Source organism: Equus quagga, chromosome 6, assembly GCF_021613505.1.
Source record: "Equus quagga isolate Etosha38 chromosome 6, UCLA_HA_Equagga_1.0, whole genome shotgun sequence".
Lineage (NCBI taxonomy): Eukaryota > Metazoa > Chordata > Mammalia > Perissodactyla > Equidae > Equus > Equus quagga.
The window spans coordinates 99,951,680-100,095,858 of record NC_060272.1 but is presented as its reverse complement, the minus strand read 5'-3'; the positions used below and the strand labels follow the sequence as shown (position 1 = coordinate 100,095,858).

Genomic DNA, 144,179 nt, shown 5'->3' with positions numbered 1-144,179 from the left:
CAGCTTTCTTCAACGCTGTATCTTTTCCATTTCCTCTCTCAACCAAAGATATGCCCTGGAAAGTGAAGAAAGGGGAAAGACTATTTCTATCTACGCTGTACAAGAAGTAATGGGAATAGCATGCTGCCAAAAACAGGAGGGAAAGAACACAAGAGAAAATACTTCTGCAAAGGGAGACTTTGCAAAGTGATGTTTGCTTTTGTTAGATTTCAGCCAAATTTGACATTACCTGGCTAAGCTACAATTATCAAAATCACAGAGAGAATGAGACTGTTTGGCCCAGAAGGGAGCAATAGTCCAGGTCCCACATTTTGCAGATCAGAAGGCTGAGACCTAAAGTGGGTGTTGGACTATACAAAGTTTCCTCACTGGTCACAGAGCTGGGTTCAGAATCCAGATCCATGGACCCCCATCTCCTTTGTCCGCTAGAGCACACTACCTTGAGCTAAGATTTTAGCTACAGCATTAGCGTTTTATTGAGGTCTTCCTTAACATAAGAAAAGCCAAAATCTTAAAACAGAAATAAAATCATCTTGCTTAGGATTTTCTTTCCCTGCTGCAATTACAGAAAAACTTTTCTGCCTATACAGAGAATAAACAACCGATATTAAAGCATTTGTTAATTGCAAACATTTTTCATCTAAATGATAAACTATAAATACTTCAGAAATATACTGTGTATATTTTTATAAAAGGTGATTTTGCAAATATTGGGAAAACCATAGGTAGGTAACGACACTGGCTTACTTAATGTACGACTACAAAACTGTTTAAAAATTGAGATTTATCTAATCATCTCCATTTCTTTGGTAAGAAACATAAAGAACTTCTTTTTTCTCCTTTACCATCGATGGTTTTATTCTCAGATCAAGAACAAACATTCATGAGAAATACTAAATTCTGAGTAGACTCCATTTTCCAGCACCGCCATAGGCATTAGCAATACAAAGATGAATAAGGCGTTCTCTTGAACACGTCAGTCTAGTAGAATAACCTCGCCATGTTCACTCTTTATTATTGAAACCATCCTACCAACTAGAATGCCATGCTCCTTTCCAGCATCTTCTAAGTAACTCCACCCAAGATGTTTCAAATTGTTCTTTTCTAGTGGGTAAAAAAACATACACTCCAACAATACTTTTAATTTATGAAACAGAACATTACAATACATTTTCTTCTTATCAAAATATTGCTACACAGAAGCACTTATACTGAATTTCCTGGCAGCATACCTAAGATACTCATGGAAATAAGCCATTGTGGGAAATATTCTTTATTGTGACTGCAAAAGGCAGGATGACCACGTTTCTTCCCTGAAAAAAAAAAAAGAAAAGAAAAATAAAGGATTATCTGCTCCAAGATGAGTATTATCATCTACAAACTGAAAAGGTGAGTCTAGGATGGCGTCATGACTTTCACGTAATTAACAAGGAAAAAAAAGATTATATATGCAAAAATGGCTCGTGTGATTGTCTTTATCTGGGAACAAACCTGAGTGTCCATGAAACTTTGTGACCTTAGCTTGGCTTAAATTAAAGAAACATGTAGTGGTCAACCACCTACATTTAAGTGTAAAGATGGAACACTAACATTTGTCAATTATCACATTGGCAAACATTCTAAAGCTAACTCCCCATGTTAGTGAGGACACTGAGAAATTTGCTCTTAATACACCTTTGGTGGGAAAGTAAATTGGCATAACGTTGCTCAAAGGCAATTTGGCAGTGGTCATCAAAGCTTTAGAACTAGAAACTAGTTATGACTTAGACTCAACAATTTTGCTTTTAAGAATTTGCTTAACATTATTCACTATAGCCAAGACTGGGAAACAGCTTAAGTGCCTGTTGACAGATGAATGGATAAAGAAGGTGTGGTCTATACACACAATGGAATACTACCCAGCCATAAAAAACGATGAAATCTTGCCATTTGCAACAACATGAATGGACCTTGAGGGTATGATGCTATGAAATAGACAGAGAAAGACAAATACCATATGACTTCACTTGTGTGGAAGATAAACAACAACAAACAAATACGTAGTTATAGATAACAGATTGGTGATTACCAGAGGGGAAGGAGGTAGGGGGAGGGTGAAAGGAGTAAAGGGGCACGTTTATATGATGATGGACGGCAATTAGACTTTTAGTGGTGAACACGATGCAGTACATACAGAAGTTGAAATGTAATGACGTACACCTGAAATTTATATAACATTATAAACCAGTGTTTTGCAATTTAAAAGAAAAAAGGTGGAAAAATTGTATATAATCACAAGATGTAAAACAAATAAATATACAGAGAAAGATGACTGAAAGAAAATACCTCAAAAGCTTAATAGCATTTGCTACAGGTTGCTAGAAATATGTGTAGGTTTTTTCCCCTCCTTTCTTTTATTTTTATTTTTATTTTCTACATTTCCAGAGTTTCTGTAATGAGCATGTATTACTTTTCCCCCAGCTTTACTGAGTTATAATTGGAGCTTATATTACTTTTTAAATGTCTGGGGCTCTGGGTTAGAAATAATCTACCAGGTCATACCAGGTGAAAAAAAAAAAAGAATTTGCTTATGAAAACAATCAGAGTTAGGCAAAAAGGAAATTTATCATCATATTACTTAAAATAACAAAAAGTTAAAGAGCCCTTAAATACCCAACAGTAGGGGTATAAGCATAGTGTGGTATAGGCATAGGATGGAATACTATGCAGCTGCTAAAAATATCGTTAAATAAGATTTAATGGTATACAAAAATGTTTCTGATGTATTTTTTAAAAAAAAGAAAACGCACACGTGTAGAATCCGTAGAAAATATATTTTAAAAGCTACAAAGAGTATATAACAAAAACTTCCCAATGACTCTCCCTGAATGGTAATACAATAGATTCCTATCTGTATTTTTCTGTACTTTCTAAATTTTCTACAATAAACACGTAGTACTTGTGTAATTAAGAAAAAAATTATTTCTTTTTTTAAAGCTGGTCCTTTCTCCGTTGACTGTCTGAACAGGATAAGGACGTCTATCTAGGAGAAAGTGCACAACGGTGCTCGGTTGTATTCAGATCACACTTGCTGCTGCAGATGTGTGCCAGCCATTTGTCACCCCTGGCTCTGGAGCTCAGCTCGGTTCCCTTTCCTTCAGCAGCACGCCATCCCGGGAGCAGTGCCTCAGTGGGCTGGCCCGGAGCCACCAAGCCTTCCGAAGCCCCGTTCAAGGAGCAGAAAGGCCAGTTCCCCACTAACAGGCAGATGGCGAAACATCCTCTTGGCTCTTGTAAAGCCAGCCCTATTGGTGCAGACACAGCTGAAAAAGGCAGGCCAGTCCTCCAGGGCCAGGCAAAATTAGTCCTCTCTCAAGGGAGCGTTGTGCCCTGCCAGCTGGCATTTCCTGCAATGCCCTCAGCCTTTGCAGATGGGCAAGAACATACAGGGCTTACACTGGAGACCTGAGCATCTCAAAGTCGAGGAGAAGCGCTTTGAGCCCTGGGAATACCCTGACAGGAAGTGACAGTTTTTCAGGAAGCAAAGAATTCCATATGACAGCAAAGTGGGAAGAGATCCGGATTGCGAAATAAAAGCCCCGGGCGCTAGTTATGTCTCCCTTCCTCCTCTCTTTGAATTCCAGTTCCTTCTTTTATAAAATAGTGGGGTGGGTGTAGACAGATTAAATGAGCTATAAAGTTGCTTTTACCCTTGACAACCTTTATAATGATTTATAACTCCGCTATACAATACACATTTCATTCAATAATAATTTACTCAATGCCTGCTATTCCTGGCAAGGAGAAGCCAAGGTAAATAAAACATTTTGCCTACCCATAGTACTCACGGCCCAAAGCAATGAAAAATTTCCCAGTCCCGATATGTATAATTATTCACTATACCATTTACTTAAGAGAATATTTTTCACCAAGATTGAATTTTCTCTGTTGCCAATAAAGCTTTGTTGTCAATGAGCAATGTGTTTACCGTATACTGGGAGGCAGTATAGGTTTGGGTTAAAAGCATAAGATGGAATCAGAGTTCCTGTTAAATCCGAGTATCACCATTTGCTAACTGAATGGCCTTGGAAAAATGACTTAAATTCTCCCAGCTTCATTTTCCTCATCTGTAAAATGGGGATAATAGTAGTAGCTGCTTCCCAGAGTAATTATAGGGAATAAATGATCGGAAGCACACCAAGTAAGTTCCCAGTAAATCATTGCTATTTATTGATATAGGAAGTGTAAAAATAATTTTAGTATCAGTTTAAACAAAGCACAAAATCTTAGAATTTTAGAGTAAAAGGCACCTTAGAAATAATCAATTTCATTTTGATCCCCTCATTTTACATAAGGAAACCATGACTCAAACAGGTTGAATAAGGGCCAGGGACTCCTAAGACCTATTTTATTCTCTTTGTACACCCCAGTAATTAATCAGGTAATGCAACGTGCTTTTCTGAGAAACTGAAAAAAATGCTTTCCTAAATTGTGTGGAAATAATTTCTATATTTTGAATCATCTATTTGCTGCTTACTGAAATTTGATTGCCATTTTCAGAAAGTCTTTCCAAAAAGAATCTGGCATTTTGGCCAAATAGCCCAATTGATCCTGGCCCCAGCTTTGCAAAATCCATTGTGCTTGCTCCAAGTACACGGAGAATCTCCCTCTCGGTGCGTGTATGCCATGCAGCCTGCTTTCTCTCTTGGCTTTTCTAGCTACTTTGCGCTAGTTAGAAACGAACGTCAAGTTTAAACGAGCCAAATTTGGTTCATTGACTCCAATCAGACAAAAACACCTTCTCTGAAAACCAAGACTCTGGATATGCAGCTGTGTCTGCAGGGCAATAAGACGGAAGGAAAGAGAACTCAGAGAGAGTAGAGAGAAAGGGAGCTAACATTCACCCCATGCCTTCCGTGTGCCCAGGGACACGCATAATCCTCACAACAGCCCTATGAATTAGATATTACCATCCCCATTACAGGTGAAAAAGAGAGGCTCAGAGAGCAACTTGGCCTGAAGTCACACAGCCAGGAAATGATGGAGCTGGAATTTGAATCCAGGCCAGCCTGTTTCCAAACTCTTTCCAGTAAATCAGCCGTGCTCTCTCCAACCCATGGTCTTCATGACATTCAATTGATAGAGTACCTTTTGATGCCAAGAAAAAAAAAATTAAACAATTCCTATAAGATGGTGTAGTCACATATTTGGAGAAAAGAGATGCATTATGCAATTGACTAAAAGGATGTTGGATGTCGGGTAGATGTTTCCAAGGCAATGGGCTTCGATCATTAAGACTCATCTCAAGGACGGAAAGTGATGCTTTAGTCCTTCCTAGTAAGATTTTCCTGTATCATGTATTATGATTCTTGCATCATAAGAAAAGAGGGGGAAACAGTAGATGAAGATGAAGAAAGTACTGTATACATTTTATTTCTATAAAAACTTCTCTCTCAATCCAACCTGCTTGCAATTGACCGAGTCATTTTTCATGGCCTTTTGGAGGGTAAAGGTTTTGTGTGCTCCTTCACCTCTTGTCTCTTTTTTTCAAAGCATTTTTCCAGTCCACTTACAGTTCAGAACAGATGTCGATGCTGGCCTGCTCCCAGATTCTTCCTGCTAAATCATGACTCTACCATTCCCCACGGGCTGAGTAGTGCCGAAGCAGAAAATGACTTCAACCCACAGCAGAATCTGTGTTGCTGCCAATCCAAGTTAAGGCCAAAGGAATCAATTCTATTTGCGGCATTTTTTTTCATTTCCAGTCCATGCCGAGAATACATAGTACATCACATTTTGATGATCTATAGAGCACATCTGAGGGCCTCTGTCTACCCCACTGCCCCCAACATCGTCATTTGTCAATTCACCAGACTGGAAGAGCAGCAAAAACAATAAAGTCTCCAGAAAATCTGAGACAAGCAGATTAACAAGAACTCAGAGAGAAAGTAAAATGAGTCCTTCAGAAAAATAACTACAAATCATTTAAAATGTGAATAAAGTTAGAGTAAATGACGCAGAAGATTAATCCAATATTACTTTGGGTTACTTGCGTGTAGTAATGTCAGCTGTATCATTTCCCCATCACTGACGGGTACAGGAAACTGTACTGTGCTGATAAAGAGCAGATGAGACAGAGAATGACTGTCAGTAACTCACCCCGTTACTGTGGCAAGACTACTCCAGAAAACCCCGGGCTCAAAAAACTGCAGCGTGCAACACACAGCAGGAACACAGAGAAACCAAAAGATATTGTTACAATAATAACAATTCCAGAAACGTTTGGAGACCATCCACCATGGAAAGGCCTTGACTAGTGCGGCTGAACATCTTCACTATCCATCAACCAGGAGCACCCGTGGTCTCCTCCGGGCAAGTTTTGGGCCTCGAAGAACCTGTCTCTTCTGGGTTCTCTTTCTCACTTCCTTCAATATATTCAGGCTCTTTGAGCTCTGATGTTCCCCCAAATGGACTTATTGACCTCATTCATTTATTCATTCACCAAATATTTATTGAACTCCTGTTAAGCACTGTCCAAGGCACTGACATAGTATTGCCTTAGAAAGACAAGGTCCCTGCTAAAACAATCACCCCAAAGTCGTACTTCCCATGTCCCCAACAGGCAAATTTTAAGCATGTGATCTATTTCATCAGCGTAGAAAATACTCAGTCCTCACAAGTGGCATCTCAAAGTGAATGTATCTTACTGCCAATGTCGTGATTTTTCTTCTCTAAGGGACCCCTTCAGTTTTTAGCCACAAAACGTATTGTTTTGAGGGGTAGTAAAAACAAGCCATGAAAACTTGGAACTTTTAGAAGGGTCTTTGATGGCTATAAACTGTGCTAAGCTCTTCCTACTCTATAATCTCCACTGAATGAAAACATAAGAATCCAAAGGAACACACACTCACCAGTGGGGCGCACTGGCCTTCGACTTATATAACTCTCAAGAAATAACTTGTTAGCTTCAATTAACGTGTGATGAACTTTGACAAATTAGCGCAAAAGATTAAATGAAATGACCTGTCTTAACAGGAAGTCTAAGCAAATAGAACAGAAAAGAATATGTAGCTGAAGGGGAGCAGCATATGCCACCCCAAAATATGCCTCTGTGGCATAAGGTTTACCTTGGGCTGATTATTTTTGAGAAGCTGCAGACAAGGAGAATCTCTGAAAACAGAGTAGAAGTTGCCCTTTTGTGAGGGAAATTTACATTTATAGGGAAATCTCCGTCTGTAAGGGTGTCTCCTTCTGTGTACCAGGAAGAGGGGGACAAGACTAAAATTCTAGAAACACGCATCAGTGGAGAAGGTCTGACTCAACAACTGTACCCTCCACTCCTGTGCTTTGCCTGGTAACCTCTGTAACTAGGTCCCCTCACCCTCAAAGCTCTTTCTTTTGTCTTGAGCTGAAGATGGTATTTAAGGTGGTGGCTTGGCCATTTCAGGGAATTACTTGGCTTTCCTGGGTATCTGCCATGAATACAGGAAGTAGATGTGTCATTAAGCTTCTGTTTGTTTTTCTGCTGTTAATCTGTCTTTTATTACAGAGGGATGTAGGCAAGGAAGAGTAATTTTCCCTCCACCCTTCTAGGTTCCTTGGCCGAGACTCCCCTTAAATATCATCTTCAGCTAAAGACGAAAGAAAGATGGGGAGTGAGAGGAGCCAGTTACCAGGCAAAGCGCAGGAGACAAGGGTAAGGTTGTATGCAGATTTAAGTCAGACTTTTTTTGTTGATAGAATTTCTAGAAATTTACAGTCGTGCTTCTCTTCCTGGTACAGAGAGGGAGACACCCTCACAAACGGAGATTTTCCTTATAAATGTAAATGCCGCCTACAAAAGGGTAACTTCTACTCGATTTTCAGAGCTTCTCCTGTGTCTGCTGTTTCTTAAAAATAACCAGCTCAGGATAATCCTGTGCCACAGAGGCATATTTCGGGGTGGCATATACTGCTCCCCTTAAGGGGTCTCAACCAAGAACCTAGAAAAGTAGAGAAAAAATTATTTTTCCTCCCTCACTTAACTTCTTATAAGGGATGTTGGACTAAAGTGTACCCTTTTTATAGATGAGGAGAGTGAGACTTCCAAGAAGTAAAGTGACTGGCTCCAAAACACAGAATTGAAGTCAAAGGAGGAGGTCACTGGAGTGGGGAGAGCCTTGTAAGTAACAATGATGACAACTAGATTTCAGTTCCTTATTAGTAAAGGCTCACTTCATACTCATGGGGAAAACATTGAAAAAAAAAATATGGAGAGTGGCCAGCAGTCAAGTTTCAGCTAGGAACAACAGGAAGCAGCAGCAAATCGCGTGTTGTTGCGGCCACTTCAAATGGCAAAAGGTGTGGGAACCAGCATGGCCTGGCAAATAAAAACATATTTATGAGCACAAGAGGACAGAAGTCAGGGTTTCAGGCTCCAAAGTGCAATAATGAATAAGACAGAGGAACTCTCTTCTCCAAGTACTCTGAATTTTGTGGAAACAGACTAATTACACTATGTGAGAAAAGGGCACAGGAGTTGAAATGAGAAACACAGTCAGCCTAGGGGAATCAGGTGATTAATTCCATCAAATAATGCAGGTCTCATACAGGACAGATTATATACTGGGTATTGATGTATAAATAGGAGTTTTCTAGGCAGGCAAGCGGGTAAAACTACAGCATTCCAACTTAACGAGTAGTAAGTACAAAGATAATGAATTAAAGTCATGTATTATGGCTGAAGTTTAAACATCAAGGGGGAAAAACAGTAGGAAACAAATCTGAGGAAGTAGGTAAGGGCTTCGGATATTATTCTGAGGAAGCCAGTGAAGCGTTTTGTTTTGTTTAACTTCATTTTGAAAATCATTTGAAACTTATAGAAATGTGGCAACAATAAAAAAGAGCCCATAGAACACTCACATATCATTTACCCAGATTCACCTATTGTTAACCTTTTGTCCCATTGGCTTTATCATTTCCTCTCTCTCTCTCTGATGGACAGGAAAGAAAAGAATGGTACCAGTTTTGGAATTGGGTAACTGAGTGGTGGAGGTCCTGCCAAGACAGAGAGTAGTGACAACAGCACCACAATGATATGAGTAACTTACCTATTTTGTACACTCATTATATGCTAGGCACTGTTCTGAATGCTTTAGGAGTGTTAACTTGATCCTCACAACAAACCGATGAGGTTAGTTCTCTTGCTATCTTCATTTTACAGATGAGAAAAGAAGATATTTTGAGGGGAAAGATGATGGAGTCAGGTTTTGAGACAGTAAGCATGACCTACTCTTTCTAGAAGCTTCCAAGAAAAAGGCAAGAGAAATGTGGGGACCTTGCGTTATGAGATTGTCTTAGAAAATCCAGAACATTTATCTTTCATTCACATCAGGAGATAGCTTGCTGTTCTCCAAACCTCCAACCTTAGCTTGAATGCAGATGATTACATTAATGTTGTACATCTGTAATGCTGGAAATTATGTACATATTATATTAATATAGGCCAGCCCTGGTGGCCTAATGGTTAAGTTCAGTACACTCCACTTTGGGGCCTGGGTTTGGTTCTGGGGTACAGACCTACACCATTCGTCTGTCAGTGCCCATGCTGTGGTGGTGGCCCACATACAAAAAGAGGAAGATTGGCAGCAGATGTTAGCTCAGGGTGGATCTTCCTCAGCAAAAATAAATAAATATATTAATATAGCTTTAGCTCATGCAGAAGAAAATTAAACCCAAGTATCAAAGAGCAAGAGATGATTTCAAGCACAAATTCATTTCAAAGTTATATGAAGTAAAATTTGATATGGAAACAGCAAATCAGTTTTATCTGTATTTTAATATTCAAAATGATTTTAAATCACTGAGATGAAAATCAGCATCTCCCAGGCGCCCCCTTGTGGCGTGGTCTAATGATTCCCAAATTTATCTACCGGACAGAATTTACCTGGAGAACTTTATAACAATAGTTGCAGGGCTGCGTCCACAAATGATCAGAACAGGGTGGACAGAGATCTACATTTTTTTAAAAAGTCTCCAAAGTTGATTTTGATGACCAGACACTGTCAAAATAGACAGCTTAAAAACTATTTTTTTTCAAGTTCACCTGAAATAACTTCAAAAACAAAGTTTTTACAACCAGAAGGAAACTTAGAGATCATTTTGTCCTGTTTCATTTTCCATGTGAAAAGGTTGAAAGCAAAGGTCACAGAGACTGAAGCCTAAGGTCACAGAGAATGTAAAAGACAAAACCCAGAGCAGAACCTAACATCTCGTGGCTCTCAGGTCAGCGTGATGAATTGGAACAGTTCCGTCTAATTCAACCACCGCCACCGGTTTATCCCTTCACTCTCTGCAAGGTCCCCACACTCCACATCACCTCTGACTATGGGCAGCACAGGCAACCGACAGACTTTCTTTGGGGAGAAATTCTTTCTTTTTTAGCATTTGGCATATCTTAAAGCTTGATTTTAAGGAGGCACAGGGAATTAAGCAGAGTAAAATACTCCCTAGGACAAGCCACTTGACCTGGCAGAGTCTCTGTTCTTCCCCAGGATTCGTCCCTGTCAGATACTGAAGGAATGCTGAGCAGGGTCCCCTCTCCACAAATATCAAAGGATCGCCTGTTGTTCCACATTAAAGTTTTATTCCTTTGGGTCTTGAAATTTCAAAGTGCGGCTAAAAGATGCAGCTTCCTGGGAAGGGTAACAGGAAAAACCACCTTTGAGTCTGCCCCAGGCAAGAATTAGTTAGTTAATCTGTAGAAAGATGGACGGACACATAGGCGAGGCGCTAAAGGAGAAAAGGAATTTGGAAAGTGGAGAAATAGACAAAGTCTGTTCGCCTCACCATTAGCAAGGTGTAGTTCTGTTTATCTCCAACATAATTATGCTTCTGGGGTTCCTTTGGGTCTTCCCCTCTGATCTCTCGCAGCGCCCACATCTACTTTGAGAAGTTCTGGGCTCATCTAAAGCCTTGTTTCTTCAAAAGTCCGACCAGCAGCCTCTGCATCCTCTGGGAGCTTGTTAAAAATGCAGAAATCTTGAGCCCAGCCCCAAACCTACTGAAGCAGAATTGGCATTTTAACAAGATCCCCAAGTGACTCATCTGTACATTAAGAATTGAGAAATACTGTTCTAAATGATAAATTTCAGAATCTTGCGGCTGGGAGAGAAACAAAAGCATACCTAGGCCAGTTCAGAGTTTTCTCAACTGATTAAAATCTAGGGTTTCATGGAATGTTTCCATGATTCCAACAAGCATAATTATGTTTTGCCAAAATTGTTGAATATATAAATATTTTAAGCTTGAGGACTATATCGGAACCCAGTTTTTTTCTCTCTTCCTTTGAATAACACACTTAACTTCACCTATGGTGGGGTATTGCTTCAAAATGCAAAGAGAACTAGTTCAAGCATTGTCATTTGAAGTAGAAAATGTAAAAAGCCAGCAGCTCTCAGCATGTAATGAGTTATGTAGACTTCAGCAAATTTCTTGATTTTCTTGAATATTCATCACCACATTAGTAAGATGGAGATGCTATTGTCTGCCCTGTATATCTCCCCAGAATACTAAAGGATCAAAAGAATTTCTAGTCTCTGGAAATGGCGCCACTGATGACAGTGTCTCAAGTCAGAAATGGAGGAGCCATCCTTGGCCTGTCACATCAGGTCCATCACCCATCACTATCAAGTCATCACTTCTCTCAAAACCTTCCATTTGTTTTATCCTCACGGCCACTAATCTGGACCAAGCCACCATCATATTTTGCCTAAACCATGGCCTCCTCTGGGTGACCCCTGCCTCTACAGCCGTTCAAATCATCATTTACCTTGAAACAAGAGGGATTTTTTTAAACAGCACAATTTTGATCACAAAATTCCCCTACCTAGAACTCTTCAGTGGCTTTCAAAGGCCTTTGTGGGAAAGTCCCAAGTGTTCATGTGACTCATTCTGCCTTCAGATCTGGTCCTTGTCACCTTCTCTACAACCTTTTCTCTTGCTGCTCTCCAGATATATCCATTTTGAGAATCAGAACTCATGGAACGTTCCTCAGGAAGCAACTTCATATCTGTCTCCTGCTGTCCCTTTAACCTTTCATGTGATTCTCTTCTCTCACACTCAATGAAAATGCCAGCAGTTTCAATGAGTTTTCGATTCCTATTGGGTAATAAAAAATATTGTGATCCCTTCCAGTGTCAACCACATTCTCACTTCAGTATTTCAAAATGTCTAGTCCCATATAGCACTGAAAACACCAAACTTGATTTAAAATTAAATTGTGCCCCTCCTCATGCTGGAGACCAATGTGAGCTGGCCACTTGTGGAAGAAAGGGGTGGGTCAGGGTCAACCCTCCCCCACTCCTCTCCATCTTGCTAAATCTGGTTTCTGACTCCACCAGGGGTTAAAGCAGGGGAAGAGAGGAGAGGTAGGAAAGGATGAAAGCTCTTTGCTGGCTAATATTAACAAAAGAAGCCACACCAAATGTAAGTCAGGATGTTCCCACTGCTGGCCTCTCTTATTCTGTAACTGCAGATAACTCCAGCGGTTCCACCTGTAGACTTCTGAAAGCATGAGTTGACGTCACAAACTCCTCCAGATACGTATCAAATTCTCCTACTGGTCCCATTGATGTCTTTCTCTCTAATCTTGAGGTGAAAGGGTAGCACCCCATCCCGCTTTCATACCTCAGAGAGATTGAAGGAAGCCGCTCTCCCTCCAAAAAATTGTCTCCACAAATCATTCTCGCATTTACACTCTCTCAACAATTTTATATCCTTATGTGGCTGAGGGATTCAAGAGTCATCAGCAGTTTTTGGATATCTACTTTGAAATGACTATAGGGCAGTCTGTCTTGGAACTTGCTTCAATTTCAGATCTCTCTCACTTTAAAGTCAAAGCTTGCATTTTAGTATCGTGTTGTGTGGGATTTCTGTTGGTTTCTCAAACACGTCACATTCTCATTGCTTTCTGGGTTTTCAGACACGATGTCTCCTCTTCTTGGAAAACACATTCTGCCCTATTTCTCTTCATTTGCCTTTCTACTACTCATGTATCTGCAACTCCTTATCCACACTGTGGATATAAGAAGGTCGAGACAATAAAGATAAGAGGATTTATCTCTGGTCAAAAACTTGAAACAATCCAAATGTCCATTGACAGAGTGGACAACAGATTATGGTTTGTTTACACAATGGAATACTACACAAGAGTGAAAATGAACGAACCACAGCTTTATGTAACAAAATGGATAAATCTCAGAAACAAAATATTCAGTAAAAAAAGCATATTTGCAGTATGATACCTTACATATAAAGTTTAAAAACAAAGTTAATAATATATTTTATACATACAAAGACAAACATATGTAATAAAACCATAAAGAAAAGCAAGAGAAGGCTAAACAAAAAATTCAGGATAATGATTATTTCTGGGTTAAGAGATACACTGAAGAAATAATACACATAGCTGAGTGACGAGCACATGAGTGTTGATATATTTTTATAACATCTATATTTTATACATTTTTTATATATAAATGACATTCATAAATGATTTTATATATATAAAATATTTGATGAAACAAATAGAAACTATCAGTTTACTCATTTCTGCCTTTATCTGCCATAATCAGTTGTGTCTGTTTGTTATTTCAAAGTAGGGCCTATGATTCTTGAACATCAACCTGTTTCAAGGCCACAGTCTAAGCCCCAATTCTGAGGAGCCATTTTGCCCACACACTAAATCCTATATTAGACAGCGGGGAAAGTCAGAGGGTAAGAGCTGTGTTCTAGTCCTGGCTCCACCATTTATCAGCTGTGGGGTTTTAGGAATCTCAGCCTCAGTTTTCTTGCCTACAAAATGGGACTAACATCTCCAATCTCACAGGGTTGCTGTGAGGATTAAATGAGACAGCATGCCCCAAGTCCTCAGGGCTCAGTCAGTGCTCAGAACATGTTCCATTTCCTGCCCTATCCTGAAAGAAATAGGCAAGTGTGTGTGTTCAAAATGGTGTACACGGGGGCCGGCCCAGTGACATAGTGATTAAGCTCTCATGTTCCACTTTGGTGGCCCAGGGTTCACAGGTTTGGATCCTGGGCATGGACCTACACACCACTCATCAAGCCATGCTGTGGTGGCGTCCCACATAGAAGCACTAGAAGGACTTACAACTAGGCTATACAACTACGTACTGAGGCTTTGGGGAGAAAAAAAAAAGAGGAAGATTGACAACAGATGTTAACTCAGGGCCAATTTTCCTCACACACACACAAAAAAAGCATTAAAAAAATAGTGTACAACCATCACTTTATTGACAAACCAAATTTAAGCCTGGGCACTACCTTAGTCAATCCCTATTTCATTCTACAGGCATTCATTGAATGGTCACTATGCACCAGACATTTTGAGGATAGATCAGTCACTTCAACCTCCCAGGTGAGAAATGGCATCTTTTCTAACCTCAAGTCTAGGCTGAATGAAGAGATTTCTGACCCAAGCCGTGCACTATCTAAGAATGGAGTTACAGGGGCTCTCAGGCTGTGGGCAAGTAAAATGTTTAATAAATAATGAAAATATGACCCTTGGCGCCAGTGTGGTACTCAAGGCCATTCACATTCCCTGCCATCCACTGAGTCATTGCTAAGCTGGGGAAACATGAGTTCCTGAAGCTACCTGGAAGCTGGTTATGTCATCTCTGGTTGAAATGGATCCCGAAATCAGTGTCATCTCCCAGGGGGGTGGGGAAGGATAGGGAGGTTTTAACTCCTGGGAAGTGAGATATTACTTTGTTCCAGTTTGCAAAAAAAGATCTATTAGACTCTATTCCCAGAAACTGTCTCCTGAATGACTAAAAGCAGGGCTAGGGAAACAGAATGCATAGTTTTAATTGATTCTGTCTTTCTTTGAGCTGAGCTCCAAGTCATCTAATAAATTTTTAAATTCCCAAATTGTTGATTGCGTTCAGAGCGACTGCCCCAAAGAAGTTCTAATTTGGGATGTCACAGGCATCACTGCCATAAATCATCACACACAATATTACTGCTCTGATTAATTGGGGGCTATATGAAAAGCTGTCCTCTTTGTCCTCATCTGCCTTCTCCTTCTTCCCTTTATTGGGTATCAGTTCTCAAAATTGGGACTATGAATCTGAAGGACCATGGGATTTCAGAGCCAGCAGCGGAGCTCAGAGCTCCTGCGTGCATTTTCCAAGGTCACACATCCTAGTGCAGTGGTTCTCAAACTGTATATGGAATAGCATCATCTGGAGGGCGGGTTAAAACACAGATTACTGGGCCCCATTCCCAGAGTTCCCGAATCAGTATGTATGGGGTGGGGCCTGAGAATTTGCATTTCTGGTAAGTTTTTAGGTGTTATTGATGCTCCTAGTTCAGGGACCACAGTTTGAGAACCCCTGTCTCAGCTAATTGAAGGACAAGGTATAGAAGTCAACCCTTAAGCCATCCAGTACTTTCGCCAAGGGGGCTCTTCTAGGGGGGATAAATTTTATGCTAAAGTTATGGAAACCAGAGTTTCTTCTCTGGGCCTCCGGAAAGGGGAGTACTGCATTGAACGTAGAGCTAAAATCATGAGTTCTGGAATCAGATGGACCGCGGTAAGGGGTCAACGAGTCCACGGTTTAGCTTTGTGACTTTGGGCAAGTTACTTAGCTTATTTGAATCCCAGTTTCTTCATCTGTCAACTATGAATTATCAGTTCTTCTAGTGATCTGAGACTGCCAAAGAATAGTCCGAGAACTGTTTGACATAGAGTTATAGGACATAAGCCATTAATAGAGCATCTAATTCAGCTTCTTTCCTTTTCAGGCGTGGAAACAAAGGTCCCGGGAAGGTAAGTGTCCCAGCTAAGACCTCACAGCATATGACAGGATGAGAACCAGAATCTTGGGCTTTTAATGAGTTTTGTTTTGTTTTAATCCTTCATATTGGGTGAATATTTCCAAACCAAACAATTCAAAACTAAACACTTTAATAGTAGAAGTCCATTCGCGTGGCAAGATGTAGACGTATGGCAAGCATTTTAGAGAGCCATATTAGCCAAGTTTTGTGATTTAATCTACCTTTCAAAATACCATTTCTTGTACAAGGTTACACATTCCACTTATACAATGGGACACATTATATGGGGAGATAATAAGGAATTTGCTCTGCTCACCCTTAACTACTAAAAGAAAACGTATAGCAAGTCTTGAAAATGGATTTTATCTTTCTTTACAGTGGATTTTCAAAATAGAGTCTTCCTTGTGGCGTAATAGTGTTCTTCAGAAGGAATGTGGCTAATTATAGAATTCTAGTCTTTGCTGTTAGGAATGAGTACATTTGAAAAAAGAGAGTTTAGTAGATGGGAAATCAATTTCCACATGAAGGAGGAAAAAGTTTTAAATGTACTAGGAAAATTATAGTGAACATTTAAAAGAAAAAAAATGCAACTCAAAAGACATTATTCACTCAAACTATACTTGTTTGGGATGTATAAAACTTAGAGTGTTTTAGAGCTGGCTGGAAGCCCTCCTCTGGTAGACGTAGACCCCGGAGTGCAGTGGTGATGAGAGACATGCTGAACTGAGTGAATGGCATTGGCAAAAAGGCTCGTGATCAGCTCATCATTTTCATTTTTGAAAATATTAATATTTTCTAAAATATGAATTAATATTTTAGTGAAGCCAAGAAATAAAGGGTCAGTGTTATGGATTAAGAAACCAGGGTATGGGGCTGGCCCAGAGGCGTAGGGGTTAAGTTCACACCCCCTGCTTCAGTGCCACAGGGTTCTGACGTTCAGATTCCGGGTGTAGACCTACACACCGCTCATTAACCCATACTGTGGCGGCATCCCACATACAAGATAGAGTAAGATCAACACAGATGTTAGCTCAGCAACAATCTCCCTCAAGCAAAAAGAAGAAGACTGGCAATGGATGTTAGCTCAGGGCTAATCGTCCTCACCAAAAAAAAAAAAAAAAAGAAACCAGGGTATACTTTGGTGATTTCTTGTTGTTTATCTTGATGTGAGCCAACTATTAACATCTAAATCACTACTTAGCTTATAATAAGATTAGGATCAATGGTATACTTTCTAAGGTTCATTTGGTCCAAGGAATTTAAAACTCTTATTCTAAGAAGAGATATAGCCACTAAGTGGCCACTAGCTGGTTAAATAGACAAGTAATGGGCCTCTTCTCACAACTCTTTAGTTACCTGTTTCGACCTTCAGTATCCAGACCTAATCCATGATGCAGCCATTCCAAGATGGCGGGGATTTTCAATTGTCTTGGAAGCACATACTAATGTGTCACAGATCAGTTGTGGAGGAGGGCTTTGTTCACAGTTAAGGGACAGGGGATTGTCTATATTCTGAAACTTACTTTATCTGCTCAGCACCTGATGGTTAACAACCCTCACTAATGGGATGGTGCAGACCTGGGAGATAGCGGAAAATCCCTTTAAAAAGCCTGTTTGACTCTGGCCAAAATTTGCAAAGCATCCTACCTCAGATGATTCAGAGCTCATTTTAATAGGCCTGAAAATCTGAAAATAAATGATTTTGAAGTGATGATATAAATTATGTATGAGTATCAATTGAATATTCAAATATAATGAGTTTATGGAATACAAGAGGGTATTTCTTTTGAGCTGCTGCAATACTGCTATTGTTAGGTTCAGAGCCCAGCTGATTGCTTATAGGGAGCCTTTGTGCAAATTTGAAAAAGGCACCCCCTCTGGGTGAGGCAGCCCGGTGGGGACATGATTTGGCAAGCAGAGCCTGGGCTGGATCTTAGCTCCTTTTTGTCCCATTGGCTGGGTGCCTTTGTGCAATGCACAGACTGCACTTCCTGAAGTGGCAGCCCCAATTGCTTATTTGAAATGTGTGTCAGCAGAAAGGAGTTCAAGGCTCTAAGTACTTGTATTGGTTGTTAGAGAGTACATTTGAAATATATGAAAGTGATGGTTCTTTCTTTTACCCAACACAGAATTTATCCACAAGAGATAAAGTGTCAATTAAGCTCTGTAAGGCCACGAAAGCAGGTGGAGCCTTCATGGTAGAGAATAGAGATCTTCTCTTGGCACGTATGTTCCCTGAAGAAGCACAGCTGCTGGGGCCACACTTTCCAAGCCAGAAGCAAACAAGCAAACACCTGGGACATTGAGATTTCTGGCACCAGAATTGTTTCATTCACCACCTGCTACACTGACACTGGAAGGGGAAGACCGCATTGTGTTGGGTGTGGAGCTAAAACTCTTTGCAGCCTCCTCATTGGATTGGAACTTAGAACTGGTGAGTGTTGGCAGTAAAAAGTATACGGGCTTGAATGTCCCTTTCCCTTCCTGGAACCATTGCCTTACGGTGCCATGGCAGCGAGAGCAGAACCACAGGAACTGGATATTGAGTTTCCAGTTCCAGGACAAAATGGAGTAGACACACATCTCCCTATTCCTCTGCTAAGTACAGCTGAAGGACCTGGAAACTATATATAAAACAAATATAAAGAGATTCTAAAAGATAGAGAGAAGACAGACCTGCTCAGGATCTCAGGACCTAAGGATTGACACGGGGACATGGGTTTTCTTCCTGCCTCATACAGCCCAGACTAGGTTCTGAAGAAGCAGGCAGCCTGGAAAAGCCAACAGGTGCAGACGAAAAAGTCCCAAGAAGTCAGCTCTCTCTAGCTACAGGACAAGGAAAGGAGCAGACCAGAAGAATGGATAACTTTTAGATGATAGTTGTTCTACTCCATCCAAATACCACAGAAAAAATGTGAGTAGAGAGCCCAGACTTATGCCCAGCTACACCAAGGAACTCCTCTTCCTCTCCCCGTCTGTGGTGTTAAGAAGGCCGAGTGGGGAGTCGGGACTTTTATCTCCCTCTGGCAGTAATGAGACCACCCCCAACCTCTGCCCGAGGTTGTCAGTAAAGACCATGTGGGTAGCCAGGACTTCCACTCTCGGCCAGTGGTAATGAAGCACCCCTCCCTGCCGAGGCGGAATCAGAGAGGGCTGAGTGGAAGGCTGAGATTTTTACCACATTCCAGTAGTAACTAGGCTTCCCAGCCCCTGCCGTGTCAGCAGCAGCCTGGCAGGGAGCCTGAACTCCCATCTCTGCCAGCAGTAATGAGATGCCCTCTGCTTCCCATGGCTCCATGGAGGCCAAGTGGGGAACCTGGGCTCTCACACCACCTGGCAGCAATACAACAGACATCACCACCCTTCCTCCACTGGTGTCATAGAAGCCCTGCTAAAACAGAACATTTAAATATGATCCTGATGTTATAACACAATAGCAAAAATGTCCAAGATACAACTGCAAATCACTCATATCAGAAACCTGGAAAATCTCAATAAACAAGAAGAGGTCATCAATAGACACCAACACCAAGATTACGTAGATGCTGGAATTATCTGACAAGGATTTTAAAGCAGCCATCAGAAAAAGTGCTGCAACAAGCAATTACAAACAGACTTGAAACAAATGAAAAACCTCAGCAAAGAAATAAAAGCTATAAAGAAGAACCAAACGGAAATTTTAGAACTGAACAATGCAAGAAGCAAAATAAAAACTCAGTCAATGGGATTGATAGTAGAATGGAGAGACCAGTGGAAAGGATCAATGAACTTGAAGAGAAACAATAGAAATTACTCAATTTGAGCAACAGAAAGAAAATAGACTGGAAAAAATAAAATAAAAAGAATCTCAGTGTGGGGCTGGCCCGGTGGCACAGTGGCTCAGTTCGAACGTTCTGTTTCGGCGGCACCAGGTTCGGTGGTTTGGATCCCATGTGCAGACGTGGCACCGCTTGGCACGCCATGCTGTGGTAGTCATCCCACATATAAAGTAGAGGAAGATGGGCACGGATATTAGCTCAGGGCCAGTTTTCCTCAGCAAAAAGAGGAGGATTGGTGGCAGTTGTTAGCTCCGGGCTAATCTTCCTAAAAAAGAAAAAGAACGTATCAATCCTTCCCTCCCCCAAGTATCAAAACTAACCCCTTGGGGCCGGCCCTGTGGAGTTGTGGTTAAGTTCGGCATGCTCCATTTTGGTGGCCCGGGTTCATGGGTTCGGATCCCAGGTGTGGGCCTACACCACTCATCAGCCATGTTGTGGCTGTGACCCACATACAAAACAGAGGAAGACTGGCAACAGACGTTAGCTCAGGGTGAATCTTCCCCAGCAAACAAAAAGCAAAAACAAAACAAAATTAACTCTCTACTACGTGTCTATTTCTTCTCTTCCTCTTCCTCCCCTCCTCTTCCATCGTCTCCCCCCCTCCTCCTCCTCCCCCTTCTGCCTTCCTCCTCTCCCTCCCCTCCTCCTTCTCTTTCTCTCTCTCCTTCTTTTTGGCTCTTCCCTCACTCTTCTCCCAAATGAGTTTTGCCATTTAGTGTTTCCCACATGTTTTCCTCTCCCCATCCTTGCCCCATTTGATCACAGGAAATGCAAGAACAGGCTGAAAGCCACAGGGTGCTTGCAAAAGACCTTCATGAGGATTCAGTTGGTTTCTCATCTTGTTCAGAAGAGGTTAATCTGGGAGAAACTTTACTCCCTTCCAAGACAGTGTGACCTGCATCTGCTGAGGTCTGTGGCAGACAGTTTGACTTGAATTTGATTTTGCTTTTTGGCATCTTCTTCAGAATCTCTTCAATCTCTGAAGTGGTGTTTAAAAATGCTAAGGCCTGGGCATGGCTAATTGTGTTTCAATTAAAAATATGATGTAATCCGATGTTATACTGGACACAAAAGTGAGAAGGAAATGTCCTTGCATGCCATCTTACTTCATTCACCAACCGAGCTAAAGTTTGGCAACACAAGAAAATGTATTCTCTTGGCACTGTGTCTACCACATGTTTCTTAGAACATATCTTTTGGGGTGCCCACATTTCAGTCAGTTAATTTACATAAACAGCACCTGGCTGGCCCCACCCCACCACCACAGCTGTGTCAGAGCAGGTTGGACCTTGTTTAACCTCATGCTGAATCAACAGATCAATCAGTTATTTCCTGATACAAGAGATTTCACTATACCATTAAGATAATAAGCATAGATTATTTGGTGGTTACTGTTTATTTTTATTTTCCAAGTTAGAATGATGTAACACCTTGGTAAAGTTATCTATTATTGACTTAGGAGAGAAAATTTTGAATGGGATTCAAACCAAGAGAAAGAGAGGGAAGAGAAAGAAGAAAGGGAAGACAAGGGGTAAAACGGAGAGGTTAAAGATGAAGCACATGATTTTCATGTGTCTTAAGGGGAACGTGGCAAAAAACAGCTACAGTGAATAAGATAGGAGCAAGTCAAAACTTCCTTGATACCAACTGTGTCTTTAGCAGCAAAAATATGTTTCTTTTTTATTCTGATTAAGCACAGATGAATCCTTCTTAATATGCACTTGAAATAGCTGAATAGGCCAAATACAAAAGAAATCAACACACCTGCACCATAACGTAGAGGAGAAAACATTTAAGAACCTATGTGCAACCTCGTTTGTCGAAGCCCCATGCCTTCCTCCCTCCTCTGCAAGCCTGCTGTAAACCAGGTTCTGCAGCCGCCTACCTCCATCTCTAAAACAGAGGGAGCGATTTTGAGCACAAGCTTATTTTTCAGATCTGCTTTTTCTTGCGTGATTTACGGCAGAGAGTTGACTATTTTCTTGTGAACTCTGAGAATGAACTCTTTAGGAGAAATTCGATCTTTCCCACCTTTTCTTGCATGTCCTCTAGGAAATGATTGAAACAGGCAAATAGCCATTGAGGATCAAGCATCTAGGTACTAAAGTTTTTTTCCTTTCTGCAATTACTGATTATAGCTTTTAGCTGTTTAACCCACCCATTGTTACCTGTGCTGTTCAGGCAATACGCTATCTGACTCCACTAGGCTCCTATAGATAACATCTCCCTGGAGCCTGGGTCACCATGGTAACGGGTGTGTGAGCTGTTTTTCAGGAATTAGAACTCCTTGTCCACTTCAGGCGGGTTGAGACCACCAACTCATTAACTGGGTCCATGCAGATGTCCAATAGGCAACATTTTGACATCAAGTGGCTAAAAACTCCACCCCCAGATCAGGCTAACGCCGCCATTTTATGAACATGGGTCCTATGAAGAGCCATGAAATCTGACTACGCTTGCGCAGATCATCAATTACCTCACCTCTCCTCACCTCCAATCACCTCTCTCCACATTTCAGACCACCTTGCTCCCTATCCCATAAATATCCCTGAGTCCCTATTTTCGGGGAAGCAAATTTGAGGCTTGTGCCCTTGCTTCCTCACGTGGCTGCCTTGTGAGTAAACCCTCTCTCTGCTGCAATCTCGTCGTCTCAGTGTTTGGCTTTCTGGGCGGCGGGCAAAAACAAACCTGGTTCGGTAACATGATGAATCAGACGGTTTTTTCCTGCCTTCATGAGCTGTTAGATGGGGTGTGCTCATGGTAAATAATATCAGCATCAAGTGAAGTGGCATTAGGAAGGTAAATCGTTTGCCCAATTTATATCTTTAATAGTTTTGATTTTCGTCTCATTTTATCCGAACCCTTGAGTAATCCTTTAAATCTTTGAACAAATTTACAATAACTATTTTACATCCCTTGTTAACTAACTCCGTCATTTCAGTCGTTTTTGGTTAGTCTATGATTTTTCTTCTGGTTGTGGGCCAGAATTTGCTACTTTTTTGCAAATCTAGTAACTTTCAATTGGAGGCTGTACTTTATAAATATTATCTCGTTGAGGGTTGAGATTTTGTTGTCCTCTTTTGAAAAGTGTTGAAATTTGTTTTGGTGGGCAATTAATTTGCTTGCACATCATCTTGGCTCTTTGGAGCCTTGGCTTGAAGCTTCATTACAGTGGGTCTATATTCTATTGCCCTTATTCTATGGCCAATGCAGCCCTATTACTTCTCAGATCTCCTTTGATGGCCCCAAATGTTCAAAACAGTCTCTCTGCCCTGGGTGGATGGTATTCAAATGTCCCCAAGTCCTGCGCGAACTCTTTAGTCTTTGTGCTTTGCCTGGTCTTGTGGAATTGATCCTATGCACACATAGCGGAACATTCAGCCAGGGACCCAGGGGGATCCTTGTGAAAATTTCTGGAGCTCTATCCCTGTGTAGCTTGCTCCCCTACAATTTTCTGCCTGGAAATTCCAGCCACTTCAGCCCCACCAAACTAGAATTTCTGGCTCCTCATGCTAGTGAAATTAGCATGCACCATTTGAATTTCCTCTTCCTTTGTTGTGATTTAAAAATTCCCACCAGGTAGGGTTGCAGGATTTAACAAATGAAAATCCAGTGTCGCATTTTTATGCATACTGATACTAAAAAATTACTCATTATGTATCTGAAATTCAAATTTAACTAGACATTCGCTATTTTATCTGGCAACCCTAGTTCCATGCAAAAAGCCAGGAAAATTGTGGGGCTCACTTCAATGGTTTTTCTTCTCTTGGGAATCATGATCTTGAATATACTGTGGTCCCAGTGTCTGAAACCGTCTGTTTCATATATGTTGTCCAGTTTTCTAGTTGTTTACAGTGGGCAGGCAATTCTGTACCAGTTACTCCTTCTTGGAAATGGAAGTCCATAGTGCATCTTTAATGCAAGCAAACAAATAGGACAACTGCCCTATCTGGAATTGTTCAGGGGAATCGTTAAGAAACAGCAGTTAGGGGCCGGCCGCGTGGCACAGCGGTTAAGTGCGCACGTTCTGCTTCTCGGCTGCCCAGGGTTCACCGGTTCGGATCTTGGGGGCGGACATGGCACTGCTTGGCAAGCCATGCTGTGGTAATCATCCCACATATAAAGTAGAGAAAGATGGGCACATTGATGGGAACGGATGTTAGCTCAGGGCCAGTCTTCCTCAGCAAAAAGAGGAGGATTGGCAGTAGTTAGCTCAGGGCTAATCTTCCTCAAAAAAAAAAAGAAAGAAAAAAAGAAAGAAATAGCAGTTAAATGTGTCACTTCTCTGCATACTGGAGTATGCTCCATAGAGTTGCTCATGTGAGAAAGAGCTTGATTATAATTCAAATCATCTGCCTGCCATTCAAAGTTCTGATTTGAAATAACTGTTTCTTTTCTGCTTTCTGGTCTCCACAGGCTTTAAATTTACCTCAGCTTCATCTACTCTAGACAATGTCAACCTATCTCTTTGGGAAGTCACAAGGATCCTGCAAGGTGAATTCCAGGTATTTCACACATCCTGTGCTGTAGAAAGAGCACTTCAAAAATACCCTCCAATGCGGCATCTTCACATAAGAGAGCTCATTTTATTTACATAGATTATTATAACAATGATTCTCACCTTTTGGGGAGTTCTAAGAGATAGTATTCATCAAACAAGAGTTACATGGCGTGGTAGAAAGAACCTGTGCCTTGTGAGGATGAGAGGGCAACCAATATTTACTGAGTATTTACTATATGTCGAGTATTTCCATTCAGTGGTGTACTGGGGCCAGTCTGTGCCAGCTCATATGGGCTTGTGAGAGGCAATTGTTAAATTTTCAGGAATCTTGCCAGCCATTTTTGAAACTGTTGGAAGCTCGAAATTGACAACAGGAAGAATATTTATACCATGGAAATCATCAGATGCTACAAATCCTGGCTCCTCCATCAACTCCAAGCTGATTGTTAAGCATTTACCAGCACATCACTGCAATCACATTTTTTTTTCATTTTATTTTATCTTCCAAACAACTCTGTAAGGTATTTATTAGGATGCAAAGTTTAAAGATGGACAAAAGACTCAGATTACCCAAGTAATACGTCCAAATTTCCACAGAGAACAAGGAAAAAACCAATTCTGTGTAACTCTGTGTCCTTTCTACTTGTGTTCCTATACCTCTGATCGAGGAGACTTAAACAGACTTATTGCCGTAACACTAACTGACTGCATGATCTTGGACCAATACCTGACCACTCTGGGTCATCATTTGTTCATCTGCAAAGTTGGGAGCACTGAGCTACTTAACATCCAAAGCTTCTTTTGGATGTAATGGTCTCTGTTGTCCGCTAATTGGATCTCTGCTCATCTATGGCAGCAACGCTAAGAATGAGCTCCTACAAGGTGGATGCTAGAAAATGGGGTTTGTACCACTGGGGGCTTCCTGGGCCTTAAAGCTATGATACTACCAGATTTTCTTTGCTCAAATGTCCACCATCAAGGAGATGGAAGAGAGGAAATGTGTGTGCCAGGTGAATTTGTTGTAATTTTTTAGCTGTAAAGTTAGCTGGCTTGTTTTCTCAGCCTTTGATTGAGAGTTATCCACCAGCACCCTCTGGTCCCAGCAGGAGGACCGAGACTTTGTGCTATTGGTGGGCTTATCCCTGAGGACAACTGTGTAGATCTTTGTTTTCAAGGGATTCATTAAGGAGATTAAAAGTGTGAAAAAATGAAGGAAGAGTACTTCAAAGGTAGAAGAGGAGAAGAATCCCATTTTAGAAGATGGATATATTGCTAAAAACTGGGGAAGGACTGCAGGTTTGAAGGGTTCACAAGACTCAGTTTATGGGATGTTCATGGGAAGGACTGCCGGGATACCTGCATGAGGCACTAAGAGCCTTGGGTTTAGGGCTCCAGCACAGTTTCCAATATTGGGGCACCAATAGAGCAGAGCCTTTATAACAACTGCTAGCCTTTGAATGAACCGAGAAATGATTTCCGAAGCAACTACAGACTGAGAACCAGGACCTCCTTATTTAGCTTAGGAAAGAGGAGTAAGTTCTGAAGATTGGCTGTTATTTGACTTTGGTGCTTGAGCCTTAGACCAGGTTTAATCTGGTTGTCATGGACAAATGTATATCTGTTGCATACAAATAGATATGTCATAATATTCAAATATCAGCAAAGAGATTCCATGATTATACCTGTGTGGCAGAGTAGGGAAAAATGATCTTAAATGCTGGCATCATAATTCTTCTTAGGGAGTATTTCAGCTCAGGTCTTTTAAGAAGTAGGTGGAATTATATGTGCAATAGATTGACTGGGGAGAAAGACGTGAAAGATAAAGAGGAGAGGCGCAGGGTAGGCAAGGAGAGCCTTCAGACTGTGATGAAGATCTGATGCCAGTGAAAGGAGACCAGAAGGAAGATTTGCAGGATGAGCTTCAGACTGCAGCATGGGTCAATGGGGAGTCCCTGAGCGAAGCTCCACGGGACTCCTGTAGAGAAGTCCCAAGTCAGGCAAGAATGGCCCACTCTGGTAGCCTCACTGCATGCAGTCCCTGGCCGGGAGCAGCTTGACGGAAGCTCAGCCTCATGGGACTGCCACAGTCGAGACAAAGGTCTGGCAGCTGGAGGCTCTTAGTTAACTCTGCTCCTGCAGCAGCTTCCCCTGAAGGGAGCTCAGAGGGGTGCACCTCCATGCCTGCATGTTTCAGAAAATTATCTTTTTATAAAAATACCAGGAGGTGCTGATTTGGAGTAGAGAGTGAGACCTTGAGGCATGAGCTCATCAGAGAAAAGGAAGTAAAAGAGAGATAAAATTTTCACCTTGATAGGATCAGAAAATTTGAGGTTACGGTTCAAGAATAAAGGAGAAGGCAGCAGAACAATACGGCAGGAAATGGCTATGGGACTTTTACAAACAGAGCTGGCTAACATTCAGAGTTAAGTTTTTCATGTCCTGATATAAATCCTCTTTGTCACTCCAAACCTTCAATAAAATCTGACATATGTACAAACTCCTCATGGGAGTGCGTGTGTATGTAAATCAAGGAAAAAGTTCGAGTTCTATCTCTGGGTCAACAAGATACAAAACAGGGATGTTGTGCACAGAAAAGAAAGACAATCCATAAGTGAATTAATTCTGTAGAAACAGGAGTTCAGAGCCAGGGTGGTCTCTAGAGAGCATAATCTCCCAGGAATTCACAGAAACCTTGAGGAGGGCACTGAAAATTCCACAGATTGTGCAATGAGGGCATTGGATCAGTCTTGTCCAGCTCTTCTGGAGTCCATAAAGATTGACTGTGACTGCAAGGCCTTCGTGCTTAACCGCTGTTGATGCACAAACATGTATGGAGATGTGAAACAGTGCTAAAAAGAGAGAAGAGAAGCCAGGAAATGATACTGCTCTCCAGGGTTCCCCTGCCTCCCTGGGCCCTGTCTAGGCAATTTTTAGTATAATCTTGTTAGTATCTCTGTTCTCTCTCTGTGTACCTCTTCTACAGCATATAATGGCTTCCATGGTCTACAAATAGAACCCCACTCTTCAGACTGGGCTGGAAAGAAATTGCATAATCTGTAAATACTATATTTTTCCCCATTCTGCAAACAAGTCCTTTGTTTGAAATCCAGCTGGTCTATTAGCATTACCCCCATAACCAACCACCTGTCTCAGACCTGGATTGCCTTCTTTTTACATTTATCCCACTTTCACCTGGTGTCTTGAAGCTTTCCTGAATCAGTAATTCCAATAATCATCATCTCTGTATGAATTTCTATGTATTTATCTATCTATCTGTCTATCATCTATCTATCCTTTCACATGTGTTATCTTATCAGATCTTTGAGAAGACCCAGTAAAGAAGGCTGGACACATGCTATTTTGCCACCATTTACAGAAGAAGATATTGAGATTTGGAGAGGATTGCATAAAGTCACAGAGGCAGTGAGATCATTTGAATCCGGATATCTTTTGCTCCAAAGTCCCCCTTCTTTCCATTGTGCTACTTTTCTAAGGTTCCCTCCATGTAGGTGACTTCCATGAGTCAGTGACTCTAGAAGTCACAAGTATGTTTTAAGCAATGGCAGTATCATTTAGGAATCCCCCAGAAGTGGACCCTGAGACAAAAAATTGGAGTGCAAGTAGTTTATGTTGGGAGGTGAAAGAGGCCCAGGAGGGGAATGGGGAAGTGAGACAGGGGGCGGGGAGGGGGGGCGGGAGGAGGGGGAGGCAGCCATCAAGTCTATGAAATCAAGCCAGCAAGGACTGCGGTGACGGGAGCTTAACCCTTTAATCCCTCTGGGGAGACTCCGGGAGCCTGTATAGGACGCATGGCCAAGTCATCCCACCTGGAGGCGAGGGAGCTGGAGTGTGCCTGAGCTCCAGTCAGCCTTTGGTGGAGAGCTGCTCCCACTGAGGGTTTTTCTGGAGTACTTCTAGCCGGTTGGACGGCAAAGCTGGCTCAGGTAGCAAGAGAAAGCCCTCAAGGACAGAAACACAAATGCTGGCAGTTGACAATAGGGCCTGTGTGCACTGAAGGGTTGTTCCTCCTTCCCGGTCCTCCAAGCTCTAGTGAGATGAGCTTACTGCAATGAAGTCACCACTGAGAAGTATTGGGAGAATGCCAGGACAGTAAGAAGTATGGCATTTTGCATTTATTAGCTTGTGTTTCAGGGTAGCTAAATAAATGGTAACGCTGCCTGGATAACCCTTTTAATGGGATTGTCCCTTCTGCTGTTGTAAAAAATTCTTCCATCTAAACCCACTGATTCTTGGATAATGGAAAGGAGTGACCCTGCTGTCAACACTTATAATGAGAAAACAAAGGACACAGATCATGACAAGACCTTGGTCAGGGTGTAGCTTGTCAGAGGTCATGTTTTTGTTCATTATAAAGAGAAATATAATAATATGCTTAGAAATTAAAGGGCTTACATTTTCAAATCCTCCACAAAGAGATGAAATCTTATTGTTTATTAACATGCTAGTCATTTATTAAATTTAAAAAGTTAAACATCAAACCACTAGGAAATTAAATTGAATAATGAATTCTTGTATCAGTGGAGAAGCACTGTGATGGAAAAAATGTATTCAGCATTTGAAAAAAAATTTTTTTGGAAAAGTGAGCACTAAGGATTTGCCACTAGAGATTAAATGTTTTCCAAAACTGTGGGATTTTTATTTCAGTTGTTCCAGTGTTATCTGTCTTGCCTCCAGGCTTTCTAGTCTAACTCTCAAAACTAAGAACAAAGGCAGCATGTATGGAGACAATAGGACACTTTGGAGCCAAAGTGTCATGAGAGCAGGCCAGGATGGGACAGGACAAAAGGCGCATTTGCTCTCATTTGCTATGGCTCATCCAGCTCTTGCCGCCTTCCCAGCAGGACCATCATTTTAAGGCATGACAGACAGTAATTTTTGGTTGCTTTAGATTCTGCTGGTCATATCAGTATGACCAAAGTAAGAAATAGGCCAGTTTTTATCACAGAGTTGCACACTCAGAATGTTCCCTGCAAATTCACTAGTAAACTGGCATATTTATCAAGAATAAAAACTCCCTAAAAATTATCTAAAAGTAATTCTTGGCCTGACCCTCTTCATTTCTAGACACAGATCCACTTTTAGACCATAAACAATCCCTTATATTTTTATATTCCTCTAGAGCACTGGAAGTATTCCCATTTAGGATTATCATTTAATCTTGATAGTAAACCTCCAAGGTCAACAGTGGATATTATCAATATCCTCCTTTAGGCGATGAAACTGTGGTTCCAAGAGATTAATTAATACGTCCAAGATTTCAAAAGCTATCTACACTCCATTCCCACCTTGTACTGCTAATTTTGCTATTTTTTCTTCTCTAATATAATAAAGATACAAAAGGAAAATATAAAGTCATAGTTTTGAATTGTACACTTTCAAATGAAGTCTTACCTCTTTGGAACATTTTCTTCCCTTATATTAACCCAAATATCAGGAAGCTTTCAGTTACCAAGGAAAAGGTAAAGACATATAAAGAGGGAAAGACACATTCTCTGCCCATCAGAGACTTTCAATCTAACAGACGAGAAAGTAGCAGATAGCTTCTTGGAGGGCAAGAAGGTAACATGGAGGGCCTGTGTCTCTGGTGATCTTTCTCTACAATACTCTGCATGACACTCTGTTTAGAGCACTATAGTTGTGTTGCATAATGACAGGGATACGTTCTGAGAAATCATTAGATGATTTTGTTGTTGTGTGAACATCATAGAGTGTACTTATGCAAATCTAGACGGTATAGCCTACTACACACCCTAGGCTACATGGTACTGATCTTAATGGGACCACTGTCATATATGCAATCCGTCATTGACTAAGATGTCGTTATGTGCTGTGTGACTAGAATGCACTCGAATGACTTAGAACCAGTAGGATTAAAAGGGATAATACATAGTCCAATATCTCTTGTGTCTCATTCCAAATTTTCTTGCAGTAGATGACTTCTGGGAAACATTGGAAAGGATCCCAAAGACTGGTGCAACCAGAACAGTTATTGTTAGGTTTTCCTTATGTGTCCTTTTATATTCTTTTAATTATTACTTTTTGCTTGTTTCTCTTAGGCTCTGAAGCACAAAAATGCAGAAACCAAATGTGACCAATATAAGGGCTTAATGAGTGCTGAAGAAGGCAAGACTAATTCCTAGTCATACTCCCACCATTACAGCCTGTTTCCAGCATTTCAAAAACAGTTCCACACTATTTACTCATATTCAAATTAACTATTAACCCAGGTTTTTTTTTTTTTAATATTGTGCTCCAGGTATCTCATGAATTGCAAAACATTCCTTAATTGATACAGTGTTTGGGCAGTATTTATACCTACCCTGACTTTCTCCTGATTATGTTTGTTTGGACTTATTAGTCCTAAGGCATATTGCATTGTTTCCCCCTATTCTGCTTTTTCCTGGCATTGATAAATTTGTTCTTTCAGTTTCAAGGCCACCCTAAAATGTATTCCATATTCCCTGATGTTTGTGACTGCTCAGCTTTTTGTCTTCATGATTCTAAAGAGAACATTTTCAAATCCATCATTGGTCAATGATGGCTATTAAAATAGTGCTAAGCTCAAGGCTGACTGATGTCCACTATCACTTCAGGTGTTCCCTCTCAGTTTCTCAGATTGGTGATAAGTTATTTAGAAGCCACCCTTTCAACAGTGCCAAAAGTTGCAAATGGTATGCTGCTGTTTCTTGAAAATTCATGATTTTGAAAAACAAAGAAACACAGAAGATGACAGTAGTAACATTCACTGGAGAAGTAGGCCCCCTGCAGCCAGCCTTGGAGATCCAGATGTTCTGGGCAGCCAGTAACTAATTCTTACCTCAGGGTAGGGGTAGTGTTGGTCTTGGCTTTCTGGCTGTAGCTCATACTGTAGCCTTTCAGGGCTTAAGCAGAGCCATTTTGCTATAAATTTAGACATAATTTAACGAGTTCAGTTATCTAGTTTCCTAGATCATCTGAGTAGAAACACAGAAGCAGCAAGTTAGAACAGAAGAAACAAGCTCACAGTAGCAAGTAGTGACAGTTAAAAAGTGGGAAAGGACAACAGTGGAGACTAGAAAGCTAACATAAGAACCTAAAAAGCAAAGTAGCCTGGGCGCATTAGCAGAAAAGCAGATGACTAATTCTGTAATCCTTGCAGCCCTTGAGCTGAGACTACCAGAAGGAGAGAAGAGAAAGAAGAAAAAAATATTTGAAGAACAGAATGCTGAAAGTCAAAGGCAAGGAGAAAATCTTGAAAAAAGCGAGAGAAAAATGTCATTTACAAGGGAGCTCAATATGATTAACAGTTGACTTCTCATCAGGAACAATGAAAGCCAGAAGGCAGTGGAAAAACATTCAAAACACTCCAAGAAAAATACTGTCAACCAAGAATCCTATATCCAGCACAGCTATCTTTAAAACAAGAAGGCGAAATACTTTCCCAGATAAACAGAAACTGAGAGAATTTGTTGCTAGCCAACTCATCTCACAAACAAATACTAAGTTCTTCAGGTTGAAAGAAAGTTATCCTGGACAGTAATATGAATCCACATAAACAAAGAACACTGGTAAAGGTAATTATGTAACTATAAATGCATATTTTTCTTTCTTGACTGACAAAAAGCAATTTCATAAAATATGTATGTAATGTATTGTTGAGCCTATGACATATAGAAATGTAACATATGTGTAATATATTCGCCAACAGCAGCACAAAAGAGGTGAATGTAAGCAATGCTGTGATGCACTAGAGAAATGACTACAGACAATAGAGTAATATTTATAACAATGCATTGTTGCATTTGTAACATTAACAGATGTAATATGTAGGCACTGCCTAGAAAATGCTTTAGACATGGTACTCAATGAGAGCAAGTTTCAGATAATATTATGCAATTTGTTACACTCATTGCCCAAACTTCCCCCTCCCCCAAAAATATCACCCAAATATAATAAATATAAGGAATCCTAATCTTCTGGCTACTTTTATTTGCTGCTCTGACAGCCAGGCTCAAAACGTATTGGAGCTGCTTCTCCTTGGTCTGTACTGGGATCCTATGATTTCAGAAGCCGAGTTAAAAAGAGCTAGTTTCTGACACTGAAAATAAAAACTAGATTTTTTTCCTTCTTTCTCAATCATAAAAAATAACATAGCAACATAAAAGATACTATTCCAAAAGAAAAAACTTGCCCATAATCCTATTACCTCAACACAATCATTTTTTATCGTGTTTATTCCCTTCTAATTTAGCAAGTTTAAATATCACTCTTGATGGCATCCCGTGTATTCAGGGATATACAAGCTATTTTCTTGTCTCTCTCTCCCACCTCCCCATTCTATTTTCTAGTGGTGGACTTGGAAGGCTTGGAACCCAGACTACCAGATTCAAAAGAGCTAGGAAAAAAAAAAAGGTGAAATCTCAAACTTTGGTGAAGTAATATACATGGAATCTGACTTTACCAAAGTTTTAAACCTGAATTTATTTACACAATTTGAAAGCAAGTGTTAAAATACAAACACAAGTTTCACCTAAGATTTATAATGTAAAATGTTAATTAAAAGTTTGGATTTACAGTCTATGAATATACCACACTTTGCAGGTAATTTGGAAAAGAGCAGTACATTTTAAATTTTTGACATCCGTATATCCATAAACTTACCCACTACCCTCCTTACCTCCCCAATTTAGTGTACTGCCTTGAGCAGTAATTTTGGGGAAAAAATTCAACTCTGAATTAATCAAGTAGCATAATAGCTGAAATTTACATTTTATGAGCAGACACAAAATATCGCAAATTATTTAAAAACAGCATTTCCTTTTTTTCAATATAAGGATTTCATTTCTTTTTTTTCTTCTTTTAATTAATTTTTTTGAGGAAGATTAGCCCTGAGCTAACATCTGCTGCCAATCCTCTTCTTTGCTGAGGAAGACTGGCCCTGAGCTAACATCGGTGCCCATCTTTCTCTACTTTATAGGTGGAAGCCCTGCCACAGCATGTCTTGCCAAGCGGTATGCAGGTCTGCACACAGGATCCAAACTGGCAAACCCTGGGCCGCCAAAGTGGAATGTGCAAACTTAACTGCTGCACCACTGGGCTAGCCCCAGGATTTCATTTCTTAAAGCATACTATTAAAACTTTTTTCTGGAAATGTTATAATAGTATTATGCAAGTTCAGTACATGACCTACAAGAGGAAATAAGGAGAGGGAGTAAAATAATTTCAAGTCCTTCTGGCTTCTAATCAAAGAATCAGTTTAACAGCTTTTAGCTCCTATTTCAATATTTATGAAAACTCTGAGCTTTATTTCCTGTTTTTTTTAAAATTCTAATGTCAAGTGGGTTATTTCCAGGCTAAAGGTATTTGGTTCCTTCCTTAGTATTTACTCATTCAACTATTCAGTCAGAGGCATAATTCATTTGGAGATGTAGTGGCAGACAAATGTCTCCATTCTGCAAATTATAACTCAGGACACAATCATATGCATAGTGCCTTTTTGGTTACTGGACATTTGGGGGTGTACATTATTATAAGATTGCAACATGCTGTCACGGTACATGAATATATTGCCAGTTTTAAACCAAAGCAACAAACTAAAAGGCATCCATCGCCAATTAGTAATAACTGCTTTGATACTGTTTTCAATGTAATTGCTTATTGTCAGCATGTCGTAATTTGTAGTAAATATGCTGCTGAAATAAGCACTTGATTGTTTATTAATGTGACTATAGTTACCATCTTCACTAGGTTTTAACATGACTAAATAGCTGTTACTGAGCCTAGTAAAATGGATTAGTGTTAAATACTTACTTTAAATATACAAATCACTAATTTGAGAAATGTGAAAGACATCAATTTGCCATTCAATGAATAACCAGCTGATAAGGAGGAATCTAGGAGCCATTTAAAAAATAAAATCATGATTAACATTGGAGAGCAAATAAGTTTATGTTGTATTATAGTTCCAAAGGATCACTGGTACATTAGTCTAGATAAATTTGGTGAAGAGAAGATGAGAGTACAACTGTTGACGATTAGATTGTAGACCTTGGGAAAGTCACCTTCTCTTCTTTGGGTCTGTTTCCTAATCTGTAAAATGAAGGGATTACACTACAGCTTTTCTAAAGTTTTTAAGATTTATGAGTTTATCTGGCTTTCCTTTCTTAAAGTTAGGAACACCCATATATTTATGGAAATCATCAAGGAAAAAACTACTGTGAGATATATTCTTAGGTAGGATGTAGGACTGGTAAAATCTGAGTAAGTTAGAAGTTTGGAAAAATGTGAAGATGATAAACCAATCTAAAGTTCTCATCATGCTTTTCGTACTTTTAAGATACAGCAGGAGTCACGTACACTGCTCACCATTTTCCCAGGCCTAGTGTTACTATCCAAACTGCATCATGTTGGCATGCACCAAGTATTCAAATAAGTTACCTGGGGCTACTCTTGCCGAGCTTAAAAATCTATATGGGTCATTACATGAGAGTGCAGCTGAGAGATTTTTACATTACATTAGAAGTGTAAGGGACAATCAATCAGTTCCATCTCTTCATTTCTAGTGAGGAAACTGGTCCTGAAAAGTGACCTGCATAGGTCACAGATCTAATTAGTGCCAGTTGAGGAGAGCCCAGATCTGACTGCCAATTCAATTCTTTTACACTATTCTGTCTTCTAGATGCAATGTTCTGAGCAAGGAGAAATCTAAATGGAATATAAAATTTTAGAGGGACCTTACACAAGGTCTATCTAGTTCGACTTCTCATCAAATATGGAATTTCTTCTGTAGTGCTGTGACAGATGTCTTTCAGCTTTCTGCAGCTCCAGGGGTAAGATACTCACTAATCCTTAGGAGGCAAGACCTTTCCTTGATGGACCAATAACCATAAAGTTCCTTCTTACACCAAGCTCTAATCTGCCATTTTGCAACTTTCACCTAGTTCTGAGAATCAAAGAGAATAAACTGTATATGCCTCTCCAATATTTGAAGACAGCTATCATTCCATAGTCACAAAATCCTTCCATCAGTCTTTGGGTTTCAGTTTATGGGATTCTTTCCAAGTTGGTAAAACATCTCAGGATTTGCTCTAATTTGTGAATATCCTTTCACTGCATCCTGAAATCAAATTAATATTGCAGATGTGGTTTGGCCAGCACTTTGTCTATGACATTATTTCCCCATGATGACTTTTTCAGCATCTTAAGATTACATCAATTGCTAAACAGTTGGCTCACGTGTTACTTCTAGCAAGCTATGAAATCTCCAGATTTTTCTCATCCATAAATTCTTGACAAATGCAGTTTCATATTTCTATCACTCACTTTCTATTGTTTTTAGGATAATGATCAGGGTCCATGATTCCATGCATGATTGTGCCCCTGACTAGCTTGCCAACCTCATTCTTTTTTTTCCCCCTCCCCAAAGCCCCAGTACCTAGTTGTATATTTTCGTTCTAAGTACTTTTAGTTCCTTTATGTGAGCTGCCACTACAGCATGGCTGCTGACAGACAAGTGGTGTGGTTGTATGCCCAGGAACCCAACCTGGGCCACCAAAGTGGAGCGTGCCGAACTTTAACCACTAGGCCATCAGGGCCGGCTCGCCGATCTCACTCTTATGCTGTCCTTTCCACTTGACCTCTGGCCAGTCTTCTTACATTTCAAATGTATCATCTTTCCTCGAGGCTTCCACATAATGTTCCACTCAGCCAGGATGTTTCTCCTGGGCCACCCAGGTCTAGTAATTTGTCATCCTTAAAACTCAGTTTAAATATCACTTTATCCTGGAACTCTCCCTTGCCCTTCTCCCCACGGTCCCCTCCCAAAAGTACCTTTTTACCTTTTATAACATCCTACAAATCCTCTTCAGCCCTTATCTAAATAGCAATATTTGTGCAATGAGGTGTCTGTCTCCTCAGCTACACTGTGAAGTCTCTGAAGAAATGGTCAACGTCTATCTTTATCTAGCATAGGGTTTTGCATGATTTAGACCTTCAATAAATATTTGTCAAGTGAATACGGAATTAGTATGATCAATATATTGATTTTCTCAGGTAAACAAAGAAAACACTTAGCTAAATTCTAGGGTGCAAGTTGGCCAAAGAAGAAAGTGCATAGGCTCAAAGATAATATTGAAGAGGAAAAGCTTCTCCAAAAGACGAAAGTGATGATAAAATTTAGAAAACCATAGAACTCTGTTCTATAAAGATGAATGGTAATTTTTTTTCAGTCTTTATAGGAGAGGGTGGGGAGAATGGAAGAAGGCAAACAAGCACAGCTGAGTGGTATACTTGTTGTTTTACTGTTAATTTGACACATCTGAACCAAAGCATTCACAATACTTGATATACTTTGAAGAGAATCATATACTATAGTCTTAGACATAACCACAGAACAAGCAGAACAATTAAAACTACATAAGGCCTTAAAATATATCCACAGTGTGTATTATTTCAATATTCATTCATTTACAAATTAGACTACATACCGTTAATTTTATTTTTATTTTTCTTTCATTGTTTTATTCAGGCAGGATTCATTCAAGGAAAGGCAACTTAGTTTTTGTGTGAGCTTTATTTTTTACTACATTGGTTAATATAAAAGTTATGAATTAAATGTTTTCTTATCTCCTGCATCCAGGAGTGAATCTAAGAAATTCTCAGATAGTAATCCAAAACAATAGGTCCTATTCTTAAAAACAGCCAAAGTGAAAAGGGACCAAATAGCCAGTCTGTTTGTGGTCTTGAAGAACATCTAATGGACTTTCAGATTTTCTTATTATGAAGAGTACTTCAATTCTATGAGATTAGTCAAAATTTAAAACAACATTGCATATGAAATCATTCTCGAAGCTCTAAATGCCTTTTAAGTAACTAAAATGAACATTTTAAGTAGTTGCCTCACAGTACCAAACTTATAAATCAAAACTAGTTAAAATTCAGTGCTATCATGACTTCTCATTTACAAGGTAACTAGTTGGTAAATTAACAGATGGTGTAGAAATTAAAGACTTAATTATTTTAAAGGAGAAAGTGTATGGTAATGAGGGAATACAGAAAATTCAATGTATTTTACAATAAAATAACCATTTAAACCTCTATCCCTGTACAACAGGGTTTAGGTCATCTCTATGAACTTGCGTATTTTCTTACAATTTATTCTGAGTACTTGAATTGTTTTTGATATACAGCTTTTTATTGAAAGAATATTACATTTGTATACCAGGATAAGATTTAGTACATTGAGATGTTTTAAAAATATTTATAAATTTGTTTCTGATATGCAAAAGCATTTAGCAATACTTTTACAGCATTTGATTTTATAGAATTAAAATTTCATACAGTACTCATTTTGATGTTTAAAAAAAAAATTCACAGAAAAAATATAAATTACACAGCCTGACTGCATGATACTGTTATTTCCAGTTTCTAGTTCTGGTAATTAAAACCTTCATTAAGTCTGTTAACAAATCATTACCTGTACATTTATGAAGGCAACTGACATGATTTGCAAACAAAACCTTCAGGTTTTATGTTATTTACCAAAGAGTGCAGTTCAGCAAGAAAAGAAAACCCAGTATGCAAATTTACAGAATATTTTACAAATTGACCAGTTCCTGTGACACAAACTGTTTCAACCTTTCAAGGTACTGTCCATAAAGTTCCACATCATTGTGACCTGCCCCTTCAACCCACAGAGGCTCCACAGGTCTTTGGCAACGCTCAAACAATGCGAGGCCATGTGAAAAGTCAATGACTTCATCTTCAGTCCCATGAATTATTAATACTGGAGAGGTTATCTTAGAGATTTTGTCAATGCTGTAGGGAGAAAAGAAGGGGGAAAGTCAATAAATTAACTATGAAAAGGAATGCAAAACAAATTTTCTTGTGCTTCATCAGAGAATTCAAACATCAGAACTGTCTGCCTTGAATCAATCCAGAATGAACAGATGCCTCTTGGACTTCAAATAAGATTCAAAAGTGACCTTTATATACTCTCTACCTTAAGACGATTTGAGGAAGTTACCTTCTGCTTTGAGGGAATCACTCAATGGTTACTGTCACCCTACTGCAATGCTGATGTTTAGCCCAGAGAAACTCAGGTTGCAAGGAGAGGAGGAAACTAAGGACCATTTCAAGTATGTGCTAACTTCACACCTCTCTGCACTCATTGTATTTTTCTCCCCCTCCTAAATCTTCTACTAAAATGACCGCAAAACTTTTGTTTGTTTTAGAGTATTAACTCACAAAAATAGGGGTAATGTAATAAAACGTACCAAAATTTTGGAGCTGGAAAGCAGAAGAATGTGTAAGATAACAGACTAAAAGTATAGGAGAAAACACAATTTTAAGAGGACAGGATGTAAAGAAAAGAACCAACCCAATTTATTCCACGGAATACCTCAGAAGGCGAGGAACTGACATGGGAATGAAGGCATGTGACTGGAATCCACAGAATTTGTTCAAAGTCTGCTTAAGAAATAGTTTAGACCCCCTTCCCACAGGATCTTTCTCCTTCTTTATGCAGCTAGACAACTGCGCTCCACTCAAAACTGGCAGCTTTGTGGACTATGGGATTGCCAGACACAGTTTAAGGCAGAGGTGTCATAGAGACTAAGTAAACATAAACATACTGGCTGCTATGAACCCATTTTCCCTATTGGGCTCTCAGAATGCTGGCGGCCAGGCCTTCATCCTCCAAGCGGGAGTTTTATAAAGAGTATTCTTTGGAGACTGTATCCACTATAAGAGGAAAGATATATAAATGCTGACATGGTGAGGTGGGGATTCCCAACTAATTGGCTTGACTAGATCACTCTATGATAAAGCTCACAGTTAACAAGCCTTAAACAGCTGCTTCACATCAGCTCTTTAGTCTGTCACTTGTATGCATATATGAGCAAACAACCAAGAATTATCAGAAGTCAGAGAACACTTTAAATATAAGACAGAGATAGAGCAAAACAATCAGAATTCAAAAAGACAATTCAGAGGAGACAGTAACTACCCAGAGAAGAAACCTTACAAGTAAACAAACAATTCTTTAAAAAAATTCTTAGAAATAAAGAGATAAGGTATTATAACCATAAAATGAGGATAGAATCTTGAAAAGGAGGAAAATCATCAATGAGAGAATTCAAGCCTGCATCTGGTAAGGAAAAAACGCTTGGGTATACTATTTGTTGTCAAATGTTCAGTAGTAGAGGAATTAACAAAATTTTTGTAACAACAACAAAGAAAAGGAAATGTATGATCTTTTTAAAACAGGTTACTGTTAGTGCTGCCCTCCTCTTGGTGCAGCAGAAATGAGAGAGAGAGCTAGAAGAGATACAAGTTGGCAGTAGCATTACCACAAATACCTCCTTATCATTCCCACCATTCAGCTAGACAGAAGCAGTATAATTAACGCATATACCTTCCAGTCTACCATTATCTAAAACAAAACCCCCAAATAAATGTAAAAACCAAAACCTCCCACAGCCTGCTCTGGTTACGCTCCCATAAGCTTCCCTACAAAAATGATCCCGTACTAGCTAATGATGAAAAACATTGTTTTTGAAATGACTCTTGCAGTTGTTATAAAGAACCAAGTGATGACTTGGCTTTTGGCCTATCTATCATTCACAAAAAATCCTTTGTATTGCTGCCAATTAGGGAAAGAAAGGAGACCGAAATTTGCCAGCTTCTCACTTCTTGCCTTCTCTCTTTCTTTGAGAAAAACAGGCCATCAAATTTTTCCAACTATGAAGAGGAGCTGGTAGGAACTACCCTCCTGTCTTGAGAAGTATGAGAAGTAGCTTTTCTTTCAAATCTGTCTAACACTGTATGTTTATAAACTTTGGGGTGGCAATACTTATTCTATTTCATTTAAGACAACTTCTTTGTAATTCACTCCTTTTGTGAATCAGATAGCATCAATTAGACATCCTTCACTCATTTTTATGCATGTGTCTCGTTTTCCCTCAACTTGCTCCTCTCCTCCAGGGTTATGTGTCTTGCTGAATGGTACCATCATCCATTAGCAGCTCAAGTCAGAAACCTGTATTCAAATCTTTTGTTTAGCATCCTATATCCAGTTTGACACTCAGTTCTCTAAATTTTATTTCTCAAATTCATTCTCTTTTCTCCATTACTAGTGTCAATGCCTGGGGTATAAGGCCCCCTTCAGCACTTTTCACCTGGATTACTATTGCTCAAACATTTCAGCCTCCTGACAGGTGGCCTGCCACCACCCTCTTCAAAATTAACTTTTCATAATTTCTATAACATGTAACAGAAGCTCATAGCTGAGCTAACTGTATCATGAATACCTTAAGTGATGGAAAAAAAATTCCCTCAAATGTTTCTTTGAATTAAACTATTTTGAATATTAATACTTACTTTGGGAATGCATCAAAACAGTAGGTCTTCTTGGTATCAGGAAAAGCAACTCGCATTCCCGAGGTCAAAGGAGAATGAAGGATAACAGCAGCACTCTCATACCGCGCGGCAAGATCCACAGACGGTACGGTCCCTATGCTTTGGCCATATATAATCACATTTTCAGGGCGAATGCCGTATCTACAAAGTTCAGAAGTTTAAAAAGAAAGAGTTGGACAGTTGGAAGCTATGAAATATTCAATCATTTCCAAGGATTTAATCTTATCACAGAATGACAACATGACAAAATGTCAACAAACTTACATTTAAAGCTTAAGTTTCTTAGTTATCACTATCATATCTAAAGCAACAGTAAGATCTATATTCTTAGCTTATTTTATCTTTCAATTTCATCCTTTGAAAAATAATTGCTGAGGTCTTCTAAAATTTCAATCTTAAGAAATGAATTTATTAAAGCACCTATACAATTCAATGTAGCATTTTCTTTTTAAAAGATTGGCACCTGAGCTAACATCTGTTGCCAATCTTCTTTTTTTTTTCCCCTGGTTTTTCTCCCCAAATTCCCCCAGTACATAGTTGTACATTTTACTTGTGGGTCCTTCTATTTGTGGCATGTGGGACGCCGCCTCAGCATGGCCTGATGAATGGTGCCATGTCCGCACCCAGGATCTGAACCAGTGAAACCCTGGGCCACCGAAGTGGAGCGTGCGAACTTAACCACTTGGCCACGGGGCCGGCCTCAATGTAGCATATTTTTTACTACATTTGGAACACATTCTATCATTAATATTTCAATGGATTGATGTTTAACGGATATTTAGTGTTTATTTTCCATTCAATATAACAAAAGTTCTTTATTTCTCTAGACATCAAAAGTGACTCATTTTATTTTCTGAAGTTGCTCATAGTGATGAAAATACTACATATAGTTACAGTACGGAATGAATAAAATATATGCAGCATCTTAGCCAAGAAGAAATTACTATTTTTCTTGAAATTTGCCTTTACTTACTCATAGAAATGGATTAATGACTGAAAAGATAAAGAGATGAATGAAGATTCCAAAAGCCATATGGTTCAGTTAATTATGAACAGACATCATGCTAAAATCTCAACAGCATGCTTTACTCACTTAAAAAATGCTTCAAATTTAAATGTGTGAACTCACTCACTCAGTAATATTGGGTACATACTATGTTCCCGCCACTGTTACTTGTCTACAGTGTAGTTGTCCCAAATATAAACTACTGCAAGTGTAAGTAAGGTGCCTCAGGAACTAATGGGGTTAAGGGTTAGAGTGACATCAAATACGCCTTTCCACTTTAGAAGTCTCACAGCAGTCACTTCTGGCTGCTAAGGGCCATCTGCACAACAGCTTCTAGTCGTTTGAGAAGTTAATAGAGTTTTCCAAGTATCTGAACATTCACCAGGAAGAGCAAGACGAACCCCATGTGCTCCTTATGGCCCTTTCCAGGGGCACAGGACTATTTGAACCATCCAGATAGTGACAGACCACCCCACAGTTTCTTCCAGTCAGGCCTACACAAGCATTTGGATACGTCCCCAAGGGACGGTTCCATCTACTGCACACTGACTCTAAATTAGAAAAGTTGTTTTCTTTACAATAGACCTAGGTGTACGCACTTAACAGGAATAAAGAAATTCGGAAAATGAACTTTAGTAGGATCACCCTGACTCCTCCGGCTGCATGGTTTCTGTTAGCTGAAGAGCAGCACTGTTGGTGGTATCGATGGGTTTTAGGCTAAAGCTAGCAATGGCAAGGCTCCAGAGTAGCAGGGGCAGCTGCCAATTTAATATCAGGTCTCAAAAGCAATAACAGAGTTTCAGAATAGTACAAGTTAGAAAGGACTTTAGAGACCATCTAATCTAGTTCAGCTGCTTACTGAGCAGATGTTCAAAGTAGAGTAAGTTAGTGACAGACCTATAATTAGAACTCAGGTATCCTGACTCCCAGTCCAGTATAGCACACAGATAACGAACTCAAAGACTGTAGGGGAAGGCTGCATAGTGAATATTAGTCTCTTATTTTCTGTTGATTGATCAGAATTTAAAAAACAGGTTATTATAGATATTCAATTATCCTGAAAAGGAGATCATTCAAATAATAATCAAGTTCACTACTTTTCCCTTCCTGGTTACTTAAGCCCTAACTTTTCACTTTAACCAAGTAAAGAAAATAATAGGCATGAATTCTAATTGCACACATTTTATTAGATGATAGAATTCTACACTAGTCATCAAATATTTAAAAAGATTAACTAATAAAGACTAGAAATCATTTTAGAAAGTTTCCTTCAAATTGATATCTAACAAGATTAAAAAATAATAATAATAAAGCTGACCACTTGCAAGAGGGGATTTTTTTACATAAACATAGAACATTGAACTACATACTAACGCTTTATTTGAATAAAGTTATCCTTTTGTGTTACTTAGAAGCACTAATAATGAAAGCTATCTGCTTTAACTTATTAGCATCCTTAAAAACTATACTAATCCACTGAAGTTATACTTTAAAAGAATGAATTATGGTATGTGAATTATATCTCAATAAATCTGTTATTAAAAAAATATCCTACTTTCCTGACAGTTACTACACTACATTCATCTGGCTGACTCTGAAAAGCAGGCACTCACGTTTCTTTGTCTGTAGGCCTGAGGGGACTGACATCAGTATACCTGAAGCAGATTTTGACTGTTCATTTAATGTAATTTTTAAGTTTATACATTTTTACCACCCTCCCCTCCCCAACAAGTTCCTTATCTACCACTTATACTACTACCATCTATTTTTTCTTACTCACCAGATAGATGTTTTTGTATCAAGTGATCTACAAATCCCCTTTATATAGAACTTTGCTATGAGAGTATAGCTTTATTATATATCTTGGAGGAGTAAATGTTTCTAAAGACATTTTTTAAAAAGGTTATGCCTATAACAAAATTGAGGAGGTTCTGCCTAACTAACTGAAACTACTAATATTTAAACATTAAATTAGGAATGGTAGGTTTTCTTTACGTCCTCTAGCTTTAGTCTAAAATACTCTGGAAGTCATGCAACTTATCAATGTATAATATGAGGAATAATTTGTACTAAGATATCTATTTATTGTACATTGTCTCATGAAAAAATACACTCAAGTCTACAAAACTACAATACTTTTCAAGAAAAATTTATAGGTATCTTGGTGACTAGAAAAAAATCAATGCAATTTCTGGTTCCCAAAAATGTATTCTCTGTTACAATCAGAGAATAATTGACATAGTAAGAGAATTTACTTAAATGATTTATAACATTATTTTTTTCATCTGAGATCATTCTCCAATTTGATGAGTTCAGAATGCAGAGTAGAATCTCACTTTTACAGAATGAATACTTTAAAAAAAATAGTTCCAATAAGGTATCTTTAAGTCATACCTTCTAAGAGATAATAATATAAAATATAAAAGAACACAGACTCTGGCTTAGGATTTCAACAAAAACAATCTAGCCTCTTACATTGTTAATAACAGATCAAGTGAATATTAGCTAAATCATTGTTTACTCTCATTCCCTTGATATGTTGCAACTTTGAATTATCATTTTTATATCACACTCCAATAAGTTTATAAAACCAAACATTTATTATTGGCTTAAACTTAAGAAAATCACACACACACATATGCACTAACACAGACACACAAACATGACCTGTCTTAAAAAACCTTCTATACTATTTTACAAAATTTAAGATTACAATTTAAAAATTTAACTCTTCATAGGTATATATTGGTAAATGTAATCTCTATTTAGTACTTCAAGAAGTGTTGTAAAGACAGCTTTTATTCTGTTCTTATACAGGACAACTTTAGTTAACTATCACTAGTGTGGAAAATTCCCAATCACCATTTACCTTGTCCTAAGAGCAAGCCAAGCAGCTTCTATGTCTGCATAGAGGTTCTTCTCCGTTGGTTTCCCGGAACTTGCACCATATCCAGAATAATCATATGAGAATATATTACAATTAATCCGTGATCCCAGTCCTATGTAAAAGCTGCTCATCTGACCAAGATCAACAGCATTTCCATGTGAGAAGAGTAAAGTGTATTTGGCATTGGGCGAGCAACGCACAAACATGCAGGCAATTCTGTTGCCTTTACTGGTTCTAGTCATGAAACACTCAATGGCATCTTTTTCTCTAGAAGAGTACTGCCAGTCTGCTCGCTCTGATAGGTGTAAAGTCCAGCGGCTTCCACTTTCATCACACATTAGCGTGTAAGTTGGATCAGGTGGCAAAAATGCTAATTTTGAAGCAATTTTCCCTGGACAAGGTGGACAGCAGAAGAGGCAACATAGCTCACTAAATGAAAGATTATTCATCTTCTGAAAAAGAAAAGGAGATAGCAAATGTTTTAATCACTGAATGTGGATTCTGCATTCTTATACAACACAAGGTTAAAACAAAGACACCACACTAAATTCTACTGGTGGTCAGTGTCTACGATTATTTCAAGTATCCTGCCTCAAGCAGATTTTTGGCATCTTTCTAGAAATACTTTAAATCCTGAGGTGAGACAAACATTCCTGACCAGGACAGACTCAAATACTATATGACATGTTTAAATAGTAGTGATTATATCTTATATTTAACCAAAATATGAAAAATAATTCAAAGAGTAGACATAATATTTGTTATTTCTCCACAAACAACAACATAGGAGTATGCAATATCTTGAGTGTGGTTCGTAATTTCTACGGAACTCAGTGAAGAGTCTCAGAGTCTCATGGAGAAGCTAGGGATTTACCACGGCACGGCACATGTCTAAGAAGAGCATTTATGAAGCACCCACTATCTGTCAGGCTTGGTGCTAAGTGTTCTCTGTGTACTGCCACGTTTAATCCTCAAAACAAGCCTGTCTCTTAGTCTGAGGAAAGAAACTTGCACAAGGGAAGGCAGTGGTAGAGCCAGGACTGGGCACCAGGCTCAACCACTGTCCTCCATCACTGGCCTCCACTGCCTCAAGGGCTCACGACACTACTGGTCTCAGAAGCCTATCATTTTATCCATAGTGCCAGTGACCCAAATAACCTATAAAACATTAAAATGTAAATAAGTATGTAATTACTGCACAAACTAAAAAAGCTATAATATAAAGTCCATTATGGAAATAAGGTAAAATCTGCTAAAGGTAAAATTTCCCAAATGATTAGATGGGCAGGAGCCTAAGGTTTGGAGTGAGAAGGAGCTGAGGTGGAATCCCAACTGTACCACTTCCTAGCTGTGTGCCCTTCGGCAAATTATTTACCTTTTTGACCCTCATTGTCTTCCTAAGTATATGAGGCCAATGCCTACACTGACCAGAGCAGTTGTGAAGAATAACTACAATTGATATAGTAAAGGCACATAATACAGTACTGGCCACACAGTTGGCACATTCAGGGCTGACCCACTTTCTCTTCTGTCTTTTTCATTGATATTGTTAAAGTATGCAGCTCATATTAGCTCAGGAACAACCATAAAGTAATACTTGTCTGCCCTACCGGCATTTCCTTCTAGCTTGTTTTTTCTCAAATTCCTCTCTCTTTTTAGCCGTAGACCATTGCTTATTTCCAGGAAGAAGGCATTCAAAACAAATACCTTCCAGAGGTTTGGTGGCATCTAATTTTCTCCAAAAAATCTAAATACAAGGATAGGAAAAAATGTGCATCATGATACCAAAAATGAGAGGAAATCACCTCACCTTTAGGTTGACTAAAGAGGTGAGACTATTTGGCAAGAAAGAAATGCCTTTTTCCTCACTACTGAATCAAAATCTAGTCTACGCTGTGGAATACAAATGTGTTAATTTCCCAGTATAAACTAATCAGATAGAGATACAAGGGTAGAAGTAACATAAAAGGCTTCAACAGATGAGTACGGGAAGGGCAGAAAAGTGTCTCTGGGATATTGGGAAACACCTTTACTTGCCATTCTATCTTTATTCTTTTCCAGCCTTCAAAACAAATACAGCCTGAAGAAGTTAATGTCTTAGTCTGGTTGGAACAAGAGTTACACAGAACAGAGATGACAACCAGGTGTCATCTCTAGTGCTAACTCTAACTGGCTCCATTAAGTGTTGTGCTGAGAAGGATTCTGAGGGCATGCCCGAGGCTTGGCAGGCAAAGAATGTGTGATAAATTAGAGATGTATGCTACAGAATTTGGCTACAAATTTATTATCCTGCTCAGGAGGATAAAGGACCTGGTGAAGAAGATAGCAGGGAAGGGAGTTCAAAGGGTCAGTTCCAGAGAAGGAGATGACCTAGAAAAAGAAGATGAGGTAGAAGGTACAATATGTCAAGGCTATCTGTTTAATAATCTGCCTATGTTTATTTCTCGCCCCCAATCTCCTTACATGCCATCAAATGCTGACCCACAACAGCCTATTAAAAACTTGATTAATAAGTAAACTGTAGATAGCTAGACCATGGTCCTATAATTTACCTCTTGAAAACCTGAAGACTTCTATATACTGTAATAAAGTAATTTTGAAATAAATCTGGCTGACTGAACATATTTAATGCTGCAGAGATGCTTCTGGGGAAGAACACCAAAAGAAAAAAGCAGATGGGAGAAAAGCTGCAGTGCCAGAGTCTAGTCTAATGAAAAGACAACGTGACCTTCTTAATGTTGGCAGAGGAAATTATTCCCACCTCCACCACCCCAAACTCAGAAAACTGGTGTCCATTTAATAACAGAAACTAGCAAATTATTGCTTTCCTAATAAGAGGCTTGGTATAGGGCAGCAAACACACACTTGCTTAAAAAAAGTTACTCTCTCCTTTTCTCTAAGTGTGAAAGACTTCACAATAAAAAGTATAAATAAAACAGATGAACCTAAGTTTTAGTAGGACTAGAGCTGAGCAAGTTATGAGGGAAAACATTTTATTCTCCCCCTGACCAGAGGAAGATTTGCCCTGTGCTCACATCTGTGCCCACCTTCCTCTATTTTGTATGTGGGTCGCCACCAGAGCACGGCCTCTGCCGAGTGCTGTAGGTCTGTGCCTGGGAACTGAATGCGGGACGCCAAAGCAGAGTGCACCAAACTTAACCACTAGGCCACAGAGCTGGCCCCATTTTATTCTTGATAAAAATTTTAAAAATTATTGAAATAACTTGTTAAACTTAAGATAATTTTATGTTCAATTTGTTTTATATAAAACTCACCTGAATAAAAATATACGTTTACTAGTTCTGTCTTGGCAACAAAATTTGAAGAGACAAGGCAGCAAATACTCGTAGGGAAAAAATGATAGACATCTGAGAGCGCCAAAAAACCATAAAAGACAGAGAAAAAATTGAATAATTTATACCAGAATTTTTGATCTAGACAAAACAAAAATTTAAAATGTTATAATAAACTTGAAAAAAAAAGAGAGAGAGAGAATGCTTAAAGATGAAACAGAAAAAAGTGTCAAAGAAAAATTCAACTAGAATCCCTCGTATTGAGATTATCTGACACAAAGAATTAAACTGATGGCTTGGGTACAAGAATTGATAATAGCCAAAGAACACATTAGTGAGCTGGAAGATCAGGTTAAAGAATTCCGAAACGTTAAATTTTTCAGGGAGAGACGGATGTAGAGATAGAAAATATAAAAGGAAAATTTAAGGAGGATAGAAAGAGAAATATCATTATCAATACTGTAAGAGTCCCAGGGAAAAAAGTAGAGAGCAGAAAATAAAGATAAGACAATCTAAGAATTTCTCAGAATAAAAGAAAGAAAATTCAGATTGGAATAGCTTAGAGTGACAAACGGTATTTAAGAAAACTGTCAGCTAGACAAGTTATAGTAAATTTTAAAATTGCCAGAAACAAAAATCTGAAAATTTCCAACAGTCACACTACAAACCAGAAGACAGTGGAGGGATAGTTTTAAAGTAATGGAAAAATAAGCTTTGAATCTAGAATTTTACATAGAAATAAAATATTATTTTAAAATGAGGATAAAATAAAGATATGTCCAGGCATACAGAAACTCAGAAGGATTACCAAACCAAGACCCTCTTTGAAAAACTCTAGCAAGGAGGAAAATAAATCCAAGAGAATTCTATGAGATATCTGAGACCTGACAAATACAGGAGAGCAGTTAATATAACGTATTTTTTTAATAAGTAAGCAATGGAGAGAAAAAAAGCAAAGTATATCTCTAACACTTCAGAATCAAAACTTTGGAGAATACTAATAAAGAGAGGATTGGAAGAAGAGTTAGGAGTATTTAAGAAGCAAAAATGTGGGGCCGGCCCAGTGGCATAGTGGTTAAGTTCATACTCTGCTTTGGTAGCCCAGAGTTCACAGGTTGGGATCCCAGGTGTGGACCTATACACCGCTCATCAAACCCTGCTGTGGTGGCGTCCCACATACAAAATAGAGGAAGACTGGCACAGATGTTAGCTCAGGGCCAATCTTCCTCACCAAAGAAAAAGAAAAGAAGTGAAAATGTGCTGGGGCACTGGTCACTTGACTTGTTCAGAATGATATTAATATTGATAAGCTTAATGCATGGAAGAAAAACATGAATATAAGTATGACTTTTAATAAGTCAGATACAACCATCATAAAAATTACAGCTTGTAGGATACACCTGAAATAGTTCTAGCTATTTATTACAAATGTCTAGCTTTCAATATTTATTATCGTGTTAAAATCAAGGAGTGTAAGCACAAATAAATAAGAAAAAAGAAATTAAAGGCAGATATCAACAAAATAGAGAACAAAAAGCAAAAAAGAAATTAACAGACTCAAAAGCCGATTCTTAGAAAAAGCTTCTATTACTACTAATAGCAACTAGCATTAACTGAGCACTTACTAAGTGTCGAGTACTGTTCTAAAGACTTATCATATATCAACTCATTTAATACTTTCAACAACACTCTGATATAGAATTATCATTATACCCACTTTGCAATTGAGGAAATAGAGGCATAAAGGTAGTTGTGTAACTTGTCAAAGGTCACATAGCTACTAAGCAGTGGAACTGATAATTGGCAGAATGACTCTTGGGCCTCAACTCATAACCACTATTTTGTGGATCAGACGAGAATGATCAAGAGAAAGAGATAAGCAAAAATCAAAATACTATTTGGAAAAGACAGACCTACAGACATAGTTTTTAAAAATAAAAAAAGCGTCAATAAATTAAATAATGTGGATGAAATGAATGAATTTCTTGAGTAAATAAAAGAACAAGAAACAATTAAAAAATGGACAAAGGATTTGAATAGAATTTCTCCAAAGAAGATATACAAATGGCCAATAAGCACATACAACATGCTCAACATCATTAGTCAATAGGGAAATGCAAATCAAAACCACAGCAATACCCTCTTCATACCCACTAGGATGGTTATAATCAAAAAGCCAGATAATGACAAGAGTTGACAAGGATATGCAGAAATTAGAACCTTCATACACTGTTGGTGGGAAAAAAAATGGGGCAACTAATTTGGAAAAAAGTTTGGTAGTTCCTCAAAAACTTAGACACAGAGTTAGCATTTGACCAACCAATTCTGCTCTTACATATATAACCAAGAGAAATGAAAACGTATGTCCACACAAAAACTTGTACATTAATGTTTACAGAAGCATAATTCATAATAGCTAAAAGGTGGAAACCACCCAAATGTCCATCAACTGATGAAGAGACAAACAAAATGTGGCCTATCCATGCAATGGAATATTCTTCAGTCATAAAAAGGAACAAAGTATTGATGCATGCTACAAAGTGGATGAATACTGAAAAAACTGTGCTAAGTCAAAGAAGTCAGTCACAAAAGATCATTTACTGTATGATTCCATTTACATGAAATGCCCAGAACAGGCAAACCTATAGAGACAGCAATAGATTAGTGGTTTGTCTAGGACTGTGGGAGATGGGTGGGTCAGGGAACAATAGCTAAAGAGTATGGGGTTTCTTTTGGGGGTAATGAAAATGTTCTAAATTGATTTGGGCGGTGGCTGGACAACTCTGCTAATTTATATTAAAAACCACTGAATTGTATATTTTAAATAAGATTGTATAATATGTGAATTATATCTTAATAAAGCTGTTACCAAAAAAAGGTCTTTGGAAAGCTAAGGTAACTCTGCAAAGCAAGAGCAACAGTACATATGTATTTGCAGGGTAGCCGGGAATTTTCCCTGCCAGATATTAAGACAGACTACACAAAGTTAAAAAACAAAGACACACTGGTGCTGGCACAGAAACAAATTGACCTAGTAACAGAAGACTGAGCTTATAAACAGACTATGCATAAAAGAGAATCTCCTATGACACAGTTGGTTTCTCAAAGCAGTAGGAAAGGATGGATTCCTTAGCAGACTGCACCACGAACATTTGCCACATGGGCAAAAGTAGATCCGACCTCTCAGTATGCACAAGACAAACTCCAGAGAGATTATAGGCCTAAAACGCAAAACTAACACAATGAAAAAAATCCACACAACATAAAACATTGGTAGATTTAGCTTCAGTCAAATTAAGGATTTCTATTCAGTGAAAAACGCTTTGGGAAAGATGATTTCTTCATCCAAAACTGACAAAACTGAGGGCTAATATCTAGAATATAAGGAACTTCTACAAAAACAAGAAAAAAACAGGTAACTCAAGAGAACAAATGGGAAAAAGACATGAATAAGCAATTTACAGGATAAACACGGCTAACAATATGAAGAAAGGTCACTCTCAACAACTGTAAGAGAAATGCAAGAAATATCACTTCAAAACTATAAGAAAAACAAAAATTAGAAAACTGAGTAACAGCAAGTACTGGTGAGAATGGGGAAAAACAGGAACCTTTGTGAACTGCTTGGTAAGCCATTCTGTTTACCTATGACCCAGAATCCAACTCTTGGGTAAGTACTCCAAAGAAATAATTTCACAGGTCCTTAAGGTAAGATATCCCAGAGTGCTCACGGTGGTATTATTTGTATCAGGGTGTAGGAAGCAACACAGAGTCCATCACTGGGGAAATGAGTAAGTAAATGTGTTGGGGGCAGATAATAGAATATTATGCAGAGTCAGAAGTAGTGATTTTGATAACTAGAGCTTAAAAATACAGTACTGGGTAAAAAACGTAAGGAATAAACTGAGATCTGTAATACCATTAATATAAATTTTTTATATCTTCAAGAACAAATATCTAAGGACACGTATATCTGAGTAGATGCTTATGGAGGGGGAGAGCGAAGAGGACGTTGAAAGGAAGAAAATAAAAATTAAAACGAGAGCAGGGCCTATGTTTATAGATTGATGATGATAATGTGCTATAAACTAGACTAGAAATTCCAGAGGGCAAGCATCACATCTGCTTGCTTACCACTGGACCTTAATGCCAAGCAGAGTACCTGACACATACAGGGTTTCTAATATTTTTTGGATGAATGAGTTAGTAAATTAACAAGATTAACTCAAATCTCTGTACCTAAGAAGCCCCTACACAAAGAAAGAAAAAAGTTTACTAAATCATATGTTAAGAAAGGAAGCAAATATTTTTTTGACAATCACTTAGGTTTCTTGTATGGGGGCAAAAGCGAGGCAGTCAAACGAAAATCTACGAACCTAAGTGTTGGTGGGGAGAATGCCGGCGGGAAAAGCACAGCTAGTTACTAAAATCATTCAGTGTGCTATGAAGCACAGAACAGGACAGTCTTCCAGGAAGGAAGAAATCTTGCCCCTCCTGAAATTAATTCACAAAATGAAAGGTCAACTCAATGTTAAACAGATGGCCCATTGTGAAAATTAAGGTTTTCCTTTTGGCAGGCGACTCTAAGGTTACTTCACTTATAGCAGGAGGAATTTCCTAAAATTGCATGAAATAATAATTTAAGAACCTGCTTCTCTTGGTAACTTTTTCCTGCTCAATGACAAAGGAAAAAAGATGAACATCTGAGTATTTTCTCAGCAAAACAGGAAGACCAGTGTTAAAAATGTCCCTAAATAGAATGACCTACTGTATCCCCTTCCTCTCTTCTGACAGAAGAATTACTGAGATGTCTCGTCAATTCCTAACGTAACAACAATTACTGAGAAAACTCTCCCTTCCATCTCCTTTGTTAATAGTTTCTTGGTAATGCAGATTGACTCATATTACTACCATCTACAAAGGACACCTGATTCTTTTAGGGTTCAAGATTTTGTTCTAAGAAACAGAACCAGTACTCAAGTCTTTTAAAGGTTTTAGAGATAACACTTTAAAATGCTTATATCTTTTCTTCATTTTGTGTGCTATTTTGACAACTGTGCTCTATATAGTATCTATGCTGATTTAAAGTTTTACCCAATTTAGAGTGTTGGTAGTATAAGCCACTTAAATTTTGATATACCAGATTTCTTGTTAAGAACTATTTTCTAATGTTCAAGATGAATTACTTTGAATTTGGCTTCATTCATGGATAAATCTGGGGAAGTACTACTACATATTCTATCCTGTAGAATGTCAGAATTTATCATGTCTCCTAGAGAATCTACAACTATTTCCAGTTAAATGTAGGCCCATCTATTTATCAATCAGGCTTCTGGAAGTCCTAATGATTCATGTTTCTAGAGATTATTTTTTTAAGTTATAAACAGAGCATTCAAAGACAAAAAATAATTGAAAAAGGGAAGACTGCACAAAATGTAAAGAGTGGTCTGTTTGCCACCATAAGAAAAACAAACAAACCCACTTTTGATACTTACCTTTGGTAACAAAAATTAAAGCCTGATGTTTTTTAGATAAACTGACAGAAGAAACCAGAAAAGTAAAGTAAAATTAGATTTATAGGAGAGCCTGACTAACACCAGAAATAGACAAATGAGGTGGATGTTTGATTATTAACAGTAAGAGGTAGCAAAGATCAGAATGGACTAAAGCCAGAAGTGACGGCAGAGAAGATATTCAGCTACAAAAAAGCAGGGGGGAAATATCAGATTTTAGGTCAGTTCTGTACAAGGGGGTCAGGGCCCAACACACCTCAATAGACTGATCCAAACAAAATCACCATAATATCACTATACAAAAGTAGTCAATTATATAACAGCTCAGTAGCCTAGGAGCATATAAAAACAAAAACAAGGGAAATTAAACTTCCTTCAGTATCTACGGAGGACATCAAGTTAGTCAGGCACTGCCACCCTAAGATCTAGTATGTAATCTGCAGCAGCATTTATGAAAGTAGAGCAACGGGTGAAACGAAATAGGTCTCAAATACAAAAAACTTAGTGGGCAATGTCAAAATAAGACTCTTTTCCCACTTGTGAGAAGAGTTGAGGTTAGACACAGAAAAAAAGTTGAGGTGAAGATGGTAAGCATCTCCCAAAGATATCAAAATAGTCTCAATCCTAGTGTGAGTTATGAACTTGCTTTTTAGTAAAAAAAAGTTAAGCATAAAGATCAGAAGTGAGGAGATGGGATCTATGACAATATTATAGTAGAAGATGGAAATCAAGGCTGAAGAGCTTACAAGCCATGCCAAGCAAACTAATTTGGATCAGAAGTCCTACACAGGTCACTGTAGCCATTTCTATACATACACTTTCCCTTCGTTTCTTAATACTTAATACTTACTGCACTAACATAGGTGCCACTAACTACAAATGGCTACTTAAATTAATTAAAATTAAATATGCAGTTAATTAAAATTAAATATGCAGTCACACTAGCTACATGTGACTAGTGACAACCAAATTGCACAGTACAGAATGAACATTTCCATCACTGCAGAAAGACCTAGCAGGCAGCGCTGAACTAGAACCTTTCAAATTCAGGCAGTCCAGAGGCAGAGCATCCATGCTTCCTATCCATCCTAGCTTGAAATGCTGGAACTCCTTTCCTTCCTAGCCTTTCCATCAAAGTACATACAGGCAATTTTTATAGGCCCTCCTGTTGAACACTGTAAACTACATAGAACTAAGTGAGATTACCTACACAACAGTTTTAAAAGAATCTATCTTGACAAAAATATTACATCCAACCCAATTCTAATGTAAAAGCCATTTTATTAAAAATCAGCAATGCAAGAAAATCAATTAGGCTACCTACACATTTTAATGCATGGTTTTGATGTGTCAAAGGGATTCATGTTCTTGAAAGGTTCCCTGTAAGCTCGAGTTGCAAGTAAACCATAAGAAACTATAAAAACATTTGTGACAATTAGCCAACTAGTTTCTGAACACAGCCCACAAAGTATTCTAAATACTTACATTCCCGATGATCCACTTAAGCAATGGCCTAATGAGGGAATCAAGTGTTTCGGAATAGGCAGGGCAGGTTGTGGATTTCTGCATACTCTAACATCACAGACTCCTATACAGCGTTTGGTGACTGGAAAGTGCAATTAGCTTAGCTTTCAAAGTCACACCTCTACATGTTGCTGAGCATAAGCTAAAACATGAACAGACACAAGTTTTCCCCCACTTAATCATCAGTTTTTTGGCACCTCTACTGAAAGACTTTCCAAAACATGTTCATCCTCAAAGTTCACAGAAAAGCTATCACAGTACATTGGTAGAGACATTCCACAAATACACATTATTCCTTCCATGTTTCTAAGAGGTAAAATTTGTTTCTGGGAAACTTTTCAGGTGAACACTTACTCAACACATTCCACACCATGTAATACCCATCTATAGCACAATATAATCTAATCAAAGTAGTCATAAATTTCAGAAAATTTAAGGATTATTGATGATTATCAATGATGAACACAATCTTTTTCAAAAAGAGGGCTCATACTATTGGTATCTCAGTTTGAACTTCTAAGAGTTATAAAAAAGACTATAAAACTATTTATGGTGAACATTGTACATGAACAAGTATCCAATCAGCCATTCCTCACCAAGTGGTAAATAAATTAAGCTGTTGCAATAAATCAAAAAACTACCAAACAGCACAGCCTTTGTTCTCAGGCAACTGAAATTAGTGTAAAATATACTGGAGCCAGAGTAAAAAGATAGAAATGTACATGGTGATAACACTACCACTACATTCAAATAATTGTTAAACAAGCTGCATAATTAAGATTTAATATTTTTAAAAATAACACTGTAATTATAAAAGTGTTACAAGAAATGGTTTCAAAAAATTCAAACCTCATAGGAGGTTACAAAATAAAAACGTCTCTCTGCCAAGCTAATATAAGACTGATTAAAAGTCAATTTAAGAATTCGGTTTCCTAGATACTCTCCCCAACTCAGAAGACCAGAGGTTTACATTGGAAGAACGCTCTGAGGAATCATACTAATCTGAAAGAAAGATCTACAGACACTAACACGGGAGGTTACATGGGGAAGTCGGGGGAATGGGAAGGATGCGTGCAACAGTGAGGGAGAGTTATATCCTTTTCAATAAGCGAGATGTCAACATGCAAGAAGGAGAAATAGAACATTGTTTCCTAGAGATATAAACATCAAAAGAATCTTTCAAAAGAAAGCAAATGCCCCTGGGAAGGGATATATCAAGGAGATAGGGGACCCGGGTCTCCCAATTTTTGTAACAATCTTCATAGAATCATTTGGCCACATGCTTGTATAAATTCAAGAAAAATTTTAAAACAAAAAGTCTCTCCCCTAATTCCAACCCCAACTCAAATCAGACTCAATCCCAGAAATGACAACTTCGGGTCATTTGTTTTTAGTCCTGTTTTTCACTACTGTATATTTATCCTCTATTATCATAATGTATCTTCATTAGGAAAGATTCAGAGAATTTACCCTATTTTTCTCCCTCCTCTGCTCATTCTGATTTGTTACTTTTAGTTTTTGCTGGTTATCTATTTATTTATTTTTTTAAAGACCGGCACCTGAGCTAACAACTGTTGCCAATCTTCTTTTTTTTTTTTCACTGCTTTTTTTCTCCCCAAATCCCCCCAGTACATAGTTGTATATTTCAGTTGTGCGTCCTTCTAGTTGTGGCATGTAGGACGCTGCCTCAACATGGCTTGATGAGTGGTGCCATGTCTGCGTCCAGGATCCAAACCAGCAAAGCCCTGGGCTGCCGAAGCGGAGTGTGCAAACTTAACCACTCGGCCACGGGGCTGGCCCTTTACTGGTTATTTTTATAACTTTAAATATTATACATGAATCTCCATTTCTTGTTTCACCAATTTTAGGAAGTTTCTACTGGCTCCCTATGTAATCATATACCATTAATGTTGGCTATATAATTACTTTCACATTAAGTTTTTTATTATTTTGTTTTATAACTATTTATAACTGTGTTTTATCTATAGATTGATTTTGTAAAATTGGGCAACAGGCCAAGTGGGCCAGGCTGGTTGCATAGTGGTTAAGTTTGCACACTCCCCTTTAGTGGCCCGGGGTTCACTGGTTTGGATCCTGGGCGCAGACCTAGCACTGCCTGTCAAGCCATGCTGAGGCGGTACCCCACAAAGAAGAACTAGAAGGACGTACAACTAGGATATACAACTATGCACCGGGCCTTTGGGGAAAGAAAAAAAAAGAGGAAGATTGGCAACAGATGTCAGCTTAGGGCCAATCTCTCTCACCAAAAAGCATACCTTAAAAAAAAAAGTTGCAGACATAAAAAGAATATATTCAAAGTGTTAAAAGACTGAGAGCTGACACAATTCTTAAAAAAAAAAAATTAGGCAGCGATAAAAATATTTACAATATTATACACTGCCATCCAACCAGAGGGATAAAACCCAGAGAATGAGTAGTCATTTTGTCACTAAATTCCAAGTGTTAAGGTGTTTATACTGTGGTAATTGCTCAAAAATAAGGCATGTTTCAATTTACTTCATATTTGGACTTTCTGAAGAGACTTTAATTTTCCTGGAGTTTCTACCTTTTTTTTAATTTTCAGAAAATTCATAAGCCTTTATCATATTTAACACATTCTAACTTCTTATTCTTAGAATTTGTGCAAGAGAATCCATGTTGTTTTTGAAGACATTCTTAGAATCAGATTAAAACAACTCACTGGATTCTAGGAATGTCTTCAAAAAACAACATGGATTCAATTATGTTCTGGGCCAGTTCACAGCACAGCTGCCTGTCTACCTAGGATTTCTTTTCATCACCTACTTCTGTTGTTTCTTGATCTCACGTTTTAACCTTTTTGTATGCTTCTTTTTTGTTTGGTTTTGCTGGAATATATCTCCAAGCACTTTGCCGTGCCTTGTTCCCAAAGGCCTGGGAAAGTAAATCATATTTTTGTTTTGTTTTTGGTGAGGAAGATTGTCGCTGATCTAACATCTGTGCCAATCTTCCTCTATTTTGTATGTGGGATGCCACCACAGCATGGCTTCACAAGCGGTGTGTAGGTCTGCGCCTGAGATCTGAATCCCAGGCCACTGAAGCAGAATGTGGGAACTTTACTACACCACCGGGCTGGCCCATGATTTCTGTTTACGTGAGTCTCATCTCTCTCCCACAAAAAAGTTTATGAGATTTTCCTTTATCCTTAGCTCTGAAATTTTATGATACTATATCTAAGTGTGTGTTATTTTTCATCCATTCTCCTTGGTATTTAACAGATCCTTTTAATCTAAAACCCAGGACTTGCTTTAGCTCAGAGAAGTTTTCTTCTACTATTTCTTTGATTACTTCCTCTCTAGCTTGTCTATTCCACCAGGAATTCCTATTTAGGGATCCTGGGCTATCCAACATACCTATAAACTTATCTCTCCTTTCCCCCATCTCCTTCAGCTCTACGTTCTAGGGAATTTTTTCTAGTTTATCTTACAGATCACTACGTTAGCATTCTAGAGTGTAAAATCAACTTTAACATTAAAACTCTTTATTTTATGGGTACAATAACCTCTCAAATCTCTCTTAGAATACTAAGACAAGTTTTTGTTGTTGTTCTGTCCATAAGTGTTTTTCAGACAATGTTTGTTCCTTCTGTTTGTTCATCTTGTATTTTCATGCTGTTGGACTGCTTCTTCATTGACTGTTCATATTTATGAGCAAAAACTAAACTGAGTTCCCTTTATATTTGTGTAAGCCTGTTGACCTAGAAGACTTCTAGTCTGAACAGGACTGACTGGCCTCAGGCTTGGAACTCCTGTAACTACTAAAATAAAGAAAATTTCTGGGTGTAGAATACTTTGAGAGTCAGTCTCAAGTCTCTCAATCTCTCTCTCTTTTTCTCTCTCACACACATCCATCCATCTCTGTCTATGGAATAAACAAATGTGTTCTGTTTACCGTCTTCAATGGGAAGAGAAGATACTTAACAAATATTCAAGAACATGGTACAGCTTTAACTATTTGGTCCAGTAAAGCAATTAGCAATTCTACTCAGTAAATTCTTCCAATGAGTACAGTGCAGTGCATAAAACACTAAGCTAAGAATTAAGAGAATTGGATTTTAGTTCTGGTTTCACTACTAAAAAGTTGGTGACTTTAGGGAAGTCAACCTTTTCTACCAAATTTTCCTTTTCTATAAAATGAAGAGTTTGAGCTAGATATTAAGGTTTCTTCTAATTTTAAAACTTTATGACTAAACTTCTTTTCCTTCTTGTAAGCTTCAGATTCACTCAATCTTCCACAGCTTGTAAAAGAATGAAGAAATTTGTAATTTGAAAAACTTCAGAGATTTTTAAAGTTCCCCCACCACTAAAAACAAAGCACCTAAAGAAGCACATTAATTTATATTCAGTAAGTCACAGTTTATGAGTTGTAATGGGGGGAGTGGGCGCAGTGATGAGGTGGGGGAAGGGAGTGGAGGTATTCGTAAGGGGGTAAGAAAGATTCCCATTTCTCAGTTTTCCAAAATGAGTGATTTCTATACCTCCTGGTCTGTGGGGAAACAATGTTTTGTTTTTTAAATTGTGGTTTAATATACATAATATAAAATTTATCCTTTTAAGCATTTTCAAGCTTACAGTTCTTTTGCATTAAGTACATTTACATTGTTGTGCAATCATCACCACTGGTCTCCTCCAGAACTTTTCCATCTTCCGCAAGGGGAACTCTGCACTCATTAAGCAATGGACTCCCTATTCTCTCCTTCCCTCAGCCCGTGGCAACCACCACTGTACTTTGTGTCTCTTTGAGTTTGATCATTCTAGGCACCTCAAATAGGTGGAATAATCCAACATTTGTCCTTTTGTGAATGGCTTATTTCACTTACTATAACGTCTGCAAGGTTCAGCATGTTGTAGCATGTGTCAGAATTTCCTTCCTTTTAAAGGTTGAATATTATTCCATTGTACGTATATATTACATTTTGTTTATCCATTAATCTGTCGAAGAAAACTTTTTGGCTATTGTGAATAATGCTGCTATGCACATGGGTGAACAAACATCTGTTCCAGTCTCTGCTTTCATTTCTTTTGGGGGGGGACAATGTTTTGAAAAGTATAAAAATATTTTTAGTTTTACTCTAATGTAGATTTATTTTGCTTGAATTTCTTGCTTCCCATCAATTCGAAACAAAATAAAGAGATGCTATTGTCTAGCAACTTGCATATTTAAATAAAATGAAACTGAGTTAATACTTCTAAGTAAATTTTAAAATCTAATTGAATATACTTTAAATTTTAATATATTAAACATGAAAACGAGCAGTCAAGTATTCAAAATATTTAAATTTCTAAAATAAAAACGTCATATATTTCAATTTTTCAAGAAATTTAAATTTAAACATATTCCCTACAAACTCTCTAATTTTTAAAATTTTTTAGATATTTTTCATCTGTAGTACTCAACGAATTATCACTGGAAAATTAAATTCCACTCTGTATAGATTATTAAAAGGTATTTTCTAAAAGCATGGAAATGTATATGAAGGGCCCAGGAAGTCCTGTTTCAAAAAGAGTTAAACTTCTTGGGCTTAAAAATGTTTCCTCTTTACTGTACAATTAATCAGCTGACCGACTTTATAAATTACTATTTACCAACTACATGGATGTGTCTGTTCTTACTGTTTTGAACCAGATCATGCACACACTCTTCATTGTATATACTTAACATTCAAGAATACCTACTTCTAGCATTGGCTGCCACACAGAAGTCACTCAAAAGCCAATGTTAGCTGAGCTTAAGTTTCTAAAACAAAACAAATCAGTGTTCTCACTAACCCTTGACACTGAAGAATCTGAATTTGCATGTTTGAAATTTTGCTAGGTTATGAAAACCAGGCTAGTGTTTATTTATCAAAATACACAGCTAAACCTTGCTGTCAAACTTAATAAATATTAACCTTATTTAATCCTCTCATAACAACTCTATGAGACAGACACCATTATGCCCATCTCCCCAATTTACAGATGAGAAAACAGAGAAGTTTAAATTCCCCAGGATCATAATGCTAGTAAATAGTGAAGCCAAATTTCATTTCCAGCAGTTTGAGTCCAGAGTCCATGCTTGAAATCACTGAGTTAGATTTGTGTGTGGCAATGAAACATTTTGCTACGATGAAAACATGGAGAGAGAACATAATGAGTTCAGTGGAGAAAGAAAAATAAGGATAAAAGATCTTCCCATTTCATACATCAAAAAACCAAAACAAAACCACATTTTAACAAAAACCTAAGATTGGATAGAGAAAAATAAAGATGAGACAGTTGTTCAGAATATGAGACTATGTATCTAGAAAAAGAGGAAGGAAGCGGTCTTGGTCACCAGAAGGCAAACAGGTAAGTAAAACCTGGACTGGTATCTATAAATTCACAGCTTTGTCCTTTTCTGAAGATTCTGAAGCCACTTTTTAAAAAAGGCAAATTTTACTTGTTACATGGAAGAAAGTGACATATGTCAATGGTCTTCAAATATGTAAGGATTCTAGGAAGTCTATGGATAATAGGCTTCAATAGTGTCAAATTTCTATTTCATAAAATGTACCTGAAATGGACCCCCTAACTGCTCTCAAAGGGGGCATCAGTTTCAGGTTAACAGCTACACAACTACCTCATTTGGATTAACTTTGATTCCTTGATGAACGTAAGTGATACTCTGGTGGGATGTTGATGAGCGGCACTTAATCTAGAAATTTGGGAAGAACATAAAATCTTTTGTGTTAGTATTCCTGAACAAGGTATCTCTATTTACTTATCTCTTTTTAAAAATCTCATTTTCTAATTCTTTGTTGAAGTATAGAAATGCAAAATACATTTTTGTGTACTGACTTAGTATACAAGAACTTTGTAAATTCTTATTCTCTCATTACTTTCTCTTGCTTTACTGCACTGGCTGGGATTCCAGTACACTACTGAATAAGCTCCCAATCTTAACAGTTAAACATTGACAGTATTCTTTTTAAGTATAACTTTTCCCACAGAATTTTTATGGATGTCTTTTAGAGATTAAGGAACTTTTCTTCTTTCCCTAGTTTTCTAAGAGTTTTTAATGGGATAAATTCCACAAAACTAACCTGGCATTCCTGGAACTGGTGATAACGTCTAACTTTTTTTTTGAGGAAGATTAGCCCTGAGCTAACATTTGCTGCCAATCCTCCTCTTTTTGCTGAGGAAGACTGGCCCTGAGCTGACATCTGTGCCCATCTTCCTCTACTTTATATGTGGGACACCTGCCACAGCATGGCTTGAGTGGTGCCTAGGTCTGGCCTGGGGTCCAAACCAGTGAACCCCAGGTCACCAAAGCAGAGCACGTGAATTTAACCACTGAACCACTTGGCCAGCCCCAATGTATAACTTTTTATACATTGCTAGACTCACTGCTAATATTTTACATAGAATTTTTTCATTTATATATATGATTGAGAATGGCCTTTAATTGCCCTTTTTCATATTCCTCTTGTCATGTTTTTGTATTAAGCTTATGCTAATCTCATAAAATTTAGTTGGGGAGTGTTTCCATGCTAAAGAAAAATTAGTTATGCTAATAGCCAGTAATAAGATTTACTATTACATTTTTTTCCCTAAAGATTTTCTGTGTTCTCTGTTGTCTCTTGTTATTCTTTCCCTCTATTTTAACTCTTTTAAAAATACTTCTCTAGTACCTGTTCCAGTGAGGTCAGAGAAATGAATGATACCTCACAAAACAGTGCTGCCTACTGCACAGAAACTACTAATATAATGAGTCTTAACTGAACAACTCCTGATAGACAGGAGACTTTTGGAATTTATAGATTTAACATTCAGTGTCAACTACTCGAGGACAAATGAAGACGTATGTCCTTGCAATAACGTATAATGGGAATATGACCCATCTCATAGGATTGTTTTGAGAATGAAGTGAAATAAGCAAGACCTAATACAAATCTAAAATTCAAGTTGAGACGCTGTTGCAAGAACGAGTAAGAGCTGAGATCCTATCAGCCATTAGTAACAGAATTCTATCTCCAAGCTTTAAATCTGAACTTGATTTGTTTCTATGAAAGCTTGGCAGGCTCCCTGGGGTATGTGTTAGCACAGACACCAGGATGGGAGTGGTGTTGGTAGTATATAAACCAACCTGGAATCTGAGCCAGCTTAGAGCCCTTCAAGAGCTCTTTCCCTACCCGGGGATATGAAGGTACTCGTGGCCACCGCTGCTGTATCTTGGAGTATTTCAAGATTCTACATTTTACCCTTCTTTTTGAACCCTCTTGCTCCAGTCTTGATATTTCGGAGTTTTGTTGTTACCTTCTATGTGAATTTCCACTTTCTGTCTAGTTGTCTTACGCCTGGATTCTCCCTTCAATTTTGAGGGCTTTGGCTACATGGTTTATTTCACTTTCAAATCACCCTCAGCTCCATGCTCAGAAGCACATAAATCATCCACCGGACCCCTACATTAAATCCAAACTTCTTCTTGGGGAGAGAGGGGGAGAAAGAGAATGATACAGAGGGCGCTGGACAGAAAGTCAGGCAAACTAGCTGTCTAGTGTACCTTGTTAGAAGGGAGACTAGTCAGCAGTCTGAGAGCCACTAGGTCCACTGGGGGGACCCTGGGAGGCTTGTAATGGAAAAAGATCTGAAGCCAATGTATATGCTTACTGGGCAGGAAAAACGATCACGGTTCTGCTTGTACTTCAGCGTGACAGACCATTTAAACAAGCACAGCCACCTGAAATGCCTCGATTCTAACCAGGAAATAACCCAGGATGGCTGGGTCCAAATCCATCCCTCCTTTTTATGTTTCATTGCCGACTTTTCATCTCCGAAAATAGCTTCTCTTGGAATTATTAGGAGGCATGGACACGTTAGACTCCTGAGCACTGGAGCAGCTTTGTAGACCCTGTGCTAATCCAATGGACCCATTCACAGTGAGACTAAAACTCATCACTGTCCAACAAGCTACCGTTACTGAGGGGAGCAGGTGGCTAAGTACATAAGGATGTTACACAGGAAATGTGCCCCAAAGGTCTGAGAGGGGCTTTGAGGAGCAGCATGTATTTGAGCTGCTCTCTTACTATCTTTTAGTGCTGGGGCTGAACAGAAATCATCAATCCCACAGCCTGGGAGTTCTATCCTCTCTCTCTCTACCATGCCAACAGCATATTTGTGAGTTTCAGTGGTTGCCATCAGGGAGGTGTTCTTAGATCCAGAAGCCAAGAAGTTATAACCCCTCAAGGACTGATAGAGCAGTACTTACATGCTTAAAGCCTATGTCCTGGCCAAATGGGTATATATATTATCTCTTGGGGCTGAATTATCTGTCTTTGCATCTTATTCTCAAGGCTTTTCTCTCTTTCGTAGAATACCAGCATGGAGAATCTCAGCTCTCTGGCAACCTTAATCAAGTGACAATTTAGGAACTGTTCCCACTGCTGCTCATTTTGCCCTCTTATATAAACTTTGACTGAATCTAGGGGTGGGTGAAGGAAGTTGTAAGTCAATCTAGATCTGTGAGGTAGAGAGGTGCTACATTACCTTTCTTTGCAAAGTCTGGGCAATCTGAAGACTGTATCAAGTCCTTCAGCCTCTATAATGCCACCTTGTCAATGTTCTAATGCTTAATGAATTGTTTCTTATTAACTCTACCCCAAAATGGTAACGTATCAGGATAACATAATGTGGTATGTTGCTCTCAAAGACTTGACATTGGACAAACCCTTATCTGGGTGGTTCTGAGCTAGGTACTATTTAACCAACTGCATGCAAAATGTGCTATCAGTTTGGGGTCAAATCTGAAAACTACCTTAGATAGCAACAGCATTATTAAGTACATCTGTGTTTCTATGACCCCTGAAACTATATGCAAAGTTTTTAGGGAAAGGATCCAAAACAGTTAACAACAGACTGACCTGAAAACTCTCTTCTCAAAAATCCGGAGGTTCTTAAGACTTTTGTTACATATTCATTTTATGCTTCTCAAGTCTTACTACAGACCCAATCTAGAACATCTGTACCATATTAATTTCTACAGAGGTATCTGGAAAGCTAAAAGAATGCTTCCCTTCTGTACCTATCTGATCTGTGGTTAAGATAGATCTCTCCAATCCTGCACTGAGGCATTTGTGTCACAAAAGGAATCAACCTGGATCTTAACCACCTATACCTTGATTCTGTAAATGCTCACTCTGTCCCAAACTTCACTCCTATATGATTAATATTCTCGGCTCTAGACAGGAATTTCTCCTTTGCATTCCTGACTTCAATTTCTTTTTTCCCTTTTGGCACTGTACATGATCCAGATTATAATTCTGGTAGCAGACTTCTTATTCCTGGCCTGGGGATATGCCTTCACCTGGGCATTAAGGAATATCCCTAGCTCTGTCACCCTCCCAGTGGAGGTTCCAGACAAACTGGTCAAGACATCATACTTCTAAAAAAATACCTCGAGACCCTAGTGGAGGTAGACTTACAGATATTGGGGAGGGGAAAGGGTCAGAATTTTCATTTGTGAATATAACAAGATGCCAGAATTTTAGGGCAAGGCCGCTAGCTTTTTCTAGTAGAAGATTTGTAAAAAGGTATTAAGATTATCGTATCAACAACTGAAGAAACAGGGGATATACATATTTTTCTTCTCCCAAAACACATATACACAACTCTTCATCAGGACTTGGGAATATCCCTCTCCCTATCTTTTAAAAAGCAAACATCAAGATTAAAAAGAAAAATAGAAGAAATGGATATAGAGAAAATTGATCAAATTTATGTATACATTTTTATGTTTGTGCAAAAAGGGTCTTTTTTCTGAGCTGAAGAAGTCAAATTAGGTTAGGAAATGTATATATCTCTTCTAGTAGCCTTTGGGCTGATTATATGGAAAACTTCTTAGAATAAGGCTTAGGATGCCCATTTGTAGGATCCCAGGAGGAAGTAGGTAGCAATTAGAAAATCTTCAGGTCTCTCAAAGACATATGAATTTATAACCAGAAAAATTTTCAGTACTGATTAATGCTAATACATTGATCTGCCCTTCTTACCTAAAGATTAACCCAAGAAAAGCTACAGCTCTCTCCCTCCCTCTAAGCAGCAGCTCCAAGAATAAGCTATAAAAATTAATTAATAGCAGCTGGCTTAGAGGGCTTCAACGGCTCTAGATTATTAACTTGTTGTAACCTCATTCTACATGAGATATGAAGTCCTCCAGCAAAGAAGAAATTATTTCCTAAATGACAAAACCAAGGCTATAACAACATCAAAGGCTGGAGAAAATATGTGCCTCTTGTTAGAAGCGAGGAAGAAACGTCAACTATTATTTATTTTAAAAAATCAGAAAAACATAAAAGTATAAACAATGACTACCGTTTAAATACAACAATGTATCAGGTTTCATCCTCTCCACCTTGAATTTCAGTAACTGGTCTGTGTTATAGTACAAAGAATCCCGGTCCATGAATTAGGCAGGCTGGATTCTAGTCCCCACTGATACTAACTAGCTCTGAGACATTAGGGAAGTCATTTTTCCTTACTGAACCTCAGTGTCCTCATCTCTAATATCAAAGGTTTGGGTTTATCAGCACTTGAATTACATTCTAGCATACCTGCTCCTTAATTTTGAATATAACTATAAAGTAGCTAAGAAGGACTAATAGAGTGAGTGTCTAAATAGAACAAAAACAAAGTAATAATTTATTCCTTCCAAAATGTTCTTTGGATTCTTGGGCTTTCCTATCATTAAATGTATACGGGCTCCAACCTCTCTTTTCTCTGCCAGTTACCTTTTTCCTTGGTTCCTTTAGCTTTTACCTTCTACTTTAGCCTTTTGTTCAGAGATTCCTTTTTTGAAAGAAAAGAATTTTCAACTTTTATGTTGTTATGATGACATTCTCCTGCCTCTAGAACAGACTGAAAATGGAAGTGGGCCAAATTTGCATGCAAGTATTAAACATTAATTCTCAAAATACTAGGCCCTTTCACTAGATCAATTCTGAGATGTAGCCCCTTAAAAATGTTTATTTAGTGAAGGAGTAAAATTGAGGTTATTTAAATTAAGTCAGTTTTACCCTACCACTTATTTAAGAAAGCAGTACAGAGAGGTGGAGTCGATATAAGTCTGTTTAAGCACACAAGAAAAAACACAAAACCACATGGCTTCAGAGAGTATGAGAGTACAATTTCAACTGTTCCTAAAAGTATTATTTTGAAAGAGATATTTTTATCAACCATCAGGAAAACAGAACCACACAAATGCATATAAGAAGCATATAAGTATATTCCTCTTATCTATCAATCCCTTCTCCATATATATAATATCTTTTTAGTAGGGCTACAGGGGGAATTATGGTATTTATGCAGTTTCAATACAATATTTCTTAACAAGAATCATTACCTCTCTTTACAGATTGTGGATCAAGCCAGTCCATCCTCACTAATATGGCCATCTTGTCTATCTACATAAACTGTCATCTCCACCACTTCTTTCTCTGGTTGCCAGCTGCTTCCCCTTAGCTATACTTCTCTGTAAGTAAAGGTTTGAAGAAATACCACTACTTGAAGAAAATGTGTAACAGACACGTGTCACTGTTACTTGTGCTTAATACCTTTCCTGGCCTCAACAAACCAAATTTTGCCAATATTTCTTCAAACATGGAAATTTTACCTTTTGTGGATTTTCTTCAAGAGGCATTAGCAAGAACTAGAATAATCAGTTTGAAGAAGAAATGTTTAAATGCCTAAGAAAATAAGAACAACATTTTTAACAGATTAGGAGTCAGTTTTAATTCTTTAAGACCCTGGGAAATCATTTAACTGCCCACTTCATTTGAAATGAAAATATTTGTTTCTTCATTTGAAAATATAAGATAACTGGCCTAATGTTCCTTAAGTTAGGTCTCATGTGCTCTTTGTAAATTGGCAGTCAAAATGTTAAATTTTATATATATTGTATATATTGAATATTATAATTATTGTAATATAACTATAATTATTATAATTCATTATAAGTATTATAATGAAATAATTAACATATAATTTATTATTAATAAATTAGTTCTCTACAGGGTCTTTTCATCTTATAAAAAATTAAGAGCTATGTAATGTGGGGTAGATTTTAAGCTTCAGAAATCAGAGAGAAGTTGTTATCAAAAGACTTTGTGAAGGAGTTAGAACTTTAGAGTTAGACCTGATTTGCAAAACCAGTGGGAGAACCCTCCAGGTTAGGAGAATAATACATGTAAAAGTATGATAGTGAAAAAGAAGTAAAGCAAAGGGTGCAGGTGGAAAGGAGGGAAAAAATTGGGGAATCGGGAAGATCAAATAAACGAGAAATTTAAAAACGAATCTCTGTTCAATAATGTGCAGAAAACCATTATGGTTCTTTACACACAAAACAGAATGAGGCAGTCATTTAGGTGACTACATATCAGCCTGTGCTGACTTGGATTCACATTAGAATTGGATAGTACTAATGACTTAAACAGAGCACAGTAACTTGGTAACTCATATATTGCTGAAGAATTTTATGTATTTAAATTTTAAGATTTTCAAAAACAAATCTCAAACAGGCATACATTTCAACCTGCTATATGGAGGTATGTCAAACACACATTATTAAAATAGAAAATTAAAACAAAGGGCTATCATTTATATTTCAAAATGTATAAACCACATCTTCAGTTATATATCAACACGACTACATTTAAAAGTGTTTCTCCAAATTAGTAACGTACATAACTTTCTATGATGCAAAATACATTAATCTTGATTTACTAGATATTTCAGTTAATGAAAATTTTGTCTTATATTCTCCTTTTAAAGAGACAAGTAGCAAACAAGTGAATATTGGAGACTTTTTTTTCTTTTAGAGACAATTTCTACACTAGGTCTGAAAAGTATATTAGGTGAAGTTGACAGAGAACAATTTTACTGACCCTGTGTTCCAAGCAATGCAACTGGAGAACAGTGGGATGGAGGGAAGGTAAACAGAGGTTGCAAAAAACGGTTGAGGCAAATCCTTGATACCTGACTTAATCTGACAGCTAGGTTTTGGCAGTCTACACGTCTAGTGTGATCTCTGATATAAATAGTTATACTATTTAAAATGAGTTCTTATGCGCCTGCCTCAATTTTAATGTGAGAAGACTGAACTATAAGATCTAAAGCTTTTTCAGCAAGAATATTTTATTATACTAAATCTTCTCTCTCCTCTGTAATCTGTATGGACTTTTTGGGCATCATACCCTATGTTCATATTATCTTTCTTTATACAACTAGATATGGTTCTCTTCCTTTCCTTGCCCCTACAGAAAGAGAAATCTGCAAAAATTAAGAATACCAAGAATATAAAAATAGCCTCTAAATACATTTCTAAAGAAAAAAGTAAAACCTGTGGGAACATTACTAAAAAGAAGTCAAAACAGTATCAAATAGCAGGTTGTTTTCATCGACCTCAATATCTTAAAGTCTAAATACAAAAAGAGAATTCAGTTGGGAAGTTATTCAATTTGTCATCCTTAATTGTAGAAGAGCACACATGCAATTCTCCTGATTTCCTGAAGTTACCTTTTCTACCCTTTTACAGCAATTCCCAGGCTCTACAAATGAAAGGACTGACCAGGGTTACCTAGAATAAGACAACAGAAGGAATCCCTCAAAGTGTGTGAGTAGACAAATGGAAAAATATTTGAGAGTAAGTGTGAATTTTTTCCATTTATATGTTCTCCTAATCCACGATTTCTTTTCTACATAGCCTACAAGGTGATCTCCTGCTTCAGAACGTGATGGCCTCCCTCTGCACTTATAATAAAAACTAACTTCTCCACAGGTCCTTCAAGGCCCTGCAGGATCTGGCCCTACTTAGCCCCCAGCTTAGCCCGATCCTCTCCTCCTCCATCACTATAGTCGCAGTCGCCCTCACCATCTTTCAGTTCCTTGAAAGCATGAAAGTTGTTTCCACACCGGGGTTTGCATACATGCTTTGCTCCCTCTCTACCTGACTTCTCATTATTCCAAGTCTCAAATGCCACTTTTTCAGAGAGAGAAATCTAAATTAGGTTATTCTTTCTCACAGCACCCAGTTCTTTTCCTTTATAGTTGAAAGTTGTGATCCCTGCCATGTATTCACCTGTGGGCTTATTTGATTAACGCCTAATGTCGTTACCATGAGATAGTGACCATGTGTGTTTTCTTCAGCAGTATACAGGCAGCTCCTCATCAATAATAATCTACTAACTAAATGAAAAAGATAAGAGTAAAGAAAATAAGAACCCAATGATATGACATTTAGTAACCCAATTGATGATGCAGTCATACCTAAAGACCTGACAGAATATAAACTGAGATAATGCTAAATATAATCAAAATAGGTTTTGTTTTGTTACTTTGAACCAGGATTCACAACCCTAATGTATGTAATTTATGACTTGAATCTTTCTGGAAACTATGATAATTAACAAATTGTGTTTCTATTTACATTGTACTCTATGCATTAAAAAAAATCTCTGATATAATTAAAAATCTCAGAGAGGCAGTTAAATAAACAGACCACTAAGTTGAAGATAATTACCATACATACAACTTGCTAATTGGAGATATGTTTTATCTAGATAACGTCCATTAAGTGCAACACAGCAAATCAATTTCCTGATTATAAATCTATAATACTATATTTTTATATATTGTTACATCATGAGCATCCTTTGATGAGGCTGGGAAATCCTTTTTTTTAAAGGGTTATTTGGATAGTGGCAAAAAAAAGTTGAAATGCTTCCTGACTAACTTGGGAAGCCATTTTAGATAGCCCAGTCCTCATGAATTATCTTGAAGAGATAATTTAAGTTTTGTATTGGCAAAAACTAAACATTCTCTTATGTTTGACTTAAGAATTTCTTTTGGGGTGAAATGTATGCTGATGGGAATGATTTACATCCTTGAAGCATTCATTTTTAAGTGATTGGGCATTTACAGTAAGTGATTTGTTCCTCTTGCCCCCAGGTGCAGAAAACATCATCCCTATGTGATAAGGTATCAATCGATGACCTAACACTACCACAAAAGAAGCAATTTTGTTTTTAGAAGTGCCTCACCTTGCCACCTAGTCAGGTTAGGCAACTGCAGCTGCTGAAGACCTCAGCTGGTGGAGCCTATCCCCACTTGAACCTAAAAGTAGACCACAGAGTGACTGGGATACTCAGATGGCAAGAACCCAAGTTCCTCCCTACTTCTCCACCTTTAGGACCAACATCAGGCATATTAGCAAATGCCTTGCTAACTATCTCCATATCCTCCAGGACTTAGAGGAGAAGAATGTTGGCAATAATGGTGGCTCTAAGTCCCTGAACATCGCTATGTTTCTGTATTACTCTATTTTCCAGTGCCACCATAGCCAGCGGCAGAACTTCAGACTAAAAGAGAGGAATGTGGACCCTAGTTCAGTTCTTCACTTTAGTAGGAAGCCTAAAAAATGAGTTTTCTATATGTTGATTAAAGATGTACTGTTATAGTTGGTTAGGCAATATTTACATTTCTATAACAGGTAAGTGAGTTTATGCATGAAGGATAATATCCCCAAACTGGGACAGGTAGGGCAGTAAGCAATAGTACAAAATACTGTTAGACCAATCTGATTTCCTATTTCTAAAAATACTTAGATTTACAACGACTTGCAGCAATTTTTAAAATAAGCCATAATAAACAGAACCCAAAGTATCTAATAAATTAACAAAAGGAAATAGTTCATGAGTTAATGCTACATATTTCTCAGAGTTGCTTCAGCTTATCGTTCATTTTATTAATTTTTCAGAAGTTTGGTAATGGGAACCCTTAGAAATCAATCTGCAGCAAAGCAAAATAGGAAAGAAGTTTCTAAGGTGGGGGAATACAATATTCAGTTTCTTTGAACATAATAAAATGTTAATCTATAACAACTGAAGTTTGTTATAAAATGGTAATAAAGTACTATATTTCTGTATATAAAGTTTTCATTTCACGAATCTTTCTTGGCAAGGGTGGTTTGAAGACTGATGCTAGTCTATGATAAAGTTTTTACTATTCTTTGGCAAAATGAGAAAAGCTAAGGACAAAAGTAGTGTGTTTAATTAATTTAAAAGTTTGCCTTCTGTTCAGAGATTATGTTCTTTCTACTTTTTCTAACATTAAAGTAAATCTTTTTGTGAAAAATAAAACTTCTGTACAAAATTTAAAAGTTTAAAAAATTTTAATTTTTTTGAAGTGACTTTACTGGGCAAAACTTAAATTGGGAGTCTGTTATTATTCTTCTCTTTTTTTTGGAAATTTGACCAGTCCTCCCCAAAATCAAAAGTTTTACAACTACTGGGCTTTGGGGCTAGACATAAATGCAATAAAATCACAGCTTAGTTACCTTCTAGCTGGGTGGCTTTAGACAAATTACTTCTCTGAGCCTCAGTTTTCTTCTCTGTAAACTTTGCATAGTTGCTGGGAACATTAAATGAAATATCTAAATCCCTAGCATTATTGGATGTAGAAAATGATGTTCTTTTACTTAGGGCTGGCAGGCATGTATTTGATAATCTCCTTCTGGACCCTAGAAATCAATTAATCAAATCCTGATTGCCTTTTCACTCCTAAGATGTCTCACTTCCTCATGCCCAATCCCTCCACACACATTCTGGAGGATTCCAATGCCTCTTCAGAGACCCTGCCTAGTAATTACCTTCTCTGTATGTTTCCTGTATCTTCAGCCTCTCCTGTTCTACTGGTCCATCTCTTCTGTTATAAACATATTCAAGACTCTCCTCTTAAAAAAAAAAAAAAAAAGGCATACGTATATCTGGATTCTAACTACTATCTGAGTGTCCTTCAGAATCAAACTTCTTTACTTCTCGCTTTCCACTATTTCCCATCAGGCTCAAAATGAATTGTGATCTAACATCTATCATCAAGTTGTTGATCCACTTAGGATCACTGATAACCTGTTATAATTTCAAAGTGCATTGGCTATTTCTCAGTTTTCAATTTACAAGATCACTTTGTGGCATTCAAACACCACTGTCCTTTCCTTCCTTCTTGAAACTAACTAACTTCCAATCTTGGTTTTTCTAGTGACCTCTTCAAAGGTCTGATTGATTTTTTTCTTTTTAAACAGATTGGCAGTCTTTCATCTTCCTCTTATCTTTTGTTTAACTCGCCCAAACCCACGGCTTTAACTAACACTTTGGTCTTCTTTTGTCTTACTGTCTTTTTTTCCTCAACCATACCATGGCTTTAACTACCATTTATACACTAACGATGCCTAAATCTAAAAGACTTAAATTTCTGGGATAGACCTCTCCCTTAAAGTACAGACCCCGAATATCTCCATCTGTATGTCCCTCCTTCCTCCTTCAATCAAGGCCTATCTTTCACGTCTCTCTCTCTCTCTCCATTCCGTCAGCCATATCTTAGCTCAAGCACTTTTCTTTTAATGTAAGAAAATCACTCACCAATATAATATCTCATATCCCTCTAATCCACACTCTACACTGCTGCCAGCTGATATCACTTTCCTGTTTAAAATCTTTCAATGGGCCTTACAAGCACTCTCGAATAAATCTAAATTCTTTAGCATGCCATGATTTCCACACCCTCTCTGCTTCCTGGTCTATAGCCTCATTTCTGAGCACTTCCTTATTCATTCATTCCACTGAACATACTGTTCCTCAATAAGAGACATTCTTTCTTGCTTCTATGCCTCTGCCAACATTCTACACTGTTCCTTCTCTGTTGGTAAAATCCTCCTCTCTCACTCTCACCACTCCTTGCTACAAATAAGTGAAACAATCTTTACCGTTTTTAAAAAGCCTTTGTTTAAGTTTTACTTCTTTCTCCAGAGGGGAAAAAATCTCCTGTGAAGTATGCTCATGTTGACAGATTTAGATAATTTCTTTAGTGAAAAAACTTCTTTGTGTGTGCATATGCACATATTAGGTCATGAAGCAAAACGTCTTTCTTCTGAATTCTCACAAACACAAAATTGACAGCCATTACCCTGGGGAATTGTATCAGAATGTCCTTAACGTATAATTTTAAAAAGTTATGGACTGGAATGGAGACTTGTCTACACTAAGTTAATGAGGCTGTTTCAACCCCCTTTTTCTTCATCCTGACCTACATTAAGCATATAGTTATTTTATTAATCCTATTCTTTTAATGTGACTACATCCTAAAAATAAATCTTAAATACTCCAAAGCAGCCATAGTAAAGAATTTCTTCAGCAGGATGTATTTTTAAGGGTAAAGACCTGTAGCACTATTGCCAAGTATCACCTTGTTAGACACTGAGAAGTTCCATGGGGAAAAAGTGAAAATAAAGTCATAATTAAAATACTGTTTATGTCTTAATGATTTTCTAAAGGCCATGATCTAACAATATTACATAAGTTACATATTTTTGCTTGTATACTTTAAAAAGAGTCAATTTCAACAATATCACAGAAAGAGAAAAAGGAAAAGCATAGTGAAAACATAACCAAATGTAATCAGATTCGATCCAAATTCTCCTTGACTTTCCGTGTCACTTTATGCCATCTAACAGATTCAGTTCCTACAAGTGCAAGATGATACATATTCACTGCTTCCGTAACAAAGATGATGTGTGGCGATTAATGAGCTAATGCCTATAATACATTTTGAAGCTTTAGCATTAAGACACTCTATAAATACAAAACACTTTCTCAACAAATCTGCATGAAATGATTTTCAAATAAAAGATTTAAAGGTAGTTTACAAACGACTACGTGTTAGTGAAATAGAGTATCACACTGACTGGTTCTTCCCATTAATATTTCAGAATTGGTGAGATAAAATTTATCAACTAATCACACAGATTATTATACACTGTGATAAACACTATGAAAATAAAGTAGAGTGCTACATGAGAACTGGGTCGGGGCAGGAGGTAGGTGCTTTCACTTGTTATCTCCTTTAATCTTAATAATACTTTTCTCAGGTTATCATCCTTTTCACACATGAGAAAATCAAGGCTTCAGGTTGTTAAGTCAATTAACTTGTTCAAGTTCACCCAACTTGTTAAGTGGGAGAACCAGGAACACAGGCTTAACTTAAAGACTATATTCTGTCCACTCGTCCAACATTGTGCTAATATCTGCACGGCTAATGCCCTCACCACACATCTCTGCTCATTCTCCTCTTCTCAATGAGGCCTACTCTAATCACCCTACTTAACAGGTCAAACTGCCTCCTTGTTTCCCTTCTACCCATCTCTTTTTCTTTAGAAGTGTTTATCACTTTCTAACATATTAGATATTTTATTTATTGCACATATTGCCTATGGTCCTCTGCTGGGTGGTAAGCTCCAGGAAGTTTTGTTTACAGATGTACCCCCAAAACCCAGAATAGTGACTGATAACACGGTAGACACTGGCCCATTTTTCCTTTCCCATTTTCATCTTTAACTGTATGCAAGAACTTGTTTAACCATTCTCACTTAATTCCCGGGAAGATAAAGTAGGGCCTATATCTGAGCCAAATTAACACTAAAATAATAAATTTGGTGAAATTCTATTAAAAAAATTATGGTAATAAGTACCATTTAAAAAATTCTAGCCTTGGGGCCAGCCCTGTGGCCTGGTAGTTAAGTTCAGTGGTCCAGGTTCAGTTCCTGGGTGTGGACCTACACCACTCATTGGGAGCCATGCTGTGATGGCAACTCACAAACAAAATAGAGGAAGACTGGCAACAGATGTTAGCTCAGGGCGAATGTTCCTCAAGCATTAAAACAAACAAAAAAAAAGAGGCAACAGATGTCAGTCAGCTCAGAGCAAATCTTCCTCAAAAACAAAAAGTTCTAGCCTGAATAAAAAGTGATGAAAGAACATGAAAAACAAACGATGAAATGTGGAGGATGCAAATTAATGATGAAAGATCATGCTTAAGAGGGCTTGCTCACTTTCTATGATGGTTTAGAGGCTGAATGTGAGGCACAGATGAAACATAGGAATCAGAATATTCTAAAGCAATGTTTCCCAAACCTTATAGATTTCAAAAACCAGCTAAATTAAAAAAAAAGGTTGAAATGAAAGAGTTGTCAAATTTTAATTCTGCCACAAAGCAACACTGCAAACTAAATACAACCTACTATCACTATAATTTCATCAGAACACATTAACATAAAAAATGACTAATTTCAGTATAAAGGGTAGTCATTTCTATCAAGTAAATTAGATTCACAAACACTTCACTATATAAAAAGTTCCATGTGAATTTAAGATTTAAATGTGAAAAAGTAAAACTTTAAAAAAAAGCTGTAACAGAATTTTTATGACCCCAGGATAGACAAGACCTCCTTTAAAGATGAAAAAAAACTTGACATTACAATTAAGAACAGCTAGTCATCAAAAGATACCATATTTAAAGTGAAAAGATGTGCTAAGAGTAGAAGACATTTGTAAAACCTAGTAAGTACTGTTATCCAGAATACAGAGAAAGCATTTACAAATCACTAAGATAAACAATCCCACAGAAAAACCAAACAAGCAATTCATAGAAAAGAACTGTGAATGGTCAAAAAAATTAACAGAAGCATTCTCAACTACAGGACTAATTGCTGAGATGCAAATGAAAAACTATATGGTACCATTTCATCCTCCTCAGAATGCCAAAACTTAAGAAGTCTAAAGTATTTGGAAGGTGGGAAAGGAGACTCTCTCATATCCATTACTGATACAAACACTTAGGAGAGAAAACTGGTAGTTACCTAATAAAGTTCAAGAAGCAGCTCACACCCCGTGTTCTAGCAATCTACTACCAGATTTATATCACAGGGCCCGCTTTCTCAACAACAGCTTTTGAGTTGTTATAACGAAGGAGGGACCACTGAACAGATGCCAGGGATCCCAGGTACTCTTGGTACATACAGAAAATGCTGCCTTGTATCACACGACTTTTGAATACTCTGCTGGACACTCATTTAAGGGAACAGGGAGGGAAAAAATAAGGTCAGATATTTTATAAAGAAGACAGAGTACATCTGTATTGTTTTAACATAGATGAAGATTTTTAAGAATGCAATCACTGAGTAAGTGAGAGGACTCAACTTTCATTTTCGTTCAAACTTTACTGAAAATAGTTCGTGATGTCAGAAGCTCATTTATCAACAACAGTGCAACCACTGGTATTTGAATGGGCGATTCAACACACCTGTCATACTCACGGTGGTACCACCCACTGGTACAAAGTACTGGCTACTATGTTTCTTCCAGCAGTGATTCTTAGACTCTAAGGTACACACAAACAACCTGAGAATCTTGTTAAAATTCAGCTCTGAGTCAGTAAGGTAGGGCCTGAGGTTCTGATTTCTAACAGGCTCCCAGAATTCTGATGTTACTGGTCTACCATTATACTTGGTAGCAAGATTAGAGCATGGCTGAGCCCTAGCATTTACAGAGTGAAATACATTACTTTGCTATAAATTGCTTCTTATATTTCGGTAAGGGCATTATCTTCTTTAAAATATGAATGTAAGCTTATTATTATGAATTTCATTTCAGGACAGTGTTGAGGAAGTCGTAAAATCTTTCTCTAAAAATGAGATAGAGGGTCAAGAACCACTGCCCTAGAGGAAGTCTTGCACATGTGCTTAGTAAACACATACAAGAATATTCCCTACAGCACCAGTAAATAAGCAAACAATTGGAAACAACTAAAATGACCAACAAATCTGATATAGTCACATAATGAAACACACACCATATTGCAGTAAAAACAAACTGGAGCTACCTGAATAAACATGGATAAATCTTGTCAAACTGAGTGAAGAAAAGCTACAGATTCAAACATCATTATCTAAATAGTCTCAAAGCATTCAAAGAAAATTTATATAATATTCATGGATATAAAGGTATGTAATAAAGTACAAACACACGGATGGATAGGAAGGATACATATCAATTTCAGGTTAGTGTTTGGGAGTGGGGAAAAGAGGGAGTAGAATTTAAGAGGGGTATAAAGTAAAGAGGAAGCTTCATTTTGTTTTGTAGTTTTATTTCTTCAACTGAGTAATAGATGCATGGATATTCATTATATTGTATGTTGCCAATACTTATATTGCTATAGTATTTCTCACTTCACCTGAATTGGCAAAAACTGTTGGGCCTAGACAGGTGTTAGAAAACACTGCTCCAAAGGTTCAAGTCCAAAGGTTCAAATTTGCTTCTTACAAATTGTGTAGCTTCAGGCAATTTGAATAATTAAACTTCTCTGGTATTTATTTCATCTGTGAAAATGCCATAAAACATCACTTTTCCTCTCAAACTCACAAGGCTGGGTTTGAGAGGTATATAGGGCAATGTACGTGAGAAATTTTTAACAAGGTGGGAAAGGTAGGAGTAATTTTTGAGAACTAAGAGCAAAACCCTGGATATATTGGAAGTAAAAGCTACCAGTAAGTAAACCAACCAAGGCAACTTATCACTCTTAATTTTCTTGTCATCGCTGAACGTAAAGATACAACACCAATCTTAACATGGAAAAAATTCTGAGTTTCTCAATTCCTAAATGATGGCATATAGACGGGCATTCTCCCTACCATGTTTCTTTAAGCTAACTGATCACCAAGGAGTTGAAATTTATAATACCAAAACAAAGTAAGAGAATTGAATTAAAAAGTATTCTATTTAACTAAAACAATCAATGTCACATAACCAGAGTAACTGTTGGTTCTCACTGCCCTGTCTATAAAAAGAGCACGTGGCATGTTTTATTAGCCCTATATTACAGATGGAGAAACTGACTCAGATGTGGGGTAGCTTGCCTGGAGTTTTAGACCAATTCAGTGACAGAAGTTGGAACAGACACTAAGTGCCTAGTTCTGTGTTTATTAAGCTACCAAAAACATTACTTTGCCATGATGCTTTATGGTAATCTTGTTTTGTCACAGAAAACACAAAATTCTTTATCATATGTCATTTTGTACACATTTCAAAATGGGCAAAGATACTCAAGGAAACAAGCCACTTATCAACTACACTACTGCACAGCAAGGGACAAAATTAAAACTGCCTAGCCTGCTAAATATCTAATCCCATCCTTGCCAATTAACCTTATTAATATTAGAGTAGGAGAAAAGAGAGGTCAAAATGTGGGTGAGGGTGCTCTTCATTTCCTCCTGGACCTCAAATAATATAGCAACTATCGCACAACAGGGATTATGTTTCTTTCCTAAGTTGAAACATGGCTATCTCCACTGTTCTTCGTTAAGTAAGCCATCACCCCTACTCCCAATACAAAAATTTACCAACAAGCAAAGAGGTGGGCAGTCCCAAATTAGAACACTGGCAATTATGATAATTATCAAAATACTGGCTATCATATATCAGATATGTCACCCAAATGAGTTTATGCTATGAACATATGAAGAAACAAACTCTTTATGGAGAAAAGTTCATTTTATTCTAAGTCTCCCTGTTAACATAAATAGACGAACGTTATTACAACATGTACCTGACTTTTTATTCAGACTCATTAGGCAGTTTCAAATGCTGACACGAAATCTCCAAAATTCTTTATACTAACTGGAGCCTTAAAAAAAAAAAAAATCAATGAATCAGGTTGCGGATTAAGTATTATATATGAGAGAAAATATTAAACAGGGATACCTTTTCATAAACAGCCAAAATTTAAAGGTCACCCTCTCTGTATTCCGTTATTCATCCTTTTGCTTACCAAATTCACCTCACTGATTTACATCAAAGCATCGTTAAAAAAATACTGGCACTGGCAGCAATCTCACCATGAATCAAAGCTCTGAAAATTTTCTTTAAACAAGAAGCCGGGGTTAAACTCCTGCTTTACAAAAGCCCTCCACGACAGTACAATCTAACTTGACACAACTTGGGTTTCAGGGTTAAAAAAAAAATCCAAACAAAACCTCTAATTTGCCAATTCAAAAACAAGTCCTGATGAGCCTACTCTAGAGTTCGAAAACAGGTAAGATTAAAGTTCAACCATCTCAGAAGAAGCCCGAGGACCCGAGCGGAATACACAGATCAACGAACCGGGCAGGTTCGTTCTCAGATCGAGGCTGGCACACACGAGGACATTCCGGAGAGAGCCTGCAGCCATCGCGAACCTCACAGCGAGCCAGGCAGGGGAAGGGGACACTGACCCCATCTCTCCGGCCACGGAGAGAGAAGCGCCAGGAGATCCTTCTCTGCAAGGAAGACCCAAGACCTTTCCCAGTCTGTCTGTCCGTCCGTCCGTTCCTCCCCCGCCCCCTGACTCCCGCAGCCTTTCCGACTGCAGGGACCCTACCACCTCTCCCCTGCCTGGAGCCACCGGAGAATCCTCCCCCGAGCACTGACCCGCCCAGGAGCGGCTTGCCCGCGTTTCCCCGGCGCCGAGAGGGATCCCGGTCGCCAACAACAAAGCCGCCTCCCGCTCCCCTCCCCCGCGCGGCCCGGGCTCGTCGCTCCCTCCCGCGCTGCGGCTCGGGCCCAGCGCCCCCTCCCCGCGCCCGGCCGCAGCCGCAGCGCCCCGGCCCCCGCGGCCCGCGCACCTGCACCTGAGCGGCCCCGGCTGGGGCGGCAGGCAGAGAGGGCCGGGCGAGAGCCTCGGCCGCCGCGCCGTCCTCCGCACGCCGCGATCCGCGCCGCCGCCGCCCTCTCCCGAGCTGCGGGCGGGCCCGGCCGAGGAGCGGGGCCGAGGGCTGCAGCCCCCAGCGCCGGCACGAACAAGCACCGCGGCGCCCGAGGGGGACGGCTCGCGCTCCCGAGTCTCGCCTGGCGCCGGCGCTGCTCTTCCACACGGGCTCGCGTTCTGCTGACTAACGGCCCCGGCGCGAGGCGCTCGAGCGGCCACCGCCGCCGCCGCCGTCGGCTGCTCTCGGGCCTCACGTCCTGCGAGGCCGTGGTCGCCGCCGCCGCCGCCGCCACCTCCCTTTCTGGCACCGCAGACACCACCGAGAGCCAGCCAGGTCTTTCTCCTCTTTAATGCTCCCTGCGCTGCTCCTCCTCAGCCTGCCCGCCGCGCCGCTCGCTCTCGAGGCGGGAGGGAGGGGAAGGGAATCGAGGGGGCGAACAGAGCCCTCCAAGCCAGGAGTTGGTCACTGACTGGAGGAAGGTGCCAAACCTGACCCGGGCTCCAGCCTGAGAGCGGGCCGGGGGCGGGTCGCAGCCCCGCTTAGTCCAACCTCCACCAATCACAAGCCGCGCAGAGGAGTCGGGCGCCAGGAGAGGCTGAGCTGAGTCGGCAAGAGGCGGGGATTGCGGAAAAGAAGAGCCAATAGAAGCAAAAGCTCCCCGCCCCTCCGCCTTGATGGACTGCCACGTTCGGACCAATGGGGGAATTCTCGCTTCGGAGAAAGCGGGATTTACACGCCGGGTTTGAGAGGGAGGCTGTGCGGAGGGGGAGGGGTCGAGGCTGGGCCGCGTGGAAGAACCTTGATGGAACTGAGAGGCAGGACGGTGTCCTTTCACCTCCGCGCGGAGTCACGTGGGCTGAGGGGGCGGGGACGGAAAGGCTAGATGAGTTCCTTCCGGGTCAGTGACAGAAGCGTCAACTTCGTGGGGTAGTTGCTGGCGTTTTGGTCTCCCCTGCATCTTCCTTTGTCCAGCGCGAACTTATTGTGGTTCCGGCGATGAGCTCCCAGAAAGGGAACGTGACTCGTTCCAGGCCTCAGAGGCACCAGAATACGTTTAGCTTCAAAAATGACAAGTTTGATAAGAGTGTTCAGACCAAGGTAGGAACCTGCCTGTTGCACTAAATCTGACTCCAGGAAGGAATAGTTCAGTGGAGGGGGAAGAGGAAGTGAGAGGAGTTGGCGAGGGAGAGTGTGGACCGCAGCCCAGAGTTAGTTTTGGCCGCAGTGCAACCTTTTCTAAAATGATATTCCCTCACCCTTTCTTTGACCTCAATGTGTTGTCTCCTCGTAAATATTTTTGGCCGCTACCGCTTAACTCATTGCGCAGAGAGTGAACGGGACCCTCATCAAACCGGAAATGCAAGTAGGGAAACTGAGTCGTTGAACTCCCATCTGGGTCACATACTGGCAGTAGGAAAACGAGGTTTATGGAACGAATGTCACTTTGAAATTTTGCCCTAAGTTTATGCAGCCCCTATTCCTTTTTGGAAAACCCTAAGCCCATAGCTTTGTAGGGAGAATGTGAAGGATTAAGCGTTCTTAGCCACAACATAGTGGAGAGTACCTGTTTCTCTTATAAGATGTTCTGAGGATCAAATTATTTGTTTAAAGTAAAAATGCTTGTTTTTCTGTTTATAAGTCGTTTACCTCTTTAGCAGGATTTCTGTAAACTGGAAGAAAATTAAGACTGTCGAGATAGAAAGAGGTCTTGGGTTGTGTGCAACTACGAATTTGCTTCAGGCATCTCTCCCTCCCTCCAAAGCTGTATGTAGAGGAGATAATTGAAGACAAGGGCGTTTTGGGGGCCACCAGCACATCAGATAAACATGATAATTCACATAAATTGGAGTTCAAATTTACTAGGTGTGTGGCTTGAGTTATTTAATATTTAATTTCTCTGAGCCTTACTTTGGTCTCAAGTGAGAAACCTACCAGGATTGTTGTGTTGTGAGACTAAACTAAATGATGTATATAAATGGTCTGGATCATGTGTCCAAAAAGTGATTAATTTCTCAACATTGATTAAGAATGCAAAGTAAACTGTTTGTGGTAACCAGTGGTCTGCTTTTCCTTTTTCGGTCTTCACTAACTCTACAGATGTGTAATGAGCACCTTCCGTGTGCAAGGCCCTATGCTCATGTGTATACAGGGTTAAAAAGAGTTGATTCTGCTTTCAAGGAATTTATAGTTTTCTGGGTCCTTGGACAACAAGCAAGCACAAAGAGATATAATTGCAAATTATGATAAAGTCTGAGGAAGGGAAAGATGGTTCAGTAAAGAAGAATAAGGAGGGATGTTTTCATTTGGGTCCTCAGAAGACCTCTCTTTCCCTTACTCAGATTCAGAAAGAAGACCTGGGGCAACATTTGGGAATGCTTTGTCAAGTTTATGCCTCTTATCAATAGGTAAACCAGAATAAAAAGCTGTGCTATTCTAAATAGATGTCTGTCTTGTCCTGTATTCTTACTCTTAGTTTTTGCACAAGCATTTGATTCTGATTGCTTTTCATTGGATGATAAAAAGCAGCTTTAATAAGTATTTAGCTACAGTGTAGCTTACTGCACTTCTTGCACTTGTAAGTACCAGAATTCTTGAACTTGTACTTCTTATACTAACACTTCTTCCTAGACGTCTCATACTTGTACTTTTCATTGTGCATATTCTTGGTGTTATCTAACAACCGTGTCATTATGGTCTTAAAACTTTTCTTGGATCTCTAGTTCAGTCACTAAGTTTCATTTTGTTTATCATTTTATCATTAATTCCTTTGCCTTTTTTAAATGGTGAAGAAGTCTCATTTGTCCATTGGTAGAACCACCAGGTACTTTGTTTTTGGAGGTTTAGACAAAAACAGCAAGAAATATTTTATTGAGAAGAGATCTTTAGGTTGATTGTTCATCTGTCTAATGGAGAACTAATAATTGGCTATGTTCATAGCAGATTCCTGGACCAGCTATGTGCAGCTGTCTAAAGCCAAGATTTTGTCAGAAGCATCTGACCCTGTCTTCATTCCTATGCTTTACACCAGAAAACTGTTTGATTCAGTGACATCTAACAAAGAGGAGTGGTAGGAAGTGCGTGGTTCTCTGTAACTCTCCTTAAAGAATGGTGGTAACAGTTAACTGCTTGTACCTCATTATTTTGTGGGAATCTTACATGATAGCTCCCCTTTTCCTCCTCTGCCAAGCAATGTGTCAGGACTTCACTGAAATTAGAAGTTGAATAATGACATGTTTCATTGGGAAATTTATCTAGAGAAAGCATCCATTCCCAAAAGGACACAGGTGATAGCTGTCTTCATATACTTGAATATATTCTGGAAGGGGAGGGAAGCTTGTTTGGTGGCATTCCAAATGGCCAAACTTGGACCAATGGGTCAAAGTAACAGAGTTAGGTTTCAGCTCTCTATAAGGGAGTTGTTTAATAGTGAAGAACATGCACTAGGATCTTGTAAGCTCCCCTTCCCTGGTGTTATTGAAGAGGCCTCTATGGCCATAGGCCTGCAGTGCCCTCCCATGATTTGCACAGCTGGGTGGAGGTGGGAATAGGTTTCAATCTCTTCTAATCATTTGGTGCTAAAGTATTGATTGTGTCAAGACAGCCTTGTGTCTCTTACTGGAAAGGCAGTGATGTGTAGTGAAAAGAACACTGGACTAAGAAAAAAGAGCCACATTTTAGCCGCAGTTCTGTCGTTTATTTTGCTTTGTGATGTTAGGCAATTTACCTATAGCTTTTAATCTACAACACAGGGTTAATGCTATCTCTTGTCTTACTTTCCCTCAAGATTGCTATGAGGATCATTAAAAAAATATTTTTAAGAAATAGTGATACAAATATGATCTGCATAAAGCATATGATAATTTCTATGGTCTTGCAGTTGCTCAAAACCTAAAAAAATTACATGGAAAAGAAACGCATACTGTTGAAGAATATTGAAACAATAAAGAAATGTATGAAGTATAAAAGTGAAAGTACCCAGTCCTGTTCCTCTTCAGGTGTAATCACTCTTAACAATTTAATGGTATGTTTTTAGACATCTATACACAATATAATACATATGTAATAAAATACATTTTTTTCTTTCTCATTCAGTAAGATGGGTATGTCAGAACATAGAGATTAAGCTCATTCTTTTTAATGGCTGTATAATATCTATAATATAAATGTGGAGTAACTTATTTACTTTCCTCTTAATAAATATTTGAGTTGTTTTCAGTTTTTCACTATGACAGAGCTGCATTGAAATTCTTGTATTTACATATTTGTTCCACATCTGTATCTGGTACCAAACGCTGTGCTAGATGCCTGGGTATAGTGTTGAGCATAATACACAGCCATGCTTCAATTGAAGCTTACAGTTTGGTGGGCAAGGTGACAGGCGTTAATCACATAATCTTTCAAGTATGTTAATACAAACGACAGTAAGAACTATGAAGGGAAGTTCTAAGGGAGCTCTGAGAGTACCTAACAGGAAGTCTTGATTAAGTTTGGAGGGCTAAAGAAGGCTTCCCTGAGATCTGAAGGATGGCATTTGAGAAAACGAAATGGGAAGAGCATGCATCATCTTCTTAAGAGTGCTATTTATTTTATATGTGCAGTCAGCATTGTTTTTGCTGAAATTTCCCAAAGTGTTAGAGCTCCAGGATCACATGATCTTCTCGATGGGGCAGGAGTCAATTTCATGGTCAAATTACTTTGGAAATACTAAATACTAGATCTCACTTTCAGGAGGTCATAGTGTACGTTAGCATAAAGCACCGAGATGTTTTGCAGTGTAAAAAAGTTATTTAACCAAGACTTGCTCGACTATGGAAACTTTTGGTTTATATAATAACTGTTGAACTTGAACTAATTTAGGGGGAGGGGGAAACATAGTGATTTTCGGAAACTCTGGTCTTTACCATGGAATGGCAAAGGAAAATGAAAATCTGAGGCTGTTCTCTCTAAATAGTTTTGAAATATAGTTTTGTTAATAGTAGCTAATACTTGTGTACTTAAGTGTGTTAGCCACTATGCATACTTGATACACATTATCTAACTTGATCTTCAAAATAACCCTAAGATAGATGCTGTAATTATACCATTCTGTATGTTGGAAAATTAGGACTTAGAGGTGAATGATGTACCCAAAGTGACATAACTAGCATGTAACTATTTTAGATGAAGTCTGTGCTAGAAGACCTTAAAGGACAAGTGAATGAAAAGCCGTTTTTTGTGTATGTGTGTTGTTGTTGTTGTTTAATACTGTATTTTTGTGTGTAATAGAAGCAGTGTGACACCAGATTAGGTCAGAACAGAGATGAGCTTTATTGCCATTGCCCGTAGACACTACCTGTTTGAAATGTTTCAGGAAAAGAGTCTCTCCTCACAAGATGTGACCCACTGGAGTGTCACATATCACAGATGTGGACCAGTTGGGATGGGTCCCATCTAATCAGCCAGGGTTCTGTGGGGCTCCTCTCGCTCACTTATGTGACAGCAGATGCTGATATAGTCAGGTCCCTCAGCACTGGTTAGGCAGGAAGCTGTCTTAAGTTTAAGGTGGTATAATTACGTTTATATAGCAGAGCAGGATTCTGTGTTTACAAGCACCTTTATTTGCAATAGCCAAAAACTGGGAGAAAATCCCCCCCAAAACCCAAATATCCATCAACACAGGAATAGATAAGCAGATTGTGTCAGTCATACAATGGGATACAAATCTGCTATTTAAAAAACCTGAATTACTGATACATGCAAACGATGTGGATGAATCTCAGAAACAGTGCGTGGAGGGAAAGAAACCAGGTGCTTCTTCCAACTGTAGAGATCAAAGCAGTGTTTCCATTGGGTGATGGCTGGGTTGACTAGAAGCGGCTCATAAAAACTTTCTGGAGTGATGCAAACGTGATCACAAGAGAATTCATTTATTGAAACTCATTGAATTGTGCATTTAAGATCTGTGCATGACATCAATGTAAATTTTACCTCAATTAAAAATGGATATTACAGGAAAACAACTGATTAATTGCCCAGATGTCTTGAAGTTCTGTTTTTGTTTGTGAAAGTTTTAGAAACACTGCATCTATCAATCCTTTTAAAACAGAAAACTATTAAGTTGTACAGAAAGAAAGCAAACAAGTTGACATTTTAGCATATTGAATATCTTAGCTAATCACAAGTCAAAATAATTCTAATAATTGTCTTTTAATATTCTTCCTTTTCGTAAGCCTTCACATACAAACTTCTGTCATGACACTTGAGTTGATTTGTTTCTCTGTGAGGAGAATACAGATGATCATTACAAACTGGATTTTGTGCATAAAATTACTGAGCCTAGATCTTATTTTTCCTAGTTTCACTCCAAGATAGAGTGATAATAATCTAGTTGTCCATGATGCCTTATACTGTAAGAGGAATGAAGTCTTGTTTTAGAAAAGGATGCCCTACTATTGGTAAGGCTCATTTTGTCCAGATAGCTTGGAATCAAATGATACGGGATCTTGGTCCTATCTCCCCCAGCCCAGAGTTATTACACTTTAGAGAACAGTCTCCGATTGGTTCAGATAATCCCTGATGTGAGTAATTCCGTGTGAGAGATGAAGGGCCATTCATGGGATAAATGTTATTTCTCAGTCGATGGGCGTCAACAATTAAGGGTTAAATAGGTGGGTAGCCATTGAACAAATCTGCAGTTGAGCAGATATAGAATGCTCTGTAGTTTCTAGGTGGCCATCTCTGGCACTCTAGCGATCACTTGGGACACCCTTTGACCTTTTTTCAATTTGGGAAATGTTCTTTGATATAGTTTACCAATGCTATCTATTAAATGAATTTATGTTAAATATATTCTCCCCTGCACTTGACTTGTTATTTAGTTCAACATGCTTTTTCAGTTGCCACGGTGACAGTCTGTGGTGTGCTGGGCATTATGATATATATAAGAATGTTATACCTAATAAAAGTCATAGTGCTAGTGAAGCTCTTTACTCTTCCTTTGTGGTATTTTCAACATTTTGAAGTATTGTCTTCCCTATTATTAGTTACCTTTTATTTTCTTTCCTTCCTTTCACACAAAAATAATTTCAGCTGTGCTTAGGGATATTCCATATACCTACATTCCCAAGGACCTTCCACTTGAAGCCTTTAATACAGTGCTTTTGCATGTTTCTTAATGTTGAGGCCTACTGCAATATAATTTTTTCCTACATCAATCATATATTTTATGTACAATGATGTGATGACCACTGAAATTAATTTTATGTACAATGACCACTGAAATTAATTTTACGTACAATGACCACTGAAATTAATTTGTCCTGATTTGATCTGCTGTGTTAGGGAATAGTACTAAACTCACTGTTGGATTATGAAATTTTGTAATTATATTGTCAACACTTGTTTCTCCATAAAGTGAAATACTGCACTGTTAGAAAAAATATTCTCAGAATTCTTCATCCAGGTAAATTAGTTCACCTGAGAGAGAGGAAAGTCATAATTTATATTAACTCTCCCCCAAATGGGTCATTTTCTGCTTAGAGAAACCCTGTAGTGGAGAGGGGTGCGGTTGGACAGGGAACCTGGGGGCTGGGAGTTACAGGCTGCTTCAGCACTTGTTGTTTGAAGCTGGAGGAGTCTTTCCACACCTGCATAAGTGTTATTGTGAGGTCACAGCAGGTGTACAGAGAATCCTGCCTGTCCTCAGAACAACCATGCTGCCGCTCACTTCATCCTTAATTGTCGTTGCTCTCTTTCTCACCATTGACTTTTGTGAAAGGAAGAAATAAAATGAGAAGGAGATAAAGGAATAGCTAACATGCCTAAGATTCCTTTCTGAGATTTTCCTTATCACTCCAGGCCAAATAGCACTTAAATGTATTGAACAAATTAAATAAACATTCTTTTCTGAACTCATGGGATGTGTGCAAGGGCCCTGTACGTGAAGGTTATTATCATTAGGAATCTTTATTGCTAACTGTAAGCAGAAAGGGAATTTAGTGGAAAGATACTGCACTGCTCTCATGAAGCTTACAAAAGGTGTTTATTTGTTTTGATTATTTCTTTTAGTATCCAAGATTCCCAGGTTAGCCATTATTCCTGGGAAATTTTATCCTCATTTGGCTTTGTGCATATCCTAACCTGATGCAATCTTCCAGCCTTTCAATGCCCCCTCCCCTAACTCTTCCACTTGCCTCCTGGAATTGCTAGTTTATTATCATCAAATAGAGGCAGCGTGTTGAAAATAAAATTTCTTTGACTTTCTTGCCCTACCTGACTATTCCTGGGAACTCTGTTTCCCTGTAGTGCTTAAGTAATGATGTTTTTTTTCTCCCCACATCTTCAGCCCCCTATTTAGAACCCTTTCTCCTATTTGCTGTTTCAGTCCTTTTCTTCCTCGATCAAAACCCCCAGCCCTTCTGAAACACATGCCCTCAGACTGTTAGCCCCTCCAGATCTGTCCTTGCCTCCTAGTTGTACCGCCTCATTAGTCCCTGGCTTACTGCCTCTCCAGAGTTCCTGTCATCATACTTAGTTAGTGATTGCTGCATCCACACGGATAGTCCAACATCTGATCTCAGCTTTTAGACCCCCCATCTCAGAAATCTACTCCTGTGGTCAAACCTGAAACTTTCTCGTTGCTGGTAACTGCTCCACTTATAAACTTTTAAGAAAAACCTGATCTGATTTCCTTATTCCTCAGATAATTTTTTTAACTCCATTGGGTGCTCCTGTACATTAACCATTCCAATTTTCACTGTATGTAATTCATGTCCTTTGTTCCCTTGTTATCTATCTTGGAGTCTGTGTTCCATCAGTGTAACTGCCTGTTTACATATCACTCAGCTGCCTTATCCTACTTTCCCTCTGTGGTACTTGCCTAACAGAATCCTAACCCTGCTTACTTTCAGCTTTCTATTATTCCACCATCACATCTACCAAACCACCTGCATCTGTACCCGTGTACTCTGCCTTCCTGTTATAGTGGATGAAGTGCCTGTCCCTCCCTAAGACTAGTCACTCCACGTGTACCCTGAAGCTCATTCCCTTTTGCCTGCTTAAGGACTTAAAGGCTGAAGGCTTCAGTTGTCCATGGACTCTTTCATCATCCATCTTTCCGTCTCTGATGAGTTATTTCAATTTCTCAAAAAGCCCCCCTTAGATAGAACGCATGTTCTTTTCTAGCTTCACCCTATTTCTTTCTTCCTCTTTATAGAAAAGCTTATGGTTCTCCACTTCTTTATATCCCAGACAGCTTCTATCCCTATCCAAATAGTTTTTGTACCTACCATTCTACTAAAACCACTCTTGTCGAGGTTGTTGATCTCTGTCGCCAATTCCTTAGTTAATATTGTTCAGTGCTCATCTTACTCAGTCGCTCAGCAGCATTTACCCTTCAAACACTCTCCTAAAGTTTCTTCCTTCAGCTTAGGCCATAGCTTTAAATGCCATCTTTATGCTGATACTTTCCACATCTGGAACTCTAGGCCAACCTTTCTCCTGAGCTGCAGAGTTGTTATATATTTAACTACCTACTTGACCTCTAGTCTTGAATATCGAAAAGGCATCTCAAGCTTAACATGGCAAACAAAGAACTCTTAATTTTTCTCTCCCAAACCTTTTCCTTCTCCAGTGTTACCCAACGCCATAAACAACTCCACTGTTTACCCAGTTCTTCAAACCAAAAATATAAGAATCACCCTTGACTCTTGGACTTTTCTCACATTCTCTGTTTCAGTTTATCAGCAGAACTGTGAACTGTTAAATTAATTTAATTTTCATAACCTTCTCATTACTTTCTGACATATTGTTTGTTTACTTGTTTGCATTATTTATAGCCCACCACAGAATATGCTTTCCGTGAAGGCAAAGATTTTCTTTATATCCTCAATATCTAGACCGTGGGTTGGTACATAGGACATATTTAATAAGTAGTTGGTGATTGAATGAAGTAAATAAATATTATAACAGTGTGTTAAATGTTATGACAAGGGTAATACAGGAGCATACCATAATAATTCAGAAATAAAGGATGAAATAGGGAATAATTGGTATAGTATTATCCTCAAGGAGATGGTACAGCTTGAGGTTGAAGGATCAAGGAAAAGTTGAATGGAATGAGATAGAAGAATGGAATCAGGCAGAAAGGAAGAATGAGTGCTGATGAGTTTGTAGGTGTGTGTTAGGAAGTTGAAGGAGAGTAATCTGAAAACAAAAAATGAAATGAAAAGGATCTAGTAAAATTGTTGTTACACTGGGGAATCTTTTTGAAAACAAGACATCTCTTTTATTCATTTTTGAGAGAAGAGTTCTTGACACATTGAAGGTTCCTCAGTAATGTTTGAGTGAATAAATAAAAGTCCTCGTAAAACAGAGAGGGGCTGGCCCCATGGCGGAGTGGTTAAGTTGTGCATGCTCCACTTCAGCGGCCTGAGTTTGTGGGTTCGGATCCCAGGAGCAAACCTACACCACTTGTCAGCCATGCTATGGCAGCAACCCACATACAAAATAGAGGAAGATTGGCACAGATGTTAGCTCAGGGCTACTCTTCCTCAAGCAAAAAGAAAAGAAGAAGAAGATTGGCAACAGATGTTAGCTCATGGCAAATCTTCCTGTGCAAAAAAAATAAAAGAAAATAAATTAAGAAAATAGAGGAAGATTGGCATAGATGTTAGCTCAGGGCAAATCTTCCTCAAGCAAGAAAAAAGAGGAAGATTGGCAACAGATGTTAGCTTGGGGAAAATCTCCCTCAGCAAAAAATAAATAAAATAAAAAATAAACAGAAGGGCAAGAAGAGGCTAAGAGTATGTGAAGGTTTTTTTCCCAAACAAGATGATAAATTGGTATTTATGCTTATTGCCAAAATGAACATATTACATTATGTGGTGGCAAAAGCATAAGAATGAAAGCCTCTCACAGGTAATTGGCTCTCTGGTTAGAAGACTGTGATTGGCTTAAGAGTTTTTCCAATCAAATGGATTGATCACAAGCTGTGAATTAAAATTCCAGTACTGTCTATTTAGGCCATCGTTCTTGTAAGCTGATGTGATCTGTTTTGTTTTGGCTTTGGTCAGGTTACTTTAAAGAATAAAAATATTTTGAAGTGTATGCATTGGGTAGGAAAAAAATTCCTCGTCATTTTTTGTCAGATTTCAGATGTGAGTTTTTGGATTTTTGGCTAAAGGTATCAAGCTCTTGTTCAAGACAGTGGCAACATGGTGTGGTAGACATTGATCTTGGAGTCAAAAGATTTAGGTCAAATTCTCTGCTATTTACTGACTGTGATATGAGACAAATTTCTTAACCTGTGAGAGTCTTAGTGGGTTTAGCTGTATCGTGAGGGTTAAGTAAGGTTTATGAAAATGCTCACATGGTATCTGGCATGCAGTGTTAAGCATTCTGGAAATGCTAGTCCATTCCTTCATCTTACTAAGATGTTCATCATGCTCACATGCTGCTTCCTGAGTTATGCCTTTCCTGGTTAATCCCACTGGAATGTCTCCCTCCTTCCCTATGGCATTTATTGCCCTCACCACACATATGGTTCATGTCACATTAGTTTTTAGTGTGTGTATTTGTCTTGGCTTCTTTCTCTTTCCCTCACACATCCATGCACAAATACCATCTCTCAGAGGACAGGGACTCAAGCCTTTTTGAACTACTCATGGACTTGTAGCATGCAGTTCTGTGATATGGTACTTATGCATCTGTAGCAGCAGTGCTATGATGGGGATGAAGGAATGGAAGTCAAGTAGTTCTTATTGACACTGTACAATTGATTACTGATCTGTGTTAATTAACCTGTCTTTATTAAGCCCCTCTTATGTATGAAGCACTGACAAAAGATGAGTATGATATGAATCCTTCATTCAGGAACCTCAGACTAGTAACTATTTTAAAAATTGGAAAAAAACTTAAATAGGGAACATTTTCATTTACTAAACTTTTGTTGAAGTATAACATGCAAACATATAAAAAAGAGCAAAAATCATCATAGAGTTCAGTGAACTTTCACCAAGTGAACACAGTCATGTAACCAATACCCAGATCAAGAGAACGTCACTGGCCTGTCATAGTCACTACCACTCTCCTCCTCAAATGTAATTATCTTGATGAATATAAAGTATTTTAGAATAGCCTTGAGGTCATGGCTTTTGGGGGCAAAGGAGAGAGAAGTACAGGTACCTGGATGACCAGCCTCTCTTTTCATAAATAGTATTGGTGGATGTAGTGATGGATCATCTTAACTACTTAAATATACAATAAAACTTCATATAATACTTCTTTGGGCTGAAAGAAATTGGTGTGATTTGATTTTTCGATGGTAGTTTTTTTGACTGTAGCATTTCTGGCTTCTAAAAATATCAAGAGTAAATTTGAACTTTCCCATAGCTTTGAAGCTGATTATTTCAACCTTAATATTAATTCTCTTCCAATTCATCTGCTTATTCATGAGATTGAATGACGTTTTTCGAACTTTATGATAGACATTTCTTGGATATATTATTAAGTTCATTCCTAGTTGGAATAGGGGATTGCATTCTAAAATTAATATAATTATTCACCTTGTCCTTTGGAACTAAGTTGTATGACATATTTTCTTTTTTGGTTGTGTTTGCTTTTCCAGAGACATATGTCGTTAACAAAGAAGTGTTTCTTATAGGTGGTGGAACTATGTATGTATAATAATTTTCGGTGCTGGTCTATCAGCAGTAGAATTCTATTGTAACTTTAATTAGTCAGATCTGGTTTTGAAGGTCATTTGGTGTTGTAAGCCATTTACAACATCATGGATATGAACTACCAAGCTAAGCTAGGGATTATTTTAAATGCTTTGTTGTTCTGTGAAGAGTTATATATTATTAAATGCTCAGCCCTCTCTCACCAGGTGGCTGACTTGTTTGTTTTGAAATTACTCATGTCACTGAAGTCATCAATTTGAGTAATATATTTGACATCATGGTATATACCTGTATATGTGAATGTTCTCTATGTCATCATTAGCCTAGATCATCATTAGCCTGTATCATCGTTAGCCTTTATCACAAGACATTATAGTAATGTGATATCACGTTTCCTGTAAACATAAATGCTTACAGGACATAATGCAAGATCTAGTTGTTAATAAAGCTAGAATGGTTGTGTGGGATAAGTTGTCATCTATTATTTATATTAAAAAAATATTATGGTTACTTTTATGTATGTGATGCTGTTGCTTTATTTAAGCGCTTTATTATTGACCCGTGGGCAGTTGTTTGACCCTTGTATATTTCATCGTGAACTGTTCTCTAGTGTACTGAAATAAAAAACTCCCTGGTTTACTGTGATAGTTAACCCTAATTGTAGGGATTCTCTAGTGACACCTTTATTACGGCCTTCTTTTTGCTACCCAGTAAGAAAAATCAGTCAAATTTTACTAAGTCTTCTAATTCAAAATGGCTGACTGAAAACATGCATTTATCTTTCTGTTTTCTTCAAATTTCAGTGAAATGACAGAGGAAAAAATAAGACTACAATATTAGAAAACTGAAAAAGCAGAAAAGAACATTAAGGAAAGTTAAGATATAAAATAGATAGGATTAGACTGATGCAACTACACCATTTATGAATCTGTAATACGATATAGATGGAAGTCAAGATTTTTCTAGTAAAACCCTAGAATAATGCCAATATCAGAATTAACAAGATCTGTACCAATCCTTTTCACCAAGTGGCTTTCTTTGGCGTTTGCCCTGAAGATAAAGTCAGAAGAACAGTTCTCTAAAGTGGGCGAATGCCATGAAAGACAAAAGCACAGCAACATTCCTGATCATTTGTGGTCTCTGAGTTTAACAAGGAACCCTTATACTTGGAGGCAACATGCTTCCTGTGCATAAAGCAAAAGCTATCAAGCTGTTAATTTTTATCCTATTAGCCAGAGCCAAGGAATCTATAATTAATATCTAAATTTATTTCCAGAGCAATAGCGATTCTCAATTCTGCTTTAGTAACCCATTCTATAACAGATACAGGTTATTCTATACCAGTACTATCCAGAAGAACTTTCTGTGATGATGGAAATATTCCATATCAGTGCTATCCAGTATGGTAGCCACTAGCTACAGGTACCTATTGAGAATTTGAAATGTTGCCAATTCAAGTAAGGAACTGAATTTTCATTTTATTTATTTTAACTCATTTAAATAGCCACATAAGGATAGTGGCTACCATATTGGATAGTGCAGATCTAGGCCCTCGTGTATAAAGATGAGCAAACTACTGAGAAGCACTAAACTTTTTAGGAAAATCAAACCCATGAGGTGGGTGACTGAACACCCTACCTCCCACACCCAGGTAACAGAGGTAATATACGATACATAAGGGCCTTTTAAAAGGTGAAATTGGTACCATACTTAATGATTCAAGAAGCTCTCAAAATCTATGAAGCAAGGATAGACTGCTGGGTTCCTTGTTTTTTTAAGCCTATGGCATTTCTTAAAAACTACACTGTGGCTGCAGAAATGTAAAGCAAACATATTAATAGGATGGCTGAATGAGTAGTATGGACAAGAATGAAGACTAAATTAGTAATTTGGCAGATCAAGCCAATGGATTCATCTAAAAACTAGTCTAAAAGGCAAAGTGATCAAAATGATGAGATGAAATTTGAGATATGGAGGATTGAGCTAGGAAAGCCACTATCTGTCTAAAAGTAATCCAGAAGGCAAGGGGGGTCAGGAAGAAATGATAAAGAGTAAAGAAAAAAACCCCAAATTTCCCAAAGTTGAAGAAAATCTTAGGCCTTCAGATAGAAGGGTTCTAGACATATCATGGTGATATTTTTGAACTCCAGGGATAGAAAGAAGTCCCTACCAGCTTCCAGAGAGAAGGAAAAAAGAGGTTACCTATAAGCAACTGTAATCCTGTAGGCATCAGGCTTCTTATCTGCTACTTGTGAAAAATAGGGCAAGGTTTACAAAGTACTGTACGGAAAGTATTTTTAACTTAGAGTTCCTTATAAGCTAAGCTATGGCTCAGATGTCAGGGCAGAAGGACCATCCAGACTGAAAGTTTGTAAAAACAACATGTATGTACTTAGGGATGTACCCCAGAATATAAGAAGATTGGTGGCAGAAGACACAGCGGTGAACCAAGAATCTAGTTAAACTGGGATTAACGTTAAGCAATCATTGATAATATGGCAATGAAAGTTAGAGCTGTAGTTTTATGTGAATGATAAAATATTATATGTAAATTTTTTGGAAGACAAAATCTGTACCCATAGTTTCAGATTTCAGTCAAACCTAGAAATTAAAAATAAAAGCAAGCTAAAGATCTTGTCTTGTTTGGGGTGGTGGAGAAGCCATAGAGGAGAAAAATCAGTATCACCATCAACGTTTTAGAGTCTGAGTGCCTACTATTTGCTTGGTGTCTGCGCCAGGCAGTATGGAGATGAGGATACGGTCTTGTTCTAGCCTTCATGGTGTTAATAGCCTAGCTGGGGAGAGAAGACCAGTGTGTAAGAAGCAATAGTGAGCAAATCAGTAATTTTAGTAAGACCTTCTTATAATAAAGAAAAGGCTTTTGGTTTAAAATAGCTGAATTATGAGTTTGAAGTGTCTTTTTAGTTCAAGTAAAGTAAAAAGTTGAACTACAATATTATTCATATAATCTAGCATTAAAAATGTGGAATTTCTCCTCTCTGTAGAAGCAGTCATCTGAATCATCATATTCTTTGTCCATTATCAAGTCACATACATTTCAGGAAAGGCTGAAACATAATGGCCTGTGTGAAGATCTGTCCATGATCTCTTCCGCTTCTGCTTGTGGATGACCCCATTTCTAGTTTTAATACATGACTGGAAGAGGTACAAGGAAGATATGAAGGAAGATGAGTTGTTTTAAATTAAGTTTGTGTATCACTTTAGATTTTGATCTGAAACCTTTTGAGGACTAACTTTACGTAAGATTAACAACAGTCTTTGAAAACATAAAATGCCTTTCCCATTCTGTGACACCTTTGCAAATTTGCCACAACTAGTAGAGATACCTGACTCCCTCACTTTGTCCCATTGGTTTGGGGCTGAGTGAAATGCTCGAGTCTTTGAATCTGTAAGGCTCTCAGTCAGCCCTGGATCTCAGGTGACTCCCCCTCAATCCAAATCTTTCTGAAAGCTCAGTTTGCAGAAGCCAGCCAGTTAATCTGTTAGTTTAGACACCATTTTAACTCTCACAAATATTGCTTGCTCACCAGATTTCCTTCATGCCCATTACTTTTGTCTCTCCAACTAGATTTTAAGCACCGTGAGGAAGGGACCATGCATCATAAATCTTCTGAATCCTTGAGATGCCTAGCATGGTACTGAGCATATACCAGCTTATACTTCTTCAAATTATTCCTGTAGGCGCAGAGATGGTCATGATACAAGCTGTATTTAATTCTAACCTGTGACGCTTTTTATAGTTTGACATGTCGGAAGGATCCTAAGCTTGGAGTCAGGGCAACACCAGGAGTAGACTGCTCAGACTCCTGGGGTAGCTGAGTCACTCCCTCTGTAACCGTGGGTAAGTTATATCTACTCTACAAATTAGAATAACAGTAGGTAACAATACCACTTTCTTCCTTCCACACAGGGATGATGTGAGAATAAAATGAGAAGCATCACAGGACAAATTCAGATTTTAAAAAAACTATAGAAATAAAATGTAGTAATGTTTTCTTATAGGTGATTTGTATCCTTCATTCAGAACATACCTTAATTTTATCCCTTAGCTTTTTATATTCTTGTCATCAAAAATAGCTTTGTTTTCTTTTTTGCGAATGAGAAGATGCTCTCAACTGACGTTAGGTAAGTCACACATGGCTCCTGAGCTCTAAACTAAACGAACCATGGCACAAACCTAATTTTTTCTGATGGGGCTTCACTCCTGAATCAATTGTCTGCAGACGTAGGTCATTCTTAGGACATTAATATGCCTAGAACAAGCACTCTCTTTGAAGAAGTTTGCTAGCTCCAATATGGTAATTGTCCTGGTATTCCTGCCCCCAAGTAAATGACTTACAACGTTTATTTATTTTAAAAGATCAATTCATTTGGTTTCTGGACATTACCAATTATTATGCTTGAAAGGGTTAAATCCATAAATTCCTAAATATGCCATCAGGAGGAAATGAATATCATTCTTTTTTGTTTAATACACGGTAAACAATGGTCAGTCAGTAGTTTGTCTCTTTTAAGATCACTAACTTGGGGCATACCATACCGGTTGGACAAGATCTCAAATTGTGACTAACTTTTAATGAGTGCGTATAAAAACCTGTGTGTTGCCTCATGACACTGCCCAGTTGCTGCCTGAGTAGGGCCTTCTGCATTCCAATTGAATTGGACATAGTTGGCCCATGGGGCTCACCACTTCATTGCCTTTATTGTTTAGGTCTCAGTGTATTGAAAATCGGTGAAGAACATGACAGAAAAGTAAATCCTTCTCTTTTAGAACATTGCTTAGCAAAGATATTTTCTTTCCTAAATGAATTTTTCTAATTTTGGAATTTTATTTTGTCCTTTTAAACAAATGATGTATAATCCTGCAAGGTTACCTTAGGAACAAGCCAGCAGGTTTGGCCCTATTTGCAAAACAACTAATATATCAGTGTTAGAATTTGAGTCAAAACACAGTACAAATGGAACTGTGGACTCTGCAAAATTATGTGCTTTTCTTTTTTTTTTTTTTTCCTTTTAATATCTAGAAAACCTTGAAAGCTGTAGGGGAACACTTTCTACTTGTAACTTTAATAGAATGCCCTAAACTAAAAGGTATCTTTTTATGGATTCTGCCTCTGCTGTTCCTGATTAATTGTGTGACCTCAAACAAATCTCTTAATTCTCTGAGCCTCAGGTTTCTCATCTGCAAAATGAAGATAATTATGCCTGCCCCTAACCACAGGAATGTTCTAAGAATAGCAGCAGGGAGAATTTTTATAAAGGATTAGGCATGTGGTTTATAGATTTATGATAGCAGTCTTCTGTGTAAAAATTATTTAGTTTGCTGTTATTTTTATAATGAAAACCAAAAAGACCTGTTTTATAATAAGCCATGTAAATAAATAACTCTTCCCTAAGAATGCTTTTGTCTAGACACCTGACCAAAGTATAGACATGTCCAAGGCGTGTGAAATCACCCAAGGACTTGAGTAAGCAGAAGAATATGGACTAAGAATTGTAAACAACTAAGCAGGGGGTTAAATGATAAGTATGGTAGAAGATCTCTTGAGAAGAAACATGTATTTAGCTCTGTCTCCTTTAATCTTGATATAGACAGCCTCTGTTGAAAGAGAATGTATCGGGATCTCTTTCCCTGTCTTTCCCCCAAATACTCATTATTCTCCTCCTGTTAAATAAGGTATACTATTTTTTATATTTGGTGATGAGAGTGTTATAGGGATGTGAACAGTAGAGGCAGAAACAAAGGTTGAGAGTCACTGATTTAGGAATCACAGATTTCCTAGCATGTTCCTAATTTTAGGTTCCCTAGCTAATTGAGATTTAGTCTGACATTTGATCTCATAACTAAGGCAGGGAAAGAGTGAAGAGGAAATAATTTCCTAGTTTTCAACGTGTTTAAATTTGATTTCAATTCCAGGAATAGAAGTAAAGGCCAGAAACTACTGATATAAATTCTACTTTTCCTGACCGTGAGGAAATCAGAGTAGAAAACAGATGGTTTGTATACAGTTCTGTACGAGTGTGAACCATGTCTGAATTAAGGGACTTCAGACATGCAGAGTGAGAATCTACAATAAGTATATTTTGGGGTGATATGTTTTGATATAAAATTTTAGAAAAGCTTCTTATATACTAGCTCTTCCAGATTCCTGATTTATGTCTCTAACATAGCTTTTCCTGTGAGGTCTGAGATTATTCTGGAGACTATTTCAGATGTTTGATACGTTGTAAGAATGTATCAGTATAGGAACAGGCAGTCGAGTTGTTACACTGTATGTTGCAAGGTTTTCTTTAAGTCACTTGGTTGTAATCACAGTGCATCTTCCCACAGAAGTGATGCTGTCAATGGTGAAACTAGAAATCAGACTGAGATTTAGTTTCTGAGGGAGAACAGTATGGACTAGTGGGGCAGGATACAGAATTTGGAGGCAGAGGGCATGGTCTTGAGCCCTGGTTGTATTACTTGGTAGATGTGTAGTCATAAGCAGATTATTAAACCTGTCTGGATTTGTTTCTTCATCTTTAAAATAGGAATAATACTATTTATCCCCCAAGGTAGTTGTGCAGAAATAATATAATTCACTGTGAATATTGATTTTTAAGCAGAAGATACTACATAAATGTCGTTTATTATTGTTATTTCTCATCTAGACTAACCAGTGGTGTTTCAACTATAATAATTGTAACTTTCTTTCTAAGGAAAAGTATATCACCTCCTTAATAGTAATACTGCCAGCAGCAGAGGCGAGGTAGGAAACATTCTTCTCTCCAGAAATGTTAACTTGCTTCAGCTGCCTAGGGCAGTGGTTCCTAAACTTTATCATGCTTAAGAATCATCTGGAAAGCTTGTTTAAAATGCAGAATCTAGGTGCCGTCCCAGTGGCATAGTGGTTAAGTTCACACACTGTGCTTTGGTGACCACAAGTTTGCAGGTTCGGATCCCGGGCATAGACCTACACACAGCTCATCAAGCCATGCTGTGATGGTGTCCCACATAAAATGGGGAATATTGGCACAGATGTTAGCTCAGGGCCAGTCTTCCTCACACAAAAAAATAAATAAATAAAGCTGCTATAAACTCTGTGTTCAGGTTGAAATAAATTAAATAAAAATAAAATAAAATGCAGAATCCCAGGCACCAGAAATTCTCCGTCAGTAGATCTTGGGGTTGAATCCAGAAATCATTATGCTTAACAAGCCTTGCAAGTGGCTCTAACATATATGGTCCTCAAACCACCCATGGTTTGAGTAACACACATGGTAACATGGACCACGCATACCACTTCTCTGGTAATTACCTTCCCCTGCATTTGATCCTCAGACCGATGCACTAGTCTGCATGACCAGCTTTCCAAGGATCTTACTCTTGCTTTGTGCATTTAGATCTATCTTGGGAAGGTGGGAGGGGGAGGGGTTGTCATCACAGAAGCCTACCCTGTCTGGCCTCTTTTTTGCTCTAGAGCATTTCCCTGTCCCTTAACCACAGGTTCTCAAATTGTGGTCTGTGCAACAGAAACTGCTAAGTTACAAAAAAACAGTCTCAGGGAGTGGGGCCTGGAAATCTGACTTTTATGTTTTCCAGCTGGGTTGTATGTACCCTAAAGTTTGAGAATTGGCTTAAAAGTCACTCTTTCCTGGAGTCTTGGCTTTGCCCCAACTCTATACTAGTCATCTTTTCTCTAACCATTTACTGAATCTAGATCATTTCTTCATCTTTACTATCTCATGTCTATGCCCGTCTTTCTCCACTGCCACAGCCAAATTTAGTGTTTTAGTATGTCATTTCTAGGTTACTGCAGCAACTTCCTTCCTGATCGCCATACTTCCCTCTAGTCTTGTCTTTAATTGCTGCTTAGGGTCTTATCCAGTTAAGTCCCTTCCCTGTTTAAGAGTCTAAATTCTTTAGCTTGGCAAGCAAGTTCTCTAATAATTTAGCTTATTCCTCCTATTCTCCTCACACCCTGTTGTTCAGTCCTTCCTAACTGCTTGCAATTTTCCAAAAGGGCCATATGCTTTCTCATGCTTCCATGTGGCCTTCCCTGTGCACTGGCACGTGGACTTTGTTAGGTAGAGGATAATCCCAAAACACCCTTTGTTTATCTCTGTCCTAATAATTTCCACACTGCCAAAGCTTTCTCTTTATTTGCCTGCTTAGCAGCTCCAACGGCAAGGACCTTAACTCTCTCTTTTTAAAAAACTGTATCCCTAGGATCTAATATATGCCTGGCCATAGTGGATGTTGTCTACATTTTCTGAGTTGAATGAGATGGGAAATACTACAGGGGATTTTGGAGGATTGCATTGAAGGCAAAGCTGAAATTTGAATGAAGAATTAAACTTCAGCTTGCAAACGTTGAGCAAAAGGAGATGCATTGTAGGCAGAGCAAAGAGTTAGGAGGAGGCAGAGTGCGGTTTCTCTCCTACCAGACTTGTTTACTTGGGAGTGCTTAGGTGCATGGGGAGGAGAAATGGGATAGGACCAGAAGGGGAAGTAGGGATCGCACTGTGGAGAGTGCTGAATGCCAGTCGCAGGAGTGCCTTAAGGAATGGAAGTTTCTGACCAGAGGAGGGATAAGGACAGATGCCTGTTAAAACGTAGCTGTTGACAGTTTGGTTCCCTTTTCTCTATCGTCCTTACCCTCTAATCCATCTTTTATTTGGGAGACTGCTTGAGTAACACAGTTTGGAAATGAGGACCTGATGTAAGGAAGTGGGGGGATATAAAGTAGAAGACAAAGTTGGGGACGTTGTGGAAAAATTGACCAGAAGGGAAAGTGGGGATCACACATTGACCTTTTACAGCAAAATTTTGAGGAAGGAAAGGCTTACTTTCCATAGAACTGCTCTAACAATAAAGCTATTTATTTCTATTTAAAGAAGTTGTTCTAGGACTATTTGCTAAAAATGTCCTATGGTTTATAATGAAGATGGCTCAAAGATAATTGAAAGCACCTTATCTTAAAATACTAAGTGCCCATGTTTTAATTGTAAGGCAAATTTCCCTTGTCAGCAGGAGATTATTCCTTCTGTGTTCTGCTTGTAATTTGTTTTTAGGATTGCATTGTGGGTCCTTCCATAAAAATATTTTTTTTACCATTCATAACGTGAATTCTACATTTTCTGGATTGTACCTGTTAGAACAAACAAGGGAGTACTAAAAACCTTCATACCAGAGTACTCTTTGTTCCAACTGACTACACTTTTTAAAGATGCGATTGGTTTATCAGTGCAGTGTTTTGGTTGTTAGAATCTTTCAGAAACATTTGCTTGTCAGAATACACAGCACCACCTTATTTTAATTTTTCTTTAACAGTAAATGAGTGAAGTATACTTTGGAAAAAAGTTGCTTCCTTAGTAGGTTTCTTTACTGCCAGAAGAAGATACTGCAACAGCATGTTCCTGCCTGTAGGCAGGTGTGGCTCCATTTAAGTGTCTTTTTGCTTTAAGTTTGTCAGTGAAAATCTGAGTAGTTTGCTTGGCTGCTGAAATAAATCACTGTGTAGTTTGGGTGGTTTGTACATAGACCCTCTCTGTATAATTGCACAGACAATAGCTCTGCCCGCTGATTGAGAGAATAGTCCTCTGTTCAGGATGATCAGAACTCATTTTATATTCAGTCTCTGGATGAAAATGCAATTGTTTATTTTCGCAGATGTCGTTTGTTAAAGATTCCAGTAGTAGCAAAGAAAGTGGGAGAGGGAATCAAATATTATTTCTTGACTAGAAAAAGCTTATGTAAGTATATTGAACAAGAGTAGCATTTTGAGTATCTCTATCATATATTTTCACTTCCCTCGGTTTGATATTGGTGTTTGAAGGACTTGTGATGAATATAGAGTGTATGGGAGGAAAATGGACTAGACTTTAGGGAAGAAAATTAATTATTTTAGCTAGAGTAGAAATATACCTCACTTTATGTCTTAGGTTCTTTTAATTAAAACTTTATACAGTAGAAATCAAATATTGGTAACATTTCTGTATTTGATGTATGCATATGGATATTTTAGAACTTGGGTAATATTTTGCTTACAGGAGACTCAGGCTGAATTTTTTGTGAAAACTTCTTATAAATGTTGACAGCTAATCTATAATTAGCTATATTGAACAAATGTAATCTCCTAAAAAGAAGTAAGCCTATAGTAACTTTGATTTTATATTTTTCCTTAAATGACAATAAAAGCAATGTTACTACTAGAACTCATTTCAAAAGTATTTCTGAGCTATTTATATGACTAGCTCATTTTGTGAAATAATAAAATACATAAAAATAGTAAGACTCAGTAACTTATCCAAATAAGGTATTTCTGAGAGTAATAGACATTCAGACTATTACTTCTTATCACATTAAAACAGATTTTGTAGGTTTGAAAGTTTTAAGTGACTAGAACTTAATGTTGATATCCTGGATCATATACTAGCAGTGTTCTGTCGATAGTAAATGTGCTATTAAGTTGATTATAGCAGGAATATTTTTAAATTCCTTATTTGAAAAGAAAAATGGCAGTGTCTTAAAGTTTTAAGTGCCAGAATAAAACAAAGCAAATTTTTATAGATAGTGTTAAAAAACATTTGCTTCAATATCCAAATAATGATGTACTTGATTCAAGAAAGGGACAATTATTCTTTACTATGAGTTTTTGTCTCTGATAAAATTCCTGGTATTTTTACTCTTATTGAAATAGAACCAGAAGTTGTTATGTGTAAATATAATGTGATGAGAATTTGCAATTCAAATTTCATTGGAAGTTTCCTGATGTTTATAGTGTAACACATTTAAAAACTATATTTTCAGTCAGAAATTGGAAACAACCAAACTGTCAAATGATAGGGAATAGGTTAAGTAAATGATAGTATTTCTCTGAGAGAATATAATGCAGCCAATAAAAATATGCGTTAAAAGTATATGTATTAATATGACAAAAATTAATGACAAGTTATAAAACAACAGGTACAGAAAAAATGCAGATTTCTGTAAATATATATCCTTGAAATGGTGGCGAATATAATCTCTGAGTGATGAAACTTGTCTTTTTATCTGTATGTTTATAAAATTTCTATAATGTGAATATTTAGACGTAAATGCTCATATTGTCTTAAATCTATAAAATTGATCAGTAGTTTTTCATCTACAAAAGCAGCAAATTCTTGGGGCCGGCCCTGTGGCCAAGTGGTTGAGTTCGCGTGCTCCACTTCGGCGGCCCGGGGTTTCGCTAGTTCGAATCCCAGGCGCAGACATGGCACCGCTCATCAAGCCATACTGAGGCGGCATCCCACATGCCACAACTAGAAGGACCACAACTAAAAATACACAACTATGTACCTGGGGGCTTTGGGACAAAAAGTTGAAAAAAAAATCTTTAAAAAAAAAGTAGCAAATTCTTTTCATAATAAAATCATACAATATAGTGTACCATTGTTAATACACAGTGAAAAAAAATATTAAAGGGAAAGAACTAGTTGCAAAACTAAGCAGTAGGGAGATCAACAAAGTTTACAGACCACTGGACAGAATACAAAGGAGATTTCTATGTGAAGTTTGAATCCTGTGCTCTCCCCTGCCCCGTTCATACTTATCTACTTATAAAATTGATTCTAAAAGTGTTCTGTAAGTATGATCAAACCGAAAGCTAGCTATAAGAAACTGAGCTCCATCTAGTTAGGATAGTTTTTTTTCTGAATTAGTGACAAAAAGCACTTTTAAACAAGTAAATGTACTTTTAAATATTTAAAAATACAGTTTGAGCTTTATAAGATTTTTAATACTCTAGTGTTCTTCTAAGACATATAAAATCTTTACTCCTATTTTAAGTCCCTTGCACATGAATTCTCTAGCAACTGAGCTAGACACCAAAACCAGACAAAGACATTATAATAAAAAAACCCAAACAACTACGGACTAATATCTTTCATTGAACACAGATGCAAAAGTCCTGAACAAAATATTAGCATAATGTGTTCACCAGCAAATAAAAAGGACAATACATCACAAACAAAGTTTATCCCAGGAATGCAATGTTCATGGAATGGAAGATTCAATATTGTTAAGATGTCTATTCTCCCCCAAATTGATTTATAGTTTCAATGTAATCCTAATCAGAATCATAGCAAGCTTTTTTGTTGGAATCAACAAGCTGATTCCACAATGTATATGGAAAAGCAAAGGAATTAGAATAGCTGAAACAATTTTGAAAAGAACAAAGTTGGAGGATGCACAGTATTGATTTCAAGACTTAGATAAAGCGGGAGTAATCAAGACAGGGTAGGACTGGTGAAAGAGTAGACACAGGTTAATGTGATAGAATATTGAGTCCAGAAAATGGACCTTCACATACTTAAATTTGTTTTCTTCTTCTTCTTCCTCTCCCCAAAGCCCCCAAGTACACAGCTGTATATTCTAGGTGTAGGTTCTTCTAGTTGAGCTATGTGGGATGCCACCTCAACGTGGCTTGACAAGTGGTACCATATCTACACCCAGGATCTGAACTGGTGAAACTGTGGGCCGCCGAAGCGGAGCATGCGATGTCAACCTCTCAGCCATGAGGCCAGCCCCATCACAGACTTAATTTTTAACAAAGATACAAAAGCACTTCAGTGGTGCTGGAACTTGAACATCCATATATAATAAAAAAGAACCTTGGGGCTGGCCCTGTGGCCTAGTGGTTAAGTTCGGTGCACTCTGCTTTGGCAGCCCAGGTTTGATTCCCAGGCACAGACCTATACCATTTGTTGGTGGCCATGCTGTGGCAATGACCCCCATACAAAATATAGGAAGATTGGCAACAGGTGTTACATCAGGGTGAATCTTCCTCAGCAAAAAAAAAAAAAAAAAAGAACCTCTACCCATATTTTGTACCATGTACAAAAATTATCTCAAAATGGATCATAGACTAAATATAAAACCTAAAATTACTGAACTTCCAGAAAACATAAGTGAAAATCTTTATGATTCTTCAAAGACTTCTTAGATTTGATACAAAAAGCGTGATCTATAAAAAAAAAAATTGACAAATTGTTCTTCATTGAAGTTAAAAAGGTATTCTCTTACAAAAACACTGTTAAGATAATGAAAATAAAAGCACAGATTAGGAGAATATATTTGTAAGGCATGTGTCGATAAAGACCTGGTAGCCAGAATATATACAGAACTCGCACATCTCAATAATAAGAACACAAACAACCCAATAAAAAAGTAAGCAAAAGATTTGAGCAGACACTTCACCGAAGAAAATATACAGTGGCAAGTAAACACATGTTCAACATTATTAGTTATTAGGGAGATGCATATTAAAACCATAATGAGATAACACTACACCCCTATTCAAATGGCTAAAATAAAAACATATTTACAATTTTAAGCATTAGGAGGGCTGTGGGAAAACTGGATCTTCATACATGGCTTGTGGGAACACAAAATGGTACAACCACTTTGAAAAACTGTTAGATTCTTATTAAATTAAGCACAAAATTAGCATACAACCCAACAATACCATTCTTAGATACTAAATCAAGAGAAATAAAAACCTGTCCACACAAAAACTTGTATGCAAATATTGATTAGCACTTGAAACTAGAAACAACTCAGAATGTCCTTCAAATGGTGAATGAATAAACACTATAGTACATCCAGGCAATGGAATACCATTCACCAATAAAGGAATGAGCTCCTCAAATTGCTGTATACTTTGTCATTCCATTTATGTGACGTTCTGGAAAAGGCAAAACTATAGCAGCACATTAAAAAATCAGTGTTGACAGAGGGGTGGTTGAGGAGATTGACAACAAAGGAGCAAAGGGAACTTTTTGTAGTGATAAAAATGTTTTATATTTTGCTTGTCATTTTCATAGAATTATACACCTAAAATGGTTGAATATTACCATATGTATATTATACTTCAAAACTGTCTTTAGCTGGCAACTTTTTATTAAAATTTGAGTAATGTAGAAAGAATGATAGAGTTAGCATTTAAAATGATTGATTCAGACAAAGGATCTTGAATGGATGCTAAAATCATGAAGTGAAATGTTGTTATGGTATAATAGTATATTGACATGATCCCCATAAATTATTGCTAATCATTATAATTTGACGAGATCTGGGTAGTCACCACCTTAACCAAGTGATCAAATTTTGCATTGCCAACCAGGGGAGAACTAGTGTACATTATGTGGACTAGTGTACATTATGTGCCCAGGGGACATTATTAACTAGTGGACGTATGAGCTAGTGGATATTATGTGCCTCCTGACTTGGAGTAATATGAAGTATGCAGCAACAGCACATATGAACTATTCTTATCCAAAAATATTAAACCTGGATCTAATCAAGGCTTTAAACCTAAATGCCACTTTACAGGAAATATAGGAGATAAAGCAATGGGTTAAATTACACCATGAGAAAACAGTCAGACAAATATAGCATGTGGGATATTCTCTAAGACAACTTACCTGGTATTGTCAAGAACATCAGTTTAATAGAGGATAAAATACGGAGACCCTTCTAGATGAAAAGAGAGATAACAAACAGTACTTGAATACTGATTTGATCCTGATTTGGGGGGAACAGCTCTAAAAAACATTTTGGGAGCAGCTGAGGAAATTTCAATATAGACTGACAACATTCAGTGACATTAGGGAGTTATTTTTCATTTTTCTGAGGTGTGGTAAAGATATTGTGGAGGAGCAGGAGAAAGTATTTCTAGGATATAGATGATTAGAGGTGAAGTGTCTTGATGTCTGCAACTTAATTTTAAGTGTCCACACACATAAGCAAATAGGTAAAATGTTAACGGTTGTCTCTAGATAGTATGTCTATGGCTAATCGTTAGTATTATTGTTTTAACTTTTTTCTACATGTTTGAAATTTTTTATAATAGAGGTGAATGTTTTTAGAACTTTGTTGAGAGAAATAGTATTTATTGAAGATGGTCTTATGATATACAGTGCATTCTTATAGATCCTATGAATATCAGGCATCTGTACCTACATTGCACCCCGAGAAAAACCTTTTTACCATACTGTGTTTTGGCATTATTTAACTCTGGCCTACTTTGAGAACCGGTATCAAAAACAGCTCTGTGAAATGCTTTGTGTTGTAAGGATATTTTGAGAGCATTGCTTACTGTATCTATAGTGTCCTTTCTGGGAAAGATGAAACTGTGGGTTTCAAGAACAAGAATAGTTGTGCTGCTTCTGAGAAACTGGATTTTTGGCATATTACAGACATTGAGTCAGGGAGGGGAGCAGGGCTTATGTTTTGCTGGCTGCTGGAAAGCTCAGATCTCACTTGTGGCCCAGCTCTAGCAGGTGACGTCCCAGCTTGCTCCTGACTGCTGCGTAATTTTTCCTGCCTACTCGCATTTTTCCCTCAACCTGATTCCTTCATCTATTTTTCGGTTGTATTTATTTTGTAAGATACCTTATGCCAACAATGTTCTAGTCATATTAAAAGTATTTAAAATAATACAGTTTATGATTTGAAAGTCACAACCTAAAAAACAGATTTTCACATTATTATTATTAGTCTTGCAAGTATTTGCTCCCAAATCCAGAGATCCTTTATCCTCTAACCAAATTAGAATAAGGGAATGTTACAAGAAAATTAAAACATAAATACTTTTAAATATAATTAAATAAGATATAAAAATCCTATTTTCTGGAGTAACATTGTAACTATATGAGTGTCAAATACCTTACTGGAGGGAGGGCTAATGTAGAGGAAAGAACAAGCAAATGGAACGTGGAAATGGATTTTCAGCAGTGGTTAGAAGTGGCATTTTCCTTGAGAATTTCGTTTTTTAATTTTTTTTTCAGTAGATAAAGGGAAGTAAAATATGCCATTATTTCACCTGTAGCATTTCTGACAGAATTATGATATTAAAAAAAATCCTAATGAAAGATTATATTAGTTGCTCTTGAATGATATTCAAATTCCTTTTCCCCCACAGTAGTATCTTCCTTCTGTTAAATGATACTTTACCTTTTATAAAATAGTTTTCAGCATCAGCATGTAGATACGGATGTTATATTTACAGTTTGCTCTTCCTACCTTCTTGGGAGTTGAAGTCCTCACTCAATTTCTTTTTTGGGATTGCTGTATTATATTACCAAAGATGCATTGTCTGATAACAGAATGTTTAAAGCAGGGATAACCACATTTACGATAAAATAGTTGTGTGAATTAATGATGTCTAAGACGTTTTTAAGACTTTATGTATAAAGTAGGAGTGTCTTGATACAACTTAAATTTATTCTGATTTAAAAAAAATATTCACTTGATAAAAAAGGTTTTCCTCTTTAGCTAAGGATCCTAAGTTCAGTGGAATCTTCCCTTGAAGATTTTTTTTTCCTTTAAAGATCTGGAAAGTAGCTTGTTAAACTAAATGATCTTTAAAGACTTTTGTACTTATGAAATTGTTTTGATCTTATATTTGGACGTGCTTAAATCTTAACCTTAATAACCTACGATCTTCTACCATGAGGGACATGCTAAAATTAATTAACATTAATTAACATTAATTAATTAGTTGTAACATAGGTGTGAATAAGGCAAGATTGCCATCTCCTTAGCGCCAGGTGGAATGAGTCCTAGGACTAGGGTTTAGCTTTCATTGCTCACATCTCTGGAATTCACTTTGCTAGTTTGTCAAAATACAGTAAAACAAGATACACAATTTTCTTTCTTTCTGCAACTATTTTTAAGTGAAAGTACTATTCATTCTCCTTCTTACTCTCATTCATTTCCTAACACATGAAAATCAAGTTGAATTTTGCAGTAGTGCCTGTTAGTCATGTGAATTCTGTACAACATCTCCATTTATACTGCTTCACACATCACTCACAGGACAAGTTCCCACAAAGACCTGTTTTGTTCTACTGTCGATCCACCCTAAAGAAACCAGTTTCCAAACTATGTGCAGCTTTGTTAATCAAGATGAACTGGTCAGAAATTAGATACAGAAGCAAACAAGAAACCAAATAATGCTTCCTCGTTAACAAGCAGAGCGTGTTATATATAATAAAATTGCAGATAATGAAATGTTCTGCATTCTAAGAATATTCTAATTAGAAAGTTTATATCACATTCATATTATAATCATAGTTAAAGTCATTTGCTTGTTCTCGTTGTTAGAGTTAGGAAAATATAAGTAATGCTTTTACTAAGATATGCTAGGTAACAGAGAGCAGTGAGAACAAATGATGAAATGTGAGCTTTAGTTCTGGGTATTTCTTACAAGCCCTATACGCGATAACTAAGTACCAAGGTTGATAAGAAGAGGAATTTGGCACAGAGTATCAGGCACAGATTTCCTTTTTTCTGGCAACAGTTAGCAGGCCACAGGAAGGCGGGAATGTAGTGGCACACAGGATTTATTTTCCCAGGGACTCTCCATCTAGATCAGGAAGAAAGGAATACCCACACACAATTCATAAGTAACAGAATATGTTTTCCACCACAGAGTTAAATTCAAACGTAATGTATTCACAGCTTAATTTATGGTTTTTGAAAATACCCTTGAAATATTTTCTCTCTAAATAAATGTTTTGTCAAATTATTTTACCTTCTTGTTTAGAACTTTAAAGAATGTCAAGCACTCTTCAAAAGTTTTGTTTTCTTTCAGATGATCTCTAAATATTGAGCTTTTAACTCAATATCAAATAACCTTCAAAGAATCTGCATCTTTCGTGATGCTTTTCTTTTGCCTCTTGAGAAATTAAAAAAGGAAACAAAGAAAGCAAAGAAAGTTCAAAATGTCCTCTACCCTTTGTTCCAACAGTAGGCAAAGACCAGGCTTCCACAGCCAGAGTTAGAGAGTTCCCAGAGTACCCAGTGGAAACATATCATCGAGGTTCTGAATCAAATGAATATGTTATAAAATAGAAAACTATTGTGGAGAACACATGACATGTTTAGCAATTTCCCATCCTCCTTATTCTCCAATACATTTTGAGAAGAAAATTATAATAAAAATGTGGGGTTTTTTTCTTTTATAAGGCCTTTCCACCACAGATATTCACATGCACATATTTATTTTCTATTTTGAAGAAACCAGATTAGTAGGGTAACTTTTCTAAAACATTGTTTTGTTTTTACATAAGAATACAAAGGATTAAACTGAGTAATTAAATGCCTTCTTGCTTCCACCTGCTTCTCCCTGGCACTCCTTTCTCAAATTTCATAGTCTCTGCTCTCCCCTACAGAATGGCAGTTCAGGACGATCTAATTTCTCATTTCTCAGTGGTAAGATTTGAATGTTGAAACAGTAGTCTTAAAATGTGGATTTGGTTTTGTAAATGAATTTAGTTTTTATTGATATATAGCTTACATACAGTAAAATGCTCATATCTTAACTGTACAGTGTGAGTTTTAACCTAGGTACATACATGTCAGCGTCAATGAGAAGGGCTTTCTCAAAATACTGCCAGGAGGTTAAACAGTTTCCTAAATAATTCTGAGCTACACCCAGTAAAGAATCTTTGCCTTTGTAAAGAACCAAATTGAGTGATATACATAAAAATACATAGTATATCATAAAATGTTACACAGGTTAAAGTTAGGTTACTCTTTTTAAAACACATTTCTCATGTACCTTTTTCATGGGGTTTGCAGTGCTGGCTCACAGGTGAAATTCTCAATTTGTTTTTCTGTTTGTCTTTAAGAAAATTAATGCAAAACTTCATGATGGAGTATGTCAACGGTGCAAAGAAGTTCTAGAATGGCGTGTGAAATACAGCAAATACAAACCATTGTCAAAGCCTAAAAAATGGTGAGTTAAGTTTCTTAATTACCTTACCAGTAATATCTGTATCATAGTTTATTATTTCATTCTTGATTTTCAAAATTGTATCTGAATAAATATTAAAGTAAATAGAGAAAAAATTCCATTTTTCTATGTAGAATTTCATCTTACATGCTGAATCCTTGCTTGTGAAGGCAAATCTATGGAAAAAGTAGACTCATCATTCTCTGCCCCATTTTTCCATAAATAAATAATAGACCATTTTTATAGAATCTTAAAAAGTAGGTTAGGGCAGAGAGGAGAAAGTTTGTTTTGCAAAATTCAGATGAGATTATGTTTACTATGGATCATCTTTACCAAAGAGATCATAAGAGGATCTGACCTTTTAAATCAACCCATGAAGATTACTGAAATGGCTTAGATTGAGGATCATAAATAAATTACTAGATGGATAACTTATAATTTTACTGCTTCGAAGATTTGGGTCTACATGAAAAGATACTGGACTTTGTTTCTCATCCGTCTGTCCTCACCCTTCTTCTGTGATTCTGGGATTCTGTTTTATTAGCCTTATGTACATCCTGATGTTGCTCTCTTGCATCCTTTGGCTTAGCTAAGTAAGGACCATATTGGAGGGTAATTGCTGCCTCAAAGAGAAGGGTGATAATTTTAAATATAAATATTAGCATTAATATATGCAATAGTATTTTTACCTTACGAGTTTTAATTTGGTAGTCTATAGAGTAGCTATTTAGAATGGATTTGTTCATTGTTACTTTATTTCCCTTTTATTCAGTAGAGGCAGCTTCCTTAAATAGATTCCCTCTTCCTTTATGGAAGCAAATTTTACTTAAAGTTTGGAAGGTCAGTCTAAATAATAAATATGATATAACCTTTGCTGTTTATTTTTATTGAAAAATTATGTCAGCCTTTTTGTGAATCTATAGCTCAAGCTGTAGGATAATTTATCTTCTTGAGAATATTTAACAATTTTGAATGTTTTAGTTTGGGTGACTTATTTTGCTTAGGATCTTTCTTTCTAATACTGAAAGGTAAAAGCCTCAAGGAAGGATAGACTAACTTCAGCTGTTTAGATTGTTTTCCTGTATAACTCTTTCAGAGCAGAATTCTTAGTATTTATTATACGTATAGTTAGTCTTTTTAAATAAACTTGTTTTTCTCTCCTATTTTTCAGTCTTTTCTTCATGTTCTCTAGCATTTCCTCCCAAAAGAAAACACTTTTAAACAAATCTGATGAGTTTTATGCTCACTGGCCTAAATTACCAGAAGGGAAATTTGGCAACTATTTGTACTATCCAATGCTAGATTTCCACGAATGAATTAGCTGTGTTGTCTGCCAGAGAAATTAGATGCTGGTTGTGTTATAAGTCATGCAGTTTTAGTTAGTAGGCTTAATATAAGATTTATAGCTTTCTGAAAATTTTCAAAAAGTCTTTCTATAAAGGTATTTTGAGATTTTATCACCAATCTCCATTTTTCTCTTGGTAGCATTATTTCCTAAAAGAATTTGAAGTATAGGGAATAAATATTTATTATTTAGCCATAGAGTTTTAATAGATAGTGTTATAACAAAGAAAATCATTTAAAAACATTCCTGCCTTAATCCATTATTTGCATTTTAATCTATCTTTAATATGTTCTGCCTCCTGTATGTTTAACTTCATTATGAATGTGCCACTGTGTAAGAGATCATACCAATTATTATAAATTTTCTAGATGCTAGGATTTGCTGTAGAATTTCTGAAATTGTTTATTTTAAACAGCTCTTGGATTTTCCCTCTTTTTGCATATTGCTTACGGTCTTAATATTTGTGTGGCTCCAGAAGAATCTGCGTACTTTAAATCCTAGAAGAACAAATATTTTCTTCAGAAGGAAACAAAGACTCCTTTAAAAACAAAAGAAAAAGGAAACAGTATTAGTAGCAAATCTTATATTTACTTCTGGAAAACTTATAACACAACGACCTTTAACAATGGTTGGATGTGGACACATGGACCTAAAGGTCAGCAAATCTATCCTGTCTTGGAGTCATTGAAGTCCTCGGAGTCAGGGAAGCTCATGGTGATCTTGACACTACCCAGGCAGTACAATGACCCAGAATCCTTCAAGAGACCTCAGTTGGGTCAAGGAGATGAGGGCTAAAGTGACCTCAAGAGCTGCTGTTCCACATTACCCTGAGGCAGATGAGGTTAGCCTCAGAATAGCTCATGAAGAATGCAAAATAAAGGAAGTTTAATATTGTACAAACACCAAAATACAAATAAGACATTAAAGCCTAAAGTAATGCAAAACTAATGGATAGCTCATGAGAGACGAAGAAACACTAGTCAAAACAAGGTCTGAACATGTTATTTAGGAGGTCACCTGCCTGGCATAGAACATCATGAACTTCAGATTACCCTGAACACATGGCACACGCGGCATTTTGGAAAGCCTAGCTTTCAAACTCCAATCCAGGATTGAGAATGTTGTAGAAAGTATAACTCACCTATATCCACCTTGGTTTCTCTGCATATTAAGACTTGACTAACATTGTAAGGGATATAAATTCACTGATGAAAGATGCTCATGGTAGCATAATTTGCTTTGAAATTTTAAATGTTTTGTTCAAGCTAATTGTTTATAAATTAAATTTGTCCTTGTTAGGATTTGTATAAGAAGTTGACTTTGACACTAGATGTGTTTTTTGTGTAAAGATTCATTTTTTGACACCCTGAATATTGCCATTGGCTAAAACGTTGAATATTGTTTCACTTCTCTAGCTATCTCTTGCCACAAATTATGTAACTGTAGGGGAGGAAGACAAATCCTCTACCCTCTAGGTCCTTCTGGCTGGTCTATGAATTAAATTGACATGAGAACAGAATAACAGGAGAAAATCAAACAAAACTTTATAACATGTATACATGGGAGAAAACCAGGAAAACTGGGTGACTCAGGACGGCCCAAGCTGCCACCTTAAATATCGTCTTCAGCTAAAAGCAAAGGAGGATGTTGCGGGTAGTGGTTTGGGGTGTCAAAGGGGAGGGAGGCAATTCACATGGAAATGGAAAAGCAAATGTTTGGTAGATAGAACCTTGGTAAGAAGGGCTTAGCAAAGATGCTCCCAGTCTACAGATACCCAGAGTTCTCTATGGTGATGGCCTGTCTTGGGGACAGAGCTTTTATCTTAAATTTCTTTTAGGCAGGTGGGGGAAGGTCAAAGTTTCTCTCAGAGTTTTTTGTCCTTAAAAATAATCAAGCCAAAGAGACAGATGTTGGGGTGGCCAGTTCTGATCCCCAACATAACCAAATGATGTACATAAGGAAAAGTTCAACAGAACATCAAATATAGGAGGAGAAGGAGGCTGCTTATAGGTGGCATTTCTTTTGGAATGAAGTAATATTCTGAATATTGGGAAAATTAAAGCCTTTTCTCCCATTTGTTTTGCTTGTAAATTACCAAAACCCACACGCAATTAGCAAATTTCCATTGTCCATGGGATGTGATACCAAACATTAGGTACAAGAAAAAGAGTTTGACATCTAAACTCTTCAAACTTATCCATTTTACCATGGGGAGCCAAAATCGTACTGTTTATACTTGGCAGAAAATATTTCAGTTTCTTTTTCTTTTTTCAGCGAGATGACATGCTGCAGGATTTTTATAAGCATGTTCTTTATGACAGTTTCTCCCAGATACTGAAAACAACCCAGACCATCCCCAGAGACTTTTTAGAAAAGAATAGATGTCCTAACTTGAGTTGGAAAACAGAAGAGTTGAAAAACTGTTGATTTGCTAGAAGGCGCTGGGATGATGGCTATGAGAGGGAAGGGGATAAGACACATGTCACCTGCTTATTTTTTTTTTTTTTAAATACGTGTATTTGGACAAATAAATTTTGTGTTCAGGTCTGAAGCCTAAGCTGGTACCTAGAAACTTCTTATGCTGTGTGTTTCAAGTAACAAAGCAAACTTTTTCTCCCATTAATTTAGAAGTGTGGTAAGCAAATACCCATGTTTGTGTTAGAATCTCTAGCCTGCTTCTCTTCTCTTCCTACCCATAAAAAAAAAATCACCAATAGTACAGTGTTAGCTCATGTTTAATATTGCCATAGTAGTAGAGGAGAAAAGAGAACCTGTTATGAAACAGCAACAGAACACAGATTGGGGTCTTAGCTTAGAACTGGACCTGTAAGTCCTCTGTATGAGCACTTCTTCACGGGGAGGGGAGGATTTTAGCACCCACCAACCCCAACCCCCCCCCCCCCCCCCCCCCCCCCCCACTGCTGCCGCCAGGGAACACTTGACAATGTTTGGAGACATTTGATTGTGATAACTAGAGGATCCGGGAGGGATGCTACTGGCGTATAGTGGGTCGAGGCCAGCGATGCTGCTACAATGCCAGGACAACCCCCACAACAAAGACATGTCCAGCTCCACATGTCAATAATGTCTTGGTTGAGAAACCCTGCTGTGTGCAAAACTGATGGATACTCACAGGGTCAAGCCACTGAAACTACATATGTATCTTAGTTCAGTGGTTTTCAAACTTTTCAGCTGCAGAATTCTCAAGTGAAACAAAAGCTTACCCAGGAGTCCATTGAGTATGGCAGGTCAAAACAGAACTGCCTGGAATGGGGAGAAGGGAACCCGGCCCTTAAACACTGCAAGAAAAGTGTTGATTGAAAGTAGATTTCATCCTAAATATATTTCAAGTGAAGAGGGGAAGAGCTCATATAACATGCCTTGGAACCAGCATTGCCCTAGGGATGTCTGGCTTAACAGTTTTGTGACATTTGGGTGCTTTATGCCTAAAACACTGTTTGCTTCCATTAAACAAAGTCACTGCCCCTGGTCCTCTCATCCAGGTAGTTAGCACTTCCTAATTGATAATTTTAAAATTTATTTCCTCTTAATTTTTATTCCCACTGACTTCTCCAGTGCAGGCCTGATCTCTTCATACTTCATTACATTAAATAAATGTTTTCCTCTCTCTTTCCTCTACTCAAATACCTCTGTTGGTCCAGAGTTTGAATAAACTAGTGTTTTAAAAATGGCTTATTCACATAAATGTTTCAATAGCTCCAGTGGGTAAGAGTTGAGTCTCCAGCAGCAGGACACTCTGTGGAGCTTTGTTCCCAGAGAAGTTCTGCTTTTATATGTCTACTATGGTATGTCGGGATGTGGGGGTTGGGGTGGTCCTCTAAACTGTGGGAGAAAACAAAAAGTAGTACTTATTTGGGTGAAAATGAGATCAAAGAGGATGAGATGTTGCTAAACTGGTCAGGCCACCCTATGGCTTGCCTCTCTAAACATATGCTTGCGCCCTCTTTACCACAAAGCTTTTTTCTAACCAAATTAGCCAAACCAGGACCTTCAAGATAATCTTTTATAATCCAAACCCGTTCTTCTCTGAGTTATCTGTATATTTATTTTTGTGGTGGTGGTAAAAACATAACAAAATTTTTCGTCTTAACCATTTTTAAGTGTATGGTTCAATAGTGTTAAGTATATTCAAATTGTTGTGCAACAGATCTCCAGAACCTTTTTATCTTGTAAGTGTGAAACTCTACACCCATTAAACCCCTCTTTCCCTCTCTGCTGAGGCCTTGGTAACCACCGTCCTACTTTCTGTTGCTATGAATTTGACTATTTTAAATACCTCATGTAAATGGAATCATACAGTATTTGTCTTTTTTTTTTACTGGCTTATTTCACTTAGCATAATGTCCTTAAGGCTCATCCATGTTGTAGCTTGTGACAGAAATTCCTTCCTTTTTAAGGCTGAATAATATTCCATTATGTATATATACCAAATTTTGTTTATGCACTCATCTGTTGATGGACATTTAGGTTGCTTCCACCTCTTGGCTATTGTGAGTACTGCTATGAACATTGTTGTTAAAATATCTCTTTGAGATTCTGCTTTCAATTCTTTTGCGTTTATACCCAGGAGTGGGTTTCCTGGATCATATTGTAGTTCTATTTGTAATTTTTTGACGAACCTCCATACTGTTTTCCATAGTGAATGCACCATTTTACCATCACACCAACAGAGCACAAGGGTTCCAATTTCTCCATATCCTTGTCAACATTTGCTAACCACTTTATTATTATTTTGGGGGAGGAGGAAGATTGGCCCTGAGCTAATGTCTGTTGCCAATCTCCTTCTTTTTTCTTGAGGAAGATTGTCGCTGAGCTAACATCTGTGGCAGTCTTCCTCTATTTTGTATGTGGGATGCCACCAAGGCATTGCTTGATGAGCAATGTGTAGATCCACGCCTGGGATCGCACCTACGAACCCTGGGCTGCCAAAGCAGAGCATGCAAACTTAACCACTACACCACCAGGCCGGCCCCTAATCTCTTTATGTTTGAAGGGAAGAAGTACTATACTCTTAAAATTCTGCTTAATAAAGAGTACCACTGGTCTCGTTTTTCAAAGAAAGCAAATTAATGCAGAGAGACCACCAGATATATCCACCAGCTCCTGGTTAAATTCACGGCAGTACCTTGCACTCATTTCTCGGCACTGGATTATTGTATTTGTCCATCAATTAGCATTCATTACTTGTATTTTTTCAGTGAGCGAACACTATAACGTGAATCTCCTTGAACCAGTTGTAATCACATTTTAGCTTGATAGATTCCATCTATAACTATCCAAGCTGTCTTGCTTTCAGTGCTTAGGAACTGAGCATACCACTCACCTCTCACTATGAGATACCTGAAGAATAATGTTTGCTATATGCAGTGATCGGTCCAAGTTGAGCCTTTATTCGCCATATAATCCAAATTTGTAGAGTCTAAGTGACAATCCATTATTTAATGGCTAATTCTACAGTCCACATGTTCTGAACACTTTGGTTTGCCTCCATTTTGATGTGTTGTAAAAGTGAGCACATTTGTCAGCATTCTAGAAGCACAGCTTCTTTTAATAAAATACACGTGATAAGTCTCTGAGCCATTGTTGACATAAAGCTATATTGCATATGTTGGAAAAATAGATTCAAATGAAAAGGAAAACTAAATGTATTTTATAAAATGAATTACTATGTAAAGAACTTTTACTTATTTTTTCTTCATATTTGAAGAAAATATTTATGTCAGGACATCTTAAAATTAAATACTTTATTGTAGAATCTTCTAATAGAAAAACTGTCTCAATGCTAATAAGCATTGGTGCTTATTGAAACTGATAATGGAGATGGAAATGCAAAAAGCTTTATATTTTATAATAATAGGACGATAGCCAGAGAAAGCTCTTGACTTGGTGATATTTTATATAGGAAAATGGCTAAAGAGTAAAGAACAAAGTTGAGTTCCTTAACAATGAACATATGGCAGGAAGAAACAGCAGAGACCATAAAAAATCTTGGTAAAAATTGGATGTTTAGTTTACATGTTTATTGCCTAAAGACAGTTTTTATTTTTTTGTGTTTTTGTGTGTGCTGGCACCGTAGATATATATATATATTTTGTTATGGTAAATAAAGACTGGCTTTCAATAGATTCTTTTATTTTTACCATTTAAAATAAACAAATTGGATTGTTTATCTGGTTTGTAGATTATCAAGCCCCTTCCAATCCTGCCCATGTTTCAACCATCATTTTTGTTATTAACTTGCGGTGTTACACTGGGTAAGAATGGCAGGTGAAGTTCATACCAGTTTTGTCCATTACATTTTACAAATTTTATTGGTTAATCGAGAAGGATTGGAATTTTTAAGTGGTAAATTAAATTTTACATCAAACTCCATGCCACATCCCAATCAATTTTATTGACATAAATACATGACTAGAAATAAATACTTTATTAAATGTCACATTACCAGGCCAGTGAAAAACTGATTACTTACTGCTGCAAAGGCTGTAGTAAATTAGGAAGAAAATATTGTTCTGAAATACAAGAGAAAGGGATATTTAATAATTAAACCTCCATTGTCAGCCAGTTCTTCTCTTTAGATGTGTATGTACCTTTGTGTAGTTTATTTGAAAAATCAAGTAAGTTTGTTTGGATGGCAGAGGTGATGGGGATGAGGATAGTTGAACAATGTAAGCTATCTGCCAGAATCCAAGCAGAATTAAAAGATAGTGAAGACTTGTAACTGTAGTTCAACTCTTTTGCTCTCCTTCCTGCTCCTGTCCCCCATAAACCTGGTAAAGGTCTACTATAAACAGCTGAGAAACTCCTACAGTTTAGTGCTTTTTTCTCATAATACCGCATGACTTCCATGAATAGGGACTAGGAGTGGCATTGCAGAGAGTATGTCTTAGATTAGTAAAGTACTTTTAGTACTCTGGAATGCAAAAATAGCTAACCTTCTCCTTTATTGGTATTTTAGAACTGCAATTTTGCTTGTACTGTTTGGGCTCTGAAATGATGCATTCTTTCTGATTTGGCTTTTAACTGTAAAAGGTAGAAGCCAGAAAGCTAAGTCCCTTAAAATTAGAAATTAGATTCTGTTGGTGGGATTTGTGAGAATTATTGCTAGAATTCTTCAGAGAATTATCAGGAAGCTGATATCATATAGGGAATCATGGTAAAAGGAAAGGAAAAGATCTCAAATACTTAGAGCTGGCCTGTCTGAGGTCACATATAGCTAGATTTCGCTTTAATCCCTGAAGTATGAGTTTTTCCATTTTCTGATAGCATCTTAGCAAGTAGATCATTAAGATATTTGTATTGAACTTTACATTTTTTTCAAAGCTCTGTCACATATATTGTATTCTAATAAGAACTCTTTGGAAAGTGAGAAAGTGGCCTTAGAAAAGTTAGTGACTTACCCTAGGCACAGCTAGTAAGCAGCAGATTCAAAATTAGAATGCAGGTTTTTTTTCTCTTCATAATCTCTCATTCCTGGCTTTCATTTTAATGTCACATCCCTAAGGTTTGACTCAAAGTCATCCACATGACTTGAACCATTCCTATATCTTATAGAATGAAGATACATCTGTTGGAAAACTTTATTTTGTATAACCAGATTTTCCTTAACCTACAAGAACCAAGAGACTGGACTTGAATTTGAAAGATAATTTAGTATAACCTACTTATTTTATTAGGAACAAAATTGTCTCTAGGAGGAGTTCAGGGTAATGATGGGGGATATTACCCCAAACATAGCTCTTTTCTGAACAAAAAAGATGGGTTTTCTAGGGACAACAGACAAGAACTTTGGTTCAACTTGCAATTATTTTAAATAGCATCACCAGTGTACAAGACACTGTGCTGTATGTTATAGAAGATACCAAAATGAATGTCCAACACCAAGGGATTTACAATCCATTGAGAGAGATGGCCCACAAATAACTCTTGGGTAGATTACAAGAAGTGCTAGGTGTAAATAAAAGGAGAAAGTGACCCAGAAGCACAAGTTAAGACTGCAGAGGAGTAATAAAATGAAAACAGGAGAAAGAGATCTAGAAAGGATATGAATTAAAGGTAGAAAAATGCTGTCAAGAATGTTTATAGGAAATCCTGTGAGGAAGGCACCAGAAAATGGAGGAAAAATGAACAAGAATCCTGTTTCCTTTGATAGACAATGCAGATAATCTCGTGCTGTCTCTATATGTCTTGCCTTTGGGTTCCACATAAATTGTCATTTATTCATTCATTTGCTCTTATTAGTTTTTCTTTCCTCTTGTTACATAATCTTGGTGATCCATGAACATTAATCAATATTGCCTGTCAAAAAGAAGATTTTCTATCTGCTCTGAATAAACATTTAATGAAGAGAAAGCAAGACTGAGAATTTTGGTTTAGTGGTAGGATTTCTAACCTTAAAAAAAATGAGTTGATCATTATTCTTTTTGTTCTTTTATCAAATAAAAGTTAACACTGTTAGAAACTACAATATTATCAGTCCCTCCGTGTATACCAGTGTGTGACAATAAACTATATAGTTAGGCGTCTTTGGTTATGCCCTTCAGCTCTAGTATTTCTTATAATAGGTTGGGGCTCTGATGGTTAATCAGTGATATGAGAGTTGTGTCACCACATTCCGGGAGTATTAAAATGTCCTACCTGGAGTGGAGTTTTAGTCACAGGTCACTCCTTGTGTCATCTTGTAGTGTATGCTGACTGTGAACCCTGGCTTTATTCTTGCTCAGAACCTTGGTTTAAAGGTTTAAATATTTGAAGGTAAAAGTGGAGAGTTTTCATTACTGTCACCAATTGTTCACCTGTGCATGAAGGCTACTTTTTGGCATTAATATTGATCGACACGACAAACTCGGACTGAAAACTGCCTGCCCTAAAGTGTGCTAATTTCCGTTTTCTTTTTTTCCCTAAACTTCTCTTGGTCAGAGATGAATATTTTGTATTCTTTTAAGAATTATTCTAATCAAATCTAGTACTGCAATAAGAAGAGGTAGTACAGTCTCCACTTATTTTCAAAAGCATCCTTTAGGGACACAGGGAAGTGAATTGTAACTTCTTCTACTCAAAGTTCTTGGAATTTGGGGATATTGTCTCCTTAAAAGCGTTTTCTAAGTAGCATATGATGTACTTCCTTAGTATGGCTTCAGAATCTTTCTGTGTTAGCGCAGATTGCTTAGAGCCACTGCTGGAAATATGACTTACAGAGCTGTATTGATGTTGAGTTTCTATTGTTTGTACATGGAGGGTGGAGTACCACAGCTGACTGTTTACGAAAGCACCTAGTCATCACATATGTGAGAGTATCACAAGTGGAGCTTAATTATGATAAAGGTTAAAGTGTTATAATATAACCAGGAAATGAAGGCAGTGCCAGAAAAGTGGTGGAGTAAAATAAACCTTTTACTTCTAGCAAGTACTAGAAATATAAGATCAGTTCTTTTCCCCTAGGTGTTTATTGTCCAGATCAGTGGTTCTCAGTTTGTTTGTTCTCAGGATCCCTTTACACTCTTAAAAATTATTGAGGACCCCAAAGAGCTTCTGTTATATGGGTTTATATGTGTTGTATCTGTTGATATTTATTGTAATAGATATTAAACCTGAGACATTTTAAAAATAATTATTTAATAAATAATATAAACAACATATGCCCATTAAGTGTCAATAATTTTTTATGAAAAATAACTTTTGAAACAAAAATATTAGACAAGTGGCATTGTTTTACATTTTCACAAATTTCTTTAGTGTCTGGCTAGTAGAAGGAAAAGGAAAGAGTAAATTTTAGAAAGAGTAAAAGTAATTTTAATAGCCTTTTTCAGATAATTGTAGAAATTCACCTTTGATACTACACCAAATCTTAACAAGTGGAAATTTCCTAAAGGTTAGTTAGAGTGTAGAATCTGAAATCACATCAATGAACACTTTATACTCTATTACAGTAACATCCGTTGGTCTGTCCTGCACTTTGGATCTTTCCCCCATACATGATTTTGCAACATCATACATTTGCTCATTTGGAAAATATTCTTCCAAATGTTGATATGCTTTATTATACAATATAAAAAGTAGTGTTAATGTCACAATGAGGTCCTTAAAAAGGTCTGTGGGTTTCTAATTTGGGGTTTTTTTTTTAAAGACTAGCACCTGAGCTAACATCTGTTGCCAATCTCCTTTTTGTTTTCTTCTCCTCCTCCTCCCCGAAGCCCCCAGTACATAGTTGTATATTCTGGTTGTAAGTCCCTCTGGTTGTGCTGTATGGGCTGCCGCCTCAGCATGGCCTGATGAGTGGTGTCATGTCCATGCCCAGGATCTGAGCCAGTGAAGCCCCAGGCCACCAGAAGCGGAGCACACAAACTTATCTACTCAGCCACGGGGCTTGCCCCCTAATTTTTGTTTTTAACTAAGTTTGTGGAGGTGATGAATACAGTAATTACTAGTACAATTTGGTGCCACTGTCATTGTTCATGCTAAGGTGCCAGCACTTAATATCCATTATGAAGAATGAGAATCAAAGAAGTTAAAGTGACTTTCAAAGATAATATGACAAGGGCACGTCAAAGCTGGGCTAGAATCTAGGCTTCCTGTTTCCCAAATCAGTGCCATTTTCAAAATAATGTTTTCTAGTATTTATAGTGATCCATTGAAAACTTCAAAATTTGTCCCTGATTAAATATTAAATATTTCCTGAACATTTTTTAGCTTTTATTACTTTTTCTTTCCTTTTGTGTTTTTCATTGTAAAATAAAGTAAATATGGTAACATTTTTTGAAAGTATACTAGTCTCTCCTTTGTCAGTAAACATGGTTTGTAGGAGTGACCTGTTTTTTTATTTGACGACAGTTTCCACTAAAATGATGAATTGTGGTATATGCATGGTCAAGGTTGATTGTTTCTGGGAACTGTGTCCCATGGAGAAATAAAAAGAAGGCAAAATCATCATTATTTGAACATCTCTGAAATTCTCTTGCAGTGGACTCACAAAATATTCAAAATGTAGCCATTTTCAAGGAAATTAGGTAAAATTCGCTTTCAGTTATATTTAAAGTTTTTTCTTACTGTGCATTTTTTAAAAAAATACTCAAGTGATTAAATGATATACAGCTATTTTTAAAGATATTTCAAAATACTTCGTAAGTTTTATAACAACTTGGAATGCATATCTCTTTTATCATTAAAATAATATCTAAACCATTCCATGCTTAAGATCAAGATTCTTTGGCTAGAAAAATGTAATTCTAAGGTGAAAAAGAATGTAGAGACACTTACGTTCAGACCTTTTTTCATTCTACTCCCCATAAGGACATAAAGCCTGGATTAAGAGTTTTAAAAGAGAAAGCACACAATGGTCCCACTTCTGTGGCAGAGAAATTAGAAGGTTGTAAATGTCTAAAAATGTATGTAATTTACATTTTCAGAAACACATTTCACATTTATAAAGAGGAAACACGTCATTTTAAAAATGTACATGTGTGTAAATCTCCTTATAAGATACATGTATTTATATTCACAGAGCAACTAGCCTAATAAAATCTGTTTTTCAGAATGAATTTAAATTTGAAAAGAGCGTAATTGCTAGAATTCCTTCTTTTCTCCGAATTGGCCATTGTAGTCTCAACTAGCAATAGGAACCCTGGAAAACCCCCATATCAAAGCAGAATTACTTTAATCTGGTCCAGAGTTCTCAAGTGATTGTGTGCATAAGAATTTCTTGAAGAGTTTGTTTAACAAATAGATTCTTGGAAGCCATCCCCAAGACTCTGATTATGTAAATAATGGGTGGACCCCAGGAATCTGCACTTTAATAAGTTATGCAAGTGTTCAAGCCCTGTTAAGAGTCACTGTTTTGGGTACTAGGTGGGCTAGAGAATGTAGAATCTGACATCTTTTGACTCCAGAATCCAAAACAGGATATCCCATTTTAAAGCCTATTTTACATGTAAATTTTAACATGAACAGTTCTGTAAACACAGTTTTATCCCTGAATTAGCAATTTGAATACTTAACGATTGGTTTACCCCAGGAGTCCCTAGTATGAAACAACATATTCATAGAAATGAAAACATTTCTAATTTCCTTGAAGCCTGAGATGAACCTAACCAAGACAGACGTTCTTTAAAATTATTTTAAAACTTTAAAAAATTGAAGCCTAAAAAACACTGTAAAATTTTTCCTTAATCCATTTGGATTATTACAATCTGTTTGTGTTCTAATGGTATAAATTTTTTTATCTATTTTTTATTGCAGAGTAATTAAGTAAAGCTTTTTGGAAAGCCAACACAAACATACCAAATAATTTAACAAAAAATATTTAGTAATTATTTTCACTTAGGTTGTATATCAGTTTTTTTTTTTTAATTCTAACTTATTTTTCCCAGTCAAATCTCTTGAGGGTATAATTTACATACAGTAAAATTCACCCTTTGTAGTATATAGTGTTAAAAAACAAAATTCAACTGAGTAAATTTTAAAGATCTTATTGACTTTATTCAGTGATTCATGAATTGGGCAACATCCAGTCTAGCAGATGGAAAGGAGCTCTGAGGAGCTGTACAAAATGAAAGACTGTTATAGGCAGAAGGGGGTGGGAACAGGAAGTTATACTAGCCAAAAAAGCTGATTGTAATGGGGGTCTATGAGGCCGCTTGTCTTTTTCTGCTTTCTTAAGGTGGAAGTTTAGATAGTTCTCCTTATTTAATATAAACATACATATATAATCAATTGGTTTTCAACACAGTACAAAGGGAATTCCATAGAGAATATAAACGTTTGATTACATAATTATATAAATTTCCCAAGAACTTCTTTAGCTCCGTTTCACAAATTTTGGTGCTGTGTTTTCACTGTTATTCAATCAAAATATTTTCTAATTTCCCTTGTGACTTACTGTTTGACCTACAGGTTATTTAGAGGTGTTTTGTTTAATTTCTACACATTTGGGCATTTTCCAGATGTTTTTCTGTTGTTGATTTCTAGTTAATTTCATTGTGATAAGAGAACATATTTTATATAAACTTCAATTGGGTTTTTTTTTTTTTAATTTGTTGAGGTTGGTTTTATGGCTCAGGATATTGTCTGTCTTGGAGAATGTTCCATATGTACTCGAAGAGAACATATTGCTCTGGTTGAGTGGAGTGTTCTATAAATGTCAGTTTGGCTGATAATCTTCTATCAACCAGGTGTTCTATATGTTTACTGACTTTTTTGTCTACTTGTTCTATCAATTACAGAGAGAGAAGTATTGAAGTCCTCAATTGTAATTGTGGATTTGTCTATTTCTCTTTTTAGTTCAATAGTTTTGCCTCATTTATTTTAACACCCTGTTGTTAAGTGCATAAACATTTAGGATTATTGTGTGTTTTTAGAAAATTGATACCTTTATTGTCCTGTAATATCCTTTTTTAGACCTGGCAATTTTCTTTGCTTTGAACGCTATTTTGATAATAATGTAGCCGCTCCAGCTTTCTTTTGATTAGTGTTTGCATGGTTTGTTTGGTTTTTTTTCTGGTCTTCTACTTTTGACTATCAATATGTTTATGTTTAAAGTGGATTTTTTTGTGTCTTGTATCTTTCACTCCATGTTTTTCTTATCTCTGAGATTTCCACTTGACTCTTTAAAAATGGCTTTATTAAGATCTGTCTCACATACTATACAATTCATTCATTTGAGCTATACAATTCAGTGGCTTTTAGTATATCACAGAGTTGAGCAACCAACACAACAATCAACTTTTGAACATTTTAATCGTCTCAGAAAGAAACCCCATACCCATTAGCAGTCAATCTCTATTTCCCCCCAAACATCACCCTCCCTTGCTTCCTGTCTCTATAGATTTGCCTATTTTGGACATTCCATATAAACAGAATCATATAATATCTATTCATTTGTGACTGGCTTCTTCCACTTAGCATAATTTTTTCAAGCATGTTGAAATGTTTATCATTACTTAATTCTTTTTTATAACTAAGTAACATTCCGTTGTATAGCTATGCATTTTATTTATCCATCAATTGATAGACAGTTGGATTATTTCCACTTTTTTGGCTATTATGAATAATGCTGCTATGAACATTCATGTACAAGTTTTTGTGTGCATATATGTTTTCAGGTCTCTTGACTGTCTATCTAGAAGTGGAATTCCTGGGTTACATGAAACTCTTTAACCTTTGACCTATATCCTTAACCTTTTGAGGAACTGCCAAATTGTTTTCAAAAGTAACCATACATTTTTACTCCCCACCAGCAATATGAGGGTGCCAATTTCTCTACATCCTTACAAAACTTGTTTTTTGCCCTCCTTTTTGGTAATAGTCATCCTAGTGGGTGTGAGGTGGTATCTCTTTGTGGTTTTGATTTGCATTTCCCTGATGGCTAGTGATGTTGAGCATCTTTTCATATACCTCTTGGCCATCTGTATGTCTTCTTTGGAAAAATGTCTGTTCAGATCCTCTGCCCATTTTTTAAATCAGATTGTTTGTTTTTTTGCTACTGATTTGTATAAGTTCTTTATATATTTTAGATATTAACCACTTAGCAGATATATGATTTGCAGATATTTTCTTCCATTTAGCAGGTTGCCTTTTCATTTTGTTGATGGTTTCCTTTGCTGTGCAGAAGCTTTTTAGTTTGATGTAGTCCCTCCCACTTGTTTATTTTTTATTTTGTTGCTTTTTCTTTTGCTGTCAACTCAAAAAAGTCATTGCCCAGACTGATGTCAAGGAGCTTATTGCCTGTTTTCTTATAGAGTTTTTATGGTTTCAGGTCTTACATTCAAGTCTTTAATCTATTTTGAGTTAATTTTTATGTATAGTATAAGACAGCGGTCCATTCTCATTCTTTTGCATGTGGCTGTCCAATTTTCCCACCACTTATTGAAGAGACTGTTCTTTCTCTATTGTATTTTCTTGACTCCTTTGTTCTAAATTAATTGACCATATATATGTGGGTTTATCTCTGGGCTCTCTATTCTGTTCCATTGATCTGTGTATCTGTTTTTATACCAATACCATACTCTTTTGATTACTATAGCTTTGTAATACAGATTGAAATTAGGGAGCGTAATGCCTCCAGCTTTGTTGTTCTTTCTCAAGATTGCTGTGGCTATTTGGGGTCTTTGGGGGTCCCATACAAATTTTAGGATTGTTTGTTCTATTTCTGTCAAAAATGCCATTGGAATTTTGATAGGGATTGCATTGAATCTGTAGATTGCTGTGGGTAGTGTGGGCGTTTTAACAATATTATGCAGATATATAGAGAACATTCCATCCAAAAGCAACAAAATACACATTCTTCTTGAGTGCACATGGAACATTTGCTAGGATAGATTATATGTTAGGCCACAAAACAAGTCTTAAAAATTTAGAAAAATTGAAATCATATCAAGCATCTTGTCCCATCACAATAGTATGAAAGTAGAAATCAATTACAGGAAGAAAACTGGAAAATTCAGTAATTTGTGGAGAATAAATAACGTGCTACTGAACAGCCAGTGGGTCAAAGAAGAAATCAAAAGAGAAATTTAAAAAATACCTTGAAATAAATGAAAATGGAAATACAACATATCAAAAGTTATGGGATACAGCAAAAGCAGTTCTAAGAGAAAAGTTCATAGTAATAAATGCATACATCAAGAAACAAGAAAAATCTTAAAAAACCTAACTTCACACCTCAAGGAACTAGAAAAAGAAGAACAAAGAAGCCCAAAGTTACTAAGAGGAAAGAAATTACAAAGATCAGAGTGGAAATAAGTGAATTAGAGACTAAAAAGATGATAGAAAAGATCATTGAAACTAAGAGCTGGTTATTTGAAAAGATAAACAAAATTGACAAACCTATAGCTAGATTAACCAAGGAAAACAGAGAGAGGACTCAAATAAAATCAGAAAGGAAAGAGGAGACATTACAACTCATACCACAAAAATACAAAAGATCATAAGAGACTACTGTGAACAATTGTATGCCAACAAATTCAACAGCCTAGAAGAAATGAATAAATTTCTAGAAACATACAACCTACCAAGACTGAATCATGAAGAAATAGAAAATCTGAACAGACTAAGTACTAATAAGAAGATTGAATTAATAATCAAAAACCTCCCAACAAAAAAAACGTCCAGGACCAGACAGCTTCACTGGTGAATTCTACCAAACATTCAAAAAAGAATCGATACCAATCTTTCTCAAACTCTTCCAAAAAGAATAGGAGGGAATGCTTCCAAATTAATTTTACAAGGCCAGCATTACCCTGATTCCAAAACCAGATAAGGACGCCACAAGAAAATAAAATTACAGGCCAATATCCCTACATACATTCAAAATGCTCAACAAAATATTAGCAAATCTAATTCAACAAAACATTAAAAGGATCATACACCATGATTAAGTGGGATTTATTCCAGGGATGCAAGGATAGTTCAACATCCACAAATCAATCAATGTATCAGTGTGATATACCACATTAACAAAATGAAGAATAAAAATCATATGATCATTTCAATAGATGCAGGAAAAGCACTTGTCAAATTCAGCATCCATTTTTGATAAAAACTCTCAACAAAGTAAGTATAGAGGGAATGTACCTCAACATAATAAAGGCCATATATACAAACCCACAGCTAACATCATTCTCAATGGTAAAAAGCTGAAAGCTTTTCCACTAAGATTAGGAAAAACACCGGGAGGCCCACTCTTGCCACTTGTATTCAACATAGTATTGGCTGTCCTAGCCAGAGTAATTAGACAAGGAAAAGAAATAAAAGGTATGCAAATTGGAAAGAAAGAGTAAAACTATCACTATTTGAAAAGAATATTTTTTAAAAGCTTTAAGAAAGTAGGAGGCTGGCCCTGTGGCCGAGTGGTTGAGTTTGTACTCTCTGCTTTGGTGGCCCACTGTTTCACCAGTTCAGATCCTGGGCACAGACGTGGCACTGTTCATCAAGCCATGCTGAGGCGGCATCCTGCATGCCACAGCTAGAAGGACCCACAACTAAAAATATACAACTATGTACTGGGGGGCTTTGGGGAGAAAAAGGAAAAATAAAATCTTAAAAAAAAAGAGAGAGAAAGATCTCAAGTACTGTTATTTTCCAGTGAAAACATCTAGAAATGCCGTAATCAATCTATAATGACATAAATATCTAATTGAAATTGAAATCTAGCAGTTTTGATTTGGGGGCTTTTCACCTATACATTTGGCTACACCCCTTTATTTCATCAAGTAAATCTTAGGTAATTAGTAGAAATTAATATTTGATTTTCTTTTCCACTTTTAGTGTTAAATGTTTACAAAAGACAGTGAAGGATTCTTATCATATAATGTGTAGACCATGTGCCTGTGAACTTGATGTTTGCGCAAAATGTGGAAAGAAAGAAGACATTGTTATTCCGTGAGTATTTCTTTTTACATTTGAGTTTTATTCTTTTAGTAATTGATATGTGAATTTTCTTTTAAGGAAACATTCAGTAGCTCAGAGAATCTCAGAATTAAAGTATATCACACTAATGTAGACTTTTTTCCTACCTAACAGGAAAAATGTCTTAATTGTTTATAAAATTTTTCTATCATTACAATAAAAGTGAAATTTTATAGTTTTAGGAAATTAAAATGTTTATCCATAAGGTTCACATTCACTACTCATTACAAAAGAATTGCTCGTTATATAACTACTTTTCTTTAATGGACATCATGTATTAATGCTTTTGAACCTAATTTATTGACAGCAGTATTATAATTGGTTGGATCTTGCGTTAAGTTAGTCTTCAAGGAGCTTTTTCTCTATACTTATTTCATTAGACTCTTGTTAACCAAGAAAAGTAGTGTAAAGGTCTTTTCAATCTACACAGTTAAATAACAAAAGCCTAAGAAATAAATAGAAGTTTTTTCTTCCATCTGTAGGTTTAACAAAGAAAAAGAAAAAACAGAAAATTTTGAAAATAATCTATGTTCTAACCATCAAAGAAGCTGCAGAAGAAACGAAGAAAGTGATGATGATTTAGATTTTGATATTGATTTAGATGACGCAGAAGATGGCAATCAAGCGGATTAACATAACTATACTAAAGTCAGTTTGAAAACATGAAATTCTAAACAACTTTGGACTTTGAGGGTTTTACAAAAAAGTACTGTGAAATCCTAATGAGGAAATCATAAAAACCTGTAGAAAATAGGCAAAACTTATACAGGGACAATATAAATTATGTATGATATTTGAATAATTATAAAGCTTTTACCCAGAGTTTTCCTATAATAAATTTTAAAGTAGCATATGCTAGAATATCTGCCAAAATTAGTATGGGTTTAGCATTTTGCAGTTCGTGGAAATTATTTAGAATTTACATATACTACCTATATCAAACTAAGTAAGATTCAGAATTGATGATTGTGTAAGAACTATCTCATGGAAAAATCAGATGACATTATTATATTGCTAGCCTCAAAAACTGGTCCTCAGTAACTACCTTTTGATAAATTGATCTCGAGTAAATGGCCCACATAAGAAAAGCCCGCCTACTTATGTTTGCTTGTTATAAAGCGAAAAGTTTATTATAATATTTAACAACTGTATAGCAATTTTTCATTGGAAGTATTTTTTTATATCTTATGACATTTTTTACCTTTTTTGTCTTGTGAAATATACATACAGAAAAAATGCATAAAATATATATGTATATTTAATAAATAATTATTTAAAAAGTCATACATCTATCACCTAGATGAAGAAACTATTCCTAAACGCTATAAATTAGCTTTGTCTTATTTTTGAACTCTTTTCTCTTTTTCTTTTAATCTCAAACCTAAAGAAAAGTACCAAATAGTACAATGAATCTTTGTATACTCTTCACCTAGGTTGATGATTGTTAACATTTTTCCACGTTTTCTTTATATCACAGTAGATGGGTCTAGATATATATTTTATTTACTGAACCATTTGAAAATAAGTAGCTGGCATTGGTTTTGAATTTTATATGAACAGACCTATACTATGCATGTTATTTTCTCTCTTCTTTATTTCATTATTATGAAATTTGTGAAATTGATCCATGTTGTTGCAAGAGCTCTAATTTGTTCATTTTACATTACTGTGTTTTATTCCGTTGTATTTACATACTAATTACATACATTAGAGAGGATAAGTTGACTTATCCTCTCTAATGTTAAGGGACGATTGAGTTATCTCAAATTTTCTTGTTACAACCAATAGTGCTATGCACATTAGTATATCTGTTTCTTGGTACACATATCTTATTTCTTGGTACACATTTCTGTTAGATGTATGTCCAGCAGTGGTAGAGGACATCAGGTATATGCATCTGCAGTATTACTCTATAATGCCCAACTATCTTTCCAGAAAGATTGTTCTCTCCCTTCCCCACAGCAATATATATATATGAGAATTCCAGTGCTCTGCATCCTTTCCAACACTTCATATCAGACTTTTTAATTTCTGTCAATTTTATATGTATGCTACATATATCTTTGTCTTATTAATTTGTATTTCCCTAATTACTAATAGGCTTAAGCCCCTTTTAATGTTTATTGACCATGTGGTTTTTGGATAATAGAAGATATTAATGAATTGTTTTGGTGAAGTTTAATAATATTACTTAAGAAATGCATACTGAAATATTTGAGTGTAATAGCAATTTAAGATATTTCAGCATAAAAAAGTAAAGACACAGATAGCATTTTAGTGGCACCAAAAATAAGTTACCTAGGAGTAAATTTAAAAAATACTCAAGAACTTTATACACAAAAATATAGAATCTTATCAAGATCCAAAGTGGAGACATAAATAGAGAAAGATAAAAATAAATGGGGAGAGATACTGTGTTCGTGATGTGGAAGTCTCAATATTCTAAGCTTACAGACTTACAGAAAGTTTCTCTCCCATAAATTTATGTGGCTTTCCTTTTTGCATATAAGTTTATTTTCTAGACTATAACTTTTGCAGTTGAAGAGCCAACTAAATTATTATTAGACCTACCATAAATTCTTTGCCATTTGAATGAGTTATAAGTCCTCAGATAACCTTACCAGAAGAGAGATTTAACAAAGAGCATCACCTAGTGACATATACTAATATCTGCATTTCGTCCTTTAGTGCTAAGACAAGTTGTTTTGTTTTGTTTTTTAAGAAGACTTAAATTTAATTGTTATGTTTAGTTCATTTATATTTCTTTATGAATTATCCTTTCTAATCTAAAAATTACTTTTTTATTGGAGCTCAGCATGGATCTAAATCCTGGCTCTGTCACTTACTAGCTGTATGACTTGGTACAATTTAACTTTCTGTGCTTTGGTTTTCATGAGATTGATAGAAGGATTAAATGCATTAATACGTAAAATGCTTAGAACTTATGAGAGCACCACAGAACTGATATTATTATTGCTCCTATGTGATTATATATATATAAATTAATTAGTCATTATTAATTAGTAATGAAGACATGAATTTGTTTGCCTACATTCTGAAAAAGAAGAGTTATATATGGATTCCATATATATATGGAATATATATAGAATCCTGTTACTTGCTCATGCTATCTGGTTCCAGAGTCTGATTTTTAACTACTGCACAATAGTGCTGCCACTCTGTCATATGTCAAAAGCATTTCTATAGGTAAATAGAGAAAAAACTTTATTAGATGGGGGACATGGCATGAACAAGTTATTGGTGACTAAAAAGGCTTGGAATAATAATGGAAATAATATAGTAATAGCTAACATTCTTATTTCATTTGTTCAACGAATAATCATTGAGCACCTATGTGGGCAAGGCACTGTTCAAGATACTTGGGGTACAACAATGAAGAAAGCAGAGATCCATATCCTTTCAGAGATTACCTTTTAGTGGGTAGAGACAGACCGTAAACAATAAACACAGTAACTAAATTATATGTTAGAAAGTAAAAAGGGCTATGGGAAAAAATAAGGCATTGTAGGATAGTTGGGAGTCTGAGGGCATGGATGGGGTGGGGATGAGCGTGTACACGTGGGGAGGAAGTGGGCTATGATTTTTTAATAAGGTGTCCAGGGGGACATGTTGGGGAAGAATGTTCCAGGCAGAGGCAAAAAGGCACAGCAAGGCCTCTGAAGCAAGATTGTGCCAGGTGTGTTCAAGAACAGCAAGGAAAGCAGCAGTTAAGTTGGAGAGTCCCAAGAGAGAAGATCAGGGAAGTAATGGAAGGCCAGCTCATGTGAAACCTGCTTTTAAGATGTTTTTACTTTATCTTTGGTTTTCAGCCACTTGACTATGATTTCTAAGGTGTGAATATCTTATTTATGCTATTTAAGATTTTCTCAGTTCCTCCAATCTGTTGGTCCATGTCCTTAAACAGATTTGGAAAAATGTTCAGCATTGTTTCTTCAAATAGTGCTTTTCCTATTCTCTCCTCTCCTTCCAGCTCTCCAGTTACACGTTAGACCCTTTTGACTGTGTCCCGTGTCTTTCTCCTGCTCTGCTGTCTTTTTTCCATTCATTTTTTCCTTTCTGTGCTTCATTTTGTGTGTTTTCTATTGGCCTTTCTTGGCATTTGTTAATTCTGTCTTCTGAATAAATAGGATTAATGTGTTCAGTCTGCTTTTAAACCCATCTAATAAATTCTTAATTTCTCATACTAAATTTTGCAGTTCTAAAATGTCCATTTGATTCTTTTTTAATAGATTATAGTTCTGTTGAAATATTCCATGTTACCTATCTTATGTGTCTTTTTCTCTATTTTCTTAGACATTTTAATCACAGTTATTTTGAAGTCCTTGTTCACTTTTGTTTGCTTTTATTGATTATTTCCTGATTATGGGTCATTTTCCCCTGCTTTGCTCATCTAATTTTTATTGTATGCTAGAAATTGTGGATGACACATTATAGAGGCTTCCTCTAAAAACTAAATTTGTGCAGGTCACCTTGATTCTGTCAAATCTTAGTTTTAGGCTTTGTTGGGGTGATCTATTTCAGTTTCACATTTATTTCTAGAATTCCTTATTCCTATCTCTTAGTCTTCAAGTATTGTCTTTATTCCTAGATGTGTATTTTCTGGGGTCTTAACTTGTTGCCAAGAGTGTTCACCCAGGTATCTCCACTCTGGGTGAGCCCATCCTCCTGCACTGTGTGACCTCTGAGGTCTGACTAGCTCCAAGCCACTCGGCTGCTGTTCTCTGCTAGGACTCCTGGGGTTGTGCCCTGTGTGTGCAGCTTAGGAGACTAAGGAGTGACAGAGAAGTAGGAGGAGAACCAAGAAAGGGTGTCCTGGAAGGCAAGGGGCGCATGTATTGAGTGCTCACTGTATCCTGGCCCAGCTCTAAACTAAGGTCTTTTGCGATAAGCACATTTGAATGTTCATTCTGGCCCTGTGTAGTGACAACTATCATGATCCATGTTTACAGATGAGAAAGCGAGATGAAGTAATTTGGCATACAGCCAAAAAGTGTCAGGCCCAGGTTTTGAACCTATACAAGCATCTGATCCCAGAACCTCTTCTGCATGTTAGAGTTAGTATGCATAAGAATAATATGTGAGTCGCTGACTGATAACGCCACTATATTCCATACTCACAGTCAGTCCCTCTGCCATGCTTTCATATTCCCTTATTTCAGACAATTTAGAGCTTGTTCCTTTTTTTTTCTGAAGAACTTTTGGGTTCCAGCATCACTGGAGAGTGCTTAGGCTTTTAGCCACTGCTTATGCACCTGAATTGAATGACTTTTTCTTACTCACCCTGTGACTCTTTATTTCCACATATGAATCATAATACCGTAATCTTTCTAATTAGATGATGTCACTTTATTGTGAGAACTTGCATAATAGACGGAATATAAGTGTTTACCAGCAATTCTGGATATATCTAGGAGCTGTACTGGGAAGGTAAGTTGTAGTGATTAACTCCTAATACAGTAATAATATTAGAAGAAGAAAAAGAAAGGTGTTACTTGGTGCTTAACATACATTTGTTACTCAGGTAGCATAAAGAGCGCTGCTCTGAGTCAGTATTCTCCATCTTTCAGGTGAGTCAGCTGAGGCTCAAAGGTTGAGTCACTTGCCAAAATCCGAAAAGACAGTAATACATCTGAGATTCAAACCAAGTCTATATGGCTCCAAAGCCTATCTTATTGCAACTACATTTATGCAAAATTACAAATGGTCCAGGTTCCTAAGCACTTTTTTTCTTGTGTTATTTGTAACAGCATTAACATGAACACACCTCTATCCCTTCCTTAGCTTCCTCTTTCTAGGGAACATTGTAACATTAGTAACATTAGTCAATATTACTCAATGATTGCCCTGTTCAAAAGCCACATTTAAAAGAAAAAAAGATTATAGATAGCCTCTATATAACTTGTGCCATGGAATATTTGTCACTCATTACGTTCAAATTTGTCAGTAATACTGAATGTTGCAAGACCATTTTCCACAATTTTTATTGGCAATCCTTATGCAATCAGGGAAGTATGCTGAGATTACTTACGTAGCTCTATGCTAATGAGTCTCACAACTTCATCAATAATTAATACATAGGGAAAAAATTATGCATCCCCAAATCTCATGTATAAGACTTTTAAAAGAATTAAAAGCACCAGGCTTTCAAAAGGTTATCACTACATAAAATTACACATGAGGTTGCATCGTTTATTTCTATGTAATTTTAAAAATTAAAAATGTTGTGAGGCCGGCCCTGTGGCCCAGTGGTTAAGTTCGGCACACTCTCCTTCAGCAGCCCAGGTCCAGTTCCCAGGTCCAGACCTGTATCACTTGTCAGCTGCCATCCTGTGGTGGCAGCCCACACACAAAATAGAGGAAGATTGGCACAGATGTTAGCTCAGGGCGAATCTCCCTCAGTAAAAAAAAAAAAATTAAAAGTTTTTTGTAATTTTTAAAATGTGTTTCCTTTCAAAGGAAATAATTTGCACATCATAAAATGTATAGTTGGTACTTGGTACTAATAGGAAAGGTTTTAACATATATTTTGGATATAAAAATATAAATAGTACCTAAGTGTTCAGAAGTTGACTGATACAAAAAGATTCATCAAAATTTGGTTTAGAAGTTTCTGTAACCTCCAGAAACATTAATTTGAATTATATAAATTAAATTTTAATATTAAATACTTAAATCTACATTATTTAATATTTAAAGTTAACTTTTTTCCATTTTTAAAACAAATCCAATGCCTTTGACTTCAACATTAACATTAAATTATAATACATTTTAAAAATTATGCCTTGTCCATGGGTGAACCTCACAGATGTGCTGAGCAAAAGAATCTGAACACAAGAGATTATATACTTTAAGATTCCATTTATATGAAGTTCAAAACTAATTAAAACTAATTTACGGTGACAAGCATCAGAATACTGGTTACCTTTAGGGCTGTGGTATTGACGAGGAAGGGGCATGAGGGAACCTTCTGGAGTGCTGGAATCGCCTGTTTCTTAATCTAGGTGATGGTTACATAAGTGTATAGAAATATAAAATTCAATACTTAAGATTTATTCACTTTATTAAATTTTGCCTGAATTCAAAAGAAATTGTAACAATTTTTTAAAAATTAATAGTATACTGTTGTCAAATCCATGCCTTGAAATAAAGCAACATAAATCTCTACTCCAGGAGGAGGAGAAGGGAGAGGGACTTGGAGGCAGAAAGATCTGTTTGAATCCTAACCCTGCCTCTTACTCGTTGTATGACCCTGGGCCAATTTCCTTACCTTTGGGAAGTTACCTTGTGTGGACCTTACCTATTTGTAAAACAGGGGCAGGGATTTCTACAGTGTAAGAGAGCTGTGAGTATTAAATATAACATCTATACAGCTCCTGGCACATAGTAGGTGCTCCATTCATCATGTTTATATATATTGCTTCATAAGTTTTGGTTTAGACATTTTCTGTCAAATTATCCTATGGTTTTCCTGGGGTGGAAAGTAGGTAAACTGGAAACCCTTGGGTGGGGGAAACCTTGATAGAGAATTCCTATTACACTGAAAGAGAAGAAGCAAAGCCCTCCAGTGAAAGCATTTATACAAGAAATGGCAGACTTGCTACTGGCTATTTTTAGTACTTGTGAGGGGTAGGCCCTTCAATAACAGCATCCACAAGCGTCTGAGTGCAATAGCAAGCTTTAGAAGAAATATTTCTGACAGTGACAACTTTACAAACTGCCGTTCATTTCTTTTTTAAAACTAATTGATTCTGTATTATTAACTGTAATTAATATCACACACAGAAAGTTTCTGAGAAACTAATAAATGATCAAAAAATTTATTTTTTTTTTTTTGGTAAGGAAGATTGTCACTGAGAAACATCTGTGCCAATCTTCCTGTATTTTGTATGTGGGTCACTGCCACAGCATGGCTTGATGAGTGGTGTGTAGGTCTGCGCTCGGGATCTGAGCCTGTGAACCGCAGTGCGTGAACTTAACCACTATGCCACTGGGCTGGCCCACCCCCAAAATTTATATTTTAAAATTACACAGTGAATTAAAAATATCAAGTTAATTAGAAAAGTGTATTCTGTTACACTGAACTTTTATTTAAATTATAAATTTGCATAAATTACAAATAAAATTTTTTGTGTAATTGAGTATGACCTTATCTATTCAACTTTTTATTTTTACTTAATTATTTAAACTAGTCACAAATTTATTTGTAGAATATATTTTCTTTAATCTGGAAAGAGTTTTTTCTTTTATCATTATGAAGGAAAGTCCTGGTCACATGGGGAACGACAAACTAAATGACCGATTTAGGAAATGAATTGGACCCGGGGAAATTGCCAGGACCAGCTGAGGTTAGGAAAGATGGTTTCCTACAGGACAAAACTGACGTCCCTTGGCAAAAGATCTTTGTAGCATATCCATAACATCAGGAGACACAAGATAAACTGACTTTTAAACTATGTTATTTATGCTTTCAAATAGTATACTCAATGTGTTTTCCAATGAAGTACTTTAAATTTAAAGCAGTAGGTCCAATTGTTATTCTGGAAAAATATATAATTAATACACTACAGAGTGTCCAGGACATCTGGAAACAGAGGAAGAATAGTGTATTTATCATACTTCACCCAAAAGCATACTGAACATACTATTTGGAAGTGCAACCAAACAGTTACACACTTGGAAAATAGGTCTCTCCTATGTTTCCTGCCTTTGCCACACTTGTGACTGCCAGCTGAACAAGGCAGGTGCAGCATGAGTGGCTGCCAGTGGACAGTGACAAAAACAAGACTTACTGAAACAAATGTTTCTTATAAATAATTTGGAAACAATTTTGGAATCCATTTCTTGGCAGTGGAAATAGTACAGTTCAGATCCTTTTAAGTGATTGATTTATATGTGGGAAGTCCTCAACTGGTAGTTCTGGAAATAACTTAATGATGCTATGCCACTGTCTGTAAAGTTGAGAGGATATCCTACAGAAAACGAAAATCCCAGAGGAAGGAAGCCACGTGGGAGCAAGCCGTCTCTGTATGGTCATGACCATTTAGTATAATGTTTGCACTGTGGAACTGGTGACACAACCGGTTACAACAGAAATGGGCCGTGGGGGATAGCGTGGAGACAAAACAGGAGTCCACGACATTATATGTTTGGACAAACATCCAGCCAGTCGTCCTTTCTGTATTTTTCCAGTCATAGAACTTCCTCTTTTTCTATGATCCACTTGTCAAGTACATTTTGCCGACACGTGGGATGTGCCTAAAAGTCAATCATGTTCTTGCCAGCTATAAACTGACTGCAGAGATGACTAAAAACACGAGAGAATTGAACTTAAAGTCGTAATTTTGGTGTTTTGTTCAGTGCTGAATTAGGAGGTGAAAAGACTTTGAGGGAGTGTCAACTCAGTGACTGCTCCCCCCACCAGGATGCAGGAAGCCCATGAATTCACATGTGCACTCAGCTTTGTCGGTAGACTGAATAACTATGTCTTGCATATGTAGTAGATGTGATTAGTTAAATGCAAATTCAATTAAAATTATTACTGAGTTCACAGTATTCTTGAAATTACGTATTTCCTCAATTTATGCTAAAGGTTCAATTCAAATATGCAGGCCTGTCACTGTTTTTGCTGTTGAAAGGGGATTCTCGGCCTGGGAGAGGTTGGGAAGCACTGAGAGAAGCATCAGCCTTCATTGTGCTGTAAGTTCGGTAAAATTCTCTAAAAGCTTTTTCCACAGTGTAATGATAATTCCATCTCTATACTTTTTAAATGCCTTATTGAGGTATAATTTACATACCATAAAATTCACCCATTTTAAGTGTCTAATTTTATGATTTTGTAAATTTGCGGAGTTGTGCAATTATGACCACAATCCAGTTTCAGTACGTTCCCATCACCTCAAAAAGATCCGTCATGCCCAGTTTTAGTCACTCGCCATTCCCACCCCCAGCCCCAGGCAACTTCTCTCCTTCTGTGTCCATAAAATTGTTTTTTATGAACCTTTCATATAAATGAAATCATAAAATATGCAGTCATTAAGTCTGGCTTCTTTCATAACATTTTTGAGATACATCCATATTGTAACATGTATCAACAGTTCATCATTCTCTTTTCTTTCTTTTTTCTTTTCTGAGCAGTATTTCATTGTATGGACATAATCATTTTGTTTACCCACTCAAATTTTGATTGTTTCCACTTTATGGCTATTATAAATAATGCTGTTGTGAATATTTGCATGTGACTATGTGGAAATGTTTTCATTTTTCTTGGGTATGTATACTTAAGGGTGAGATTGTGGGTCATCTGGTAAATTTATGTTCAATTTTTAGGAAGCTACCAAACTTTTCCAAAGTGGCTGCATCATTTTACAATCCTACCATCAGTGTGTGAGGGTTCCATGTTGAGGAGGTTCCACATCCTCATCGACACTTTTAATAGTCAATCTATTTTGATTATTGCCATTCTAGTGGGTGTGAAGTCTCATTGTGGTTTTAGTTTGTATTTTCCTCCTAACTAATGATGTTGACTCAGCGTCTTTCAGGTGCTTATCAGTCAATGGTATATCTTCTTTGGTGAAGTGTCTATTCAGATATTTCACCTATTTTTAAAATTGGGTTGTTTTCTTATTATTGAGTTGTAACAGTTGTTTATTCTATATACAAATCCTTTATCAGATATAACTTGGGAATATTGTTCTGCCAGTCCATGGCTTGTTTGATTTATATACATAATATTTTATGATAAATATATCTCAATTTAAAAAGCGTATCCTTCACATAAAGAAATTAACAGTGTGGACACGTAAGAATCCCTGTGGTAGCCGTGGAGGTTTGGAGTCCTGAAGCCTGACAAACTGTGCACTGCCCCTACCAGCTACATGCTGCATCATTTATGAAAATTTTAGAGCATCCGTTGAGTGTGCACTTTTGTTTGAGTAGATTATTAGAATTGGAAGACATGTAGAAAGCATGTAGTCCAGCACATTGCCTCAAGAGGTAAGTTAGTATGAAATTTTATGTTAGGAATTTTTGTTTTCTTCTGTGGCGGGTATACTGTGGACATGTCCACTATGGCTCCAGGGGAAGGGAGGAGAGCGGCATCCCCTGAGAATATGAAGAAATGGCTTTTGTTACCCTTAATTCAAAGTGGGATCCCAGTAATTGAGTGCATGTGTCTATGTGTGTGTCTCTGTGTATGTGTAAATAAACAAACATGATTGGAGGGGGTGGTTCAACCGGGCACTTCATGAAGGAAACGAAAGAATAACTGGACCTACCTTCAATAATGAAAACTGTAAATACAGCAAATGATAAAACCCAAAACACATTTGACATTCTCATATCAGCCTCTGGTTCTGCCTAAGAAAATAGTGATATAACCATTGTAGCTGCAAGAATTCTAGATCCTCTTTTTCTTGGCAAGTTGCTTTTGTTCACCACTGGACTGGCTGCTTTTTGCTCCACATCAGAGAGTTCTAAAATCTTTGCTTACGTCCTTATTCAAAAATGAATTTGCATTGGTTGTTTTCTATAGAAAACATTTTCTAATACCTTATATGCAAATACCTTGCAGTCTCTGGTCTATGCAATTTCTTTTCCCTTCTCCCTTCTCTCTTCTCTTGCCATTTGGGAAAATGAAACAGTTCCTGCTTGAATCCTGATCTGCCCAAAATATTTTCTCCACTGCCCAAAAGTGTGGACACTATGAAAATCACTGTATAATGCCATTAAAGTTTCCCTCTTTAAAAAAAAACCAGCAACTGAGGTTAATGATTACTCAATAAATACTCAGTATGATACTAAGCAGTGGTCCCCAGAGTGGGGTTACATTAGAATCACCTGTGGTGTGTATTTAAAGTACAGGTCTTCTGGCCCCACAGCAAAGCTTTCCTGCCATGTTGATACAGGTAATGCAGGGAGCCACTAAGGCATGCTGAAATGGCTCAGCAGGCTAAGGTCCAAGCTGTCGATGCATTGCGTCATTATGCTTAGCACAGTCAGGAGGATGGGCTCACAGGCACTACAGGTGCTTAGGCACAGAGCTGTCTAAACCTCAAGTGTGGGCCATAACTGGCAGGGACAAGCTGGCCATATTTGGAAAATTCTATGGTAAGGGGCAAATGTGGCTGAGATTTCGGAGCCATAGGGAAATGTAGCAAGACAGACTAAATGTTGTGCCACGAGAGAGATGTGGCAGAAACAAACTATTGGCCGAGAGGTCTCCTGACTCCTGACTGGGTGACTTGTGACCAAGTGGCCCAATTAGGTTGTGGCAGCTCAGCCTTTGGGTGGTATCTGAAGGAGAAGAGGACTGAGAGGGGTGCTGGAGGGCAGATGCCCTCTTTTTTGAGCAGGGGTCAGAGTTCAAGCTGCTGAAAGGAACCCTGTAGCCTCCCTTCCCCGTCCCTCCTGTCTTCCTTCTCAAGTTCCGGTTCTAGTGTATGTGATCTGCTCCCTTCTTCAAGATGCTTAGGTTTTTGCAAATAGGTTTATGGAGAAGAGTTACCCTTACCCACACCTTAAACATCTTATTTTGTTTGTTTTTTGGTGGGGGAAGTGGTCTCTCTTTTAACACAGCTTCAGATGATGTAACATTCACAGATACCCAATTTTGTTTCTATCAGATGAGAGGGAAAGTGATTGTGAGGCTCCATTCTAATTATAACTTTGCCACTTCAACTGCCTGGCCTGCAGTTTCTCCTTGTATAAAATAACAGAGTTGGTCTAGATCAGTGATTCTCATCATGTGGTCCCCAGACTAGCAACATCAGCACCACCTGGGAACTTGCTAGAAGTGTAAATTCTTGAGCCCCACCCCAGACCTGCTGAAACACACTCCCGGGTGGGGCCCAGCAATCCGTGTTTGAACAAGCCCTCCAGGAGATTCTGATGTTCAGCAAAAATTTGAGAACCACTTGTCTAGATGAGTACTTCTCAGCCTTGGCTGCAAGTACTTAAAATCACCTAGGCAGCTTTTATAACCTGCCAATCCTAGGCTCTACTCGCCAAAGATTCTGATTTAAATGATTTCTGGTGGGGCCGGGCATTGTTATGTGGTTCTGATGGACATGTAGATACTATCTGAGGTCTCATACAACGAAAAGTCACTGTTGCCCCATGTACATGCAGGCATCCAGCCCTGCAGCCTCCCTAGGCCACTAGACATTGCTGTAATAGAGAAGGAAAGGCATTTTCAAAACCCTGCCACTGGATATGTACAAAGGAGATGTATTTCCTAACATCTGATAAGAGGTTTATTCTGTGATTTATATCTGAGAACAATTTGTTAAATATTCATTTACAACTTGTTCAATTTTATTCAAAGGAATTAAATGTCCCTCAATGATAGAATGAATAAACAAACTGTGGTATATACATACAATAGGATACCCAGCAAGAAAAACAAATAAACTAGTGATGCACACAATAACACTGCTGACTCTCACAATTTAATGATGAGCAAAAAAAAAAACAAAGGTGGGCACAAAATAGAAATACTGTATGATTCCATTTAAATGAAAATCAAAAAACAGGCAAAATTAATCTATGTTGATAGAGGTCAGA

At 37.4% G+C, this 144,179-nt stretch overlaps 2 protein-coding genes across 7 annotated transcripts; one reads left to right on the top strand and one right to left on the bottom strand.

Annotated features, from left to right (window-relative positions):
- Window positions 1-36,411: 36,411 nt before the first annotated feature.
- Window positions 36,412-80,449, bottom strand: ABHD17B (abhydrolase domain containing 17B, depalmitoylase). 6 transcript variants are annotated; one of them, XM_046664231.1, is made up of 6 exons: window positions 80,308-80,449; window positions 79,808-79,962; window positions 79,254-79,331; window positions 44,427-44,896; window positions 40,513-40,692; window positions 36,412-37,950 (listed from the first exon to the last, which is right to left on the bottom strand). In XM_046664231.1, the coding sequence occupies exons 4-6, from the start codon at window positions 44,891-44,893 to the stop codon at window positions 37,731-37,733; spliced, it is 867 nt and encodes a 288-aa protein (XP_046520187.1). In that variant the 5' UTR covers window positions 44,894-44,896; window positions 79,254-79,331; window positions 79,808-79,962; window positions 80,308-80,449; the 3' UTR covers window positions 36,412-37,730. The 6 variants fall into 6 exon arrangements, with proteins under 6 accessions (XP_046520187.1, XP_046520188.1, XP_046520186.1 ...); XM_046664232.1 differs by lacking the exon at window positions 79,808-79,962 and adding an exon at window positions 77,858-78,027 and having other exon boundaries at window positions 80,308-80,445; XM_046664230.1 differs by lacking the exon at window positions 79,808-79,962 and having other exon boundaries at window positions 80,308-80,445.
- Window positions 80,450-80,617: 168 nt separating this feature from the next.
- Window positions 80,618-136,339, top strand: C6H9orf85 (chromosome 6 C9orf85 homolog). The gene is made up of 4 exons (XM_046664234.1): window positions 80,618-81,489; window positions 111,729-111,835; window positions 130,458-130,571; window positions 131,081-136,339. Exons 1-4 carry the CDS (start codon window positions 81,388-81,390, stop codon window positions 131,229-131,231), a joined length of 474 nt encoding a protein of 157 aa, XP_046520190.1. The 5' UTR covers window positions 80,618-81,387; the 3' UTR covers window positions 131,232-136,339.
- The last annotated feature ends 7,840 nt before the right edge of the window (window positions 136,340-144,179 follow it).

Excerpts from the sequence above, each read along its gene's own strand:
- C6H9orf85 (XM_046664234.1), top strand. The coding sequence starts at position 81,388 with ATGAGCTCCCAGAAAGGGAACGTGACTCGTTCCAGGCCTCAGAGGCAC. Across the intron at positions 81,490-111,728 it reads ATAAGAGTGTTCAGACCAAG|AAAATTAATGCAAAACTTCA; the intron begins GTAGGAACCTGC and ends TTTGTCTTTAAG. Across the intron at positions 130,572-131,080 it reads AAAGAAGACATTGTTATTCC|GTTTAACAAAGAAAAAGAAA; the intron begins GTGAGTATTTCT and ends TTCCATCTGTAG.
- ABHD17B (XM_046664228.1), bottom strand. The coding sequence starts at position 54,819 with ATGCAGAAATCCACAACCTGCCCTGCCTATTCCGAAACACTTGATTCC. Across the intron at positions 44,897-54,735 it reads TTAAGTGGATCATCGGGAAT|AAGATGAATAATCTTTCATT; the intron begins GTAAGTATTTAG and ends TTTCTTTTTCAG. Across the intron at positions 37,951-40,512 it reads TGTTTTGATGCATTCCCAAA|CATTGACAAAATCTCTAAGA; the intron begins GTAAGTATTAAT and ends TTCTCCCTACAG.